The sequence below is a fragment of the Mustela putorius genome, unplaced genomic scaffold (genome assembly GCF_011764305.1).
Source record: "Mustela putorius furo isolate JIRA1106 unplaced genomic scaffold, ASM1176430v1.1 tig00003962_pilon_pilon_pilon, whole genome shotgun sequence".
Lineage (NCBI taxonomy): Eukaryota > Metazoa > Chordata > Mammalia > Carnivora > Mustelidae > Mustela > Mustela putorius.
This window is the reverse complement of record NW_025422106.1, coordinates 3,134,749-3,267,219: the sequence shown is the minus strand read 5'-3', so window position 1 is coordinate 3,267,219 and position 132,471 is coordinate 3,134,749. Positions and strand designations below refer to the sequence as shown.

Sequence of the window (132,471 nt, the reverse complement as noted above, 5' to 3'; positions counted from 1 at the left end):
TCCCCCTTGGCAAGAACCTGGCCCCTAGGGAGGCGCCCCGCCCCCACCCATCCCCCTACCCCAGCCCCGGCTGGGGGAGGGTGGTCGGGCCCAGAATCTCCCACCTCTTTATGGGTAAAACGTACGGTTATTTTTTATTCGTGCGGTGTCTGGGGGGGAGAGTTTGCCCACCCTACCCCGGTTAACTGCTAGCGACTGACAGGCGGGGGACGGCCGAGACAGACAAAGAGAAGCCGAGGACTCTGGGGTCTTCTGGTGGGGGTCGCGCGAGCCGGTGATTTTAAAAGAAAGGCGCTTTTCTTCTAGATTTTTAAGTGAGGGGTCTCGGCCTTCCCGGCCCCAACCCTAAGAGACTCCCCCCCCCCCCTACGGCAATCCAGGACCCGGGGACCCTGCGAGCGCGGGACCGGGAAGCTAGGAACACGGGGGACCGCGGCTGAGAACGAGGGATCCGCAGGAAATCATGTTTCGGGATTCCCACGGGAGAAGGGTGACTGGCACCCGGCTCCGGCCGCCCTACGAGACCGTCTCGGGGTCTTGGGTTGGGGGGGTGGGCGGAACGCGCGGCTCCGGCCCAAGCTGACCCCAGGAGAGAGGGAGGGGTGGAGAGGAGGAAGAGGAGTGGTAGCGTGAGCAGACCCGAGTGAACCGAAGGGGGAGGTCTCAGGGAGGGAGTGACTGGGTGGGGATCCGAACGCTCTCCTTCTCCCTCCCTGATGCGGGGGCGGACAGGTGGAGTCGCCTCGGGCCGCCCCACCCAGGCCGGCGACCGCAGCTTTCCCAGCGCCGGGTTCGGGTCTCGGAACTTTGGGGTGCAGCGTTCGGATCTGGGCGGGAAGGCGGGAGAGGGGCCGGGGGCGGGGGGCCGAGTGCTGAAGCCCCGCCCACGTCCCCAGGTCAGACCCGCGGGGGGAGGGGGTAATTTCCGCTCCGCGCTCGGGGAAGCGAGGGGCGGGAGCTTCGAGGAGGGGGCGGCGGCCCCTCCCCCGCCCGTTCCTGGGGAGGGGGAAGCGGATCCGCCCTGGTCCCTTTCCTCGCCTTTGACCAACTCGCTCCGGATCCTCCGGCCCCGGGAGCCCGAGGGACGGACCCGACTGGGCAAGGGGCGACACGTGGGCGGTCGCACCCCGTCTCGGCGGTGGGGGAGGGGGCAGTTCGCCGCGCGTTTCGGAGTCCAGGATAGGCGGCAGAGAGCGGGACGCGCGGTCCACGCGCAACCGGGATCCCGCGCCGAGTGGCGGGCGAGGGCAACGAGTTTCCAGCGGAGGGGGCTGGGATAGCGCCTGGGGAGGGGGGTGGTGGCGGGGAGGGCGGCCCGGGGATCCCGGAGCCCCCCCTCGCCCGGGGGCCGGGGAAAGAGGGGGTGGACCCCCAGTTAATGCCAGACGCTCCCTGAACTGGGCGGAAGCTCGTGTTTTGCACCGGGTTCTGCGGGTGGGAGAAACAATTCTGTCGGGGGCACGCGTGCTGCGAGGGCAGGTGAGGAAGGGGGTCACTCTCCCTTTCCCCGTCCCCGACCCCATTGTCTCAGTCGCCTGCGGCCCGGGCCGACTCCGCAACACGTGTTGGCTGCACTGATACGAATGCCTTGAATTTTTTTTTTTTTATTATTTTTTGTTTGTAGAGTCAGTGAGCGACTCCCGACTTCAGCGCCCCGCTCTTCTGCCAGACGATTTTATTACCGTTCAAAAAGTCGGGAGTTAAAAGACCACACGCCGCACCTTTGTCCCCCTCCCGGTTTTCCCCGCGCGCTGCAAAGAAACGGGGCTTGGGCGTGGGGGGAGGGCTTCCAACTCGGTTTCTCCATCTCCACCACCTTCAAAACCCACTCTCCAAATCCGCGTTTTGTTCTAGCCAGCCACGTGTTTGTCGGATTTGGGGTTTGTGATTTTTTTTTTTTTCTTTGCATGGGGCGACAGAAAATACCAAGAGCTGTTAGTAGCTGAGTAGAAAAAGAATGTTTCCTAGGCAAGAAGGTGGGCGACATCTGTATCCTACCCCCCTCCCCACATCTTCGGCCCTCCCCCCCTCCACCCTTTCTGACTCAATATTTAGTCAGCTCTTTGACCATAATTTTCACACAAACCAACGAGCTGGAAACGGTGTCTGCCACATAGTAGGCATTCAATAAACATTTTTAAAATGAAAAGCCAGCTAGTACAAACTGCAGGGCAAAGAGAATTCAGAGAAAAATTGAGAGTCGGGGGGGGGGGGAGGGAAAAAAAAAAAAAAAAAAAAAAAAAACCTTGCCAGAATGTGTGTCTGTTGCCCGGGGACTTTTCTTGGTGATGTGTGTGGACTCTTGAAAGGGCTCAAAGATGGTCTCAGAAAGGCTGTTGTATTCCTTGGCCTCTTCCTAAAAAAGGAGCCCCAATCTCCTGAAATCTTTTCTCTTATATTGGGGAACAAGAAAGAGGGTCCTGGGCAGGGCACTGCAGTTCTCAGAAACTTTAAGTGCTGTTTCCTTCATTTAATTTAAATCTCTAAGAATTAATAGAAGCACCTCTCAGGGTTTCTCCCTGGGGAGCATGCCCACTACTCTATCTCTTTATTCCTAAAACAAAAGCAAGTTACACCCCACAAAAATTTCCATGCAGACCTCTAAACTCTTGTAAAATGCAGCCCACCTTTTCCTACTCTAGATTCAAAGGGAAACAAAAATTGTAAAAGTAATCATTGAATTCAGTTCACTTTTAGGTCTGTTTGCCATTTAAAAAAATACAATAGAAGTCTAAATGTTAGCTGAAATTAGTTTCTTTTACATGTTTTACAATGACAGCAGGGGAGAAAATACACATTTGTGAAAATAAAAATTTACCAACTATTGCTAAATTGAAACTGATTAGTTCTTTTTAGAAATCAGATGTTTCAGTGAATTCTAATCCTCCCCCCTGCCCCCACCGAGGGCTTCTGTGTATAGTCAGAGGCTGCAAGAACACAAGAGAGCGGAGACAGCTGGGGTGAGATGCAGACCCTTTTAGCCCCCAAATCAGTTTTGCCTCACTGATCTGGCTATTTTAGGCTGGGGTTGGGGGCACTGAATGATGCTGTCTGGTTCTTCATCTCCCCTCTGAGTGAGCCCAGCACTAAAATTAACCTGAGAGTAGGGTTATTTCTTGTCAAGACTCACATTCCTAGGGTAGGGATAGGAATGGGCCAACTTGGAATGCCACAATTTTATCATTTCCCCTTTCTGTCCTTTCTTTCTTTTGTTATTAAAGACAACTAATAAACACTGTATTTGTTCCCCCCCCCTTTTTTTTTCCCTACACAGCTTCTTTGAGAAGGATTAATCATCAGTGTAGTATCAAACTTAGTTTGTAAGAATTAAAAACATAGCTGCAGGATAAATTATTTTCTCTAACAACATTATTTTTATTATTTTATTCCACTTATTTATTATCGGTGGGATTTTGTTGTTGTTGTTTTGTTTTCTTTTGTTTGTTCTCCTCTTCCTCTCCCTCTTTCCTCTTCATTTTTCCTGGAGAAGTGTTTGGTCTAGTTAACAGGATTCAATTCTCTGAATCTAGAAACACTGAAACTTGACTCCATTTTAAAGATGGGATTCTGATCTATTTTCCTTCAGTGTGGACATACAAATTTAGAGAGGAGAAAAAAACCCCAAAGGCAAGAAAACAACTTTTTTTTAGCAAAAAGGAAATATAACATGAGAAAATCAGCAATTCCCTTATCATACAATTTTAATTTTATTTTTAAATATTTCTTCCCAATATTTGTCCATTGATAATAGTTTGAGATTTTGTCATCTTATTTGTATATCTCCATTTTTCACTTGTTGTTTACCAGAAGTGGTTCCCATTGCTGCCTCAAAATTTTCATAACTATCATTTTTCACCAACATATAACATTCAGTCCAGTACATGTGAGTTAATCATTAATCGTTATTTTTAGATATATGTACATCAAAATTCTTTTAAACTTTTGTAAGTAATGTTGAATAGATATTTGGGGGCATATAACTTTTTCTTCTCTTAAATTAGCTCATTTGAATAAATCCCCAGAATATATACTTCTTATTTAATCTTAAATTTATCCATGACTTTCTATTTTAAAAGTTCAGCACATTTTACAAAAGAGAGGACACAAAAAATTGGAAAGCACTTAGGAGGGAAATATATTAAAATAGAACATTTCTGTGTTTTATTTTCTAATGAATCCTAATCAGTTTTGAAGTAGAATTACAGTTTCTATGAAATATAGAAAAAGAAAGAATTCACATTTACTGACACAGCACTACTGAGACTTCCCAGTTCTTGGAGGAATTTGTTTTTTGTTTGCTTGGGTTTTATTTATTTTGCTGTTGTTTGCTTGTTTTTCCCTTGTTACTGCCTTTGGGATATTTTGTTTCTTCTAGCAACTTAAAGTCTTGGTGTGGTTCTTTTAAATGCCCATAAACTTTGAAAAAGTGTAAATTAGTCCCAATTTAAAAGCACATGAAGTATTTTCTCCTGTCAAATAAATAAGGATAATTATGTGTTTAAGATAACTCATAAAATGTAAAGGAATTGTAAGCAGAAAAGGAAAATTTCCTTGTTCAGATTATTATGGAAAAGTGTTCCGTGTTTAAGACCTTAAAAAAGAAATGTGTTTATTCCAGAGATAGAAAAGATTCAAAGAGAAAAAAAGAACTTTAAGAACAATCATCTGTTTTTCTATGGGTCACACAGCTTGTGTGACAAAACTGCTCAGTGTTTTGTTTTGGCTCAGGTTGGCAATGTAGAAACCTTTAGATAAGGAAGGGAATCGTTTATTTTGTTAACTTTTAAAAAATGGATGTTTCCAAATTCAGTTTGAGTAAATTAAACCACACCATAGTAGCCCTATGGACACATGTACAAGAAATGGTCAGTAACATTCCTCACACTACACGACTACTGCCTTTTTGCATTTTTTTGACTCTAAAATCATTTGGTTAAAAGATAATGAACAATTTTGTGTAGTCCCTACTTGGCACAAAATGCAAAATAAGTCCCAGGTTAATTTGGGGGAAGACTGTAGAATTCAAGAAAAGGAAATGTTATTTTTCAAAATAAAACAAATTGGAAAAAGCAACAAAAGAGAGAGAACCCACACCTCAATATTATTTAAAGTGGAAATAGTAATAAGACAATTTGATACTTGACATCCACATAGCTTCTAAGTATGCAAATGATTTTAATTCAAAATGCATCAGTTACAATAGCAAACTGCAGGGAGTTCATTCAGTTTTAGCTACAAAACATCTATGCTTTTTAAGACTAAAAGAATGTTTCTATCTAGAAAGCAAGTTGTTTTTGTGTGCTTGTTTAAAATTTTATTCCTGATGATAAGATTAATTGCTGTTACTCCTGTTGCAAGTTAGGATTCCACATCCCCCCCCCACCCCCAGCTCTCTCAAATATTTCAAAGTGCTTAAGAGGGAATGCTGCTATGATTTTTTATATTTAGGTTTTAAAATTGTATGTACATACTATTTCACTAATATCTCATTATCAAAATACTCATTAAAAACACTTCCTCTGTCTTCGTGAAACAAACAAGTTTTACAAAGAAAAGGGACCCAGCCTAATAGTATGTTATTTTGGTTGTTTAATTAAATTGAGATATAGTTTTAAAATGATTTCTGATTTTCATGGGTTAACGATATAGAAAGAGTTTTGGTCTACACACCTCTCCCAGAAACACTCTCAAGTTTTTAAGAATTATCTACACAACTTAGCTTCCATTCTTCAACATAACCTGAAAGTATTTGGTAAACATTTATATGCTAAATTGTTGAATATATTTTTATGTTTTTCTTTTCACTTCTAAAATGTGTTTCTACACAAAGTGTGTAGAAAACAAATATTAGAGTTATCTCTAAACTGCTTTGAAATGAGGGTCATGAAGTCCTTCCCTATCTTCCTCTTCCTCCCGCCCCTCCCCCTCCCCTCCCCTCTCTCCCCCCCTTTGTTCCTCCATTTTTCTTGCTACTCCCGACACTGTCAATTCCTCTCCTCCTCCCCCTTTACCTTTACCCTCTTTTTAATTTTTCTTTTTTCTTTGTTACTTCTCTTCCCCTTTTTATTATTCCCTGGCTCCTCTGCCCCTCAACCCATGTCTTTCCTCTTTTTAATCAATAAACCTATCCCAACTTTCTATACTTTTCTTCATTCCTTCCCTTTTCCTTTTTCCTGTCCCTCTATCACTAACTTGCTGTCATTCAGACTGTTATTTCTGGTGAAGTGGAAGATGCTTGAGTAATTTTGTACACCAAAATAAAAAGCTTGTTACATCTTTTAGGTGAACATCCATATCATTCAGAGGACAAAGCTCCCTGCTCTCCCAGCATTTATTGTCTGAACATTCACTAGACACTTTTACTTCTTTGTATCATTTTTCTGTGTCTTACATTGCTTATAACAGACTGTGTTATTAGAATTTTGTGTATCAAATCTTTGAGGGCACAGCCTGTTTATCACCCAAGGAGTCCCAACACAGTGCTGACAGGTGTCCAAAAATATATAGTAAGTATCTTTTGATACTATCTGGAAAGACATGGTCAGTGTGATCAAATAAAATGCTGTGTTCAGCCTGTGATGCTTTTTTTTTTTTCATTCCTTCCTTCTTTCCTTCCTCTCTCTTTTTCTTTCTCTTTCTTCTTTCTTTTTTCCCCATTTCTATTTTTGTAAATATTATACTCTACAATCATCAGATTAAATACACATAAATTCCGTCATTCTGAAGGCTGATAGGTCTACATCAAGAACAGCAAACAGGGGCGCCTGGGTGGCTCAGTGGGTTAAGCCGCTGCCTTCGGCTCAGGTCATGATCTCAGGGTCCTGGGATCGAGTCCCATATCGGGCTCTCTGCTCAGCAGGGAGCCTGCTTCTCTCTCTATCTCTGCCTGCCTCTCCGACTACTTGTGATTTCTCTCTGTCAAATAAATAAATAAAATCTTTAAAAAAAAAAAAAAAAGAACAGCAAACAAAGGATATCTTTCGGCTTGTGTCTCCCTAGTCTTGTACCTATGACTGTCCTATTCCAGATGTCTGTGGATGAGCAATCTCTTCACCTTGCGTCTGGATAAGTAGCCCTGGAGTTCTCAACTCAAGGCTTCAGACAGTCAATGTCAACCATCAGTGTTAGTTGGCACAACCCTTTGCCATCCTTATCTCCCTTGATGCCATCCAACCAGGATGACAATCTCAAGGGACAGTCCACAAGCATTTCCTGCCAACAGGTCTCTTAGGGTCTTCTTTCTGGGAATATAGCCAGCACCTCATTAACCATGTAAAGATTTATTATTTTGCATGTCATCCAAAGCACGAGTGTCACCCCTAGACAGCCCTCCATCTCAGTGATTCCCAGGATGTCTGCTACAGCCGCTTCCCATAAGAGATGTTTATTGGATATCTACCTATCAATACAGCTGTGAACACTAAGAAGAAGGCAAACCAATTTTTATAGCAGTCTAAATTAAAGCCAAATTTAAGCAGGTCATGAAAATAGCAAAGTGCTTTGTTTTGTTTTTAATTTATAATACTCATTACTAGCAAGAATATAGTGAAATAAAACATTCCATATGCCTATGTGGGAGAACAATTTTAAGGCAACAAAACCCTTTAAAAATTCATATTGTTTGACTCAGAAGTTGCACTTTTGAGTAATTTTTCTAACTAAAATCCCGCATATAGAACATTTTACTCAGCCTTTAAAAAGAAGGAAATTGGGCGCCTGGGTGGCTCAGTGGGTTAAGCCGCTGCCTTCGGCTCAGGTCGTGGTCCCAGGGTCCTGGGATCGAGTCCCGCATCAGGCTCTCTGCTCAGCGGGGAGCCTGCTTTCTCCTCTCTCTCTCTGCCTGCCTCTCTGCCTGCTTGTAATCTCTCTCTGTCAAATAAATAAATAAAATCTTTAAAAAAAAAAAATAAAATAAAAAAAATAAAAAAAAAAAAAAAAAAAAGAAGGAAATTCTGATACCTGCTACAATATAGATGAACCTTGAAAACATGAGGCTAAGTAAAATAAGCCAGGTAGAAAGGATAAATATGTATGAGGTACCTAGAATAGTCAGATTCATAGAGGCAGAAAGTAGAATAATGGTTACCAGGGCTTGGGAGGAATGTGTGAGGTGGAGAGCTAGTGTATGGAGGTTCAACTTGAGATGAGGAAAGTTCTAGAGATGGTACTGGGATGGTTACACAACATTTAAACTGTTATGCTACTGAATCTTAAGACACTTAAAAATGGCTAATATTAACAATTTTATGTATGTATTTTTAAACATTTATTTATCTGAGAGAGAGAGAACAAACGGGAGGGGCAGAGGGAGAAAGAGAACAAAATCAAAGAGTTAGTGGGTCAACCAACCGAGCCACCCAGGTACGCCTATGTTATGTATATTTTACCTTTTTTTTATTTTTGAAAGATCTTATTTAGGGGCGCCTGGGTGGCTCAGTGGGTTAAAGCCTCTGCCTTTGGCTCAGGTCATGATCCCGGGGTCCTGGGATTGAGCCCCACATCGGGCTCTCTGCTCTGCAGGGAGCCTGCTTCCTCCTCTCTCTGCCTGCCTCTCTGCCTACTTCTGATCTCTGTCAAATAAATAAATAAAATCTTTTTTTTTTTTTTTTTTTTTTTTTTAAATTTATTTGACAGACAAAGATCACAAGTAGGCAGAGAGGCAGGCAGAGAGAGAGGAAGGAAAGCAGGCTCCTCTGTGGAGCAGGGAGCCCGATGCGGGGCTCGATCCCAAGACCCTGGGATCATGACCTGAGCCGAAAGCAGAGGCTTTAACCCACTGAGCCACCCAGGCGCCCCATAAATAAATAAAATCTTTAAAAAAAAAGAAAATAAGAAAGAAAGAGCAAGCACGCTGGCAAGTGAGGGGGAGGGGCAGAGGGAGAAGCAGGACTCCTCCCTGAGCAGGGAGCCTGACCTTTACCATGATTTTTTTTTAATACCATGATTTTTAAAGACAAAAATTTTAGCCTTTTCAAAATATCAAGAACAACAAAAAACCAAACAAAGATAGTATTTATAACTGTTAAGGAAAAAAACTGTTAGCAATAGAAATGCTATTGGGAAGTCTTCAAATAACTTCAAACATAGCCAGTTGGTAAAATATTATGCAGCCATTAAAAATTATGTCCAAGGTTTAGTTGGTTAAGTGTCTGCCTTTGGCTCAGGTCAATATCCCGGGGTCCTGGGAAAGAGCCCCACATCCGGCTCCCCACTTCTCCTTCTCCCTGCATCCTCACCCTGCTTGTGCATACGCATGTACGTGCTCTCTCTCTCTCTCTCAAAAGTAAGTAAATAGGTAAAGATCTCTTTTTTTTTAAAGATTTTATATTCATTTGACAGAGATCACAAGCAGGCAGAGAAGCAGGCAGAGAGAGAGGAAGGGAAGCAGGCTCCCCGCTGAGCAGAGAGCCCGACGTGGGGCTCGATCGATCCCAGGACCCCGGGATCATGACCTGAGCCGAAGGCAGAGGCTTTAACCCACTGAGCCACCCAGGCGCCCCAGGTAAAGATCTTTTTAAAACATTATGTTTGAAAGGGGTTTAGAAAAACTTAGGGGAAGTTTATGTAAAAAATGCATATCACAACACAAAATTTAGTATTTGTGCTCATATAGTCTGTGTGATTGGAACCATCTTAGCCACAATGACAAAAGCTACGTGTACATTAAAGACTAGAAATTACCTTAGAAAAACTCTTACATATGGATACCTAGAATGTGTACAAGAACATTTCATAGCAGCATTGCTTATAATAACAAAATTTAGAAACCCTACAAATGTCCATCTCCAAGAAGAATGGATAAACAAAGCTGAGTATACGGGCACCTGGGTGGCTCAGTGGGTTAAGCCTCTGCCTTCAGCTGGGGTCATGATCTCAGAGTCCTAGGATCGAGCCCCCACATGGGGCTCTCTGCTCGGCGGGGAGCCTGCTTATCCCTCTCTCTCTCTCTGCCTGCCTCTCTGCCTATTTGTGATCTCTGTCTGTCAAATAAATAAAGTCGTTACTAAAAATAAATAAATAAATAAAAAGCTGAGTATAGTCATACGGTGGAATTTGGGGGCAATCATAATAAAGGAACTTCTGCAATGTTTATCAATGTGAGTGACTTTCACAACTCTGATCAATAAACAAAAACAAAGACCCAGAGACTGAAGAATATGCACATAATGGTTCCATTCACAGAAGTTCTAGAATATCCAAAACTAACACTGTGTTGTTTAGGGATGCCTCCAGGAAAGGTTGAACTTTAAAGCAAATGAAGACCTCTGCAACTAACTGCTGGGCAGCTTTTTAACCACTTTGGAGCCGTTTCCCAAGCTGTGGACCAAATGGAAACAATAAAGTTTTTTGCAGAAAAAAAGAAAGCAGAGAAAAGAGAAAAGCAAAGTGAAAAGAAAAGAAAAGAAAGGAAAGGAAAAGAAAAGAACGAACATGATAAACAAAATTCCAGAATGTGTTAATTCTGGGAAGTAGCATAGGGATGATAGAGAAGGATCTCACAGGGCATTTCAAAGATACTGGGGATGAATGTTCTAGTTCTCAAACTGAGTGATAGCCACACAAGTGCTTTATCATTCTTTGAAACTATACATGTACAGTTTACACTACTTTGTTAAATATAAATATTTCATAATAAAAATTAATTGAAATAGTAAAAAGTCTGAAAAACACTGTTAATAGTAACTCTGGCTTTAGGATTAGTGGATTCCTCTCTATTCCTGTCTGTTTCTCTCTCTCTCTTTTCTCTCTCCCTGTTTCTCTCTCTTGACTCTGCTGTATTTTTTTCAGGATTTCTAAGACTATTAAGTTTTTATAACAAAGTGAAAAAAAAAAATGTCAAATGGATATTCAAACGAATCACCCCAGAATATTTTCACAAACCAAACAGGGAATAGTTTTGGATCATCCACTCTTCTTGATGCAGCCAGAAATCTCCTTCCATTAGCAGCCAAGGTTGAGGGTTAACTGAAACTCACCCTGATCAATCACGGATGTGGCTTGACTTTAGCTAAAGGTCTGATTAATTATACATGTATTCATAATAAACTGAGATGGTGCGTACTGAAACTCAGGACCGGCATGGTAAACAGGAACCAAGCACCCAGATTCACACCTGCCCAGTCTGTCTTGGACCTTTTGAAGATACACTGTTCCTTTCAACTCCCAATGCACGAACATGTTTGTTTCATTCACTGGAAACCTCTGAGGCTGAAGCCCATTTCTGCCTTATCCGTCTGGGAGTTTTTGTGAGATCACGCCTCTCAGCACACTAGAAACCTCAGGGCAGGACCATGTTGTTTCCTTTCTCTAAGTGAGCGGTTTCCATTATGTCCATCAACTAAGATCTCATTTATTACTTTTCCATGAGCCCAATGTTTTGAAAAATATTGTCTATCAAAAAATTCCAGACCAGGTAATAAATTGTTTATAGATTGAGTGGCTAAGCAGAGCTTCTCTACACAAGTGGCAAGAAGTTAAACTATTTCCACCGAAAGTAGAGGGACTTGGAACTGGAATTTGTCCATACAGCCTTGCCTGAAGCAAATGTCTGATTTGCATGAGATATCCTAACTGACTGAAAACAGTTTAAGGATACCACTGTGCTCGTTACACCTTCTTTCCTTCCTTCTTAGATCCTGCATCTGGAGAGCCTAGGGTTAGAGAAACATTCCTTAGGACCAGCTTTCCCAGTTCCTGGTCTGTGCCCGGGAGAAGAGCTAAAGAGACAAGAAGAGAGGAGAGGATGTTGTAAAATGCTGTAAACCCCCAACAGGGTGGCTTCATGGTTTCTACTTTATAGGTTCAACTCTGCTACAGATAGGCAACAAAACCAGGGTTCCAGCCTAGTTGTCCTGGATCCCGGGTCCTTGCTCTTGCCCTTACATGAGCACATTTAAAAATCCTCGCGCATGGAGCGCCTGGCTCGTTCCAGGAGCATCCAGCTCTTTATCTTGGGGTTGTAAGTTCAAGTCCCTTGTTACGTACAGAGATTACTTAAAAGTAAAATATTCTAGGGGCACCTGGGTGGCTCAGTGTGTTAAAGCCTCTGCCTTCAGCTCAGGTCATGATCCTAGGATCCTGGGATCCAGCCCCTAGTGGGGCTCTCTACTCAGCAGGGAGCCTGCTTCCTCCTCTCTCTGCCTGCCTCTCTGCCTACTTGTGATCTCTGTCTGTCAAAAAATAAATAAATAAAATCTTTAAAAATAAAATAAAATATTTTAGGGGAACCCGGGTGGCTTAGTCAGTTGGGCATCAGACTCTTGGTTTTGGCTCAGGTGATGATCTCAGGGGTGTGGGATTGAGCCCCGTGTCAGGCTCTATGCTTTGCAGGAAGTGTGCTTGTCCTGCTTGTCCCTCTCCTTCTGCTTCTCCTCCCCTCCCCCATCCCCTGCCCCAGCTCACACGTGCACTCTCACTCACTCTCTAATAAATAAATAAGATCTTTTAAAAAATAAAAATAAAAGGAAATATTGGGGCACTTCGGTGGCTCAGTTGTTAAGCATCTGCCCTTCAGCTCAGGTCATGTTCCCAGATTCCTGGGATCCAGCCCAGCATCAGGCTCCCTGCTCAGTGGGAAGCCTGCTTCTTCCCTCCCCCACTCCCCCTGCTTGTGTTCCCTCTCTCGCTGTCTCTCTTTCTGTCAAATAAATAGATAACAATTTTAAAAAATAACAAAATGAAATATTTTGGGGACACCTAGCTAGCTCAGTCGGAGCATGTTGACTCTTGATCTCAGGGTTGTAAGCCCCATGTAGAGATTAGGTGTAGAGAATACTTAAAAACAAAATCCTAAAAAAATAAATACAGTAAAATCCTTTTTTTTTTTTAAGATTTTATTTATTTATTTGAAAGAGAGAATTAGAGAGCATGAGAGGGGAGAGGGTCAGAGGGAGAAGCAGACTTCCCGCTGAGCTGGGAGCCCGACACAGGGCTCAATCTCTGGACTCCAGAATCATGACCGGGGCCAAAGGCAGTTGCTTAACCATCTGAGCCACCCAGGCACCCAATAAATACTTTTTTTTTTTTTTTAATTGAAGGGAGCCATTTTTTTTTTAAAGATTTTATTTATTTATTTGACAGACAGAGATCACAAGTAGGCAGAGAGGCAGGCAGAGAGGGGGTGGGGAAGTTGGCTCCCCGCTGAGTAGAGAGCCCCATCCCAGGATCCTGAGATCATGACCTGAGCCAAAGGCAGAGGCTTAACCCACTGAGCCACCCAGACGCCCCAATAAGTACTTTTTTTTTTTTTAAGATTTTTATTTATTTATTTGACAGACAGAGATCACAAGGAGTCAGAGAGGCAGGCAGAGAGAGGAGGAAGCAGGCTCCCTGCTGAGCAGAGAGCCCGATGCGGGGCTCGATCCCAGGACCCTGGGATCATGACCTGAGCTGAAGGCAGAGGCCTTAACCCACTGAGCCACCCAGGCGCCCCCACAGAGAGAGAGAGAGCACAAGTAGGGGAAACAGCAGGCAGAGGGAGAGGGAGAAGTAAGCTCCCCACTGAGCAGGGAGCCCAACCCAGGATCCATTGGTATCATGAGCCCAGCCAAAAGCAGATGCCTAACAACTGAGCTACCCAGGCACCCCTACAATAAAATCTTTTTTTTTTTAATTTTTTAATTAAAAAAATAAATACAAATCCTAGGAGCACCAGGGTGGCTCAGTCTTTTGAGCATCTGCCTATGGCTTAAGTCATGATCCTGGGATCCTTGGTGGAAAGCCTGCCTCTTCTTCTCCCTCTGCTGTTCCCCCTGCTGTGTTCTCTCTCTCTGTCAAATAAATAAATAAAATCGTCTTTAAAAAAAAAAAAATCCTAGTGTAGCCCATACATATATCACAATTTGTTTTTTTACTTTTTAAAACTTTTTAAAAAAAGATTTTATTTATTTATGATTTGACAGAGAGAGAGCACAAGCAGGGGGAGTGGCAAGCAGAGGGAGAGGAAGAAGCAGGCTCCCTGGCCGAGCAAGTAGACAGATGTGGGGCTCGATCCCAGGACCCTTGGGATCATGACCCCAGCGGAAGGCAGATGCTTAACCAACTGAGCCACCCCACAATTTTTTCTTTAAGATTTATTTATTTACTTATTTACTTGAGTGAGAGCAGGGGGACGGGCAGAGGGGGAGGGAGAGAGAGAATCTTCAATCAGACTCCTTGCTCAGTGCAGAGCCCAGCACAGGGCTCAATCCCAGGACCCTGAAATAATAATCTGAGCCAAAATCAAGAGTTAGATGCTCAACGAACTGAGCCACCCAGGCACCACTATCACAATTTATTTTATGCAGAGATGTAAAGACAACTCAGCAGAGAAAGGATAATCTTTCCAACAAATAGTGCTGAAACAACTGGATATTCGTATGCAAAAATACATTCCCTTCCACATCCCGTCCTGTATATAAAAATGAACTCAATCATGTAATTTAACCATTTAGGTCATATAACTAACTGTAAAGACAAAAACTACAAGGCTCCTAGGAGAACACAGAGAGAGAGAGAGGGTCACCTTTGTGACCCTGAGTTATGCAAAGTTATCTTAGATATGCCACCAAAAGCAAAATTCAAAAAGACAAATTGATAAATTGTAATTTAAAAAACAAACAAACAAACAAACAAACAAACAAAACTCCTCTTGCCTCTAGGAGGTAACCGTTGAGGGAATGAAAAGATGAGCCACAGACTGGGAGAAAAACATTTTGTATATCATGCATCTCATTAAGGACTTGTATCCAAAATACGTAAAGAACTCTCAAAACTCAGTACCAAGAGCACAAATAACCCTCTCCCCCCAAAATGGGTAAAAAAATGTAAACAGACATTTAAAGATATTATTTATTTATTTGACAGACAGAGATCACCAAGTAGGCAGAGAGGCAGGCAGAGAGAGAGGGAAGCAGGCTTCCCACTGAGCAGAGAGCCCGATGTGGGGCTCCATCCCAGGATCCTGGGATCATGACCTGAGCTGAAGGCAGAGGCTTTAACCCACTGAGTCACCCAGGAGCCCCTATGTTTAACTTTTTAAGAAGCTGCCAAACTGTTTTCTTTTCTTCCCCTGGAGCTCAATAAAAACTTTTAATTATACGTCAGAGACTTTGTTCAGTGCAAGAGTGAACGTCCGCTGTTCATGTTCACGAGTCCACTTTATCAAATGTCAATTACATCAAAAATACAGAACGTTTCACGAATTTGTGTCTCACCTTCATTCGGGAACCTTGCTAATCTCTTCTGTATCATTCCAATTTTAATACATGTGCAGCTGACGCAAGCACTGCCAAGCCATTTTCTGAAGTGGTTGTAACATTTGACCTGTGAAATGTCTGTTTAGGGGCGCCTGGCTGGCGCTACATTGGTCTCTCTGCGCAGCGGGAAGCCTGCTACCCGCTACCCCCTCTCTCTGCCTGCCTCTCTGCCTACTTGTGATCTCTCTGTCAAATAAATAAATAAAATCTTTTTTTTTTTTTTTAAGTTAAACATATCCCAATCCCCGGTATTTACCCAAGAAAAAGGAAAGCATATGTACATAAAATAACTTCTCCACAAATGTTCACAGTGGCTTTATTTGTAATAGCCCAAACCGGAAACGACCTAAATGTCCATCAACAGGTAGATGATAAACCAAGTGTAACATATCCATAAGATGAAGAATATTATTCAGCAATGAAAAAGAGTACACTATTGATCACGTTACAACTGAAACTCAAAATCAGTATGCTGAATGAAAGAAACCAGACAGAGAAAAGAATACATACTATATGATTCTATTTATATAAAAGTTTAGAAAATACAAACTAATCTATAGTAATAGAAAGCAAGTCAGCAGTTGGAAGAGGTGATTAGGAGAGAAAGGGCTCAGAAAATTTCAGGGGATGGTGGGTATGTTCACTACTTTATTTTTAAAAATTTTTTTAAGTAGGCATGGAGCTTAAAATGATAACCCTGAGATCAAAACCTGAGTGGAGATCAAGAGTCAGTCATTCAGGGATGCCTGGGTGGCTCAGTGCGTTAAAGCCTCTTCCTTTGGGGCACCTGGGTGGCTCAGTGGGTTAAGCCGCTGCCTTCGGCTCGGGTCATGATCTCAGAGTCCTGGGATCGAGTCCCGCATCGGGTTCTCTGCTTAGCAGAGAGCCTGCTTCCCTCTCTCTCTCTCTGCCTGCCTCTCTGCCTCCTTGTGATCTCTGCCTGTCAAATAAATAAATAAATATTTAAAAAAAAAAAAAAAAAAGCCTCTTCCTTTGGCTCAGGTCATGATCCCCGAGTCCTGGGATGGAGTCCGGCATCGGCATCGGGCTCTCCACTCAGCAGGGAGCCTGCTTCCCTCCCCTCTCTCTGCCTGTTTGTAATATCTGCCTGTCAAGTAAATAAATAAAATCATTATTAAAAAAAAAAAAAGTCAGTTGTTCAATCTACTGAGCCACCCAGGTGCCCCAATATTTTTAAAGTAGGCTCTATGCCCAACATGGAGCTCAAACTCACTGCCCCAAGATCAAGAGTTGCATACTCTATCAACTGAGCTGGCCAAGTGCCCCAATATTCACTCCTTTGACAGTATTGATGGTTTAATGGAAGAAGACATATATTAAAACATGAAACTGTACACTTTACATTCAATATGTGCCATTAATTATGTGTCAGCTATACCTTGATAATGCTGTTTTAGAAACCCCAATACTGTGGAGGGAAAATAACCATTTTCCATCATTGTAGTAAAGATGGGTTCAAGCAAGAATCAATAGTTGTGAGGCGCCTGGGTGGCTCAGGTCGTGATCTCAGGGTCCTGGCATTGAGCCCCTCTCCCTCTGCCTCTCCCCCTATTCTCCTGCTCATGCTCTTTCTCCCCCACCCCTCTCTCTCTCAAATAAATAAATAAAATCTTTTTAATATTTTATCCATTTATTTGACAGAGATCACAAGTAGGCAGAGAGGCAGGCAGAGAGAGAGGGGAGGAAGCAGGCTCCCTGCGGAGCAGAGAGCCCGATGCGGGGCTCGATCCCAGGACCCCGAAATCATGACCTGAGCCGAAGGCAGAGGCTTTAACCCACTGAGCCACCCAGGTGCCCCTCAAATAAATAAATAAAATCTTAAAAAAAAAAAAGACGAATAGTTGTTAAATCTGAGGGTGGGGGAAATCTGATGAGGAAAGGGATATTTACATTATCTTTTTTTTTTTTTAAGATTTTATTTATTTATTTATTTGACAGACAGAGATCACAAGTAGGCAGAGAGGCAGGCAGAGAGAGGAGGGGAAGCAGGCTCCCTGCTCAGCAGGGAGCTGGATGCAGGGCTCAATCCCAGGACCCTGGGATCATGATCTGAGCTGAAAGCAGAGGCTTTAACCCACTGAGCCACCCAGGTGTCCCATATTTACATTATCTTAAAGTGTCTCCCTGTCAGTTGCTTATTAATTATAAGGAGAAAAATAGTAACTATATAGTGGGAAAATTGAACAAAATTTTGGGTGGTCAAAATTATCATCAGTCATGGGCAGGTAGACATCTTGTTCCTCTAAATGCAATACCTTGAAAAGGACAGACTAATTTTTATAGTATTCTGGCTACCATGTATAACCTGATTTAAGATGGAAGAAAAAGCAGACAAAGCCAAATTAAGAAATATTCGATAACATAACTGACCTGGACCCTCAGAAATGTCAGTGTAGGGGCACTTGGGTGACTCGGTCGGCTTAGCATCTGCCTTCGGCTCAGGTCATGATCTCAGGGTCCTGGGATTGAGCCTCGTAGGTGGGCTCCTTGTTAAGCAGGGAGTCTGCGTCTTTCTCTCCCTCTGTTCTCCCCCCACCTCCCCCATGCCCTCTCTCTCTCTCAAATAAATAAAAAAAATCTCTCTCTCTCTTTTTTAAAGATTTTATTTATTTATTTGACAGACAGAGACCACAAGTAGGCAGAGAGGTGGGCAGAGAGAGAGGAGGAGGAAGCTGGCTCCCCGCTGAGCAGAGAAGCCCATATGGGGCTCTATCCCAGTACCCTGGGATCACAACCCGAGCCAAAAGCAGAGGTTTTAACCCACTGAGCCACCCAGGCACCCCATAAAATCTCTTTTTTAAAAAAATGTCAGTATTATGAAAGACAAAGGAAGGCTAAGAGAGAAACTGTTAAAGGAAAATAGGAGACATGACAAACACAATACATGACCCTGGACTGAATCTGATAAAGTAAGCAAAATACCCTAAAAGACATTATTGGGATAATTAGACAATTGAAAAACTTGTAATATGGACTATATGCTTTATATTAATGTTGAACTTCTTGAATTTCATCATTGTACTAATAGTGGTTATGTGTGTGAATATCCCTGTTCTTAGGAAATATACATGGGGCAGCAGCTCTTTCTGGACCCATTGGTCCTGTCCCTGTGCTTTAATAAAACCACCTTTCGGGATGCCTGGGTGGCTCAATTGGTTAAGCAGCTGCCTTTGGCTCAGGTCATGATCCCAGCGTCCTGGGATCGAGTCCCGAATCGGGCTCCTTGCTCAGCAGGGAGCCTGCTTCTCCCTCTGCCTCTGCCTGCCATTGCGTCTGCCTGTGCTTGCTCTCTCCCCCTCTCACTCTCTGATAAATAAATAAAATCTTTAAAAAAAAAAAAAAACACACCTTTCTGCGTGCACACACTCACACACACACACAGAGAAATATGCATGGAAATGTGAAGTGGTAAAGGAACATAATGTATGTAATTGACTTTCATATGTTTATAAGATAAATAATGGAATGATAGAACAAAGTGGCAAAATGCTAGAAGTTGGTGTCTCTATGGGTATATTGAAGTTCTTTGTATTATTTTTGTAAGTTCTCTGTAAGCTAATTTATTTATTTATTTATTAAAGATTTTTATTTATTTATTTGACAGAGAGAGATCACAAGTAGGCAGAGAGGCAGGCAGAGAGAGAGGAGGAAGCGGGCTCCCTGCTGAGCTGAGAGCCCGATGCGGGGCTCGATCCCAGGACCCCAGGATGACATCCTGAGCTGAAGACAGAGGCTTAACCCACTGAGCCACCCAGGCACCCCAGTTCTCTGTAAGTTTAAATTATTTTAAATGAAAGCTTTAAAAAAATCTCCAGGCTAATGACATCGGAGTCTCTGGGAATATCACTGAGGCACTGGGATTTTATTTGTACCACACCCAATGTGGGGCTCAAACTCACAGCCCTGAGATCAAGAGTCACATGCCCTACCGACTGAGCCAACCAGGTGCCCCAAGCCATGGGATTTCATTTATTTTTTTTTAAATTAATTAATTTTTTTAAAGATTTGATTCATTTATTTGACAGACAGAGATCACAAGCCGCAGAGAGGCAGGCAGAGAGGAGGAAGCAGGCTCCCCGCTGAGCAGAGAGCCCAATGCCCGGCTTGATCCCAGGACCTGGGGTCATGACCTGAGCCGAAGGCAGAGGCTTTAACCCACTGAGCCACCCAAGCGCCCCAATTTTTTTTTTTTAAGAGAGAGAGCACAAGAGGCAGGAGCTGGCAAGTAGAGCGAGAAGAAGCAGACTCCCCACTGAGCAAGGAGCCAAATGCAGGGATCAATCCCAGGACCCTAGGACCACGACCTGAGTGAAAGGCAGACTTAACCAACTGAGCCACCCAGGCGTCCCCCAAGCCATGGGATTTTTTTTTTTAATTTTATTTATTTGTTTGACAGACAGAGATCACAAGTAGACAGAGAGGCAGGCAGAGAGAGAGGGAAGCGGGCTCCCTGCTGAGTAGAAAGCCCAATGCGGGGCTCAATCCCAGAACCCTGGGATCATGAATGACCCGAGCTGAAGGCAGAGGCTTTAACCCACTGAGCCACCCAGGCATCCCATGCTATGGGATTTTACAAAACTTTTAGGGCCAGGGTGCCATATTTGGCGAATAACAGTACAATATGTGCAGTTAAATTTGAATTTCAGATAAACAACAGGTTAAAAAAAATTTTTTTTAAGATTTTTTAAAGATTTTATTTATGGGGACTCCTGGATGGCTCAGTTGGTTAAGCTGCTGCCTTCGGCTCGGGTCATGATCCCAGTCTCCTGAAATCGAGTCCCACATCAGGCTCCCTGCTCAGCGGGGAGCCTGCTTCTCTCTCTGCCTCTGCCTGCCACTCTGCTTGCTTGTGTGCTCTGGATCTCTCTGACAAATAAATAAATAAATAGATAGATTTTATTTATGAGAAAGAGAGAATGAGAGAGGGAGGGGCAAGGCAGGGGAGGGGTAAGGGAGGGGGACGAGCAGATTTTGCTGAGCTTGGAGTCTGACAACAGGAGTGGAGGACTGGGTCCAGATCATGACTTGAGTCAGACTCTTTTTTTTTTTTTTTTAAGATTTTATTTATTTTATTTGACAGAGAGAGAGATCACAAGTAAGCAGAGAGGCAGGCAGAGAGAGAGAGGAAGGAAAGCAGGCTCCCCACTGAGCAGAGAGCCCGATGCGGGGCTCGATCCCAGGACACTGAGATCATGACCCGAGCCGAAGGCAGCGCCCCAATCCACTAAGCCACCCAGGCGCCCCTTGAGTCAGACTCTTAACTGACTGAGCCACTGACTGAGTTTTTGTTTTATACTACAAAAACATTTTGTAGTAGAAGTATATACCATGCAGTATTTTCTGTCTGACTAGCAAGGTCTGTCTTGGAATACAACTCATTCTGATATCTGTATTCTGCTGGTCTTTGTGGAATATTAGAGAAATATCTTGTTTATCTGTCTTCTGTGTACAAAATCATCTCAGTTCTTACTCTTGCAGAGAGAAGGGGACTGAGATAAATATAAGTAGGCATTAAATGGCCAGAATTCATGGCGATGAACAGAAATGTTTCATGAATCTAGGACGTTCTGTAATAATAACAATAATAGTTAATATTTTTTAGGGTATATTAGGTATATTCGAGCCAATCTCTAAGGGGGTCCCCCATGATCACTGCTTCCTGGTATTCACAGCCTTACGCACTCCCTCCCACATCATACCAGGGCTGGTCTATGTGACCAGTAGCATAAAGCTGAAGGATTGTATGTCATTTGTGAATTTCACTTAGACTTTCTTTTCTTTCTTTCTTTCTTTCTGACAGAGAGAGATACAGTGACAGAGGGAACACAAGCGGAGGGAGCGGGAGAGGGAGAAGCAGGCTTCCCACTGAGCAGGGGCTCCATCTTAGGACTTTGAGGTCATGACCGTTGCTGAAGGCAGACACCCAATGACTGAGTCACCCACGCACCCCTCACTTAGACTCGTCTTAAGTGCATGACTTTGCTCCAAGGGAAGAAGCGTGGAGAGGTCCACGTGGTAAGGAACTTAAGCCTTCAGCCTACAGTTGGTGGGAAAGAGCTCCAACGACGGTGATCTACAGCCCCAGGCTTCTGAGATTGCAACTCCACTGACAGCTGACTTCAGCTTCCTGAAGACCCTGAGCTAGAAGCACCCCGCTAAGCCCCTGCCAGATTCCCAGTCTTAGAAAACAGTGTGAGATAGCGAATGTTCTGTTGCTTTGCACTGCTTAAGTTCCGAGTGATTTCTTACCCACCTAGAGATCAGTAATGTATCAAGATATGACGAAACACAATGTATCTGCTCAGCGTACTTGTTTCCCAAACCAATTCTGTCTTTATCTGAGACAGAGAGAGAGAGAGAGAGAGAAAGCATGACCACAAACATGGGGAGGGGCAGAGGGAAAAGGAGAGGGGAAGCAGAGTCCGCACCGACCAGGGACCCTGATTCAGGGCTCTATCCTAGGACCCTGAGATCATGACCTGAGCCAAAGGCAGCAGATTAACCGACTGAGCCACCCAGGCACCCCCCCCCAGTCAATTATTTGAGGTAGGAACTTTATACTCCCATTTTACAGAAATGGGAACCACAGCAGGGGAAGAGCGGGTTGCTCTAAATCACCCACCCAGCTAGTAGCACCAGAGGGTCAGTCTACAGGGCCCTCACCCCAACAGGGAATTTCATAAACCTTCTCCTTGCTAGGTGAGGGGCCGAGTCAGCCTGGGTTGTTGTTTTGTTTGGTTGGTTTTAATTTGAGAGAGTGCATGGGCCTGAGCCAAGTGGGAGTGGGGGGGGGCAGAGGCAAGGGAGAAGCAGACTCCCTGGTAAGCAGGTAGCTTGGCCCTTGGGGTTCTGTGCCAGGACCCAGAGATCAGGACCTGAACCTAGGGCAGACACTTAGCGGCTTAACTAAAAGCCACCGAGTCTCCTGGCCTGGCTTTGTTTTTTCATCTGCCTGCTCACCATAGAGTTAAGATGGAGGAGATCATTCTAGAGAAAACCACCCGCCAACACTGGCAGGATGCCTTCACGTTAACAAGATATTAATGCCACACTTACCTATGAAGCAAGGAAGACTGATTCTGGTTTTCTTTTGTGGGAGGTGGGAGGGGGAAGAGGAGGTTCTTTCTTTGTTCTTTAAGTAGGCTCCATACCAATGTGGGGCTTGAACTCACTACCCTGAGATCAAGCATGGCAGGGCTTTCCCCAGATTGTGTTTTCTTATCTCCAATTCTGAGATGGGCAAGCTACAAGCTCAGAGTGGATCAGGGTTCTGCCCAAGTCCAAACCTCACCAGGGAGAGGCTGGTGGGCGGAGCTAGGGTTTGAATCCTCCTCTTCCGCCCCAGAGGCTAATCTCCTTAAAGAAAAGTGTGGTTGCTGAGGTTGCAGGAGACCCTCCCCCACCCACCGCAGGCATGAGTATGTGGTCGGGGGGCCTCACTGGGGACCCTAGGAGAAACTCCTAGGGGACAGAGAAGGGGTCAGGAAGGCCATTTTCCCTGGGAGGCCCTGCCCTTTGGCCTTTCACCCTAAATGCTCCACGAGCTCTTGCCTCTCTGGAAGTGAGGGCCCCTGTGGCCACCGCTCCCCATTCTATCACGGCTCCACAGTTCTCTTCCCATGGATTAGGTCACGATTCCTAAGGGCTGAGCTCTTTTCTTGACGAACCAAAGCAGACAAAATATGGTCTTTGAAAACAGCAAGAAGGATTGGGGTTAGAGCTGAGAGGGGACTTCCAAACTGATTCCGTATAGCAGACGGCCAAGAGAAGTTGTAAATAGTATCTTCCGTGTTTTTAATGGGGAGTTTTATTTTTTTAAGATTTTATTTATTATTTGACAGAGATCATACATAGGCAGAGAGGCAGGCAGAGAGAGAGAGGAAGCAGGTTCCCCGCTGAGCAGAAAGCTGGATGGATGCTGGGCTCGATTCCCGCCCCAGGATCATGACCTGAGCCGAAGGCAGAGGCTTTAACCCACTGAGCCACCCAGGTGCCCTATTTCTTTATTTTAATTGAGCCAAAGGCAGAGGCTTTAACCCACTGAGCCACCCAGGTGCCCCTATTTCTTTATTCTTTATTTTAATTCTTTATTTTAATTGATGTATTATATTTGTTGGAGGGATGTAGCATTGTGATTTGACAACTGTATACATTACAAAATGCAGACCACCATACATGTAGTTACCACCCGTCACCTAAGAAGTTAGCACAATCCTCTTGACTAAATATATTCTTTCTTGAAGATCCCCCTGAAAAGTGTTTATCTTGGCCTGAGGGGTACTGAGGCTGGATGTAGGCAAAAATGTTTGGGACCACGACTGTGTTTGCAGTACGACCGGCAAGGAAAGCTGGAGGTGACCCTTCTAGGAATCAGGACAGACCCGATGACTCAGCAAAGTTTGTCTCTTTGTCTCCTCTGCAGGAGAAGAAGTATAAATCTGCCACCTGGTGTAGGAGAGCTGGGAGAGGGATGTCTGCCTTCTGAGTCAGCCGGGGAGCTTGAAGACCAAGAGGTCTGAAGCAGAGTCCCCAGCAGGGAGGCTGCAGTCAGCCCTCTGAGTCACCCTGGCCTGGCTGCGGAGCTTGGTCTGGAATGTCTGCGGTGACCCTGGGGCTGCGGAGGGGGTGGTGAGTCACCATGGGGAGAGGGTAGAGCCAGCAAGCCCCATGGCTTTTCTGCGGTTCCAGTCAGTTCTTATCCTGGGGCCTGGGTCCAGAAGTCAGGAGGGTCTGGAAAGCAGGACCCTGGGGTGTCTGGCAAGCATATGGCTATCGCCCCATCCTGCACTGATGGCCTAGCTTCCATGTATCCTAGACACCCCTCGCGCACCCCAGCTCTCTCCACCTGTCTGGGCCTGTTTGTATCCAGGCTTCCTCTTGCTTTCCCATCCCCTTTGACCTCCCTGACCCCTCACATCCTGGAAATTCTCCCCAGTGGGCTGAGGGTCTGCCCAAGCCCCCTTCCTGTTCCCTCCCCTGCACACCAGGGCAGTTCTCATGGTGTTTGGACAGGCTGGTGGAATTGCCAGTAGAGTATTGAACTATTTTTTCTTAAGATTTTATTTATTTATTTGACAGAGAGAGATCACAAGTAGGCAGAGAGGCAGGCAGAGAGAAAGAGAAAAAGAGGGAACCAGGCCCTCTGCTGAGCAGAGAGTCTGAAGCAGGACTCGATCCCAGGACGCCAGGATCATGACCTGAGTGGAAGGCAGAGGCTTAACCCACTGAGCCACCCAGGTGCCCTATTGAACTATTTTGATCAAGGGCAGCAGGCCCTTCCATTCCCTAGAAACTTCCAGAAGGCCATCTTTTCCATTCCCCAGCTTCCCAATATGCTCTAGGGGTGGAGGCTGTGGACTCCCCTGGGCTTCTGGCAATTTCTCTGATCCCCTCCCCAGATTCTCCCCAGAATCCTTCCTCCTCCAGGGCCCAGGCTACATTTTCCCTAGTGTGTCCACTGCAGGGTGTGAGAACCAAAGATCAAAGGGACACAGGTTGAGGGCTGCAGAGAGGTCCCCTCCAAGGGGGTGTGTGTGAGAATTTGAGGCACAACTGGCCTTCAGAGCAGCCTGCCCCAAAAACAAATCCCCAGGGCATGAGGCAGGCACTCAGAGATGGAGGGACCCATTCTAGAACCTTCCTTGACTCTGGTTTGGCATTAGACTTAGGGGTTCCAGGGAATGGTATCCACCCTGCTTGGGGTGCCCAGGTTTTGACACAAACCCTTTTGAGCCCATTAACTGTGGCTCAACAGGAAGTGGGATCCCAAGCGCCCCCACATCCCATTCGGAGACCAAATCTGAAATGACATGTAATCACTGCCTGTGGATAGCCGGGAGATGGAATTTGGAGAGCTTGCCCGGAGAGAAGTTTTTCTAGATTGTATAAAATGGGTGGTGGGTGGGCGAGGTTTCTAGGAAGCAGAAGTGAATTGCACCCCCCGGTCCAGTAACCTCTCATCCCACACAAGCACTTAATTTCATGCTGGAGCTGCTTCCTGGCCACAGTTTACCTGGAAAGGAAAGTGGCCTTTATTAGATCCTGGAGCTCATAAGCAGAGCATGAGCTTGGTTGTTGATGGTTCAAAGTACTACAGTGAGTGGAGAAGGAAGGGCCCAGGAAGGAGGCCTTGAGGGCCTTGGAGGTCTTGGAGGTCTCCCCTGCTCCTTCTTAACCCAGCTCTGAGCACAGAAGCATGTACTAAGCACTTGGAGAAAGGCAGAGGCAGTATTTGGCAGTATTTTTTTTTTCTTTTAAAGATTTATTTATTTATTTGACAGATAGAAATCACCAGTAGGCAGAGAGGCAGGCAAAGAGAGAAGGAAGCAGACTCTCTGCTGAGCAGAGAGCCCAATGCGGGACTCAATCCCAGGACCCTGGGATCATGACCTGAGCCAAAGGCAGAGGCTTTAACCCACTGAGCCACCCCGGTGCCCCTGGAGGAGTTTCCCTTTTAAGGGGCAGACATGGGCCATAGCTTCAGGACGTTTCATAGGATGGGGAACAGATAGCCCTGGCTGATTCACACTCCTGATCTCAGAGAGCCCCCAGTCTGATGGGGGAGACAAAGCCCCAGCACTGGAGAGCCCCCAGTCCAAAAGGCATAGCATGAACTCACGGTACCCCAGTCTGATGGCAGAGACAGGTCCACACTGAGTGTCATAAATCTTTACAGATAGAATTGCAGCTGCCCACCTTCCTTCAAGTTCCCAAGGGGTGAGTGTACCTCTTTCCCCCACTCTGTCCTGGCCCTGGGCCGAAAGGCAGCTTGACTGCAAGTTTCCGGTTCCCAGCTACCCCAGGAAGTCCCCATCCTTCATGGTCCCTCAACCCTCCCACTCTCCAGTCCTTTCTGTAGCCGGCGGTGACACTCCCTTAGACTTCATAGCAGGGACATTGCTTCACTGCCAGAGCTGTGGGTCACTATCCAAAACTGGGGTTCCAATGACTGTGCCCCCCTGTCTCGGACCCAAGGAGGGGTAGACTATTGCCTGTGGGAGCGGTCCTACCCCAGCTAGTGCCACCTGACCTAAGTCTCCCTTCACCCAAGGCACCCTTTCTGAGGACACCTGGAAAGGAGGTGGGGTTAGAAGAATTTGGGGGTCCTGTGCTGCGAAGCGAGGATGGGGGAGAAGGAAGGGGATGCGTAAGGTGGCCTGCCCCCTACTCCTGGCAACTGGAGATACCCAAATGTTAATCATCGATTAGCCCAGTTCAGGTGGAAAGGGCAACTTTATTACGCGTAAAATGGACTTAATGTGGCAGGAACTGTGGACCTAATTTCTTGAGATAAGACGCTTTTAGGCTAATCAGCAGGTCTGTGATGCCTGGATATAAAGGACTTGCGGGAGATTTTCTTGAGACAGGCTCCAAAGGACCAGGAGGTAGGAGGAAGAAACCCTTGCCCTGTCCTTCTGGAAGAGTCGGGAAGAAAGCCAGGTGAGCGAGCAGCCGGGATGGAGGGTGGGTGGACGGGATACTGGACAGGCAGCAGATCTTAGCACCCAGGGATGCTCGCCATCCTTGCCTCTCACTTTCTCTTCCTCTACCTGAGAAATAAGAAGGTAGCTCTCAGGATTCCTGTAACACCCAGGTGATGAAGGCAGGACGACGAGCGAGATCTGGCCCCTTTTCCCCCCAGGGGTGTTCAGTAAGGGTGAAGAGCAGTAAAGAGCCTTCCTCCCAAGCCCTGAAAACCAAAGCTAGACCCAGACATGTTTGGGCACCCCGGGAAGAGCTTCCCAGAGTAGAAAGAGTGAAGCCCGAGAAGGAGAGGATAGAATGGTCCTACTTGTGGCTTTCACTTGGGGCAAGAGGGCTGTGATGGTTTAGGTGACCGCCCAGTCCGACAGCTAGAAGGCGGGCTGCTATGGACTCTGGAGGCTGTAAGGGAGACCCACCAAACCACATACATGTGAGGTCCAGCCGCCAGAGCTGGGCAGGGGGCTGTCAGGCACATGGGTCTGGGCTGCTTTCTTCTGCCTGGACCTTGCCCCCCATGCCCTCATCCAGAGCTCAGTGTCCCTCACTTGCAGAACCCACACGGGCCCTGATGCATCCTGCCCTCATCCCGGTCTCTCTTCTCTCTTTGCTAAGGAAATCACCCTTGGAAGATGGTGGCTGTAAAGGTCTTCAGTCTGCTGCTGGGGTCCCTGCTCCTGGCAGTGGTGCTCGGAGAAAAGGCAGATGGTCACTCCAGGTAGGGCTGCAGGGGAGGGGTCCGGCGCAGAGGAGGAGGCTGGGAAGAATGACCCAGTTCTGGTTTTCGGGGGTGGGGGGAGGTGGGAAAGGGAAGAATCCCCAAGCCAAGAGGAAAGAAGCCAGAGGGGAAACCCTGCCAGCAGGCCGGGTGGAGAGTACACACAGAACCCAGGAGTTTTTATAATAAGCTACTGTTGCCACAGAAAAGACTGTGGTTAGATTTCTGGAAGGACTTCTCGGTGGTTAAAGGTGTGAAGGAGATGACAGCGTCTCCCTTCCTAATGGAAGCCTTGACCATTCGCTTACGTGTGCATTTGATCAAATTGTGCAGCGGCCCCCTGCACATCAGCCACAGAATATATATTAGGGCTGAGGGGTCCCCAAATGTCTCCTGGGAACCACCTAGGGGAGTTGTCAACTGTCCTGAGCACTTCCGGTGGTGGGGAGGGGAGCAGAGTGTCACAAGCCCATGGAGCAGGGGGCTGTGTGCTCTGGAGGACCGAGAGAGACGTGTCTGAGTGGAGAGCTGTGCCTTGTCAGATGCAAGGGCTGGCCGTCCAGGCAGCCGTGTAGATGGGAGGCAGGGCCATCGGACAGGTGCAAGGAGCTTGTGAACTTAGACCTGGACCCAGCCCGCCTGAGGCTAAATCCTGGATCTACCCCCTAAGAGATGTGCCAGAAAATCTCTCCGCCCTTTGGTTTCCTCATTCCCAAAAAGGTCATAGAAATAGTGTCTACCTCATAGAGGAGATGAGGATCAAATGAGTCTGTGTAGTAAAGGCCTTCCAGAGGACCGGCCCCACAGCGAGGGCTGTAACGGAAGAGCTCACTCTTGTTCCTAGCAACTGGGAACAAAGCCTTGAATGGGCGGGGGTGGGGTGGGGTGGGGCTGGGTGGGGCTGGGTGGGGTGGGGTGGGGTGGGGAGAGGAGCAGGCAAGAAGAGTGAAGGAAGGAACTGAGGTCAGTCCTCTTCCCGGATGCCTCTTTGCCCCAAGCCAGAGTCGCACACACTGAGGCTGTGGGAAGTGGGTTCTTGAGCTTGAGGATAAAGTCCCAGGGGCCTGATGCCTAGACAAGAGGGGATCTCCAGGAGCGCCTAGGTGGCTCAGTGGGTTAAAGCCTCTGCCTTCTGCTCAGGTCATGGTCCCAGGGTCCTGGGATCGAGCCCCGCATTGGGCTCTCTGCTCAGCAGGAAGCCTGCTTCCTCCTCTCTATCTGCCTCTCTGCCTACTTGTGATCTCTGTCCAAAAAAAAAAAAAAAAAAAAAACTTAAAAAAAAAAAAAAAAGGCAGGGATCTCCATAAAAATGGACTCCCAGGAAACCCTCCTGTGCGTGAGGATCACCTGGCCCTGCCTCCTGATTCCCCTCACCTCCTGCCCCTCCTGCGGTGTCCAGGCTTCTACCTCTCTCCTCCCTCTGCCCCTCAGAGTCCATGCGAAGGTCAGTGGCTCCCGACCTCGAGGCCCCAGATATGCGGAGGGGACTTTCATCAGCGACTACAGTATAGCCATGGACAAGATCCGCCAGCAAGACTTTGTGAACTGGCTGCTGGCACAGAAGGGGAAGAAGAACGAGTGAGTCGAAGCACATGCCCCTTCCTGTGCCTGGGGCTGTCCGCACCTTCCTTTGAGGGTGCCACATGGGCCACATGGGCCGGTGACTCACGACTCCATGTGGTGCCTTTCACTGAGGCACCAACGGGGAGCTGGGCGACACCGTGGCCCTGACCTGCCCAGTCTGGGGGGGGGGTGGGACCCAGGCAATTTTCCACTCCTTTCCTTCTAAGGAGAGGGATCAGGGAAGAGGTAGGGGCTCCCGGAGGATCCCCACAGGGTTGCAGAGGGAGCAGAGCTGCCGGCAGTGGTGGCCACCTGGGACTTGGTCCTTCTTCCTTCTCTTGGCTGAGTCCCTTACCTCGTCCTGGCTGCTCGGTTGGCCTGGTAGACAGCTGAGCCGAGAAGGAGGTTTGTTTGGCAACTTGGGTTAAGGTCCCAAAAGATTGGAGGCTTTGGACTGGGGAACATCTGGAGCCTCCCAGCCCCACCCACTCTGGCATCTTTACCCTACCAGCTGGAAACACAACATCACCCAGAGGGAGGCCGGGGCCCTGGAGCTGGCCCATCAATCTGACAGGAAGGAGGAGGAGAGGGAGCAGCAGGGGTGAGTCCGCCCACGGTGGGGGGGGGGAGGGGGGCAGGGCCTCATTGTTCCCTCTCCCAGACCCCAGAGTGGGTCAGGGCCCCCAGATAAGCATCCCCTTCCACTCCTGGTTCAGAAAGGGGTCTTGGAAAAACTCCTGGAGGCCAGCCTGAGCTTAAGGGAGAAGCAGAGGAGGAATAGGGGCTGGAGTCCTAGGAGGGGTTTGGGGTCAGAGTCCCTAAGATTGATGACTTGGTGTGCAGAGTCAAGGAGGAGGGCAGCAAAAGAGACCTCAGGGGGACATCAGGAACTGGCTTCCCTACTTCTCCCCGACAGACCTCAGGAAGGCTGTTTGAGGAACAGGGACCCTTTCAAGGCCAGTCCCTTGACATCAGTGATCCCCTCTCTGGGGAAGCTGAGCAATCTGTGGACATTCTAAAGAGTGACTGTCCCCAAAGTAATCTTCTGGGTTTTGGGGATGCATTCGGGGATGCTCTCAGAGGTGGGTGAGTGGGGTGCCTCCTACACTGAAGAACCCCTATTCCCGGGCCCACAGGTCAGGGTGGAGCTTGAAAAGCTGAGATAAGGAGAGGCAGCTGTGTTGACTCCCTCCCCGGACCCCAGCCGCCCCTGCCCCTGGGAGCCCCAAGCCCTGTATTTACTCACTCTGGGTGGGGCCCAGGCTCAAACAGCCCAGCCCAGCTGAGGCTTTCTCCTTGGCAGCTCCCTCCCCAGGAACCCCAGTGATGAAGACTTGCTCAGGGATTTACTGATTCGAGAGCTGCTGGCCTGGATGGTGGATCAGATGGAAGTCTGCAGGCGCAGGTGGGCTGTCTGGTGGCTTCGGGCGTCTCGTGTCGCGCTTACAACTTGAACTTTGGGGCCAGACATGGGTTCGGATCGGCCCCCCAGGACATGCTAGCAAACCAACAAGGTTCCCTGAAACTCAGTGTTCTCAAGAAAACAAGGCTTATTCAGACCACTTCTGTGGGATTGTTGTCAGAGGAAAGAGCTGAGAGCAACATGGCGGGAGGAGGAGTTCAGTGATGTTGGCAGCTGTTGTTACTTCTGGGTGTCCACCTTATCTGGGTGAGAGGCTGCGCTCCCCTTCCCTGCACACCTGAGCCAAGCTGCCCATCTGTTCTCAGCTCTCCCTCTGTACCCTTGTCCCATGGCCCCTGGAGCTGGAGGCATGTTGCCCCTGTCTGTAGCCATTGTTGGTCTCATTGGTTCTGGAACCCATCTTGCCAGCTAGGAGGTCCTTTAATCTGTTATGTCCCAGAAGCAAGGGGTGGCCAGATGCCACGAAGGAACCCATCTACCTAAGGGATGAGACAGGACCCTCATTCAAGATGCAGACACCGAGGCTTGGAAACCAGAATACATTTCAGGCTTTGATGCTGGCGAGCTAGGGAGGCATGGAGGGAGTAGATCTGATGGCTTCTGGTAGAGGGCAGGAAAGGAGCAATGGAGGAGAGTATGAGAAATTCTCCAAACGGAGGTGGTTGCTTTTTGAAAACATTTTGATTACTTATAATTAAAAAGGTCATTGAACCTTGGCTGGGGACTAGGATGAATTAATTTGCTGACTCCGAGTAGATAGTGACCCCCCTCTCCAACCACTTCCCCTCTGCCTTCCACTCTCCCCAGATTTCAGTGATTCAGACCAAACCCAGCTCCAGCCCGGACTCTGCCCTTCGCTCACTCAGGACTCAGCTCCACTCCAGGGTACCCAAGAGAAGCCAAACCAATAAAGTTTAAGCTGAAATAAATCTTTGTCCTCATTGTCAAAACTTACTCAAATGTCTGCTTGAGCACTGTCAACGTTTGTCTGTCTGTGAGCGTGTGTCACCCAATGAAAAGGAGATATGGTTCCCACCTGCATCTGTAATTCGTCTGTTTACTCTCCAAATACCAGTACAGGTAGGGGCTGTGCTAACTGCTGGGAACACAGCAATCATGGAAATGGGCACAGTTCCTGTCCCCGAGGAATTTATAGACACACACACACACACACACACACACACACATTAATAATCATGTAACATGCAGGGTCGCCTGGGTGGCTCCATTGGTTAAGCCTTCAAATCTTGATTTTGGCTCAGGTCAAGATTTCAGGGTCATGAGATCAAGCCCTGCCTCAGGCTCTGCATTGGGCTTGGAGCCTGCTTAAGAGTCTCTCTCTCCTCCCTCGACTCCTCCCTCCCTTTCTAAAAAAAAAAATAATAATAATTGCGCCAATGCAAAGCTATGTGAAGAAAGACTAGAGTGCTATGAGAACAGAGCAGCCTCCTCTAAATGGAGTAGGGAGTCTCAGGGCCTCTTTGAGAGAGTGACATTCAAGCTGAGTGCGATGGTGAGGACAAGATGGCCAAAGGATGAGGAGAGCCTTAATAAACATTACCTCAATGTTATTCGCACAAAGGGGACCCCTCCCCTGCCAACAATGGGGAGATTAGCATAATCAGGCTCGAAGGGAGGGCAGAGAAAGGGTCTTAAAGGCCATGTTAAAACTTTTCAGATTTTATCCTCAGAGCAGGGGCAGGTCCTGAAGGATTTTGAGCAGGGGCAGGTTTGAAGAGTTACTTTCGTTCCCACACCATCATGAGTGAGGAGTACACTCGGAGATGAACTAGGATGGCAGTGAGAAACAAAGACCAGTTACGAGAACCCTCTTTTGCAGGATTCCAGGCTTATCCTGGGGTGGTGGGAGGGGGAGTGAAGGGAAAGAGCCCAATCAGTTTGTCCAAAAATCAATACCTTTATCTGCCAGTGTTCAAACCAATGCCTGGTATCCGCGGAAGGCAGTCCTGTCTCCTCCCCCTTCATTTGGGCTATCTGGCCTGGAATGTCCTCTCTCCCCTTGATCTTGTCACATTTTAGTAGACACGAGTCAAACACACCTTGATTCAAAGACTCAAATTGCTTATTAGGTCTGTGACTTGGCAAGTTAGTTCCTCTCTCTGAGCCTGTTTCCTGTCTGTGAAAAAAAAGATTCGGAAGTACCTGACTCCTAGGGTTGAAGTATTAATTAAGATAGTGCCTGACACAAAGTAAATGGTCAGTAAGTTAACTTTGATTATCATTTACCCACTTAAACCTCAATTTAAAAATATAAGGATATTTGTTTTCAATCAGGGAGTGGCAAGCTGGATTGGCTGAAGGGCTGGGCCTGTGGCATAACTGAGCAGAGTGGGGAGGGGGTAAGACAATGGGAAGGATGGGGACTGTGAAAATGGAAGAGACACGCTTTCTGCTGACCCAACAAAACACTTTTGAGAACTGAATTTGCCCAAGGGCTGCCGGTGTGCTCTGACATTTTAGGTTTTCTTTCCTCTAAACTCCTTGAGTTTGCAGAGTGTGTACCACACAATTTAGGCCTTTGCTCAGAAGATATAGTTTAGTGAATCTCTATGGTAGAATCAGCTGTCTTTAAAAAAAAAAAAAAAAGAACCCCAAGTTATCTTGGGGAGAAGTTGGTTGGATCTCTATTTCTGGAGCCTCGGGTGTCTTTGGGGGTGAGCGAATCAGAAAGGTTTAGAATAAATTTGTACAATGTCCTTATTACGGGCCAGGCATTATGCTCAGCTCTCTATAAACCTCATTTAAAGCCTCATCACAGCGCTTTTAAGATAGTAACATACTAGCTGTTAACCATGCACTACACTGCCTCCACGAGGTAGAGAATTAAAGTCCCTTGCTCTCAGCCACCCTGTGGCTAAGGCCAGTGAGTCACTTAAAGCAAGTGACAGCATGTGAGATGGTCGGCATTCAGAGTATACTGGAGCAGAGCGCTTCTGAGAGCCATTGTGCAATTGTCAGGCATTTTGTGAGCAGGTTGTAAAATCATTGTTAGCTTGAAATCGGCCATGGCCAGAGTACACCGTGAAAATTGACAAATGCTGTAAATCAGAGCTCCTCCTTCCTAGCCTGGAGAGGTTGTTGTTAAACATTTACCAGCACATTACTGGTCAACATACTTTCTCTAAAATCATGAAAGAGAACAAATGTGTCTGAATAAGGGAAGGAGTGTGTCTGCTTGAGTGTGGTAACCAGGTGTGTCTCTGGCCAACGTTTGTACCTACGAGAGTGAGTGTGTGTGTTCATTTGAGGGTATGAATAAATTTTAAGAAAGGAGTGTGAGTGAAGGATCAGTGCATGCATCTTTCTTTTTTTTTTTTTTTTTAAAGATTTTATTTATTTTATTTGCAGACAGAGATCACAAGTAGGCAGAGAGGCAGGCAGAGAGAGAGGGAAGAAGAAGCAGGCTCCCTGGGATCATGACCTGAGCCAAAGGCAGAGGCTTTAACCCACTGAGCCACCCAGGCGCCCCTCAGTGCATGCATCTTAAGGGGTTATACTGTGTGAGTCAAAGAGTGAGAAACGAGGCAGGTGTGTCTGTGTGTGTCAGTGAATCAGGGAAATATCAAATTTTTGTGTTAGGGAGCAGTGTAGTAAGAAGAGCAAATCTGTTGGAAGAGCAAATCTGTGTCTAGGGAAGTTTGTTTCTAAGGGGACTCGGACTATCTATAGAACTCAGTGTCTAAGTGTATGTCTGAGGATGAATCTGAAATTTGGTCCTTACACCCACTAACTCTAGATTCTGCTGCAAATAACAGAAAAACACCTGGGTTTGGGTAACCAACAGTGGCTTTAGTAAGACAGAACATTGTTTCTCTTTCTTGTAAGCATCCAGAAGCAGGCAGCTCAAGGCTGGTATGATTGCTCTGCTCCATGAAATCCTCAGGTCAGGGACCTGAGCCATGGTTCCGTAATCCCTCAGGGTCCAAAGCGGTGGCTACATATCCTGTCATCAATCTCTGCTCACGTCCTCTTCTAACCCTTTTACTTGAAACTTCTGGTAACTTTATTCACATTTGTGATTTCACCTTGCTGATGATTCTGGATCTGTAGCTCTGCCCAGCGCTTTCTGTAGACCTTTATGTTAATACATCCAAATGACCATTGGTTGTCTCTCTCGTGATGTCACAGAGACCTCAATTTCAACTTGTTCAAAACCACTTTTAATTATTTCCCCAGCTTCATCCTGTGGTCTCAGTCCCTGTTCCCACACCCCCTTCTCTGAATGGCACCACCCTGCTGCCCAAGAAAGAAAAGAGCATTTTTCCCTACCCACTCTGTTTCCATCTTACCAGTTTTACCATTCTGCCCTCCAAATATCTCCTGAAACCATTGCATTCTCTCTACCTCATGGCCAATATCTTAGTGCTGGCTTGCATTGTTTCTAGGTTGCATTGCTATGGCCGACTTAAGTCTAGGTTGTCACTTTTTTTTTTTTTTAAAGATTTTATTTATTTGACAGGGAGGGAGAGAGAGAGAGAGCACAAGTCGGGGAAGGGGTAGAGGGAGAAGCACCCTCCCTGTTGAGCAGAGAGCCACATGCGGGGCTCAACTCAAGGACCCCAAGATCTTTTTTTTTTTTTTTTTATAAATGGGATTTTTTTTTTTTTAAGATTTTTTATTTATTTATTTGACAGACAGAGATCACAAGTAGGCAGAGAGGCAGGCAGAGAGAGAGGAGGAAGCAGGCTCCCTGCTGAGCAGAGAGCCCGATGTGGGACTCGATCCCAGGACCCTGAGATCATGACCTGAGCCGAAGGCAGCGGCTTAACCCACTGAGCCACCCAGGCGCCCCCTTTTTTTTTTTTTTAAGATATTTTATTTATTTCACAGAGATCACAAGTAGGCAGAGAGGCAGGCAGAGAGAGAGGAGGAAGCAGGCTCCCTACTGAGCAGAGAGCCCGATGTGGGGCTCTATCCCAAGACGCTGGGATCATGACCTGAGCGGAAAGCAGAGGCTTTAACCCACTGAGCCACCCAGGCGCCCCAAGGACCCCAAGATCTTGACCACAGCCCAATGCAGACATTTGAGGGAATGAGCCATCCAGGCGCCCCATTTGTCACTAATTCTTCCAAAACAGGAATTTGATCTAACAAGTCAAGTAACAGCTTCCTGGCTTAAGAATCCTTCGTTAGCTGCTTTGTTGGGCTCAACGCTGTAGAAACCGCCTATGGTGCTTTCTAAACACACAGAGGGCTGATTCCACTCCAAATTCGCTGAGTAACAATCATAACTGATGTTTACTTATATGTCAGGCATCGCTCTAAACGCTTTGTCATAATTTTCTCACTTCATCCTCACAACTTCATGAGTTGGTATTACTCTATATACTGTGGACACTAGAACACAAGAGATTCAGGACTATGGCTAAAGTGACTGGACCCACTGCAGTGGAAGTGAGCTATGGAGCCGGCTATCTAATTCCAGAGTCCAAATTCTTAACTGTAAGGTCTTAGAGTTTCTGCGTGTGACTCCAACAGGTAGGCTCCACTAGAGCTGACGGGTTGTGCTCCATGCTCTATTTGGAAGCTTCGGGGCCGATTCAACGCCTGGCCCATAGTAGGCGGCTGGGAGCCGGAGCCCGGGGGGCGGCGAGCATCAGTCGTGCTACGGCTCCGAGGCGCCCACGTGGGTGGGGAGCGCGCCTGCGACAAAGACGCCGCGGCTCAGCATCTGCACTCGCCTGTCCTCCCAGCCGCGGGGCTTCGCGGGGCTGGCTACTCCTGTCCTGGCCACCAGAGGAAGGCGGGGCCGCTCTGCCCCGCGGCAGGAAGTCGGCGCGTAGCTTCCGGCGCGCGGAGATGACGCGTGCCCCGCGCTTCCGCGTTGGGAGCCGGCGGCGGATCCCGGGACGCGGAGACCCGGGGTCCCGGCAGCAGGGCGGCCCCCGGGCCCAGGGTGGGGATGCATCGCCGCGGGGTGGGAGCGGGCGCCATCGCCAAGAAGAAGCTTGCCGAGGTGAGGAGAAGAAGGCCGACCTACAGCTATCCCCGACCGGAGAGAGACTGGAAGTCTCGGAGAGAGCTCTGTACCCTCAAATCGCCCCCCATCAGAATATGACACGGGCTCTTCGGGTCTCGGGAAACTGACTTTCTTCAGTTTCCAGTTGATTGGAATGTCAGCATTCGCAGATCCACCAGCCCTTTCCCCCGCGTCCCCAAATATGACTACAGACTAGCCGTCTGTTTTACTTCCTCATCCCTCACCCTAAGAAAAACCATTTAAGAGAGACCCTCCTCTTCTCATACTTCATCGGAGGCAGTACAAGTGGGAGCCCCCAGCGCCCACTCTCAACTCACATTGGTCTCTTTGTCTGACAGGCCAAGTATAAGGAGCGAGGCACTGTCTTGGCGGAAGACCAGCTGGCCCAGGTGAGTCGGCGGGAGGGCTCCAGGCGGGAAGGGAGACCCGACTAGGCTGGACAGGGCACCTCTGATGTGAACTAGATTGTTTGGATTGAACTAAAAATAGGGTATTTGGCAAATCTCGGCTTCCGGGCTGCTCAGATCTTTTATGGGACTTGCTAATAAGAGTGATAGCTAACATCTTTGAGTCGTTGCATGCTTATATCGTCCCAGGCACGTGTCTTTTTTTATTTTTTTATTTATTTATTTTTTTTTTACATGCACTATCTTGTTCATCCTGACGATTCTACCAGGAGGGAACTCTATTCTTCCCAGTTTAGAATTGACGACATTCAGGTGATTTATTCAAGATTACATGGGTAGTAGGTGGTAGAGCTGTTTGAATTAGGTCTTTGGGGACTTTCACCTCAAGTGCCTAAGAATAACATGAAAATAGGGCTTAAACCTGTGTGGCCTATCACCACCACCGTCACATCTAGGTGCATACCAAAAGTGTGTGTCAGTGATGGGGTGCGGTGCCTGTGATTCCCTTTTCATGCCCTGAGTTCACGCAGTTTCTGGGACTGGTAAAGAAGAGGCAGAAACAGTTAAGCAAGGAAATGGATCCTTGTACTGAGGAAAGAGAGTAGACACGGGCTGTGCTCTTCAAAATCTCCCACCTCAGGGGTGCCTGGGTCGCTCAGTTGGTTAAGTGTCTGAGTCTTGGTTTCTGCTCAGGTCATGATCTCATGGTGGTGGGATCAAGCCTGGTGTTGGGCTTCTCACTCAGTGGTGGGTATGCTTGAGATTCTCTCTCCTCTCTGTGCCCTTCTCACTTGTGCTCTCTCTCTCTGCCTAAAATAAATACATATTTATTTATTAAAAAAAAAAAGAAAGAAAGAAACTGGAGCGCCTGGGTGGCTCAGTAGGTTAAGCCGCTGCCTTCAGCTCAGGTCATGATCTCAGGGTCCTGGGATCGAGTCCCGCATCGGGCTTTCTGCTCAGCGAGGAGCCTGCTTCCCTCTCTCTCTGCCTGCCTCTGTCTGCTTGTGATCTCTGTCTGTCAAATAAATAAATAAAATATTAAAAAAAAAAAAAGAAACAAAACCTCCTACTTATAGGGGAGATGACATACAGGAATCAACTGGAAATGGTGATTATGTTTTAGTTTATAAAATGTAGCAAACAAGGAGATGTTGGTCCAGGAGTGATTACTCTTGGTGGGTGGAACATAGGCTTTGTTAATTAGGGAAAGAGAAGGAATACTACAAATAAGTCAGAAAATCCCCAAACCATTTGTATTTAGCTTTGGAATGTAATCTGGGAGACCCACCCCTCCCTTTGGGATTCTTTACTTAGAGTTGATTCCCAAGAAGGTCCATGACTGAAAGAGTCAACAATCACTGCAAACCTAATTCATACTAGGCTTCCTTTCTCTCCTGTGTAACCTTTCTGTCAGTGGCTGAAGATTTCTTTTCTTTTTTTTTTTTTTAAAGATTTTATTTATTTATTTGACAGAGAGAGATCACAAGTAGGCAGAGAGGCAGGCAGAGAGAGAGAGAGGAGGAAGCAGGCTCCCTGCCGAGCAGAGAGCCCGATGCGGAACTCGATCCCAGGACCCTGGGATCATGACCTGAGCTGAAAGGCAGTGGCTTAACCCACTGAGCCACCCAGGCGCCTGAAGATTTCTTTCTTTCTGAATGCTGAATTCTCTCAATTTTTAAAAAAGATTTTATTTATTTATTTGACAGAGAGAGAGAGACAGAGAGAAAGGGGACACAAGCAGGGGGAGTGGGAAAGGGAGAAGCAGGCCTCCCACCAAACAGGGAGCTCGATGTGGGGCTCGATCCCAAGATCCTGGGGATCATGACCTGAGCCAAAGGCAGATGCTTAACAACTGACCCACCCAGATGCCTCCACATTCTCTCATTTTTTTTTTTTTTTAAAGATTTTATTTGTTTATTTGACAGAGATCACAAGTAGGCAGAGAGGCAGGCAGAGAGAGAGAGAGGAGAAGCAGGCTCCCTGTTGAGCAGAGAGCTTGATGTGGGACTCGATCCCAGGACCCTGGGTTCATGACCTGAGCTGAAGGCAGAGGCTTAACCCACTGAGCCACCCAGGTGCCCTCTCTCATTTTCAAGACAAAATGGATTCTGGGGTGCACCTTCAATCTATAGCAGTTTCTCTGGGAAAATAAAAAAGTATTACATTAGTTAAAATTGTTAGATGCATCCCAACTTTAGAACAGGAACATGTGGGGGGAAAATGTGTGTTTTATTTTTTATCTTTAAAATGTTTTATTTTATTTATACTTTAAAGATTTATTTATTAATTTTAGAGATAGAGCATGCTGGTGGGAAGAGGCAGAGGGAGAGAGTCTTTTTTTTTTTTTTTTTTTTTAAGATTTTATTTATTTATTGACAGAGAGAAATCACAAGTAGATGGAGAGGCAGGCAGAGAGAGAGAGAGAGGGAAGCAGGCTCCCTGCTGAGCAGAGAGCCCGATGCGGGACTCGATCCCAGGACCCTGAGATCATGACCTGAGCCGAAGGCAGCGGCTTAACCCACTGAGCCACCCAGGCGCCCCAGAGGGAGAGAGTCTTAACCGGACTCCAAGGAGAGTGCAGAGACAGGTAGGGCTCAGTCTCACGACCCCGAGGGGATGACCTGAGCTGAAACCAAGAGTAGACCACTTAACCTACTGAGCCACCCAGGCACCCCCAAAGATTTTTAAGTAATCTCTCTACCCATCTTGGGGTTCAAACTCAAAACCCTAAGATCAAGAGTTGCGTGCTCTACTACCAACTGAACCAGCCAGGAGCCCCCAAAAATGTGTGTTACAGAATTGAGGAAACATTATGGCATGCCAATCCAGCTGACAACAGAAACATGAAGGAAAGTTAGGGATAAACAGAGGGAACAATAGGGGCACCTGGGTGGCTCAGTCGGTTGGGCGTCTGACTCATGGTTTCCGTTTGCTCGTGATCTCATTGAGCCCCCAGTGCGGCTGCATGCTCAGTGGAGAGTTCACTTGACGATCTCTCCCTCTGCCCTTCCTCCTGCTCATGTGTGTGCCTGTGCGTGTTCTCACTCTCTCGAGTTAAGATACATCAATCTTTTTAAAGATTTTACTATTTGAGAGAGAGAAAGAGAATGCACAAGCTGAGGGAGCAGTGGCAGAGGGAGAAGCAGGCTCCCCGCAGAGCAAGAAAGGGAACAAGAAATAGCGTCATGGCAGGCCTGGAGGAGGTAGGTTATTTCAGCCTTTGCCCTAACACCGGGCCGGGAACTTACTTTTGGCATCGGGTTATCACTTGATTAGGCTGCCCCTGACCTCCCCCTGGTCCACCTTACAGATGTCGAAGCAGTTGGACATGTTCAAGAGCAACCTGGAGGAATTCGCCAGCAAGCACAAGCAGGAGATCCGCAAGAATCCCGAGTTCCGGGTGCAGTTCCAGGACATGTGCGCCACCATCGGGGTGGACCCACTGGCCTGTAAGGAGCTGTGTGCGGGGCTGCGGTGTTCTCCTGGGGCTCCAGAGGGCCAGCAGCTCTGCCGTCTGTCAGCGCTGTGGCTAGGCCATCTTCCAGAAGGCCCTTCAAAAAGGGCCTGCAGGGAGAGCCAGAGGCTGTTGTCTCCAGGGAGTGCCCAGCAGGATGGCTGAGTGCGCAGCGTGAGGGGGAAGCTGGAGACGAGGGGGAAGCTGGAGACGTTGCCTTCGGGCTCGTAGCCAGGGTACGGGCCTTCCTGTGAGTCGTGACCTACAGTGGACTTTCTTCCCTTTATTAAAAAGATAATTGAGTTTTAATGAAAGTAGCATGTCATCCTGGAGTCAGTCAATAGATGAGAAAAAAGAAAAAGAAAGTACGAGTCTCCAGATCCTGTTCTGTAGTTGCAGAGATAAACATTAACGGTCTGAGGTAGCTTTCTGGGTGCCTGCATCCCATTTATAAACTTCTTCTAACGTATCAGATTATGCTGTCATTACTACTCTGTAACCTGCATTTTTTCCCCAGTGAATTGTTGTCTCTGGTGGATTTTTGAAGGCCAGGTCTGCGGATGGTTTCTCTCAGCCTTGTCTAGACCCTCTGTCCCATTGTATTTCACTGTATAATTTGGTAATGGAAGACTCATTTTTATAGTGTTCTGAGCCAGAATTAGCGAAACAGAAATGCCTTTTAGATTGCCCACCCTTGCCAACTGTCCAAGCTGGTTTTTAGGAGGACTTCCTAAGAGTTCAACTGTCTTGAGGATCCTGAGTAGTAAATGGAACCCCAGGACTTAGGCTAGGCAGGGAACGCTTCCCACGGGGTAGATGTTTTAATCTAGCTTGGAGAGAAAAGAAAGGATAGAAACTAACCTATAACCTGGCTTTTGTTTTTCTTTCTTTCTTTCAGCTGGAAAAGGATTTTGGTCTGAGATGCTAGGCGTGGGGGATTTCTATTACGAGCTGGGGGTCCAAATTATTGAGGTGTGCCTGGCCTTGAAGCACCGGAATGGAGGTGAGGCTGGCTGAGTTCTGAGTGCTGGGCTTTGGACTTCTCTGAGGGAGAAGACCTTGAAAGGTGATCTTTTCCATCCTGCAGACTGCAGGCCAATAAGATCTCGAGAAGCTCTTAGGTCTTCAGAAGCATCTTAGCGGCTTCATGTGGTTGAAAAATGGAACTGCCTGAGTGATGGTCTCTGTTCCCTAGAGAGCTTTGCCCAGCAGGTTCTTAGCCCCTGGTGATTATAGAAAATTATAGGGAGGTAGGAAATAGGCCTTTCCCTCGATACACAACATACCCAGGTTATGATTTTAAGATTAGTAACTGTGTGTCCTGGTGTTCCAGGGTGGGGTGTTGCCCACTTTCTTGGCTCCCCAAAATGTGACCTAAAAATGGTCATCCAGTAGGGTCATCTTAATAATTTGTTTTTTTGTATTTATTTATTTGACAGAGAGAAATCACAAGTAGGCAGAGAGGCAGGCAGAGAGAGAGAGAGGAGGAAGCAGGCTCCCCACCGAGCAGAGAGCTCGATATGGGACTCGATCCCAGGACCCTGAGATCATGACCCGAGCTGAAGGCAGCGACTTAACCCACTGAGCCACCCAGGCACCCCCATCTTAATAATTTGTATTTTGGATTTGGTTTGGTTTGGCTCAGCCACAAAGCTCACCCTCCCCCTGCTTTCCTCACCGCTCGCACAGGCCTGATAACCCTCGAGGAGCTGCACCAGCAGGTGTTGAAAGGAAGGGGCAAGTTCGCGCAGGACGTCAGCCAGTAGGTCTTGCCTCCCAACCCCTTGGAGTATGGAAAGGTCTTTAAAAATCATATGAAAATCGTTTCTCTTTACTGCTCACATGTCTAGGCTGCTTTCAGGATCATTTTGTTCTTCTTTATGATCAGAAAACCTGCGTTTTAGAAAACGGGAAATACAGACCTAAAGAACCAAAAATGACCCATTACTTCTCAACTAAGATTACAATTATTGACATTTTCGTGTATTTTCTTCTAAGCATTTTTTTCCCCACATGTATGCATGTATTGTTACTTTTTTTTTTTTTTTTTTACATTCTTAGGGCTTAATATTGAGCTATTTGTGGTGAAGGAGACTAGTGCACACATCTGGGAAGGCTGGGGAATGGAGTGGGGGTCAGAAGGCGGGGTACATGTTGATCTGGTTTAGCAGCCTCCATGCAGAACTTCAGTTTGAGAAAAGGTTAAAAAAAAGGCTGTTGGTATGTGGGCTGCATATAGGTTCTACACATGGTCTTGTGGGTTTTCTTTTTCCCTAATTCGAGTTCAGTTGTTAACGGGAAACCAGATGATCTGGCAGGAGCGGGCCTGAATTTCCCAATGGCGATCATCAGCTGGATCGCTGTCTATAAAATGCATGCGAAATGCATGCGTGGTTTCCGGTTTCCTTTCTACCACAGTCTGCGCTGCTCCCTGTCATCTGTTCCGTGGAGCTCCTTCGTTCCCATTCCCTGGTGGGCTCCTGTGGGCGGGTTTTTGCTCCATTCCTGTACCATCTCCCAGTAGTGTCCCAGCGCCATCTGGTGCCCCTTGGCTCTGCCTTCTTACTGAGGTCAGTGACCGTCATGCAGCCGTTTGAGTCTTGTCAGGGGGTCCCCGCTAGGCCAGAGCTGAAACTGCGTCGCGGCTGGGTCTGCTGTGCCAGGGGTCTTTAAGCGGCTTTTTCTTCCCTCAGAGATGACCTGATCAGGGCCATCAAGAAACTGAAGGCGCTGGGCACTGGCTTCGGCATCATCCCCGTGGGCGGCACCTACCTCATTCAGTCCGTCCCGGCTGAGCTCAACATGGACCACACCGTGGTGCTGCAGCTGGCAGAGGTACCTGCTGCCTTCTGGGGGCCGCAGGGGCGGGGGCGGGGCCCGGGTAGGGGTTACAGACTTCGGGAGTAGCACAGACTCAGGTCTTCCACTGAGACTGTCCAGTGGACGCACGACTCACACCGGTGCTTATTTAGAAGACATTTATTGAGCAGCTACAGCGCAAAGCACCGGGCCAGGCTGTCGGGGGCAGAACGGCGGGCACCAGAGGTCCTGCTCTCAGGGAGCGTACAGTCTAGTGGAGCAGACAGACATGCAGACAGCAGGCTGGATTTGCTTGGGTAGACCGATTCTCTGAGGTCTTCAGAGTACTACACTCTGAATGGGTTCTTCCAAATAAACGTTTCATCTCGTTTGCCAGTCCCCTGTCCCTTGGCATGCCTTCAGCGTACCCCCTCCTTCCCCATTCCTTACCCCAGATTGAGGGAAGACATGTTCAGTTTTCTTAATCTGATAATGGAAAACAAAACTAAATAAGGAAGAGCTTTTCTTACTGGGGAACGGGTAAGATGAGCCAGGGAATTGTCACCATTTCTTGCTTTCAGTGAATTATTCTGAATCTTGTCATACTCTGAAGTTCTCGGAGAAAGTCTAAATTAGTATTTTAGTACCAGGGACCCCATTTTTTAAGACTGAACCTGTCACCCTGAAAGTCGCTTCTCTGTCTTTGCTGGGGCTTCTAAACATTCTTTTCCCCTGCTCTTAGGCTTCAAGGGCAGGTCTTCCTCCTGTCTGGGTCGGTCTGTTGTTGCCGGGCAGACGCTGGGTTCTTAGGGAAAGTCCACTGTTAACTGACTCCCTGGTTCCTCCTTCCTCCAGAAAAACGGCTACGTGACTGTCAGTGATATCAAAGCCAGTCTTAAATGGGAGACCGAGCGAGCACGTCAAGTGCTGGTATGTGAATTCTGGAATGGGCCAGAAGAGACGGGCCCCAGATGGGTGGATAGACAGCACACCGGCAGAAACTTTAGCTTTGCTCTGCTGGCCTCTCGCCTTGAAGGCTGCTGTCACCACAGAGAAGCAAGGCAACCTCCGCATTCCTCTGAGGGTGCCCCTGAGGTCCGACTCAGAGGCAGGCTTCTAACTCTGCGTAGGCCAGTCACCAGTACCTCCTCTCTCCCCCAGCCTGTCAAGCCTGGTCAGACAATTCATATGGTTTGTACTGGAAGTAACACTGTCAATACAGAGTAAAGGGAATTGTTACCTACTTAATTACATACCCATAATGGCATACTATTACACTGTGTATTATATAGTTAGTGTTCTCTATAGACAGATCTCGTGATGCTAGTGAGAGGCCGATGAGTAGTAGCAGGAGAATGTAATTCTGGCTTTTCATACCTTCTTCCTTATCCAGGCAATTAAACTATAGACTTAATTTTTTCTGGAAAGCAGGGTAACATAAACATCTGTTTACTGCTGCTGGGGACAACCGGGCCCATCTTGAGCCTATTTCTGGCTGTAAGAATTGCCAGTCCATTCTAAACTAAGAGAGTCCCTCCAATAACTTGTCCATGAAGGTTCACCCACAAGTTAACGGAAACATAATTACAACAGTGGTGTCCATTTTGCTTCAGGGAACTGGGATCAGGGATTTGCTTCAGGCCACAGGACAGACGTCTCTGCAGCCCCCGAGTCCTTCTCCAACATCCCACACTATTGGTCTTTACCCTCCTTCCCAGCACGGGCTAAGTGATTTGGTAGCATCTCTTGCACCTCAGGCAAAGGTCAGGGCCAAACAGAACCTGGAATTCCAGTCTGGTTGTGTAAAGGTGTGAAGGCACTCGTGTAGATTTAGTCTGAAAACCCCACTGATGCCAAAACAGGTCTGGGGGTCATTTGTCCACCGGACAGGAACTCCGACTCTTCCTACCTTTTCCCTCCAGGAACACCTGCTGAAGGAAGGGCTGGCCTGGCTGGACCTACAGGCCCCAGGGGAGGCCCGCTACTGGCTGCCGGCTCTCTTCACTGACCTCTACGCCCAGGAGATTACAGCCGAGGAGGCCAGAGAAGCCCTCCCTTGACTCTGGCAGTGTGGAAGGAGCCCCAGCAACAGGCAGGAAGAGGAGGGCAGAGCTGTTGGTGTGAATAAAGCCTGAATAACTTTTTTTTTTAAAGAAAAGAGTTTCAAGTTTTTTCTTTCCTCAATACTCTTCACCCATTATTTTATTTTATTTTATTTTTTTTAAAGTGCCTTCACATTGCATCTTTTATTGGAGAAAAACTCATTTATCCAGTAAGGCTAACCTGAGCAGCACAGAGAATAGCGAGCACGTACGAAATGACCTGCATGGGTCACCACCAAGTTCACGGTAGGGATGGGTCTAGAATGAAGGCAGTCCATCTCTTGGCTAGACAGTCTCTTGGCTATTGGTAGTCCTGGGACATAAATTACAGCCCGTTAATTCAAACCTTGTCTTTATAAAAATGTTTATCTCAAGGGAGCAGATCCTAATGGACCAGTAACAGCCACTCATTCAGTCTCCTCCAGTTTCCTCTGGAGCTTCCAGGTTCTGACAGACTTGGCTGAATGTGAAGAAAGTAGAGGTCAAAGTAAAATGGTGGTTAGAGGAAACAATGGAACCTAGGGGAATGGACCAACAGTGGACATAGTCTAGTCCTTGAGTTTCGTACCAGCTCTCCCTCCCGTGATCACTAGGTCCCTCTTGCCTTAGCAGTGGGAAGGGCATCACTTACTGAACACCTACCCTGTGCCTTCTTCTAAAAACACTTAAATCCTCACGGCCACTTTCATCAGCTCAGGGAGTAGGTCTCCTTTTGAATTAACTCACTGGGCGCAGGCCACCAGTTTAAAAGGCAAAGTGAGGAGCCAGAGCCCAAGTGCACTGGCACGCAGGCCTTCGTCTTCCCGCATCGTGGTTTTGCCCAGCAACGGCTGGCTGTGTCCCATGGAATGTCTTCCTTGCTGCGGGGTCAGCCAAGAGGGAAAGCCTTTGCACCAGAATGCTAGAGCCTTTCTATATCAAGTAGAGAAGGAAGGTGGCTGCATGAATCAGTCCGTGCAGAATTCCTAAGAGCTGGTTTCCGTACCAGATATCTGAAAATCAAGTGAGGTCTGGATTATCCAGAACTTAAGATGCCCTTTCCTTACCCAGGGATACAGTCTAGATCTGCCTGTCCTTGGAGGACATACTCCCTTCCCAGTTTGTGAAGGAGCTCCTTTGAAGCAATTGAGGCCAAAATGGCATTCCTCTCCTTGATGGCCAGACTTGGTCTCAGAAAAGGCCCTGCTACTTCTGGTTGGCCGGAGACCCATCCCTGGCCGCCCTGCTTCCACCCACGCCCTGTAACCGGAGTTTCCAGCCTCCAGACAATGCATCGAGCACTTTCTCCCTGGCAGTTTCAGACCTGGGTGAGAGGTGTGGTTGTTGAAGGATCCCAGTCTCCCTTGACACACACCCTCCCACACCCACAGGCGCTTCCTCCTTCTGCCAAAACAAACTTTATTGCACCAAAAAGAAAAAAAAAAACTTCATTTATGTACAGTCAGATATAAAGACATCTCTTTTGACTCCTGTGCATATATTTCCTCAACTCAAGATTAGGGCATAAAAGTCAGGCTGGTATGCCAGACATGCTCTGCCCACGGCAGGGCCAAGGAGAGGATTGTCACTTGAAAGTGGGAACACTTAAATGGATGACAGACAACCACTGGACCAACAGGCCAAGGGCCTTCTGCTAAGCCCTGTACTTGCTCTGGGAATGAGGGAAATTGGCAGCGGGGTCCCTCTTTAAGTCTCCTTGTTAAGAGACCCAGCCTTAGGTATCCGAGATAAACTTCCGTTCCCCAAGCCCACTTCCTGTCCAGTTTCTTTGCTTCCTGCCCTCCCAAGCTGGACATTCTCCTTCGTGCCCAACCCCTTCCGAACTCCCCGGAAGTCCCATGACCCGCAGGCAGAAGCCTCCACAGCAGCGGGCAGGGCAGGCCCAAGTCATCCTCTCCCATACACGCGGCTGGATACTGACTGAGGCCCTGCGTCACAAGGATCACCAACACCCCACTGGGAGCCCTAACAGTAAGAATCTGTAAAGTATGGGGAGAACACACCAAAAAGGGGAAGGCTGGAGTTTCTCAGTGCCCAGTACCACAGGGCACCTAACACACATTCTTCTGAGCCAACCAGCTAAAGGATCACTGCAGCTAGATACAGACAGAGAAGCAACACAGCCAGGCAAACAGCCATCAGAGCCAGTGACAGAGCAGCTGGGAAGGACGGGAGGCAGAGAGGCAAGAGAAGCAGCGGGGCCCACAATCCCAGCCCCAGCCCCTCTGCCATTGGCGACCCTTGCTCCCCACAAGTCCCTGGGCATTGAAGTGGGAGGGAGGTTGGGGGGGTAACTAGAGGCCAGGGTGAAAATACACAAGGACAGCCAAACAGAACACAAGAGGACTAGCATCAGTCTCCCCACTGCACCCCACCCCCAGGGGAAATACCCTCATCGTGGGTAGCATTTAGGAACATCTGTAAAAGACTATTCTATGTAGTGGCTCTCGTACCCCACAAACAGCAGCTGGCTGCGTTGGGAACTTTTCAAATCAGTGATTGCGGGAACAAAATCAGCTTCTCATGGTGCCTGTGCAGGCTCTACCAGGACCTCAGTTCCATCCCAGTCACATTTACCTTCTGTCTTAAATCTGGAAATGGGCGAGGGAATGGGGGCGGGCAGAGGAGAAAGGTGCTCAGGTGCTAGGTAAAGCTCACTGATCAGCAGCCTAGACTCCACCACTGTTCCTTCTCTTTGGTCTGTCTAGAACAGTGACTATAAATTAGGAAAAACAAAATTATGCTGGCCCATGGGAAGTATTGGGAGAAGAGGCAGGGAGGAAAAGGGCATCGGGAAGCCCTGCTTCAAGACTGCAGACAGACAGACAACCACCCAGACTGCTTAAGTGTCACAGACAGCCCCCACCCAAAGCTCCCTTCCAGATATCCCCCTCAATCATGTGGGCACGCTCCCTCTTGGAATTACAGTTTGTCTCCCGCCTCCCCGAGGATCTGGCCCCGCCGAGAGGTGTGTCAGCCGCTTGTGTTTGCCAGAGGCCCTCACCCTGGGTGCTCCTGCGTCGGTACCTTGGCCCCTGCTATGGGATGAACACAGCCCCGGATGCTCGAGAGCCAGGGAGGTCAGGTCAGGAACAGCCTCCCCACTCCCACACCCTGGGATCCGAGCTGGCTTGGTTCTTGCCATCTTGCAGGATGACGTCACGTTTGGAGGGAGATACACAGTGCCTCTCCATCCCTGGGGTGGGGGGGAAGGGACGTTGCTGGGACCCTTGAGTGGGGGGAGGGGAGAAGGGAGCAGGGTCTAAACCCTCAGGCTCCCGTGCAGGTCTGTCTCTGTCCCAGACGAACTGCTATCAGAGTCCATTTCGGCGTTCTCATTATGGAGCCTCTCCAGCACTTTCTGACGAATCAGTCCCAGGCGCATCAAGAGGGACTGGTAGTCAAAGTGGCCACGCTTCTCTCCAAAAGGGTCCTGTGGGGGAAAGGAGACAAGCAGGATGGAAGATTCGAGTCTGGAGGGCTCACCCTAGAAAGCAGCTTCGGGCCCATGTTGGACGCATGGTCAACTTCCGAGTCATGGGGGCAGAGGGTAGAGCGCTCGATCCCAACAGCAGACAGCGCACCCTCTGCTTAGAAATATTACGGCACATTAACCGCCACCCAGACAGGTCTGGCTTGGGACAACATTCAAACGTTTTTGTTCCCTGAAAGCAAGCCACTATGCAGAAGAGGGTTACAGGAAAGGGGAGACAGGCAAGAAACAGAAACTCAAGACCAGAACTGTGACCATTATGTGTGCCTGTGTTCGCAATTAACTTCATAAAAACCATACAAAGGGAAGTATCATTTTTCTTTTCCTATAATTCAAAAGGGGAAATCTGCTTTTCCAACATCACAGGCAAGTCTGGAACTCAGGAGTTGGGACTTCCAGATAAGCACCCGTCCACTCTTCTGGAGAGACCTGTCAACACCTCCCTGTCCACTTTGTACGCATCACTCCAGGGCTGCCCAGCCTTGATCTTAGTCCCTGTCATTCTACACCGAACATCTCCGTAAGTTTTCTAGAAAGGGGTTAAGTGTCCTTAAAACCTCAAATATAACCAGGGTGGGAGCAGAGAGTCTAAACACAAGGAACGTAAATGCTACACAGAGAATATGGCGGCGAAGTAGTGCACGGCCAGGGTTTAGACAAGTGGAGACCTCTTGAGTCACAAAAAGGTACATGATTTTTCCCTCCCACATTCTGCTTCTCCCACATAGACTCCTTCCACACTTTTGCCCACACATCACCCTCATGATCGGGGACCAGTGAACAGAAGTCACAGTCACTGTGACTGTAGCCCACACTTTCTGCTTCTCAGGGTTACGTTCCCCACAGGCTGAACTCCACACTTACTCTGGAGCCGTCATTTTTCAAATCTTCCTTTTTTCATCCTTGGCTCCATTTCCACCCACTTCCCTCCTCCCCAGACGCTGCTCTTCCCTTTCCTTCTCTCATCACGAGTTATTTTTCCTCCACAGAGTGAATATTGGAAATGCTTTTGAATGCCAGCAGTGAGAATTCCTGATGGGGCACAAAGCATGGCAGGCATCACCTACAATGGACTCTGAAAAAGGGGTCGGGAACAAGTTAATGCTGATCTGGCCTTGCCCTTTAAGGTTTTTTTGTTTTATATTTTAATTATTTATTTTTAAAAAGTAATCTCTACCCCCAACATGGGACTCAAACTTCCAACCCTGGGATCAACAGTCACACTGGCTTTCCCGACGGAGCCAGCCAGGCGCCCCTGCCCTTTGAGTTTTAACTGGGCAGATGGGTGGGAAAGCCTTGAAGGAAAAAAACAGGGCAACTACCATTTCTGAGCAGCAGCTGAGGAAGGAAGACATTTACTCCTACTGCTGCTGGTGCGGCCTGGGTGGGGGAAGCAGCTCAGGAAGAGCTGGAGAGAACTTTAAGTGGCCTCAGTCATTCATCCAAGTCAGCACGAACCTAAGCAAAACCACAGGTAATGATCCAAAAGACCAAGGAACCAGTCCTTACAGGTTGGTTGGTGAGGTGTCTCACCCTCTTACCAACCAGGTCTTTTATATTGGAGCATGTTAACAATTTGGTTTCATAAGAATCTTTTTTTGTTTTTTTTGTTTTGTTTTGTTGGGCTCCATGCCCAACATGGGGCTCAAACTCACGACCTTGAGATCAAGAGTCACATACTCTACCGACTGAGCCAGCCAGATGCCCCAAGAATCTCCTCTTTAGAGGAAGCTTAAATCCTGCTTTCCAACTGGAAGTGGAAGCACATTTCTCCAATGGAGGCCAGAAGTAAACAAATGCTTACTGTCTTCGTAACAGGAGTCTTTCAACATGTAAGAGCACATACCCAACATTTCCCTAGCCTCAATCTCTGAGCACCCCTCTGAGCCAGGGACTGGACTCAGTAGAGAACTCACCCTTATCATCACTAGGAGTCTGAGAGGGCTGAATGTTCATGGTTTGAAAAGACTGTAAGAAGGGGAGGCATTCCAGGCTAGAAAGCAGGATGGTTCAGACTCTACCCATGAGCATCTAGTTGATGGCAAGACTGACAGGCAACTCCACAGCAATTAGGCAGGGCGGTCTCCTCCCTGGGCCACAGCAACTTAAATGACAAGTTCCTGTCGGCTCTGACTTCTCTGAGAGCTGCAGATGCTATCCTTGGGGAGGGATTTTATGGAGTCTGCCGTGCGGCCTCTGGAGTTGGTGGCAGGGGCTGTGTTACCTGCATTGTCTGGCCTTGAAGGTGCAGGCGATCTTTGCAAGCCACCTCATAGAAGTCGTAATACTCCAGGAAGGACTTCTCCATCACCCCTCTGGAAAACAAGCAGAGAAGCCTGAGCTAGGAACGTGGTGGGGAAGGAATTATCCCTTCACCATCTAACCTTACTGCCAATTAGAGTTCCCAAGCCCAGATTTGGCATCTCACAAAGACCTTCCTTTAAAAAAAAAAAAAATTTTTGAGAGAGAGAACATGAGGGCCAGAGGGAGACAGGATCTCAAGCAGACTCTGTGCTGACTGCAGAGCCCGACGCAAGGCTCGATCTTACGACCTGAGCTGAAACCAAGAGTCAGATGCTCTACTGACTGGGCCACTCAGGCGCCCCCTCACAAAGATCTTTCAATGGAAAAAGAAAGCTGACAACCCAAGACTGCTCTTATACCTCAGGGATTATTAAAGGAGGGTGACTGTTAATATTGATCATTTGAATCCCAACTTCAACTCATGCCTCAATCTCGTGTTTTCCATAGGCCATCCCTTATCCCAACTCTTACTCAAAATTCTTCCAGAAGTTTCTTTCAGTAACTCCGACCTTATTCATCTAGTTTGAACATTTATGAGTAAACTCCAACACTGAGAAGTGGATTCATTATGAAGGGCTCTACGCCTCATTTGGTTATAGAACAAGTAAAGCTCTTCACTAGGTCCCGGCCCTCAGCAAACTGGAGGCTACGGCCATGTCGTTCCCATTGGTCTTGGCACTCTCCTAGAACAGAGCAGCTTGCTCAACTTTCTCTTGAGTGATCCTTAGACAGTACTCTTTGAAAACGGGAACCAAAGCTTTATGTTTTTCTGTATCTCCCCTGGTGCCCAATAGTGGATTTTGCCCCAAAGGTTCTCAGAGCTAAGCCTCCCAACAGCAAAACCAAAGTGCCAAGTGTGCGCTCTTGGCATACACCTACCGTAAGGGCTCAGGGCAGGGACACTTTCCTTCCATCATGTCACAGACTGCCACTCTGATGGTCTCATGCCGGATACATTCATTGTAATTTTTGCTGTCTCCTGGATGTCTCTCCTGTAATGTAACAGACACCAGAGTGCCCAAGTACAAATTTAGGCAAAGAGAAAAGTCAACAGGAGGAGACGTCGGGATTAACGTGGGGTGGGGCGCGTGAACCAAGTAAACAAACCTAAAAGATAGCTTTCCAACTACGGCAGATCCATGAAGAGCAACTGAGTTTCTCTTTCTGAGATCATTCACCTCCCCCCATGTGTGCCAACACCCATCCTCTGTTACAGGTCACCCGGCCTGTAGGCAGCAAACTAGACCCATCAGATTCCTAAGGCTGAAATGAGAGGCCTCTGAGGTAAAGACTGAATGGGAAAGAACCAAATGTTAAGAATGGTGATGGGACCAAAGGGTAAACGTGACATTAAGAGTTTCAGTAAAGGGCGCCTGGGTGGCTCAGTGGGTTGGGCCGCTGCCTTCGGCTCAGGTCGTGATCTCAGGGTCCTGGGATCGAGTCCCGCATCGGGCTCTCTGCTCAGCAGGGAGCCTGCTTCCTCCTCTCTCTCTCTCTGCCTGCCTCTCTGCCTACTTGTGATCTCTCTCTGTCAGATAAATAAATAAAATCTTTAAAAAAAAAAAAAAAAAAAAAAAAAAAGAGTTTCAGTAAAAACCCCTGTAAATATCTGGATGCTTTCCGGCTAACTCCTTTTTATGTCTGCAGGATTCCGCCATCACTGAAATCAACTACTACGAACCTATTGGAAGTAGAACCTGAAGTTTCCAAAAGAAAACTCCAATACTGACTGAGAAAGCCGATATGAATGTGTGGGTAGAGACAGAAGGGAGCACAGTCTCCCATCCTTTTTTTTTTTTTTAAAGATTTTATTTATTTATTTGACAGACAGAGATTACAAGTAGGCAAAAGAGGCAGGCAGGGAGAGAGAGGAGGAAGCAGGCTCTCTGCGGAGCCGAGAGCCCGATGTGGGGCTCGATCCCAGGACCCTGGGATCATGACCCGAGCCGAAGGCAGAGGCTTTAACCCACTGAGCCACCCAGGCACCCCATCTCCAGTCCTTTTAACTCTTCCTCTACTCCGCAATGGTCCCCCTACCACCAACCTGACAACCAGAACCTTGGCCTCTGATTAAAACACATCATGAGCAGGAAAGACATATATACCCTCACTCTCCTACCATGGTTTCCAAAATGCACCATAACGGGCTCACAGGGGTGCCATGGGATACGTTCAACTTTTTTAGGAAAAGCATAGTATTCACCACCTGTCAGTCAGCACGCCAACTACTAGCTTGAGCTCAGTGGGTCAGGTTGGACATGAAACTGCATTATTTTCCTTTCGATGACACGTGATGTCTGTGAAGCTGGACTGTCAATCACTACTTTGGTAAACAGCAAGCAGCATATGAAAACAGTGGGGAAGAGAAATGAGGGTGGTGATTCGACCAGGCTCCACGATCTTCGAAGTTGTGTGGTGCCCAACAAGTGTATCCTTCCTGACATTAAGACATTTCAGTTATTTAAGAAAGAAGTGAGTTGTCCGGATGTTAACCGCTAAGAAACAAACAGCTGGCCACTTCCTTCTGCCTGGGGGGCTATGAAAAAGGGCACCCAGGGACCTGCGGCTGTGGACCAGTAACGTTTGGGAGAATAAAAGTCATAGTTCCTGAATTTCCAAACAAAGGAGAGACCTTCAAATCAGCTCCCTGGTTGGCCAACGAGGCCCTTTTCCATTTCTACCTAATCCTAAAATCAAATACACTATTTGTTTGGAAAGGAGATTTTGGGACTAACTTCTATTCCCTCTTAAAGAGTATTTCCTATTGTTCAGGTCTATGAATGAACCGTCAATGTTAGCATTACTTCAAATATTTTAAAAATTAGTTAAACTGTTCTAGTCACCTAAATAGAATCTTTGGGGATTATGATGGGAACTCTTCCCCTGTACTTCAGAGTAATCCTGGAAGGCATTCTGGAACAGTGGAAAAACTCTTGGCTCCAGGGCAAATATTGGGTTCTACCATTATCTATGTATCTTTGCGAAAGTTATTAACCTGTCCATGTCACCAATATCTCATTTGAAAATGGGGATAACATTTACCCCAAGTGAGTATTCTCTGCAACCGAAGTGGGGCTCAAACTCACGACCCCAAGGTCAAGAGCTGCCTGCTCTTCTGACTAACCTGGCCAGGCGCCCCTACCTCAAGTTAGTGTGAAAGTTAAATGAGATAATATATATATACACAAAAATTTGGCAGCGGCTGGCACATAGCATACCCCTGGAAAACGCAATTTTCCTCTCCCTTCTCTCTGGCAGCGCTGACTGCAATGTTCTTGCCCCACTAACTAATAAATGACCAGGTCCTCTGGCTCTTCAGGTAACAGGATTCTGTAACTCCGGAAAAACACCCGGCTGAACAGGAGTCACTCCAGGAAGTACCTTAAGGGGACTTTGGGAGAATGGACACATAGAGAAGAACCCACCAGTTGCAACAGCCCCCAAAAGCAGGCTTAGAATTAATTTCCAGAGGACTCCACTGATTCCCACCTTGTAGATTAATCTAAGTCAAATGGAAATAACCGAACAGTATTGTAAGTTACAAGGAAAAAAAAGACATTTTTAAGGAGCACACATACCAGCTCCTTTTTTCTCCTATGGTGACATTAAACAAACAAACAAACAAGACCCTTAAGCACACCTCTCAGAGCTCTTCAAACTCAGTACTCCATTTCCCAGCTGCCCCTCTCCCCCCACTGCCTTACCTGCTCAAAGCCAGGCTCATTGTGATAGGGGTTCTCAGTCATTAGGGACTGGATGGAGATCAGCACGGAGGAGATGCTCTGGGCTGGGCTCCAGGCGGGGCCAGTCCACGTACTGGAAAACACAGCAGACAGAGGGAAGAGGGTGAGGCCGAGAGCGATGGTGAAGGCCACCACAGAAACACTAGTACACCAGCACCCTGGGGCCTGGCAGCACCCGCATCAGTGAGTTAAACCAAACATTTCTCTTTCACTATTAATGCTCTGGAATTCCCCAGCCTGTCTCACCCTCATTCACCAGAAATCAATCAACTATCTAATCCTCTTATCAAGTGGGACAACAGAAAAGAGGGTAAAGCAAGCCCTGTGACTTTGAAGTGATTTTCATCCGACTAGGAAATAAACAGTAGCCAGGGAAGGTTCCAATCATCAAAATGGAAGAGAAAAGGTATGAAAACAGTACCAAACGCAGCCTAAGTGTTAACCTCTGTAAATCCTAAATCCGGAAGGTGGTGAAGGAGTTAGTGAGGAGACAGAAGCTGAGCACAGAGGGGCAGGGAGCCTGAATACAGCCATCTGGTTCAAGGCCATGTAGCAGGGCTGATGACCAGGGATCCTGCCCTGTATCAGCCCGCAGAGTGTCAGACTCTCTGAAGACTACAGGACTCTGCCAAAGGACAGGAAGGGAGTAGGGTCAGACCCAAGGAGGGTCTGAAATAATATATGGAAGCCATCCCGAATAAAACATAAGCACCAGAATTGCTCCTCTCTTCCATCAACCTGACCAGATCCTGGGAGGAGGAACACGACTTGGACAACAATGGCGTTTTTTAGCTCAATTCACTGAAGAGGTGGCACCTGATCTGGAAGCTGAACACAACCTAAGCCAGGACTGGCTTGCTCAAGTTCACTGGCCAATTCCCTTTCCCTGCTACGCTTGAGGAAAGCCCAATTAAGCAAGCTCATCATCATCATCATCATTGTCAAGGCTCGCTCTTCCGAGCCTCTCAGCCTGCTCCCCTTAGCTCTACTCCTCCAGGAAAGCCAGACCCTGCGCTAAGACTTCCGCTAAGACTTCACCTATTTGAGAGGCAAGCCAATAGGGTAAATTTTCGTTATGTTTCTTTCGTCAGTAAGGCAGTCCCAATCTTTTTTTCTACGTAGGGAGGAAAGGACTGAGGCTGACAGAGGGAACAGTCGACTAAGAACACATGGGAATTTTCTACCCTGTGATTCCTCGTGGTCAAGATTCAAGTTCAGGGTAGCTTCTCCTTTTCTACCCAACAGGCTTCGGCCATTTGTACCCCACCATCTTACTTCCCCTGGTTCCACTGTGAGCTGAGGTTCGTTCAGAGTTGTTTCCTACTGGCCTAATGGGGAACCTGAACAAAAACCCTGTCTCGAACAGATGTCATACAGAAATAACCACCGAGTATCCTCACCACCTTGGGCTATGTATACCCCTGTCCTACCCGCAGAGACAGATACCCTAACAACATAAAGGACCTCTTGAAGGACAACCTCCTGTGAAGGACTTCCTCACTGCCACCATCACAGAACATACCCCTGGATCAGAGAGATTAAAAAAATCAATAAAAGAAGCTGCGCCTCAGGTTGGGTCAGCTGCCTACCCCCTCCCCCACCCCTCCCCCACGACCCCACACTTGGGAAACACACTAGACAAGAAAGAAAACGCACCCCCAGTTTGGGCGACTTTCCCAACTTCACCCTGCACTTATTCTCTGCCCCAGGGGAAACTCAGATCACACGAACAAGACAGATCCAGAAAACATCAGCAGACGGTTCCATTCTGAATTTGTAACACCCCTAGGCAATTAAAAGGGAACCAATGAGAACCGCATTAAGCAAAAATCTCAGCAGTGCCCAGAAAACAAAATGCACTTGAAACTCGTGTTTCTCATCTGATGTGATTTCCAACCTTAGACATTTTTCATTCAGATGTTAGAATATCATATCATCCTCATCACCACCACCGCCTCCAAAGCCACTCATTGAGAGACTCAGAAACAAGACACCCACAATCGTACATGGCACAGATCTGCAGCCTTTCTCAACCCGTTCGGGAGAGAATCAAGCCCCGATGCCCTAAAGAAGTGGTTCTCAAGCTGGAGCGTGCGCCCCAATCACCCGGAGGGCCTGGAGGACACAGACTGTGGAACCCGACCCCTGGAGTTTCTGACACAGGAGGCCGGGGTTGGAACCCCAGAGTCCGCAGGGCTGCAAGCGCCCGGGTGCTGGTGCAGCTCAGGGAGAAGCACTTCGCTAAGGCAGCCATCGTAGGTCATAAATGAACTTCTCTCTTTGGCGCCTAGAATGATACTTGTCGTGTACCATCCTGAGGAGAATTGAGGTGACAGTCCCTCCAATCATTTTCTGTGTTCTGTGGTTCAGATGAGGAACCCCAGTTGATAAAGGCTGGCCTAGAGCAATTATTTGCTAACGAACTTGGCCACTTAGAAGAGTCTCCTCTTACCCTAGAATACTCAAGCAGACTTTCCCATTGCGGTAGAAGTTGGGGTTAAACCTCACTGTGTTATTGCCCGTTGTCATCAGTTTGACCCGAGGCGGGTGGATGGGATAGTCGGGCGGACACCGAAACACGAACAGGAAGAAACCCCCTTCATAAGGGGTGTCAAATGGGCCTGTGATCAATGCATGAATCTGCAAAATAAAACCCCATCTCAAAATTGTGAGGTGATGTCCCATCCCAACCCCGCCTGGCTTCCACGTGCTCCCCACACCAGAAGCAGGCCCTTCGGCTGGCATCTGTATTCCATGCCCTCACCGTGCAGGAGGAGCAGCCGGGACTCACTCGCACTGATACACAGGTTTGGAACTTAAGAAACCCCATTCTGGTGGAGTGGCATCTGACTCGGGGGCTACATTCTACAGTTCGAGCCTAAGGTGAAAAGTGAATCCGATCCAAGATGACCCTTGAGTGTCCCTTAGAACTCCCCGGCAGCAGGGTTTTTGTTTAGACTTCCCTCATCAGTGCCGTATGTGACAAGTCTAGATGGCACACCACTGCACACATTAAAATATGCACCTGTAAAATATTATCCTAGCACGTTTAATTTTCAGAAACGAGTATCTATTTTTACCGAGGAAATGGGTAAAACACGTGTGTGATGCGACCCCACCCTCCACTTATGTGGCTGAAAGGGGAGGTAAGTTGAATGGAAAAGAGCCCAGGGACTGGCGGCCACAGCACCGGGGCCAGTAAGGGCGCAGAGCTGAGGCTGTGATGCCTAGGGGGTCTGCTGCCTCCAAAGAGGATCAAACCTACTGTGGATGATGCGGCTCAGGCTGTATCCAACTTGTGCCAAAGATGGAAAGAAAAATGGGGAAAACTCGGGGTCCATTTGGAGCCCTTCAACCAACCTCAGAAATTTCCCCAATACTGTTGGTTAATTTAAGAAGAAAACAGATCGGTAGCATTTAGAACAGAATGCTAAACTCTTTCCTCCAGCCACGATTACTGAACAAACTTTCCCTTCCTGAAAGGAGGAAAACCTGAACAAACTCTGTTATATTTCTTCTCCTACAAAGGCTGCTAGGCATTTAAGGTCTGCTCAGAATTTAAACAGCAAGACGAAAAAGGACCTGCAATGCAATGCCTCAGGCCCTACTTTGCCCTGGTGGCACCGCGGATTATCTTCTAGCCCTCAGTCCTTTGGAATAGCAAGCTCAAATAGCATCAATAGGACATCAATTCTGGGACCCCGGGGAACTAGCATTATTAACACTGATACTTGACTGAGGACAAGATGTCCCAGGAAAAACATTTCCAACCACATAAAAAGAAAAAAAAAAAATCAATTGACAGGGAAACCTATTTGAAACAAAACAGAAATACCAACAACACAATGTCTGAACTTTTACTCTAAGAAATTTGAAACTATGGAGAGGTTTCATTTAAACTATACTAGATTTAGGAAATCTGATTTCTTCCCGTCAGTTTAAGTGAAGGTAGAGCGTTTAAATGAGGGTAGAGCACTCAATGACAGAGAGGCCTGAGTATCTAAGTCAGAGGAATTTCAGCCTCTCTGTGTTTGAGTGGTGAGGACAAAACAGGAATGGTCTCTGGGGTGGAAAGGATATTCAAAAGCAACCAGTGAGGATAGGAGCCTAAACAAGCCCATTTGAGTATAAACTCTGTTCATTCAGGTCGGCCCCATCCCCAATCTTCTCTGCATGTGATTTACAGCATCATACTTAAGAGTCAAGAGTGACAGGATGAGAGAAAAATTGGGATGAAACGAATGACTATGCCATCTATCAGCCCAACTGGTGCATTTCTGAGAGTGAAAGAGTACCCTAATAATAGTTAAGCTGGGACAAGTGGCATAAACTGGGATTTTCCAAGTCAACCGGAACTACTGACACCTGAGTCAAAGACACCTGTTCAAGGCTCTGCTCCACCTCACTGTGTGACCTTGGGAAAGCCACTTATTCTCTTGGGATCTTGATTTATTCATTTATGTAGTCAGAGATGTGAGCTGGATAATCTTTTAGGCTCTTCCAACTTTCTGGGCCCAACTTCCCAACAGCCCCCAACCCCCTCCAAGTTACATACCTTAGTCATGTCAACAGTATCAGGTACGACGAACATTCCTGGAGGAGGCTCCTTATAAATGGACATGATATCCCTGTATAACACCAAGAGGAGGTGGGGAAGGGAGTGAGGGAGAGGAGGAAAAAGGGGAATCCCTTGAGTAGGACAGCTGGTGGCACCTCAATGAGGCCAGGGTTTGAGAAAGTGGTGCTTGGTACCACAAATGTGCACACTGTCTTGTTGGCTGAGAAATCTCAGCTGAGTACTTGTCAGGCAAGCAGAGAGCAAATTATTATCAAAAAGGCATTGTTTCCTCAGGCGGAGGGGGGAAAAATCAGAGATCCCAATGGCATCAGATGTCACCCTGGAAAAGCCACATCCCATTTACTCTCTCTTCCTCCCACAGGCAATTCATTCACTCCCCACCTCCGAGACTCCCAGGTACTATGACTGAATGCTAAACGAAGACTGTTCAGAACTGGGAAAACATAATCAATTCCATCAAAAAAGTGAATCCCGTAGACAGTGGACCGTTGTTGGCACAGGGATTCTATATAACAAGTGAGCTAGCAAGGAGCAATCATGGTCTTCCTGCCCAGGGTACCAACAGGGTAGAGATCTCTTCAGACTGCAGAGGGTACCCTCTGAAATCGCTGGGACTCACATCTGAAAGATGACATGCACTGGCTACTACAGAGAGAGGATCTGTAGGTTGTCGTGCACAATCTAGAATGCATCCGTTGTGAGCGCGGGTCTAAGGGACATTCTAGGTGGGAAGATGCTTGGTAGGGTACATAGGGATGTAAAGTGCACACAAGTGAGAGAGCAGAGGAAAGAAGTATTGGCAGAACTCAAAGGTCAAAGTCAGGACTGGCAGACTGAAGGGGATGGAGGACAGGAGTAGAAGGGAGTGCTGAGATTCTGAAGTTAGAGGTGGCGACCCTGCTGGACCCTAACAGAGCTGGTGTCTGTGTCAGGCACTGGGCCAGGTACTTTACACACAATGTGCTGTTTAATGGTTATTACAACCTTGAAAGATAAGCAGAGACATCTGAAGGGACTTGGAGCGTGGTGGTGGGGGGCGGTGAGATTACCTAGGTGAGTATGGCTGCAGTGGAGGGGCACAGGGAGAGGTAGAGACCGGTCATCAGGAAACAGGTTTCAGAATTAATAGCGGTCAAAAAGCATTACTTTTTCCCTATGCAATAGGTACTACGCTAAGCATTTTTGCAGAAACATTATCTATTAAATGATAGGATCCAAGATCAGTCACCCAAGAAATAAGCACAGAAAGGACTTGGGCCTTTGTTCCTCTATCTGAATTAGGTATATTTGCTTCAGAAAAGTAAACCAGACGACGGAGAAAAAATACAAGAAAGTCCTGAGTGGGATAATACAAGCCAGAGTGAGACTGGGGGAAAAAGCCTGCATTCCCGGAACAGGTGTGAGAGTGGCGAGCGTTGGGGTTCTGGAGAAGTGGTTCAAGGGGAGACTGCGGGTATGTGAGGGAAACGATCTAGACTTGGGGAGTCGGTTTGAGGACATGGGGAATAAAAAGAAAGGCTGGTCTCGACTGTGAAGCCACGAAAACCAAGCTCTACGTGTGTTACAAACGGGGCTCAGGAGGCTACGACGCGGGGCTTGGGGGGGGGGCGATGGGTGGGGCCTCCGGGCAGCATCTAGCAGGGCTGGGGTGGGGAAGGGGGGGAGAGAGGCGGCGCGGAAGGCGGGAGGGGGTGTTGCTGAAGCGCGAAAGGGTCGGGTTTCGGGCGGGAGGTATGGGGGAGGGTGTCCGGCACCGAGACGGAGGGCTCAAGGGAGGTAGCCGAGGGGCGGGGTCGGACCTGGGCACGCGAGGAGGGCTTTGGTGCGTGTGGAGCTGCGGGTGGGGGGAGAGGGGACTTGGATCGCGACGCTTCGGGCTGGCAAGACGTGGGCCTTGGAGCTGGGCCGCCGCGAGGGAAGCGCGGAGGCAGCGGGCGGAGGGGGGGGTGTAGTGGGAGAGGGGGGGCGGGGAAGGTCGAGCCCCGGAGCTCGGGGCTGGGGGAGGAAAAACCCCGGCTCACCGCTTGATCCGAAGTAGACACTGCGGCGCGGTTCGTTCGCCGTCCCAGTCGGAGCTGAGTGTGGGGTCCCAGTGGCTAAGCAGCGCGGCCCCGTGGGCAGCGGCCGAGGGCGGGAGCCCGGGCAGCGGAGCCAGGCCGCTCCCCGGCCCCCCGGCCCCGCCCGCAGCCGCCGCCGCCGCCCACACATCCGGCAGGAAAGGCGGCCCGAACCCGCTGCCGCTAACGCCAACAACACCGGCGACGCCGCTCGCCCCGGGGCCCGCCGCCCCGGCGCCCGCCGTCGCCGTAGCCGTCGCCGCCTCCTCAGTTGGACTCTCCGCCATCGCTGCTTCGCTTCCGGGACTGCTCGGCAGCACGTCCGCCGACCAGAGCGGCCGCTGCTCCCTACCGCTCCCGCACCACCGAGAGCCGGGCCAGAGTGTCCCCACCCTCCGCTTCCACAGCCCGGGCGGCGCTGGCTCCGCCCACCCCCGCCCGACCAGCGAGAGGCGTTCTGCAAGAGCGTCCACCCACGGTCCTCCAGGGCGAGAGGGGGTGGGAACTGGAGCCCAGGGCCGGCGTTGGCCCTCGCTTTGCGGGAGGAGGCTCTGAAGCGTGCGGAGTCGCCGAGGTGCGGCTGAGAGCCCAGTGACGTGCAATATTTAATTTTCAAGTGTGGCAGGGAGAGGAAGGAAGGAAGAGACCCTCCTCGGTCCTGTCCATGGGCCAGGAGAGGGGATAGAGCTTCCTTGGGGAAGGTTCTGAATAGATGAGTCGACTTGCTCAGGGCTCTTTGCTGTCTGAAAACCTCTAATTTATCCTTGCTTCCCGCACCGTCACCCACGGAGGGCAGGCTGCCATTGCCCCCTTCCTGCAACAGAACCAAAAGGAAGGAATCAGAACCGGCGAGCGAAAAACTACCTCGTTTTAGAGTTTATTCAGTATACATTTATGAAGGGGCTAGTAAATGCCAAGCACTGTTGCTAGGCGTTGCCATAGGGATAATGAAACAGACCTAGAGAAGCTCGGTAAAAGGAAGAAAATCAGGCCTCCTGACTCCAAGCTCAGTCTTTTTTCTTCCCACAAGTCCTCGAATATACAGGAATCAAGGGGCTGTGAGTTTAAATCCTGGGAGGATTCCTCAGGGCTTTCCTGGGATTTGTAAGGTGAAATAGCATACTATGGACTAAGAAACACAGAAGCCTTCTAAAATAGACTTTCTCTTTTCTTTTTAGCAACAACACAGGCTCATAATCTTGTCCGGAAACTCTTGCCCAGACGCATTTCAGAATTGAAAGTAACACTCCCAGTAAGGTCTGGGGGCACCTCCCAGTAACCAAACTGATATTTCGACAGCAAAATGTATGGATATTCTTACTAATTTAGGGTACACGTGTGAATATCCATAGTACGTCAAACAAATAACCTCCCTCTGTGTTTTATTTGGCTGCCCATCTGGTTTTTAGGAAAAAGTACACTTTTCACTGTTTCCTGAATTTTCCAATAAGGGACCATAGACTTGAGTGGATAATAGCCAGCACTTACTGAGACTAAAAATTTGTTTCTGGGGTGCCTGGGTGGCTCATTGAGCATCTGCCTTTGGCTCAGGTAGTGATCCCGGGGTCCTGGGATCTAGCCCAGCATCGGGCTCTCTGCTCAGTGGGAAGCCTGCTTCTCCCTTGCCACTTCCCCTACTTCTGTTCCCTCTCTTGCTGTCTGTCCAATAAATAAATAAAATCTTTAAAGAAATAAAAAATAAAAATTTTGTTTCTCTAGCTGACATTTACTGAGTGCTTAATATGTGCCAAGCATTTTGTATACTTTGTCTTATTTGTTCCTTTCAACAGCCCTATGAAGTAAGTACTATTATTAGTCCGTTCTGACAGATGGAGAAACAGAGGCTTACGGAGATTCGGTCACTTAACCAGGGTCACACTGAGAGCAAGCAACAGATTTGGGGCTGTAAGCCCAATCTGTCTGACTCCAGAGAAAACGTTGTTTTTTTTTTTTTTTTTTAAAGATTTTATTTATTTATTTGACAGAGAGAGAGAGCAAGCACAGGCAGACAGAGTGGCAGGCAGAGTCAGAGGGAGAAGCAGGCTCCCTGCCGAGCAAGGAGCCCGATGCGGGACTCGATCCCAAGATGCTGGGATCATGACCTGAGCCGAAGGCAGCTGCTCAACCAACTGAGCCACCCAGGAGTCCCTCCAGAGAAAACGTTTTAACTGCTGTGTGATACTGTCACAGCCTGGACCTCTCCCACATTGACTGAATTTTACTTCATGTGGTCCTTTGTTACCTGTTGCTCCCAACCGCTACCCCACAACACACACACACACACACACACACACACGCACACACACACTCGCTCTCTTGGGGCTCTCAAGCATGTACTGTCTGTGAACCCAACAGGGGGCCTGGTATAGCTTAGGTACTTAACATGAAGTGAAATGAATCAACACAATGTTTTATACAGATTTCATGTTTTGTTGGTTTAGCATTTTACCACTCCATAGTCATAAGGATACCAGAATATCTATGAAAGGATACACAAAAAACTGGTAACAGTGGTTGCCTCCAGATGGTTTGATCACTGACAAGGTGGGCCAAGGTGTGTGTATGGATGGGTACCTTTTTAATATTGTACTGTGTATCTATTGACTATTCAGACTAAGTTTTATTCATTTTTAAAGGATTCTGGAATTTTGTTTGGTTATTATTCATTTAGTAAGGTGGTCAAAGTCAACTCACTGATATCCTTACAAAGAAAAACACTACTCCATCCCTCCTCCATGATTCTAGTCTGCAGAGGCCCAGAGATGGCCCCGGGGGCAAGAGGATTCCTGCATAGGGTTCTTTCCTTACTACAGGACTATTGTTTTCAGTGGACAGAAAACATCTTGGATCCAGAAGAGTTTCCAGTTTTTAATCTGTACCACTTACAAATAGCCTGTTTGAGACTATTTCTGCATCCACAGAATGGTGCTAATTCTTACCTCTTAGGGTTTTTCTGAGGATTAAGTGTGACAGTTCTACAAGCGTTTTGTAGAGTGTCAAGCACTGTCTGAACAATGGGCATCCCACTTGCCCATGTATGGTCTCTCCTCCAGGCCTTTACTCAAACTTTTTCTCCCTGGAATACTCTTTCCCTCTACTCTGCCAGGGGAAATCCTAGTTATTGAAACACTGAGCCTCTATTTCTTTTTTTTTTTTTTTTTTTTTATTTTTTTAAAAGATTTTATTTATTAATTTGACAGAGAGAAATCACAAGTAGACAGAGAGGCAGCCAGAGAGAGAGAGAGAGAGGGAAGCAGGCTCTCTGTATTTCTCATCAGTAATATTGGTAAAATGATAGTAGCTATAAAGAAGAGCGAACGTGGGGCGCCTGGGTGGCTCAGTTGGTTAAGCGGCCAGCTCTTGATTTCAGCTCAGGTAATGATCTTGGGGTCCTGGGATTGAGTCCCACGTCAGGTTCCATGCTCAGCGGGAAGTCTGCTTTAGCATTCTCTCTCCCTCTTCTCTGTCCCTCCCCCCAACTCACACCCTCTCTCTCTAAAGTAAATAAATGACTCTTTAAAAAAAGAGAGAGATAATGTGATAACTAATGTGCACAATACCTGCTCAGAGTAAATGTTCAATAATTATTAACTCTTACTATTCTGACTCATCTTTAATGCAGGCTGAAATACCACTTTCTCTCCCATGATTTGCACCTCCGGGTGTATTCTTATTGTTACTATTTATTAGTCATTTAGAATTACTCTGTCCTCGAGTGATTCATACCTTTATTGCAGCACATACTACTTTTTACTTTTCTGGTTTGGTTACCCTGTCTAGCTACTACGTGTGACATACTCGAGGGCAGAAAACATGGAGCACCATCTTGTATCTCCACGAACTGACATCCAGTGAATGCTGCAGACATGGCAAACAGAGCGGAAATGAGAACAGGGCAGCGAGTTGCCCTTCCCCTGGCCATGGGTCTCTAGAATTTCAGCCCCTCCTCCTGCTCAGATATGCCTGTTTTTCTTTTCAAAAGGCTGGGCCAGGCTTGCACAAGGAATCTGCAAGTCAAGGCCCGAAGGGCCTTAGAGCATGGCAGCTGCTTAAAGGACCAACTCGCCACCTTCTAAGGGAGCTCCAGGTAACTCTAAGCCAGGGAAGAGGAAAGGCCAAGGAGAGGCTAGCAGCAGAGTGTTAGAAGCTGGAATTGCTCAGTCCAGTGTTTACTGACTTTTTCTGGCTGCTTTTCTGGCAGCTTGGCTAGAGGGCAAGAGTGTGCCTTCTGGAGCCTCTCCCATGTCTTCTGGGGATGGATGACACAACTAAGCTGTCTTCCTACAGGAATTTGGATCCAAGCCTCTCTCCTCCACAGCGTCGGACTTCCCTGCGTCTAGCCGTCTCTTAGTGTGATAAAGTTTGGTAACACCTTGCTCATAGCAACTAGACAAATGTCCTCCCCCAAGGACAGAGGCCAGCAAGTGTCACAGAGTCCAGGTCACTGATATGCCTCAACTCTAAGAGGAGAAATCGTGAAGATCTTTCTCCCCTTCCCCAAAGTTCTATGTCCCTCAGGAGCAGTCCTTCCCCCACATAAGGCCCAGTCTTTTGTCCTGGGCTCAATGCCAGGGATAGATGAATTCCCATCCAGGTCATAAAACCTGGACTAAAATTAAAAATCAGAGCTTGGACTGGGAGTTTGTGGCTTCTGATTACAAGTGATAATAGCTATATTAAAGAACTTTTTTTTTTAAATATTAAATAACTTTTTAAAAAAGATTCAATTTTTCTAAAGTAATCTCCATACCCTAAGTGGGGCTCAAACTCAAAACCCTGAGGGGCGCCTGGGTGGCCCAGTGGGTTAAAGCCTCTGCCTTTGGCTCGGGTCATAGTCCCAGGGTCCTGGGATGGAGCCCCGCATCGGGCTCTCTGCTCGGCGGGGAGCCTGCATCCCCCACACACATACCGCCTGCCTCTCTGTCTGCCCCTCTGCCTACTTGTGATCTCTGTCTGTCGAATGAATTAATAAAATCTTAAATAAAACAAAACAAAACAAAACAAAAAAACCTCACAACCCCGAGATCAAGTTGCATGCTCTCCCAACTGAGCCAGCCAGGTACCCTCTTAAAAAATTTAGGAATACAGGTGTTATTACATCTCTCTAAATACATGGAATGCTACATGTATCTCATTAACACTGCAATGCATATGTTACATGTATTATCATTATTTGCATACATTTACCTGTATTATCTTATTGTCCCCACCACTGTGAATTGTTCTTATCCCCATTTTAAAGGTGAGGAATCGAATCTCAGGGGAATTACCCAGTTGAGAAGTGGCAGGGATGTGTTTGCATTCCCCTCTATGTTCTTTGCTACCATGCTGAGCTCTTCTGGAATAGGTACTAATTGTTTTTGGTCACTGCCTCTGGAGTATAATGAAAACAGCGGATCCTCACGGAAGAATCATACACCTCTGTAAGTATTTTGCATTAAGCAAGATGGTTCCCCCCTAAAGACCCTAAAGAATCGCAATGGTGACTAACTAGCCTTGTTGGGGTGGGGCAGCATTCTCCCCTCACTCTCTAGGGTTCTCTAGGCCAACTACATTCCCAAACTTGCTGATTTGGATTTGTAAGTCCAGCAACTCCAAGGCTGTTTGGAGCTCACGATCAAGGGAAATCCTTGCCAGCCCCTTGGCCAAAAATTAGGTTCCTGGAGCTTCACAGGAAATCAAGAGAATCACCTTCCCTGGAGGCTGCTCCTTGATTTACCATTAGAGTGACCCGGCAAGGATGCCGGCCTGACATCCCAAAGGGTTACTACATTCCATTTTTTTAACATTACCAGTTTAATCCATTGCTCCCTTGGGGATACCTCAGTTGCCAGTTCAACCTGAGTTCCATTCTTTCTCTTTGGCCCTATGATTCCTGGGCTCTGCTTCAGCTTCTAAAGATTTTTTTTTTTTTTTTGACAGAGAGAGATCGCAAGTAGGCAGAGAGAGAGAGAGGAGGAAGCAGGCTCCCTGCTGAGCAGAGAGCCCGTTCGGGACTCGATCCCAGGACCCTGAGATCACGACCTGAGCCGAAGGCAGCGGCTTAACCCACTGAGCCACCCAGGCGCCCCTCTGCTTCAGCTTCTAATAGTAGCTTGTTGGGGACAACCTTAAGAATTACTTAAAGAGGACAAGCAGCAGATTATGGGAGATGAGTAGTTTTAAACTGGGAGTGATTTTGCCCCCAATCAGGAGACATTTGGGTGTTTAACTGGTTGTCACAACTTGGGGGTGTGGAGGCCAGGGATGCTGCCTACCACCACACAATGCACATTATCTGGCCCCAGATGTGCCAAGGCTGAAAAATCCTGTGATATGAGACCATGATTGTTGAATGAATGTCAGATGGACTTGGGACTGCTGCTGATGTGCTGTGTGCTACCGGGCATGTCAGTGAACTTGGGTAAAGCTTAGGTGAGTCAGCACAGTGATAAGAACACAGGTTCTGGAGTTTGAATTCCAGCTTTACTAATCAGCTGTGTGACCTTCATAGGTCACCTCACCTCTCTGAGCCTTTTTCCTTGACTGTAAAAATGACCTCATAGGGATGTTGGAAGCCATTCACAGAAAATGCTTTGCACTGCACCTGACCCCCAAGAGCTCTTGTGTTAGCTGAGGTTATTACCCCACTGGCTTCCTTGCTCTCCTTCACCTATAGCACATAGTTTTGTATCCACATATTCAATGTGGGACACTGTTCAAGGTTTCCACTCTTAATGCCCCCAACTACTTAAAGACAGGATCTTAGATTTCCCTGCCTTCCCCAAGACTATTAGGAGGATGCTTAGCACTTAAATACTTGCAGACTTTCCTTAGTTGCATGGAAATTGTATCCATTCTTCTTAATTCACATTTTTTGGTGTTTCAACCCTCTTTGCTAGCTAACCTTCAGCTGGATAGGAATATTCTTGGTTTCGCCATTTCGCAGAAGTTTTGAAAGGGAGGTATAAGGCTTTCACAAAATGGGTCCCTACTTCTACCCCTTTTGAGACCATCCAATTTGAGACAGATCATTGTTAACCAGCACCTTTGTGTTTATTTTGTTACGGTTAGCTCATGCTGGGGCTTAGAGAAGCAGTGGTTGTGCGTAGACCAGCTGAGCGTTCTCTTCCCTGGGTTATCAGTCACGCTTTAGCCAAGCTGGGGAAGCCTGCTGGGCCAAGACTGAAACCACAAGGAAGATGCTGTGCAAGGCTCTCTAAACAATTTACTGGTTGGTTCAACCAAAAAAACCCCTCACCCCTTTTTTTCCCTAGCAAGGCTAAGACTATAAATTCTCCAAGAACAGGAACTGTACCTCATCTGCTTATTCTAGAATGTTTAGACACTCTAAGAAAAAGTGTCTTTCATTCTTTCATCTAAGAATGAAAGTGAAACTTACAAGTGGGACTAAAGGCAGGCAGATGGAGGCCCGCCTCCATTTCCAATCAGCTACATCACTTCTCTGGGACTGTTTCCCTATCGGTGCCACCCTGCTTGTGGGGCCGTCACAAAAACAGATGGGACAGCACAGCAATTAACGGGTTAGGCTGGCCTGAGGTGGAATCCCCAGTTCTTCCACTGCCCAACTCTTGTGATGTTGGACAAGTTATTTTGCTGCCCCAAGGCTTGGTCTCTTCATTTGTAAAACAGGTATAAACCGTTTGTTGAAATAACTAATTAGGGGCGCCTGGGTGGCTCAGAGGGTTAAAGCCTTTGCCTTCTGCCCAGGTCATGATCCCAGGGTCCTGGGATCGAGCCCCGCATTGGGCTCTCTGCTCAGTGCAGAGCCTGCTTCTCTCTCTCCCTGCCTGCCTCTCTGCCTACTTGTGTTCTCTGTCAAATAAATAAATAAAATCTTAAAAAAAAAAAAAAGAAATACCTAATTAAAACTGAACTTGGTGCAAATTAGGCCCCTCAAGAATGACACATTATTATTTTATTAAATTCAAACGGAAAAAACCCACCAATTATCATTACTTGGAGAAATCCATGCTCCCTCTGAGAAGTAAAGGGAACCCTCCATGTTCTCAGGTCATGGCAGTGCCACTTCTCAGCCCTGAAGATTTGCAAACCACGAACGGATGACCCATTCCCACTTCCCTTGTCCCAGCTTTCCACCAAGACCCTCCATAGGGGCAAAGGACAGAGGCACAGGCATATGGGTTTAGAGAAACGTTGTGTTTAATGGTAAAGCTGAGCACACTCCAGCACCGGCATGGCCTGAAGTCGAAGCAGCAGGGGCGGGTAGGTGACCCTCACGGAACCTCACATGGCGAAGAGGATGAGGAAGGCGACCATCAAACAGAAGAGCCCCATGGCCTCAGACAGGGCAAAGCCCAGAATGGCATAGGAGAAGAGCTGCTGCTTGAGAGACGGGTTCCTGCCAGGGACAGAGATCGATGCCAGCCAGGGGAGAGGAAGGGGTGAGGGCATGGGCGGTGAAGGACATAGGAAGAGTGGGCCAATGGCGGGGGGGTGGGGTAGGCTGCTGAAACTGGGAGAGGACCTAACCTATATATATCCTGGGGATTTAGACAGGTAAGCAGAGTACCGACATGGTAAGTTTAATACAGCCAGGTTGGAGACATATCTAAATACTGATTCAGAGATCACTGGAGAAAACAGGAGGTCGATGGAATCAACTCCGAGCTAGCGGGAGCTCCTGCTGAGGCTTCTCCCAAATGGGGTGGAATTTATGGTAGGAGATGCTCTAGGCCACCCCCAAACTTACCTGGCATAGCCAATGATCAAGCTGCCAAACACTGTTCCAATGCCAGCCCCTGAACCAGCCACACCAACTGTGGCAGCCCCAGCGCCAATAAACTTGGCTGCTGTATCAATGTCCCGGGAGACAACACTGGTCTGGAACTCCCGTCGGGCCACCTGGAGCGGGGAGTTGCTGCTATAGGATGGCTGGGAGGCAAGCAGGGAAGGAGAGGTAGTGAGGCACAGGACAGGTTGCTGACTCCCATACCCTCACTCAACCCACCTGGGCTCTGAAACTGTTGGCAAATTGCCTGGTAGGAAGAGAATGCTCAAGACTGCAGAGCATGCTGGGAATCAGTCCTCAGGCCCATTTCCCGATAGGGCCAGGGAAATTTTGTAGGTTAGGGAAACTTCATTTTTGCAAACTTCTCACCTACAACGTTCACCTTAGGGTACTTAGAGCTAAGAGCTATTAAAGTACCACAGATTCTCTAATTGTCCTCCCACTCTGGATTACAAGGTCCCTATCTTGAAGAACCCCTCGCTGGGGAAATAAATTTTTAAGATTTTTATTTTTAAGTAATCTCTACACCCGATGTAGGGCTCGAGCTTACAACTCCGTGATCAAGAGTTGCACGTTCTACCGATTAAGCCAGGCAGGTGCCCCTGGGGAAATTTACAGGAGGGCCCACAGTCCTTTACCTGTTTAGCTGGGATGTCTGGCCTACTCAAGAGGGAGGCAGACACAGGCCTGATTAGATCCCTGGTACAACAGCGAATCTGTCAAATCAGAAAGATACATTCCTCCAAATCAAGCAAGGGAAACAGGAAAACCTAGATGCTGAAATTGTGTCAAAAATGACAAGATTATAAACAGAAAAAGCGCCCAATGTGTTTCAAGGTCAATTAATGCATTCCTGTTTCTACCAGACAGGCCTACACCAGAGACAGCTGTCCAAGACCCAGGTGCAGTTAGCAGTGGCAACTTTCCCATTTAAACCCAGGTACCAAAGTTCATTTCTACGGGCACAGCCCTGATCACTATCCCAGAAGGGAAGAAACCACACTAACATCAAACTAGGGACAGGGAGGGTTTGCACCCGGATGACCCAAAGAATCAGAAGGGGGAAATCTTATTTTGTTAGAGTGTACTCACTGTTACACACCCCGTATGGACTGGGTCAAGAAGCCTGGTGAGGCTCCTCGAACCACCAGCTAAGCAGAGCCTCCCTGCAACGGAGCTTTCTTGAAACATGCCGACAAAATGCAGTGGTTCTCAAACATGGCTGAACACTGGAATCACCTGCAGAGTTCTGGCCAAGCTTGACTGACTGCTTCAGTGGGCTGTCTGGCTACCGCCAAGCCAGCCTGGGTGTCAAGATTATCTCCAGACTCTGACCACGCTCCAAAGCCAAGAAAGCTTGGTTTACAGGTCTAAATAAACAGGGGTTAACTGCATCACTACACCCTCCCCCCCAAAAGGCCAACAACATCTGGATGCCAAGCTTCTCTCAGGTCATTCATTACATGTCGACAGGTCCCACATCTGTCACTACAGATCACCCCGGAGCCGCAGCTTACCAGAGCCGGAGAAATGAGTAGTGCCCCGGTGGTCTGCATTTTCTCAGTCTGCAGAGGAAAAAATAAAGATTCATTCACAGCCCAGTCGTCTGCGTACAGCGGCGACCTTCGGTCGTCCCCTTCACCCCGTCCGTCCTCCCTCCCTGGACCACCACGTTCTTCCTTGCACCGTGCCCCAGCTGAGGAGGGCATTAGAGGTCAGAGGGACAGCGCGAAAGGGTCTGCAAAGGAAGGTCACGGGGATCTTCAGTAGAGGAAGGAGGGCCCAAACCCCAATAAGAAAACGTTGCTAAAGAGGGTGGTCTCCAGGGAAGACTTTTGGAGGCAGATACTGGGTCGGTGCCCGGCAGAGTGCTGCCCATGTTACACAGCTGTTCTCGGCCCGCCTCAGTGGGGATAGTTAATCGCTCGTTACCGTTGGTAATTAACATTAATTGTTAAGGATATAGGCAACCATCGCTTCTCCCGACCCGGGGGACAAATGCCCCTTCACACAGCCCAGCCCACGCCCCTGCCCATCGCTGCCTTCCGACCCCGAGTCACCTGCACTCCCACTGCCCCGCTGTCCCTACACCGACCACAGCGTTTGCCCCGCTCAAGGTGACTGACTCACCTCCCGGCTTTAGCTCTAGGTCTCAGCACTCAGCTCCCCCACCCACGTGTCCCGGTGTCCCCCCAGTCTCATTGGTCGCAATCCTCCCGCATCCTCATTGGCTAACATCCTCAAGTCCTCCTTTCTTATTGGCTTTCCGCAGCTTCTTCCTCTCTCTCCACAGGAGCTTCGTGGCAGTTCCCGCCTTCATGCGGGTGAAGGCGGGGTTTTCATCGGAGATTTGGCTTCCGATTGGTCAGCCCCTGAAATGCTCAACCATAGAGTCCGCGGGGCTCAGAGGTTCCAGAACCTGCCGCACAAAATGGCTGCCAAGGTGGACGCCGCAGAAAAAGGCGTGGGAGAGATGACGAGACGCCTTACGCACACAGACACATGACCTTGGACATACGCCTTCATTCGTGCGCTTGGACCTTCAGGCACGTTGTATGTCGGGATTTGTAGTCAGGTCGGAGGCCCAAGGACGGCTGAGATCCCGCGAGAAGACCTCCCGAGGCCCGGAGAGCCAACGCCTTTGCAGCAATTCGCGCCCTCGTGATTCGTGGAAGCCTTCCTTCCGCCTTGGAAAATAAAGGCCTCCCGCTGGCCTTGAAAGTTAACTAGTGGGCTACCGCGGCTTTGTGGGCCTCCACCAGAGTTCTGAAGCCATGGACAACCAGCAAGATTTTTTTTTTTTTGTATTGCAAAAAGCAAATTCTACGGATAAAACACTTAATACTCCTGCAGAAAAACGAGCAAAGGATAGGAACAGGCAGTCCGCTAAAGTAGAAATAGACATTCAAGGAAATAATATTTAACTTCGCTAATCAAAGAAATAGAAGTGAAGTGGATGGAGCAAGGTCCTATTCTAGCTCCTAGTTCCAAAAATCCATTTAATATATTGTTCTAGGATAGAGGACGTGTCAGATAATTACGCTGATAAGAATAGATAGAACACTTGACATTAGCTAAAAGGCCTAAAAGCTATCAGCATTCTTTTTTTTTTTTTTTTTTAAGATTTTATTTATTTAACAGCCTGAGATCACAAGTTGTCAGAAAGGCAGGCAGAGAGAGAGGGGAAGCAGAAGGAAGCAGAGGCTCCCTACTGAGCAGAGAGCTGATGGGGGACTGGATTCCAGGACCCTGAGATCATGACCTGAGCCAAAGGAAGGGGCTTTAACCCACTGAGCCACCCAGGCGCCCCTCAGAATCTGTTTATTAGTGTAAGCCAGGCGCTATCTTATACTATTGCCAGTGAAATTCTGAGTTAGGAAACCTTTCCGGAAAACAATGTGGACTGGAGGAAAATAAAACAAAATACTAATAGTTAATTCTGGATAGTGTAGTAAGGTTGATTTATATTTTTATGAGTCTATAATCACAGCAAAAGATTAAAAATCATACTAATCTGAAAGTTTAGACCTCTGGATTCTTAGAAAAATATTTTATGACGGAGATTAGGATAGCTTGCTGGCATGGTAAAATGGAAGGAATGTGGAGTTTTTTTTTTTTTTAATATTTTATTTATTTATTTGACGGAGATAGAGATCACAGCGAGGCAGAGCAGCAGGCAAAGAGAGAAGGCGAAGCAGGCTCCCCGCTGAGCAGAGAGCCCCATGCGGGGCTGGATCCCAGGACTCTGAGATCACGACCTGAGCCAAAGGCAGCAGCTTAACCCACTGAGCCACCCAGGCGCCCCAGGAATGAATGTGGAGTTTTGAGATAACACAGGCTTGAGTTCCTGGCATGGCTCTGCCATATAAATGGATACACCTGTGTCTGAGATTACCAAATTACCAAATCTTTCTTGGCTTTAGTGTTAGAAGCTACCATTGGTTGAGGCCTCATCATATGGCAAGTATTGTGCTAAAATTCCTTCAGCTCTTAGATGATTTAATCTTTAGAACAACACTTTAAGTAGGTATTATTATCCCCATTTTACAGATTACTTCATTTCTTTTTTTTTTTTTTTTGGAAAGATTTTATTTATTTATTTGACAGAGAGAAATCACATGTAGATGGAGAGGCAGGCAGAGAGAGAGAGAGGGAAGCAGGCTCTCCGCTGAGCAGAGAGCCCGATGCGGGACTCGATCCCAGGACCCTGAGATCATGACCTGAGCCGAAGGCAGCAGCTTAACCCACTGAGCCACCCAGGCGCCCCCAGATTACTTCATTTCACAGAATATCTTTCTCCAGTTTGACATCTTTGGTGAAGAGGTAAAGTCAGGATGCACATAGGTGGCTTAGTTCATTAAGCATCTGTCTTTGTCTGGGGTTGCGATCGATCATGATCCCAGGGTCCTGTGATTGAGCTGCCTCAGGCTCCCTGCTCAGTAGGAAGCCTGCTTCTCCATCTGCCCCTTCTCCCACTTAGGCATGCTCTCTCTCTCAGATAAATAAACAAAAATCTTAAAAAAAGAAGTAAAGTCAGTATATATATATATATATATATATATATTTAGATTTTATTTATTTGGCAGAAAGAAAGAACACAAACGGGGAGTAGGAGAGGGAGAAGCAGGCTTCCTGCAGAGCAGAGAGCCCAATGTGGGGCTCCATGCCATGACCCTGGGATCATGGCCTGAGCTGAAGGCAGACGCCCAACAACTGAGCCACCCAGGCACCACTAAAGTCAGTATTTGAACCCAAGTGTGTCTGGGTCCAAAGCAGAAACTCTTAACCTAATGGCTAAGGAGGTTCTTGGGCCTCCTAAAACCGAGGAACATGTAAAAAAGGGTTAATACTACTTGCCTTATAGAAATACGAAATAAAATAAATGTGAGGCATAAGTTGGTGACTGGTTAATGTTCTCTTTCTGTTCCTACTCTAAAGAAAGTTATGTTTTTGGGGCGCCTGGGTGGCTCAATGGGTTAAAGCCTCTGCCTTCGCTCAGGTCATGATCTCAGAGTTCTGGGATCGAGCCCCACATCAGGCTCTCTGCTCAGCAGGGAGCCTGCTTCCTCCCTTCTCTCTCTCTGCCTACTTGTGATCTCTGTCTGTCAAATAAATAAAATCTAAAAAAAGAAAGAAAGAAAGTTATATTTTGGGGACATGTGGGTGCCTCAGTCAGTTAAGTGTCTGCCTTCTGCTCAGGTCATGATTCCAGGGTCCTGGGATCGAGCCCCACATTGGGCTCTATGCTCAGTGGAAAGTCTGCTTCTCCATCTCTCTCTGCCTGGTGCTCCCCCTGCTTGTGCTCTCTCTCTCTCTCTCTCTCTCTAAAATAAATAAATAAAATTTTTAAAAAAGGAAAAAAAGAAAAGTTATATTTTCATGTGGATTATCTCTGTCTACATGTATTAATTTTTTTTTTCAAATACAGATTTGTCATACAGCTGTACTCCTAGCATACACTCAAAGTTGTCGAGTTTGACCTACTATAATTCAGGCCGTTCAATGTGAATCTTAAAGTCTTAACTAGCAGGATTCAAATCCTGGCACTGCCACTTATTATTGTGTGATTTGGGGCAAGGTTCTTAATCTCTTTAAGACTCAGTCTTCATCTATAAAAGAGAGATATTCCTTTTTCAACAAGATTGTTTTAAGGAGTAAATGAGATAGTATATGTGGAGGTGGACTTTTCATTATTGAACTAAAAAGTACTAGTAACCAGCAGTGGATGTGAAGTGAAAGGTAGTTGGGAAACCTCAAATCTGGCCCTGGCATCTTGGGGGGAGACAAGCTTTCTTGGAGGGGCCAAAAAAAACTGTGGGAACTCAGAGGATTGCTGTGTAGGCAGAAATGCTATTGATGAAGGTGGCAAAGAGCAAACTTGTGGATAATAAGTCAGGTGGGCCCTCTTTCCAAAGGCATTTCTGACTCTTAAAACCCTCCTTTCTTGCCTAGAGTCTTATTGCAACATCTTCTCTTTCTTCCTTTAAGCGCAGTTCCTCACTAGAAATTCACTTCAACAAACATTTTTTTATTTTATTTTATTTATTTATTTGACAGAGAGAAATCACAAGTAGACAGAGAGGCAGGCAGAGAGAGAGAGGGAAGCAGGCTCCCTGCTGAGCAGAGAGCCCGACGTGGGACTCGATCCCAGGACCCTGAGATCATGACCTGAGCCGAAGGCAATGGCTTAACCCACTGAGCCACCCAGGCACCCCAACAAACATTTTTGAACACAGATGAATAATACCAGTTTCCACCCCAAACAAACTCAAAACTAGCAAGAAAATCACGATGCAAACAAATCATTAAAACGAATCATCTTCATGGGCACCACAAGAAAACTACCTACAAAATACAAAAAAGGGAGAGACTAACTTCCTCTGGAGAGAACCAAGGGAGGCCTTTTTGAAAACAAAAAAAAATTTCTGGGTTGAATTTTGAGGATAAATATAAGTTAGCTAGATATGTCAGGGGAGAGGGTGAGAATGGATGCGGCTATTCCAGGCACAGCGAACAACATGTATAAAAACACAGGAGAGTTGGTGTATCCAATCTTAGACCAGTCAGCAATGGCCATGACATGGCACAAATGTGACTGTTGCTCTTCCGTTTCTGGCACTACAACTAAATTAAATATTCTGAGTCCTCTGACACAACACCTAAAGATGCTACTGAAAGAAAAAATATGACAAATATATTTTTAAATGCATGGCCTTGTTTTTGATAGCTAAAATAAAATGTGTTCTCTATCATATTAAATTACCAATTTTCCATAGTCCGAAAAAACACCTCCTCTCCTAAATGACCCAGCTGGTAATGATATATTCTGGGACAACAATAGCAACAAATATAAAAGGAAGGATTTTTGGGGAGGGGGGGTTAAAGAGAAAGATGACTCATGGTGATAAATGCTGGCTTTTAAATGCATAGCTGGCCTCACAAGAAAGTGAGGAAAATCCTTAGGGACCGGAAACAAAGAAAGAACATAAAACCAGGGCGCCTGGGTGGCTCAGTGGGTTAAGCCGCTGCCTTCGGCTCGGGTCATGATCTCAGGGTCCTGGGATCGAGTCCCGCATCGGGCTCTCTGCTCAGCAGGGAGCTTGCTTCCCTCTCTCTCTCTCTGCCTGCCTCTCCACCTACTTGTGATTTCTCTCTGTCAAATAAATAAATAAAATCTTAAAAAAAAAAAAAAGATTCTCTCCATTTGCCCCTCCCCCTGCTTTGCTCTCTCTTTAAAATAAATAAATATTTAAAAAAAAAAAAAAAGAACATAAAACCAGAGCAGTAAACATGTTATATTAAACTGAAGCAGCCATGGCTGGGAATATGGTGGGATAGAGAAAGGAGTGTTAGTTGCAGGAATTGAGTGGCTTGAGTTTTTTTTTTTTTTCAAGTAAAGTGTTTTTTTTGTTTGTTTTAAAATATTTTATTTATTTAGTAGAGAGATGGAGAGAGAGCACAAGCAGGCGGAGGGAGAGAGAGAAGCAGGCTCCCTGCTGAGCAGGGAGCCCGATGTGGGGCTCGATGCAGGGCTCAATGCGGGGCTCAATGTGGGGCTCGATCTCAGGACCCTGGGATCATGACCCGAGCTGAAGGCAGCCACTTAATGACAGAGCCACCCAGGTGCCCCATTAAGGGGCTTGAGTTTTAACCCTCTATGAAGACAGAAGGGTTTGGGGTCTGTGTGAGAAAGGGAGCCGGAATTGAAATTTCCAAATAAAGCTAAGATCCTCAAAAGGCTATACTCTTTGATGGGTGGACCCCCCCCCCAAAAAAAAAAATCCATCCACAGGGAGGCAACAAGGAAGCTTATCTACCTATTCCCTGCTCTGGGTGAAACACACACACACACACACACACACACACACACACACCCCTTTACTAAGAATTTGTAACTACAGGATTATATTTTATGCTGATTTTGAATTTAAATCTATGCCCTGGGGCACCTGGGTGGCTCAGTCATTAGACTCGAGACTAAGACTAACACTGGGGGCGCCTGGGTGGCTCAGTGGGTTAAAGCCTCTGCCTTTGGCTCAGGCCCTGGTCTCAGGGTCCTGAGATCGAGCCCTACATCGGGCTCTCTGCTCAGCAGGGAGCCTGCTTCCCCCTCTCTTTCTGCCTGCTTCTCTGCCTACTTGTGATCTGTCTCTGTCAAATAAATAAATAAAAATCTTAAAAAAAAAAAAGACTAAGACTGAGTCTTAGACTCAGGTCATGATCCCTGAGTCCCGGAATCAAGCCCCACATCGCATGGTGCTCCCTGCTCAGTGGGAAGCCTGCTTCTTCCTCTCCCACTCTCCCTGCTTCTGTTCCCTCTCTTGCTGTGTCTCTCTATCAAATAAATAAATAAAATCTTAAAAAAAAAAAACAAACAACCTATGCCCTGTTGGGTACCTGGCTGGCTCAGTTGGTAGGACATGTGACTCAACGTCAGCGGGGAGAGTTCAAGCCCCATTTGGGCATCGGATTACTTATAAAACCACATTATAGAAAAAAATATCTATACGTTGTTGTCCAGGAATGTCTAAGATAAGGAATTGGCAATTAAAAGTGGTGCTGGACTAGAGATGCCCTTGAGCTGAAACAGTGTGAAACTCCTTCTTTGGACCCAGGCAGGATTGCCACAATAACGGAAAAAGTGATCTCCATAAAGAAATAATCCACAAGGAGCAAAGATGAGAACACGCAGCAAACGACAAGAATTTCAGATAACACAATTTTTTAAAAAGATTTTATTTATTTTGGGGCGCCTGGGTGGCTCAGTGAGTTAAGCCGCTGCCTTCCGCTCGGGTCATGATCCCAGGGTCCTGGGATCGGCCCCCGCATCGGGCTCTCTGCTCAGCGGGAAGCCTGCTTCCCCTCCTCTCTCTCAGCCTGCCTCTCTGCCTGCTTGTGATCTCTGTCAAATAAATAAGTAAAATCATAGAACAGTGCTTGGCACATAGGGTCCCTGATGCATTTGTTATTATTTATCTATTTTTAAATATTTTACTTATTTATTTGACAGAGAGTGAGAGAGCACAAGCAGGGGGAGTGGCAGAGGGAGAGGGGGAAGCAGGCTCCCCATTGAGCAGGAAGGCTGATGTGGGGCTCCATCCTAGGACACTGGGATCACGACCTGAGCCAAAGGCAGATGCTTAGCTGACTGAGCCGCCCACACATCCCAAACTTGTTATTATTTAAAATTGAATAAGTTTTCAGGTTTCTGCAGGGCTTTGTTGAAGGACAGCAAAACTATCCTTCAAAAATTATAGTAGAAATTAATCAGTAGTAGAAATTAATCACTAGCAGAACTGAGCTATAAGAAATAATAAAAGGAGTCCTTCAGGCTGAAATGAGAGGACACTAGACAGTAACTCATACCCACAGTACTAGTAAGTGTAAGCACACAGGTAAATATAAAAGACGATATAATGTGGGGGCGCCTGCGTGGCTCAGTGGGTTAAGCCTCTGCCTTCGGCTCAGGTCATGATTCCAGGGTCCTGGGATCTAGCCCTACATCAGGCTCTCTGCTCAGCAAGGAGTCTGCTTCCTCCTCTCTCTCTGCCTGCCTCTCTGTGTACTTGTGATCTCTCTCTCTGTCATATAAATAAATAAAATCTTAAAAAAAAAAAGATTCTCTCTCTCAAAAAAAAAAAAGACGATATAATGTGTTTTTGTTTGTAACTTTTTTCTCTTCTGTCTTACTTAAAAGACAATTACATAAGAAATAATTATAAAGCTGTGTTAAAGGGCTTTATAATATCTAAAGACATAATTTGTATGACAGTAAGTATGCAAAGGAGAGTGAGGGAATTAAGCCATATTGGAGTTGGGTTTTGGCATATTATTATTATTTTTTAAAAAAACATTTTATTTATTTATTTGCCAGAGATCACAAGTAGGCAGAGAGGCAGGGGGAAGCAGGCTCCCTGCTGAGCAGAGAGCCCGATGCGGGGCTCGATCCCAGAACTCTGGGACCATTACCCGAGCCGAAGGCAGAGGCTTTAACCCACTGAGCCATCTAGGCACCCCAAGTTTTTGCATATTATTGAAATTAAGTTAGTATTAATTTGAAGTAGAGTGTTTTAAGTTAAGCTGCTAATTGAAATCCCCACAGCAGCCATTAAATAATAACTAAGGAAATACAGTGAAAGAAACAAGAGAATTAAAATGACATACTAGAAATATCTATTTAACCCAAAAGAAAAAATTCACAAGTATGTGGAAATTAAATGATATGCTCCTAGATAGCCAATGGGTCAAAGAAGAATCATGAGAGAAATTAGAAAATGCTTTAAGATAAATGAAAATGAAAACATATGTACCAAGCTATATAGGATGCAGCTAAGGCTGTGCTTAAGGGTAAATTTACAGCTGTTAACACCTATATTAAAAAAGAGGGATGATCTCAAATCAATAACCCACTCTTCCACCATAAGAAACTAGAAAAAAGGGGGCACCTGGGTGGCTCAGTTGGTTGAGGACTGCTTTCAGCTTGGGTCATGATCTTAGGGTCCTGGGATCAAGTCCCACATCGGGCTCCCTGCTCAGCGGGGAGTCTACTTCTCCCTCTTCCACTCTCCCTGCTTGTTCTCTCTCTCTCTCTGTGTCAAATAAATAAAATAAAATAAAATAAACTATAAAAAAGAGAAGCAAACTAAACCCAGAACAAGCAGAAAAGAAGGAAATAATAAAGATAACATGAAAATAGGGATGCCTGGGTGGCTCAGTTGGTTAAGTGGCTGCCTTTGGCTCAGGTCATGATCCCAGGGTCCTGGGATTGAGTGCCGTATTGGGCTCCTTGCTTGGCAGGGAGCCTGTTTCTTCCTCTGCCTCTGCCTGCCACTCTGCCTGCTTGTGCTCTCTTTCTCTCTGACAAATAAATAAATAAAATCTTTAAAAAAAAAAAGATAACATGAGGGGCACCTGGGTGGCTCAGTTGGTTGAGCAACTGCCTTCAGCTCAGGTCATGATCCTGGAGTCCCGGGATCAAGTCCCACATCAGGCTCCAGCTCCACGGGGAGTCCGCTTCACCCTCTCACCTTCTACCCTCTCATGTTCTCTCTCTCTGTCTCTCTCTCAAATAAAAAAAAAAATCTTAAAAAAAAAAGATAACATGAAAATAAATGAAATAGAAAATAGATGGTAGAGAAAATCAACAAAACTAAAAGTTGATTCTTGGACAAGATTAACTATGTTTTTTATTTATTTTATTATTTTTTAAAAGATTTTATTTATTTATTTGACACACACAGAGAGATCACAAGTAGGCAGAGAGACAGGCAGAGAGAGAGGGAAACAGCCTCCCTGCTGAGCAGAGAGCCCGATGCAGGATTCGATCCCAGGACCCTGAGATCTTGACCTGAGCCGAAGGCAGAGGCTTTAACCCACTGAGCCTCCCAGAGAAAGAAAGAGGGCATAATCAGGGGAGCAGCAGGCAGAGAGAGAGAGAGGGAGAAACACGTTCCCTGCTGAGCAAGGAGCCCAATGTGGGACTCGATCTCAGGACCCTGGGATCATGACTTAAGACAAAGGCAGATGCTTAACCAACTGAGCCACCTAGGCATCCCCAAGATTAACTATATTGACAAACCTTTAGGTAGAGTAACCAAGAAAACCAGAAGACTCAAATTACCAAGAACAGGAGTGAAAGAGGAAGCATCACTACTGACCTTATAGAAATAAAATGGATTATAAGGGAATACTATGAACAATTATATTCCAACAAATTAGACAACTTAGATGACATGGACAAATTCCTAGAAAGTCACAAACTGTTGAAACTGACTTAAGAAGAAAGAGAAAATTTTGAGGTACCTGGCTGGCTCAGTTGGAAGAGCATGGGTTGTGAGTTCAAGTCCCACACTGGATGTAGAGAGTAGTCACATAAATAAAGAAATTTTAGGGGCGCCTGGGTGGCTCAGTGGGTTAAAGCCTCTGCCTTCAGCTCAGGTCATGATCCCAGGGTCCTGGGATAGATCCCCGCATCGGGCTTCCTGCTTGGCGGGAAGCCCGCTTCTTCCTCTCCCACTCGCACTGCTTGTATTCCCTCTCTCGCTGTGTCTTTCTCTATCAAATAAATAAATTAAATCTTAAAAAAAAAAAAAAAAGAAAAGTCCAGGTCCAGATGGCTTCACCCATTAATTCTACCAAATGCTTAATGAAGAATTAACATCAGTCCTTTACAAACTCTTAAGAACATAGAAGAGCATAGGAGGCAGCACTTCTCAACTCATTCTGTGAAACCTATAGTACACTGCTATCAAAACCAGATAATAAGATCACAAGAAAACCCCAAGTCAAATATCTTTTACGAATATGGACACAAGGGCCCTCAACAAAATACTAGCACATCAAATCCAGCACCATATAAAAAGGATTATAAACCATTACAGAATGACATTTATCCCAGGAATGCAAGGTTAGTTTAACACACTAAACAATTAATGCAATATAGCATTTTAATATAATAAAGAGCAAAAACCCCATGACCATCTCCATAAATACAGGAAAAGCATTGACAAAATACAACATACTTTCATGATAAAAAAAAATTCAATGAACTAGGAATAGAAGGGACTCTTTGCAGTAAGGATTCAATACAATCCCTGTGAAAATCCCAGCTGGCTTCTTTGGAGAAATTGAAGAGCTAGGGGGTACTTGAGTGGCTCATTTGGTTAAGCGTCTGCCTTTGGATCAGGTCGTGATCCTGGGGTCCTGGGATCTGCTCCTCCCCCTGTTTGTGCTCGCTCTCTCTCTCTCTGGCTCTGCACTCTCTCTCTCAAATAAATAAATAAAATCTTAAAAAAAAAAAAAAAAAGAAATGCGGGACGCCTGGTTGGCTCAGTTGGTTGGGCAGTTGCCTTCGGCTCAGGTCATGATCCTAGTGTCCTGGGATCAAGTCCACATTGGGCTCCTTGCTCAGCAGGGAGCCTGCTTCTCCCTCTGCCTCTGCCTGCCATTCTGTCTGCCTGTGCTCGCTCTCTCTCCCTCTCTCTCTGACAAATAAATAAAATCTTAAAAAAAAAAAAAATGGAAGAGCTGATGCTAAAATCCAAATGAAAATTCAAAGCATGCGGGTGCCTGGGTGGCTCAGTGGGTTAAGCCGCTGCCTTCGGCTCAGGTCATGATCCCAGGGTCCTGGGATCGAGTCCCGCATCGGGCTCTCTGCTCAGCAGGGAGCCTGCTTCCTCCTCTCTCTCTCTGCCTGCCTCTCTGCCTACTTGTGATCTCTCTCTGTCAAATAAATAAATAAATTCTTTAAAAATTAAAAAAAAATAAATAAACCTGACCATGGTGCTGATTGCTCAACTCTTTTGAATATCCTAAAAACTCTTGAATTGTAAATTTCAAGTAGTCGAATTATATGTTATGTAAATTGTGAAAAGTTTAGAGATTAAAAAAATTTTTTCTAAGCTATACAACCATGTCAATGTATTTAATTCCACTAATTTGTACACTTAAAAATGGTTAAAATGGTAAATTTGCTATGTATATTTAACTACAATTATAAATATATACATGTATATCACACATACATGCAATACACACGACAATATGGAGGAAAATAGATCGAAGTGATATGTAAATACTTTTTAATGGCATGTCACAACTCCTAGACAGAGAGAGAAAAACAGAAAAATCTGAAAGATACATCTATTAACAATGGTTTCCTGAGGTGCCTGGGTGGCTCAGTCGGTTAAGCCTTTACCTTTGGCTGTGGTCATAGTCCCGGGGTCCTGGAGTCGAGCCCCACGTTGGGGGTCCCTGCTCAGCGGAGAGTCTGCTTCTCCCTCTCCCTCTGCTCACCCCCTCCTCACGTTCTCTCTCTCACTCTCTCAAACAAATAAATAAAAATCTTTAAAAACAAAACAAAACATTGATTTCCTCTGGGTTTTTAGGTTGTAAAGTAATAGATGCTTTAATTAATCTATTTTTTACTTTTTTGCATTGTCGAAGTTGTACAAAATCATATGTATTACACATTTACTTTGAAAGACCAAATATATTAGTTAATGATAAAAACGTACCTCTTGGGTGAACATGGGATAATGTATAGAGATATTAAATCACTATGTTGTACACCTGAAATTAGTGTATCATTGCATGTTAATTATACTCAAATAAAAAATTAAATTTATAGAAGTGCCTGGGTGGCTCAGTTGGTTAAGTGTCTGCCTTCAGCTCAGGTCATTGATCTCAGGGTCCTGGGATTGAGCCTCACTTCGGGCTCCCTGTTCTGTGAAGAACCTGCTACTTCCTCTCCCACTCCCTCTGCTTGTGCTTGCATGCTCTCTCTCGCTTGCTCTCTCTGTGTCAAAAAAATAAATAAAATCTTTTAAAAAATTAAATTTATAAATAAATAAATAAATGGCATACAAATTCAGAAGAAAGCATACATTCTGGTTCAAGGTTAAAAAAAAGAATGAGTATAGATAGAGAAGTTCAAGGAGGGAGCTTTGGGCACCCCAATATTGAGAGGTCAGGGAAATGAGAGGAGGCTGAGAAGGAATGGTTAGCGAAGTAGGAGGATAATTAAAGCAGAGTGTTGTCTTGAAAGTCAAATGGAGAGTGTTTGTTTTTTTTTTAAGATTTCCTTTTATTTATTTGACACACAGAGATCACAAGTAGGCAGAAAGGCAGGCAGAGAGAGAGGCGGAAGCAGGCTCCCCTCGGAGCAAAGAGCACAATGCGGGGCTTGTTCCCAGGACCCTGAGATCATGACCTGAACCAAAGGGAGAGACTTTAACCCACTGAGCCACCCAGGCCCCGGAAGTGTGTTTTAAGGAGGCAGTGATCAGGGTACCTGGGTGGCTCAGTTGGTTAAGCAACAGCCTTTAGCTCAGGTCATGATTCCCAGAGTCCTGGGATGAAGTCCCACATTGAACTCCCAGCTCAGCGGGGAGTCTGCTTCTCCCTCATCCTCTCCTGCTCCCCCTGCTCCTGTGCACGCTCTTTCTCTCAAATAAACAAATAATTGTTTTTGTTTGTTTGAAGATTTTATTTATTTATTTGATAGAGAGAGAGAGAGAGCACACAAGCAGGGGGAGCGGGAGATGGAGAAGCAGGCTCCCCGCTAAGCAAGGAGCCCAATGCAGGACTCAGATTCTAGGATGCTGAGATCATGACCTGAGCCGAAGGCAGACGCCCAACTGACTGAGCCACCCAGGTGTCCCAGGAAATAAAATCTTAAAAAGAAAAAAAAAAAAAGAAAGAAAAAGAAAGGAAGGAATGATCAAGTAGATGAGGTCTAGACTTGACCTCTGAATGTGGAAGCCTAGAGGTGATTGGTGAACTTCACAAGAGAAATTTTGTGGATCCCTGGGTGTGAAAAATGACTGGGGTGGGTTTAAGAACATAGTTATCTGGGGGGCAGCACCTGGGTGGTTCAGTTGGTTAAACTTCTGCTATCAGCTCAGATCATGATCTCAAGGTCCTGGGGTCAAGAAGCTGGTCTTCGGTGAGTATGTTAATATCGGGCACAATATCCTGTAAAGCAGAAAGCACTACTATAGACAAGAGGGTCACATATATATTAGTAAAGGGTTCAATTCATAAATAGACTATAGTAGTTCTAAACTGTATGCATCTAATAATATGCATGCAATGTGAACACTGACAGAATTATAAGGAGAAATTCAGAAATTCATCAGCATGATAGGAGATTTAACACATCTCTATTTGTAATAGACAGATCTAGCAGACCAGTAATTAACTAGGGTAAAGAAGATTTGAAGGGCACAATTAACTACCTTCACTTACTGAATTTCCATAGAACTCAGTCATTAGAGAATATGAATTCTTTTCAAGCACACATGGAACACTTATAAAAATTGACCACTTACTGAGCCACAAAATAAGCTTCAATAAATACCAAAGAATCAATATCACACAGACCACACTCTCAGACCACAATGTAATTAAATAAGAAATCAAGACATTAGAATCTATGCATTTAGACATTAAAAAAAAAAACCTTTCAAATATGACTTGGAGTCATATCAAGTCTTGAGGGGTTGTCTCGGGAAAAGGGTAAGTGAAGAGTCCTAACCAAGCAGACACCCCAAAAGGTCTTCACCATGTTGTCTAGTCATGTGTGTGTGTGCACACACACACACAAGCACACATCTTTCTCCCAGCACAGCCCAAGATGAGCTCACTAAGCATGACCCAATCACCTCAAAGACAACTACAACTCGTGTTCCCAAAGTTAAAAATCATCCACGTCCAGCTCATTTCCAGAGGCACCATGATGAGGTGGCTGTTCCCCAAGTATGTAACCTACGAATGACTTGTAGTTCAGGCTCAGTCTCACCTCGGTATGGCTCCACATCACTCTGTCATCTCCAGACTAAGCGTTGAGTATAATGTCCACCTGCCCCACCCTATGCTCAGGTAGGGGCCAAGGGCAGGCCACCCCAAGATGGCCACTTGGCCATGAAGGTTATTCTGATGGCAATGGAGATCCTATGAGCTCAATACAAACTTTTGCCCCTCCCTTAACTGCATATAACTGGAGGGTCTTTCCAGAATAAGGATTATTTGCAGAGATGAGTATTATCCGAGAACCCATCTGTCTGGCAGGGTGCACATTTGTTCACCAAACAATGACCCTTTTCTACTCTCCTGTGAATTGCATTTCTTCCCTCTGAAGTCCTCTACCAGACCTCTACCCCTTCTCTTTAGTTTGGAATGGCATATAGACCTCATTTTGCCTGACTGTCTTTGGAAATTCCACGTCTGTGTGGATTCCCCACTCACATGCTATTAAATTTGATTTTCTCCTGTTAATCTGTCTCATGTCAATTTGATTGTTGGCCCAGCCAGAGGGACCCTTGCAAAGGACAGGAGTTCTTGTTCCCTGATGCTCACGTGGGCTTCCTGCCACGCAGCAAAGCTCTCTGCTGATGCAAAGTGTCAGGACAGACTCACGGACACTTGGTTCCTTTGTGAAGGTGTAGTGTCAAGTCCTTTCGGAGCACCTGGGTTTATTGTATTTCATTTTATCCACAACTTATATCTGTCGTTATCTTTGCACAAAGATAATGAAGTTGTTGGAACTTCCAAGTTCCAGCCCAGTTCCTCCCTCTCTCATGATTTAAAAAAATGTCAAATGAGGGGCGCCTGGATGGCTCAGTCGTTTAAGCATCTGCCTTCAGCTCAGGTCATGATCTCTAAGTTCTGGGATGGAGCCCCATGTCCGGCTCCCAGCTCAATGGGGACTCTGCTTCTCTTTCTCCCTTTGCCTCACCCCTGCTTGTGCTCTCTCTCTCTCTTTCAAATGAATAAATTTTAAAAAAAATTTAGAAAAGAAAGTTTAAAAAATCTTTAAAAATACACACCACATAAAATTTACCATTGTAGCCATTTTAAAATATACTCTCTCCCTCCATCTTAACCATTTTTATAAAAAAGATGTATTTATTTTAGAGAGAGAGTGAGCAGGGGAGATGGGCAGAGGGAGAGAAGATTTTAAGCAGACTCCACATTGAGCGGGGTGCCTGATGCAGGGCTTAATCCCACAACGCTGAGATCAGGACCTGCGCCAACACCAAGAGCCAGATGCTTAACCAATCGTGCCACCCAGGTGCACCTCCAACTTAACCACTTACATTTACGCACCATTACAGTTCGAGGGCATTAAGCACATTCACACTGTTTTGTGACCATCAGCGGTGTTCATCTAATTTTCTTGCATTTTTCCTGACACAAAATATTCCTAAACATCCATGCTCACATTAGCATCAATTATAAGGTATATTTCCCTCTATATTACCAACCCTAACAAAATTCCAATTTTAGTTCTGATTGGGAGTACCTACCATTAACCATTACTCATATACAGTAGTGGGAAAGAAAAAAGACGACCATAATAGGTACCCTTAAGCAAAGGATTTAGTGGGAAGGCTCTATGAAAGCGCCGTACTTGGCCATTGATCTAGAAGCTGTGCTCTATCTTGCTGAACAAGTCTGTGCAGGTAAATGACAGAACCAGCAAATCGCACAGGTGCTGTCATGTAACTAACTCTTTGTGCAGTTGGAGTGAATTCCTTGGTGCCTATGATCTACCCGCTTGGAGGACGGCTTTTGTACAACCTGCATCCTTCAAGACTGTCCCAAAGAAGACCAGTGGGTAGGGTCTCCTACAGGGATTTGTGAGGATTGTGCCTTTCACGTCCTACTACTGCTGGTACCCTTTTGATGTGCTTTGGAACGGAGTCTCCCAGCAACATTGGTTAAGAAAATCTCAGACCTCTGATTGCCAGCATTGTACACATATTCTTGCTGGTGCTATAATTCCCATAAAACCTTGCTGGCCTGAGCATTTTATTTGGTGTGTGTGTGTGGGGGGGGGGGTCTCTGCTATAAAGCCCAAACCAGAAATCTTATGTTTCTTTGATAATTCCCAGGCCTGGTAAAGAGTCAAGAGTCAGAACCTGGCTTGGCTAGGGTGCTCTGCTCATCTATACCAATTCCTCTTCAGTTAAGGGTCTTAGACCCAGGGTATGAATGTTACGCATGGGGAGGTGTGTGGAAATGTCTAAGGGGAGCATTTCTCCGCTAATCAGCCTGGAAGGTTAATTAACCTGCACTTTTGCATTCCGCAGCAGTCCGTGGTCTTTTAAAAGGGAGGCAATTTCGCATTTGTCCAGCAGAGGGGGCTCAACGGGAAGATACTTTGGAGAGATCTGAAGTTTGGTTTTGGGGGGTTTGTTTCTGTCCTTTAAACAAAGCTGGTTTCTCTGACGCCCTATATTCCGTCTCAGGAAACCATGCTGGTTCTGCCTCCAGAATGCATCTAGGGTCTGGCCACTTTTCCTGGCTACCTCCAGGGCTACCGCTCTGGTTCCAGCCGCTTCCAGTTTCTCATCTGTATCACTGCACGGAATGCCTAACACGTCTGCTTTTCCTTACAACCTTAACATCTCTCCTCCTCCCGCCCAGCAGCCCGAGAGATCCTTTCAAGACATACACACATTACGTCATGCCTCTGCTCAAAATCCTGCACGGGCTTGCCATTTCTTTTGGAACGAAAGCTTAAGTCCTAAAGCCCATCCCCCTTGGTCCCCCGACGCCTGCCTGATGGCCCCTGCGCCTCCGCTCCCCAGTGCTCCCCTCCTGTTGCTTGAACACCCGAGCCTGTTCCTGCTCTTCCCCTTTAAGTCCATGGAACTCACGCCTTGTTTTTTTGTCTTTGTTTTTTCGTGTCTTTGCTCAAAGCTTGCCTTTTCCATGAAGCTTGCCCTGACCTCCCTATTTAAAATTACAACCACCACTCTCCCCAAACTCCTTCCTTAGCTCTATTATATCCTTTATAGTATTTAGCACCTTTAGAAAATATATTTATTGGGGCGCCTGGGTGGCTCAGTGGGTTAAGCCTTTGCCTTCCGCTCAGGGTCCTGGGATAGAGCCCCGCATCCACATTGGCTCTCTGCTCAGTGGGGAGCCTGCTTCCCCTTCCCCCTCTGCCTGCTTCCCTGTCTACTTGTGATCTTTCTCTCTGTATATATAATATTTATTTATTTGAGAGAGGGGAGGGGGTAGGGGCTGAGGGAGAAAGAATTCCAAGCAGACTCCTTGCTGAGTGCAGAGGACCCAATCCCAGGACCCCGAGATCATGACCTGAGCCAAAATCCAAAGTCTGAGCGGCCCAGGTGCTACAGCGTACTGCTCTATTCTGACTCTAACAAACGTAATTGTTATGTTTACTGTTTATCATCTTTAAAAAAAAAAAAAGATTTTATTTATTTATTTGACAGAGAGAGGGATCACAAGTAGGCAGAGAGGCAGGCAGAGAGAGAGGGGGGAAGCAGGCTCCCTGCTGAGCAGAGAGCCCAATGTGGGGCTTGATCCCAGGACCCTGAGATCATGACCTGAGCTGAAGGCAGAGGCTTAACCCTCTGAGCCATCCCGGTGCCCCTACAGTGTGGTCTTAATTTGCATTTCTCAGTGAGTGAATTGACCACATTTTCATATCTTTAAAGGCCATTTGTAGAGCTTTTTTGGTGTATGAGTAAATTATCACCTCACGCCTTTGCGCACTTTCTTTTTTTAAGATTTTACGTATTTATTTGAAAGAGGGAGAGAGAGAGAGAAAGAACACAAGCGTGAGGAGCAGCAGGCAGAGGGAGAAGGAGAAGCAGACTACACACTGAGCAGGGAGACCAGTGCGTATTTAATCCCAGAACCCGGGAATCATGACCTGAGCCGAAGGCAGAGGTTTTAACCCACTGAGCTACCAAGGCGCCCAAGATGTTGTATTCTTTAAAGGTATGCATTATGCTGCTGTAACAAAGAGGCCCCATAGCACAGCGGCTTAGGTCAGACAGAGATAATTTCTTTCTTTCTTTTTAAAGACTTAAAGGGTATGAGGGTATGGGGGGAAAGCCGTAACTAAGGAGTAGGAGTTAATATAGAAGACAAGAGGTTCGAGAATAAAATTGTGGGAACTTGCGAACATTTACTGAGCTTCTACCATATGCTGGGCACCAAGTTAAGGACGTCCTTTCCATACTTTTATCTCCTTTAATCCTCAAACATCCCCTATATGTGGTATTATTATAATATGTGGTATTAATAATACCTTGGTGGAGGTATTATGTTGATAGTCCCCTTTTAGGGAAGAGGAAACTGTCTCCGTCTTGAAGAAATGACTCGAAGTGACTTGCTCAAAGTCTCGCAGCAAGCTGGTGGGAAAGCCAGTCACCCGCCAGTCCACTTGTACGTAGTCTGTACATAAATTTCATTTTATGTGGGATGTGCCCAGAAGATAGAGGGCTCTCCTGGGTCCTCTCCTGCTTTGTCCTACCCCCCACTCACATGGGGCTCCTCCCTTCCATGGGCTCAGCACTCATGTTTTCAACTGTATCCCTTTGAGAACAGCTGCTGTGTCTCCATATCTGACGTCATGCTCCTGGGTATGTTTGAGTCCTCCTGATGCTGTGACTTTCTGCACAGCTGGGTCATGGCTCCCTCTCGTCTGGTCGGAAACATCACATTTTTGTTTTTCAAATGGGAATTTCCTCACTGTCCGCCCCACCTGCCTCTCGAGATGGGTCTCGCGCTGTCCCACACTGTGCGCATTCCAGCCACACCACACCTGTCACCAGCCTCCCCAAGAGCCTGCCCCTCAGCAGAGCATTGCCTTGGCTCATGTAGTCCCCCTACCCAGAATGCCTTTCCTCCCCAGGGCAGCCTGGCCCTCTTACTCGTCCTTCAAGGCCCAGGTTAAATGTCACCTCTCCTGTGATGCCTCCCCCTGTTGTTCCACACTTACTCCCATCCCCCCCCCCCCCCCCCCCCCCCCCCCCCCCCGCTCCCGTTGAACTTGGTTCACACCCCTGGTAGGGTACTCATTGTACCGAGCTGTCATTGTGGGTTATGTGTTTGCAGCGGCCATAAACAAAATGGTGACCTCCTGGAGGATAAGGCTGAGCTTTATGCCTCTTTGTGTTAGCCTTTGTTCCTAGAGCAGGTGCACGGGGCCTGGTCCAGGTAGGTGCTTAGTAAATGGCAGTGAGTTGAGCGGTGGGTTGGATACCCTGGCGGACAGGGGTCTCCCCACCTGCACCTTCCCGGCGCAACCTCTAGAGGGCAGTCACACCACACGCGGCTTCTTGAGACTCTGCCCACCCCCCACCCCCGCCCAGTTGCTTCCTTTCTGTCTTTGGCAAAGTCGTAGACACAGGTGTTCACGCTTTTCCAAAGTCATCAGACCACTTCACTTTTCCGAAAGATCTACAGTAGTAGTTGTTTTCACTACCTGAAAGAAATCCAAAGAGTATCTTTGCTTTTATGAAAAAAGTGAAAATGGGGGGGGGGGAGTGAAAATAGCCCTTGCTCAGCCTTAGTCTTGTAGGGAAGACACCCCCCAGCAGCACGGCGCCCCAAACTCCCCCTGCCACGGTTCCTCTCGGCCACACTCAGCATCTCAGCACCCGGCAGCCTCCAGGGCTCTTTTTCTCCATCTGTTTTGTGCATCCCTTTGCAAGAAGTGTCCTAAGGTATCACAAAGGCCTAAACGAATTTACCATATAAATTAATAATAATTGCTTCTTCCCTTTGTGTTATTTTGGCTTACAAAATGAGCGATCTCAGGATCGCTCCAGTTTTGGTTATTGGGGAGAAATCTGTGGAGAGATCAGTGGGTGCGTGGAAAGACAGGTAGGGTGTGTGTGGTCCCAGTGGGCTCTGGAGTGGACAAGCTCTGGAACCCAGGATCTAACCAAGCCAGTTCAGGTGCCAGAGGCACCGCCCTGCATCCCTTAGATACGTAGGCGCAGGCCTAGAGATCATGGTTGAAATATAGAATGATGTTATTGGTTTCAAAATAAAAAGAGAAGATTGCGAAATGGAAACTCATAGGTATTACAGTAAATGGCGACAAAACCAAACCTCAGCCAATCCACAGCTGTCCCGTTTGTATGGTTTGTCTCGAAATCATACTGCATGTGGGATGGGTATGCCTCTGAGCATTTTTTACATAATGTGGGCACAAGTGTCAAGGGCCCTGGATGCCCTTGAAAAGGGTCTGGGAGGGAGTAAACCCACCAGAGTGCTCTGTGGAAGCCCGGACTCCCCACCAGAGGGCTCTGGGCATCTCTCCGGAGCTCAGCCGCCGAGTGGCTGGGTCAGAGGCTGCCTGACCAGAGCCCCCCTTCCTGCGGAGGGCTCTGGAGCCAAGCCTGGGAAGGTAAGGATCGGTAACAAAGGCTGCCCTCAACCACCCTTTCCCGATCTTGAGATGAGATGGAAGAGGGGTGGTATTTCATTTACTTAAATTCCCAATAATTTGCCTGAAGTTGTTGCCAGGTGGTCCGGTCCCAGGGTCTGGGCTCTTTTTTTTTAAGATTTTATTTATTTATTTGACAGAGATCACAAGTAGGCAGAGACAGGCAGAGAGAGAGAAAGAAGCAGGCTCCTTGCTGAGCAGAGAGTCCGATGCGGGGCTCGATTCCAGAACCCTGGGATCATGACCCCAGCCAAAGGCAGAGGCTTTAACCCACTGAGCCACCCAGGCACCCCAGGGTCTGGGCTCTTGACCAAGGTACTCGACTAGCCAGCCTCCTCGATGGAGACACAGATGTGGGGCGGCCGGAACGTGGGGCCGGCCGCAGACCCAGGGGGCTAGAGACGGGGTGGTTTATGAGGTGTGCAGGTGAAAGACCCGCGGATCCCCTTACCCAAGAATCCCACACTGCCACTGGATGCAATCAGCAAGAGGTTCTTTATTGTTACGCAGGCGCCTGCGGGTGGTCAGCAGCTCCTGCTAGCTGAGCACACCCGGCTGGGGTGGTGCCAGGTTTTTATAGACAGGTACAAACAAGTTTTGGGTGGGGCGCAACTGATTGGTTGACAGTTAGAACTTTTGAAAAAGGCATACCCCGTGGAGTTTGCTGATTGGCTCTAAGGACCTGCACACGCGCGCGAAGAGAGAGGCGGGAAGGGGGAACAAGCTGATTGGTTCTGAGGGCCCGCGCGGGGGAGGAGAGAGGCAGGGAGGGGGAACAAGAAGGGGGAAGGTAGGAATGCCATCATGGCGTCTCTATTATTTCTATAAGCCAAGCGGTTACAGAAGGGCAAAAGAGCGATTAATAAGCAATTAATAACCTAATTAATAACCTGGTCTATACCTAAAAGCCAGCGGTTTACAGAAAAGCAAACAAGCGGTTAGTTATCCTATCTATCTTCTAGGGGAGGGGTCTTTCACAGGGAGCTGGGATAGGGAAGGACACGGGAGCCGCAGGAGACACGGGCTGTTTTCTCTGAAGGAATTCAATGCTGACTTCCTAACAAGACTACTGAGTGCATGTTTGGTTGAAGTGGTTTTTGATGAGGGAGCAGGAAGCTGGCTGAGGACAAAGCAAAAGCTGGCGCCTTGCACCCCCTCTTCACCCTTTCCCCTCCAGAAGTGTAGCATCCCTCAGGCAGCCCTGACTGCCATGAACAATAAGCAAATAGTTAACTGGCAGAGCTCACAATCCTGCTAGACAGGAGTCTCCCTTGGCTTACAAATGTTCTAAATCTCACTAACAAAGACGATTGATAGCAGGATTGTGACACCCCACCAAAAAGTCTCCCAACTATCTTAATGTTAATGGCTGGTCTAAAGACAACATTGATCCAGCAGCAAGGGCAAGGCCTCCGGCAGGCCTGGAACATCCTGGCACCTTGTAGGCCCTCTTTAGTATATGAAAACTCCACTGACACCTCCCTTCCCCTCACCTTCCCCCAACAGCAGGGCATATAACACGCCTACCCTCACAACCCCGGGGCAGCAGCAGCTCTGACTGCCCACGGGTCCTGTCCCCGTGCTTTAATAAACTACCATTTTGCACCAAAGATGTCTCAAGAATTCTTTCTTGGTCATCGGCTCCGGACCTCAGCCCACCAAACCTCACCTAGGTTCTAGAACTTCATCAGTTTTTAATTAGCAAACCCAGCCGTTTTGAAATAGGGGCCCCTTTGTCTATGGTCATAGTACCCTTGCAAGACCTCGCCTCAAATAGGGGTTCCGAGTTCCTCCTGAGACCGGGGCCGCCAGTCGGCTGGAGCTTTCCTGAACATCCAGCACAGTCCTCCAGTCAGGGTTAGGAAACCACTTTGTCGAGAGGGGTGGGAGCAAGACATGGTTGTCCAGAGGCAGCAGCTGGTGTGGCCCTAGTCAGAGGTGGCCTTAAGTGATGGGAAGGAAGCCAGCCTGGGGTCTGGTCCCTAATAACTCTATTCAGCTTCTTTGGCACCAGTTGTAGGTTTCCTGGCTCAAAGGAGAATAATGGCAGGTTGATGGGGGTGAAAACTAGTGAGACATAGAGCATTAATTATGAAGCTCATGGGCTTTGAAGTTGGACTGTCTGAGCTCAAATCCCAACTCGGTTACTGTATGACCTTGGACAATTTACTCAACCTCTCTGTCTTGATGTCCCATCTCTAAAATGGGTATATCGGGACACCTGGGCGGCTCAGTTGGTTAAGCAGCTGCCTTTGGCTCAGGTCATGATCCCAGCGTTCTGGGATTGAGTCCCACATCAGGCTCCTTGCTCAGCAGGGAGCCTGCTTCTCCCTCTGCCTCTGCCTGCCATTCTGTCTGCCTGTGCTCGCTCTCTTTCCCTCTCTCTCTCTGATAAATAAATAAAATCTTTAAAAAATAAAATAAAATAAAATAAAATGGGTATATCAATGACATCTTTAACCACTAATTGTTCATTCATTACTTTGAGATCAATGGCTTGTTGTGGGGATTAAAATCACCAAATACAAAGTGCTTAACCCCACAGGTTTACCACCACCGCAAGCATTCAATGCCAACTAGCTCACTCGGATCCAAAGCAAAAGCATCAAAACAGAAACAATCCTATTGTTCCGGGCTCTAGGAACAGAGACTGAAGTTGGCTCCAGGAAGAATTTACCCACAACAAAGGGTGTGAAGCCCTGAGCATATTGGAAAAACTCCTTGGTTTCTTCCCAAGGGCGGGGTGGGGGTGGTCATTTCTGGAGGCTGGGAACTGGAGGACTTGCCCTGGGGATGGGTGAGGCTGTTTGGCTTCCTGAATCCACGGCAGTTGATAAACAGATGATCTGTTTGGCTTTGCCCGGGTTTAAGAGCAGGAGACGGAGCGCCTGTATTGCCAAGGTGCCCGCTTAGAGCAATTTCCTGGACACGGGTACATTTCTGTTTTACAAGTACTCCAACACCCTGCCTCAATCTCCCTCCTGCTGAACATGATGGTTGCTTCTCCTCGGCTGAGTGGGGGCTGAGCTGCAGGGCAGTGGGGTTGTGTTGCGGGGGTGGGGGCAGTGGGACTGAGTCCCCATGATGGGGATGATGGGGATCTGGGCTGTTTCAGAAGGATTTGTCCTGACTTGAAGGTAGGCTGGAAAGCCTGGCAAGAAAGGGTTACTGAAGGGGGCCGGTAAGCGGTGAGGGAGGCTCTGGCCAAGCAGTTCTTATCTTCCAGGAAAGTTTCACGGTCATTGTCACTTGCTGGGACTTTCCTGGACTATGAACTTAATTGCAGAGGGGAGAACAGCGGGGTGAGAGGAAGTCAGGCAGGCTCGGTGCCACACCCACCCCTCCCATCCCCCACGGGGGGGGGGTTGCTGTTTCCCCAAACAGGAGCGTTACACACCTAAACACCCCCCCTGCCCCCCCCCCGCTCTGGCCCCGCCTGCCCAGCTCTGCCACCTTCCTCATCCTCTATAAAAAGGGAATAATGCAGCACCTGGGTGGCTCAGTCGGTTAAATGTCTGCCTTTGGCTAAGGTCATGATCCCGGGGTCCTGGGATCAAGCCTCCTGTAGGACTCCCTGCTCAGCGGGGTGTCTGCTTCTCCCTCTCCCTCTGCCCCTCCCCTTCCTTGGGCTCTCTTTGTTTCTCTAACAGATAAAAATCTTAAAAAAAAAAAAAGATAACAATAGCACAAATACTCAATATGTGTTGGATTTAAATAATATGATAATGATGAGTTCCCGGGGCAGCTGTGGGTAGGGCACAGAGCGGAGGCCGTCAGAGGTGGGAGGGCAGAACACGACCTCCCCTTCCCACCAAGCAGATGTTGAATGAAGACGGATGTGAAATATTGACCTAGGGAAAGGGAAAAGTGCCTGGTGTTTATCGAGCCCTGAGCCCAAAGCAGGGCGGCAGCTTCCGTGGGAGGAGGTGCAGGAAAGGGCCCCAGGTCCAGAGGGCCACGCTCCCGCAGGCTTGCTGGGGGATCCTAGAAGAGGTCTGGAGGAACACATTCCCCGCAGCTGGGGGATTTAGAGAAGGATGCTTAGGTTGGGAATCAAGGCAGGCACCTTACCTGTGCACTCCGATCTAAAAAATTGGTCTTTTTTTTTTTTTTTTAAGCTCATAGGAAAAAAAAAACAGTTGGAAATGTTAGTAGTGATTGTGTTTGCTTGCTAGAACTATACTTGACTCTCCGCACTTCATGCATTTCAAACATTCTTTTTTAAAAAAGTATTTTATTTGTTTATTTGAGAGAGAGAGCATGGCTTGGGGGGAGGTGGAGGGAGACGCAGACTCCCTGATGGGCAGGGAGTCTGATGGACTCGATGTAGGGCTCGATCCCAGGACCCTGAGATCATGACTGGAGCAGAAGGCAGAGACTTAACCAACTGAGCCCTCTCAGGCGCCCCATTTCAAATGTTCTTGGTTTTTAAAAAGGTCTTTTAAAAAGGTTTGAACCTGGGGCGCCTGGGTGGCTCAGTGGGTTAAACCACTGCCTTCGGCTCAGGTCATGATCTCAGGGTCCTGGGATTGAGTCCCGCATCGGGCTCTCTGCTCCACAGGGAGCCTGCTTCCTCCTCTCTCTCTCTCTCTGCCTGCCTCTCTGCCTACTTGTAATCTCTCTCTGTCAAATAAAAAAATAAAATCTTAAAAAATAAATAAAATAAAAAGGTTTGAACCTTCTTTCCAGCCTCCTCTCTTCCTGTGCCCCGCAGGGGACACTGTGCTCTCATCACATGGACGACAGCAGTTCCTTCATCCCAACCTGCTCTCTCGATGCTCCTGTTCTTTTTTTTTTTTTTTTAAAGATTTTATTTATTTATTTGACAGAGAGAAATCACAAGTAGATGGAGAGGCAGGCAGAGAGAGAGAGAGGGAAGCAGGCTCTCCGCTGAGCAGAGCGCCCGATGCGGGACTCGATCCCAGGACTCTGAGATCATGACCTGAGCCGAAGGCAGCGGCTTAACCCACTGAGCCACCCAGGCGCCCCTGGTCCTGTTCTTTTGTTAAATGTTTAAAATTAAAAAAAAAAAAAAAAAAAAGATTTTATTTATTTATTTATTTGACAGGGAGAGAAATGGTGAGAGAGGGCTCGATCCCAGGACTCTGGGATCATGACCTGAGCTGAAGGCAGACCCTTAACAACTGAGCCACCCAGGTGCCCCCCCCTTAAAATAACACTTTTAATTTTGAGGTAATTGTAGATTCGCAGGCCAATTACAGAAAACAGTACAGAGAGATCCTATGTACCCCTTATGCAGTTTCCCCCAACATTTTGGAAAACTTTGGTCTAATCTCACAACTGGGATATTGACATGGGTACCACCCGACAGTCAACTGAGATGTCCCAGTTTACTGGTTCTCATTCATGTGTGCGCAGGTGTATCGCATGGAGGTTTCTTATCCACCAGCAGGGTCACGGTGCAGCTCTGTCACCACAAGGACCCCTGGCCTAGCCCTTCAGACCATCCCCCCCATTCCCTTTCCTTCCGAACCTAGCTGCAGCCGAGCCCCAGCAATCACTGGTCTATAGTCTCTGTCTCTCTAATGTTGAAGTCAAGAGTGTTAAGTAAAGGAAATAAAAAGCATGTAATGTAAAATGTATTGCAAATTTAGCATAATTCTCTGGAGACTTCAGTCAAGTTTTTGCATGGATCCAAGTTTGTTCCTTTTTGTTGCTGAGTAATATTCCATCCTGTGACTTTTTCTTTTTAAAAGATTTTACTTAGGGCACCTTGGTGGCGCAGTAGGTTAAGCATCTGCCCTTGGCTCAGGTCATGATCCCAGGGTCCTGGGATCGAGCCCCGCATCAGGCTCCCTGCTCAGAGGTAAGCCTGCTTCTCCCTCTCCCTCTGCCTGCAGCTCCTTCTGCTTGTGCTTTCTGTCAAATAAATAAAATAATTTTTTTAAAAAAAGATTGTATTTATTTATTTACCAGAGGGAGAGCAAGAGCGAGAGGGAGCGAGAGAGCACAAGCAGGGGGAGCAGCTGGCAGAGAGAGAAACAAACTCCCTGCTGAGCTGGATCCCAGGACCCTGAGATGATGACCTGAGCTGAAGGCAAACACTTAACCAGTGAGCCACCCAGGTGTTCCCAAAAGCACTCTTAAAAAAAAAAAAAAAGTTATTTATTTGACAGAGAGAGAATACAAGCAGGAGGGAACAGGAGAGGGAGAAGCAGTCTCCCCACTGAGCAAGGATCCCCATGCAGAACTCGGTCCACAGACCCTGGCGTCATGACCTGAGCCAAAGGCAGATGCTTAAGCTTAACCAACTGAGCCACCCAGGTGTCCCCAAAAGCTCTCTTATCAGACATCATTGACTTGGGTCTTGGTCACACCTTTGTTAACACTCAGGTCTCACGGCCCTTCTGTCCTCAGTCTGTGAGACGACTTCCCTTATCTTTGTATCCTTAAATCGCTTTCGTGGGTGACTGTCTCTTTTCCCCATCAGGTTAGGAGACCCCTGAACCCTGAGCCTCTCCCTCCCAGCAGTTTAAGCATTCCCTGAGGACAGAGGGACTGTTTTCATTAATCTTGCACCTACCTCAAGGGAAGAAATTTTCTATTTTTTTAAATCCTGGCCCTGTGCTCGTTCTGCACACTGTGGGTGCTTAATAAATGTTGATTGACTGAGTAAACAATAGACTTAGTCCCTGGAGTGTCATATTCCTTCTTTCCACAGGGAGAAAGTAATAACATTAGGCAGAGCAGGCTGGCTCCCTTAATATGATTATCTGAAATTTGTGGCTGGTGACTCTCTCCCCCAACTTTATTGGGTACATTCATCTCCACAGAATAGATATTCCCAGAGAGCACTAAAGCTGCTGGCCAAATGGTGGACTACTGATGATTGCCCTGACCCTGTTCGTCTTGATTCCGTCATGACCAAAGCTGCTGCTTGCTTCCAGCCCGAGAGAGGGGGAAAACCCCAGGCTGCTGTGGCAGTGGGCTCTCCTGGAATAAGTACACTCTAACCAAATCCGGTAATGTGGGCCCAGCCCACATGAAGACATTCTACCTTGTCTGTAAGACATTCTACCTTGAGTCAGTGGATGGATGACTTGAGCAAGTTATTTTTCTAACCCTTTTTCTTTTTCTTAAGATTTTATTTGTATATTTGACAGAGAGAGAGAGAGAGAGATCCCAGGTAGGGGGAGCAGCAGTGGGAGGCAGGGTGGCAGGCTGCCCACTGAGCAAGGAGCCTGATGTGGGACTTGATCCCAGGACCCTGGGATTATCATGACCTGAGCCGAAGGCAGATGCTTAACCGACTGAGCCACCCAGATGCCCTTTCTCTAACCTTTTAAAAATACTTGAGATAGAACTTGAGATACTTGAGATAGAATTCACCCACTTAAAGTGTGTAATTCAGTAGTTTGTAGTGTATTGAGTTGTGCAAACATTTCCACAATAGATTTTAGAACATTTTCTTTACCCTCCAAAAGAGATCCCATACCCATGAGCTGAGCAGTGACTCTCCAGTGTCTCCCCCCCCGCCCCCCCCCCCCCCCCCCCCCCCCCCCCCCCCCCCCGCCAACCCTCAGCCCTAGGAAAACACTCATCTGTTTTGTTTCTACAGATTTGCCTATCTTGGACGTTTCATATGAATGGAATCACACACTATGTGTTCTTTTGGGATGGGTTTTTTCCACTTAGCATGTTTTCAAGGTCCTTCCATGTTGTGAAGCAAGTTACTCAATTCCTTTTTTTTTTTTAAAGTAGGCTCCAAGGGTGCCTGGGTGGCTCAGTGGGTTAAGCCTCTGCCTTCAGCTCAGGTCATGATCCCAGAGTCTTGGGATTGAGCCCCGCATCGGGCTCTCTGCTCAGCAGGGAGCCTGCTTCCTCCTCTCTTTCTGCCTACTTGTGATCTCTGTCAAACAAATAAAATCTTAAAAAGAAAAAAAAAAATAAAGTAGACTCCGGGCCCAGTGTGGAGCCCAACACGGGGCTTGAACTCACATCACTGAGATCAGAGTTGGCTGCTTAGCCAATTGAGCCCCCCAGGTGCCTATTTTATTTTATTTTTTAAAGATTTTATTTATTTGACAGACAGAGAGCACAAGTAGGCAGAGAGGGGGAAGCAGGCTCCCCGCTGAGCAGAAAGCCCGATGTGGGGCTCGATCCCAGGACCCTGGGATCATGACCCGAGCCGAAGACAAAGGCTTTAACCCACTGAGCCACCGAGGCACCCCCCAGGTGCCTCTTTTTAAAATTTTTATTTTTGAGTAATCCCTACATTCAATGTGGGGCTCAAAATCACAACCCGGAGATTGAGAATCACACGCTCCATTGACTGGGTCAGCCAGATACCTCTCGATCTTTTTTTTTTTTTTTTTTGCCAAATAATATCTCATCCTCTAGATACACTGTATTTTATTTATCCATTCATCGACTGAGGGACATTTGGGTTGTTCCAACTTTTAGCAAGTTATTTCTCCAGGTTCCAACTTATTCATCTATAAAAATGGGAGTTAAGGGGCGCCTGGGTGGCTCAGTGGGTTGGGCCTCTGCCCTCGGCTCAGGTCATGATCCCGGGGTCCTGGGATTGAGCCCCGCATCAGGCTCTCTGCTCCATGGGGAGCCTGCTTCCTCCTCTCTCTCTGCCTGCCTCTCTGCCTACTTGTGATCTCTGTCAAATAAATGAATAAAATCTTAAAAAAAAAAAAGGGAGTTAATAGCTGCTTCAGAGATTACTAAAGTAGATGTGGAATATATGAACACGGTCTGAACTAGGAAGCATGCGTGCAGAGACAACATATTAATATTTACATGAGAGCCACTGGGAAGGCTGGGCCTTGTGGCCCAGCGTCTGTGGCCCGTTGTCGGTTACCTCTGGGCAGTTGGGGGTCTCTGGGTCAAGATCCCCATGTCGAGGCCAGTTTGCTTTTTCCTAGGTGGCAGTCTGCATCTCTCAGGCCGGGCCTGGCATCTCATTACCGTTTGTTGCTAGGAGACCATGTTAGAGCTGAGCTCGCTGTGGTCCACTGCCGCTGCCGAAGATAACCCAAATCGCAGGGAAGGATGTTGAAACATCAAGGCCGTTTCATGTCATCCCGATTTTTAGCAAGACCAAGGAAAAGGGCTGAAGCCACAGGTGTTCTGGCGAGGGGGGCATTAGGCTTCCGGAATATCTTGCCAACTCTTTGTTTTTTTTTTTTTTAAGATTTTTATTTATTTGACAGAGAGAGATCACAAGTAGGCAGAGAAGCAGAGAGAGAGGGGGAAGCAGGCTCCCTGCTGAGCAGAAAGCCCGATTCGGGGCTCGATCCCAGAACCCTGAGATCCTGACCTGAGCCGAAGGCAGAGGCTAAACCCACTGAGCCACCCAGGTGCCCCTCTCTTTTCGGATTTTAATTCACTTCCTCTCACCTCTCTCTCACACACACACACACACACACAGAGTGCCCAGCTGACTTTTCCCCTACTGCCTGTCACTTGAGTGTGTAAGTAATGCAAAAATGTTTTAATATCAGACCTAGAAGTGATGAATGAGGAAAGAAAGCTTGTTTCGTAAATACAAAGATGCTAAAATCCAATTTAGGCACATGTGCTTTGCTCCCACACCTTCCTGCTCCTTTCTGCAGGTATTTTACAGCCGTTAACATGTGTGGGTGCGAGGAGGTTAGCAGAAGGCGGCTGGGGTGAGGAGTGGATTATAGAAGAATGATTGTTTCCTTTCCCTAGGAGCTGCCTGGAGCAGAATTTCCCCTTCAAAGCCTTGGTAAGAGCAGCTGGGGATAATGAACAGTGGTTAAAGATGCTTTGTTTTACATCCAGCAAAAAGGATCATTAACACTCGGGTTTTCAAACCAAGCCTGTGGAAGGGCTCCTGCTGCTGTTGATAATCACGGTAACCCTCAGGGTAGCGGGGGCAAAGGGGTCGGTAATTCACCAGAAAATGGTATTCACTCATTCGGATTATGTGCACCGCTGCTCTTCTCCATTCATGTGCTTAATTAAGAGCTGACGAGTACGAAATAAATGAAACTGCGCTTCTTCACTGGACCGATCTGGGGAGCAGCAGCAATTCTGCAGGGAGGGAGGGTGTCTGCCAGGAAAACGGTGGTACCATCTCCCCATTACATTTCTGTATCGTAGTCTTTTTTTTTTTTTTTTTTTGTTTTAAAGACTTTATTTGAGAGAGAGAGAACACGAGAGGGGAGAAGGTCAGGGGGAGTAGACTTGAGCCCAGGACTTGATCCCAAGACTCCAGGATTATGACCTGAGCCAGTCAGTGGCTTAACCAACTGAGCCACCCAGGCGCACCTACTGGAGTTAGTCTTAATGCCACAGGATTCTTAAGGGGCAAAAGCCTTGAGTCCAAGAGACATCTCCTTGAGGTGATAAAGGAGGAGGGAGAGTGGTTTCTTTTCTTAAGATTTTATTTGAGAATGAGGGAGCACAGGCAAGGGGCAGAGGGAGAAAATCTCCAAGCAGACGCCCTGCTGAGTGTGGAGCCCAATGGCAGGACTTGATCTCAGGACCCAGAGATCACGACCTGAGCCGAAATCAGGAGTCGGACACTTAACCAGCTGAGCCGCCCAGAAGCCCCCGGAGTGTAGTTTCATCTTCATTTTATCAAAGGAGAAATGAAGACAAGGAACCATGACTAGGACAATACGAGACAGCTAGTCTAAGGCATAACTCACATCAGGGAAAGCCCCAGAAGGAAGTTGACTCAACCTTATTTGTGACATCAAGGTTTACATCATTCAGAAGTTTCTGCAGAAGTCTCTAGAGGGACCAGCTGGTTGACTTCCTGGAGTCATTTCCATTTGTTCAATCCTGAGGTGGGGGGTGAGGGAGTTGGGGGTGGTGGTGAGAAAATGGTTCTTATCGTTCTATTAGGCAGATCTGAATGGAGGGAATTGAACCTAGATCATAAAGGGTTCCCAAATGCACACTGACCCCTTTCACAAAGTGCGTGGAAGGTTCGAGCAAGAAGCCAGGGCTCCAGACTGCTCGAACGAATGTTCCACCACCTTCCTCTCCATCTCCAGGTCATTGCCAGGACACTCTTGTTGACTAGTTAAGACAAGTGAAATCGACTGGTGGGCTCTAGAATTCCCATTAGCCTGTTGGTTCCTTTTCTCAGACGCTTAAAACAAAGGAGCAGAAAGCCCAATTACCCAGTTTAAAATGAACAATGTCCCCAAGATAGGACGAGTTTATTTTTAGTATTAAAGAGATTAACAATAGTTCTTATTCTGACTTATCCATAGTCAAACTCACCTGCTCAGAAAGTTGCAGACCCCAACAGTTTCTAACAAGTCCTACTAATCATTAAGGACGGACTTACAATAAAGGTTATGTGCAGTTATGTGCACAGGAAAGATCGAAGAGTAGAAAATGCCAAACAGAGGTATCCAGAGAGAGAGAAGGCTTTCTGTGAATGAAATACTTTGTGTCTATAGTTCAGGAATAAGATGCTTCTGCTGGGTGCTGAGAAGTCAAGATGAGAAACCTTTGGTATCCCAGTGGGATGTCGGAGTTCTCTGTGGTGGCCATCTGTGGCTTGTTTAAATGCAATCAGTGGGAGAGAGAGACCTGAGGAGGCGGCAGAAATTCTCAACCTCTGCTCGATCACCAGCCGCATGGTTAAGACTGGGAACCGACAATGAACACACTCAAGGCCTGACCTTGAAGGGCACTGGGACAACTTGGAAATGAACTGCTTAGTACTCAAGTCCAGCCTGTTGTGAAAGAAGGGCCAGCTCGACTGCTTGTACAGGGCCCTTGTACTGGAGACCTGTAGAAGGCGGGGCACCAGACGTGAGGATGGTGCAGCTAGTTATGGGATTTAAAAGGTAGTAACCCACAAGGATGGAAGTGACAGGCCTCGCCACTACTCTGCAGATAATCACCATGACTCCGACTCCACCCGTAGGGCCCCAGGACTGATTAAATCCCTAGGAATTTCATGTTAGGCAGGATCGTGGGTCAGAGCTCTAAGTAGAAGCTATAGGTTCTACTCTATAAAAATCGATGCACAGTATAGATCCACGTGTCTGGGACACTTAGAGAGTGTGGCAGAACACATGGTCTTCGAAGATCTGCTTCTCTGTTGCTGGGAAGCTCTTGTCACAGATTGGACAATTGAGACACAGGGTCTGCATGCGCTGCTGTTCCAAGGTGTGATCGAAAATGTCATCAGAGAAGTCTGACTTGCAGGTGGGGCATCTCTTGATGGCGAGCTGGGAGGAAGAGCAAAGGCGTGAGGACAGGTGTAGCTCTCTGCAGCCCAGGCCATGTCTCATATTCTGTTACATCCTCAGCAAGGGGCGTACCACTTGGCACATGGCAGGTGCTCAAGAAGTAGAGGATGAATGAATGAAGTCACACTGGGAGACACTCACTGAGGCTTTCTCTACCCCAGGAGTGAAAGGACCTACAACTTGTTACAGCGTTCGAAGAGCCTCCAGCCCGGAGGGGACAGCGGACACACCTTGCTGGGCTGCCTGCCTAGTTCACATCTGCTCCCTAGTTCTGGTGCCAACCTCAGCTCACGGCGGAGATCACAGGAGCAGAAAGCTGAGGGGCGAACTGGGCTTTCTTCTCCCCACCTCAACGGGCTCCCTCAGCTGAGGTTTAACCCAGCTGATCCAGGGGACTTCTGGAGTATCAAAATGAACCAGTCTCCCTATGGTTCTCCCATGAACTGGAGCAGGAAGGGGCACTTTTCAAGGATCTGATGTGGGCAGTCTCCGGATTCGCATACTTACCAGGCCTGGGGCCGAACTTTCCTGGATACCTGAGGATCATAAAAAAGGTTTCATTCAATGAGAGAAATACCATCCCTGGATTCTCCAGCTGTGATCTGTTAGCTGGTTTCTGTAACCCCCTTCGCTTCCCTTTCTCCCCACTGCCTCTGACTCTTTCTCTCTGTGTACCATTAACTGCTGATAGAGGGGATCTAGGTCAATGCTGAAGGGAAAAGAGGAAAAAATAATGAAATGAGACTTTTGATAGCCATGTGTATGCTACAGAATCAGGAAAAACAAAAAACAAAAAAACCTAAACCCAGCCTCTTCTCAGTATGGGCAAAATGAGATTTAAATAAAAAGTCACAATTTAATAAGAATAAGAAAACAATCTGAGAATAGATTTTAGGACTGAAGCCACATAACCTGGTATTTTAAATGAAAACGCTTAAAAATATTTTTAAAGAGAAAATAAATGTATACTCCTGCCTGCTGTAAAGATTTGACTGTGACTCCAAGGAGAACATGACTCCTTTAAACTGTCCAAGAAAAGGACATGAGGTCTTCTACCACTTTTGGAGACAAAAAAGAGGGAAAGTTCCCTGTTTCCTTGTCCCTGGCAAGAACAATCTGACCCTCCATCCTTGAGTGACAAGACTAGTTTTCATCCCCATTTCCTGTCCTCTAAACCACCCTGGGCTCTCTGTGGGGCACATTCCTGCTACCCTGGGTCAGGCCATCGAGAGGCTGCCCTAACTGCCCATTCCTGGGCGGCAGACCCCACCTCTTACACTTCCATTTCCAAACCTTAATTAGCTTCCTCAGCTTTGTATGTGTATATCTTCTACATAGACACATTTCTCTGATTTATATATTTGGAATATAGCCACGGGACTCAATTTGTGTCTGCTGCCTCTAGGCGAATGATCTGATTTGCGTCTTCTAGATTCAGATTTATTTCTCAATTAACACTTCTCGCCTGGCAATCTTTCTATTGGGTCCTCGGCTTCTGCCCAGCAAGTCTTAACAATGAGACTGGTCTTAATTAGCATCTCAGACCACAAAAAAGAAAAAAAAAATTAGTGGGGGAAAGGGATGCAGGCAAGGGCCTTCTAGCTCCAACGGCAGTTGCCTTACCAGAATATGGGTTTCCATAGACAAGTCCTGGGTTTTGTCCAGCACCTCCTTGATCCGAAGTAGGCGCTTGATAGGGCAGAGAGTCAAAATCCAGACCCATGTAACTCAGCAATCTGCTGTTCTCCCTCTTCAAAAGCTAGGGAGAGAATGTTTAGAGACACACGTTGGAAGACAACAACAAAGGAGGGCCACAAGCAACTGGCTAGGGGATGCCCGTTACGGGTACTTCTCCATGAACAGTGTGGCGCTGGAGAATCCCAGGAACCGACAAGTCGTAATTCTAAAGGGGAAGTAGCAGCCTCCGCACTAGGAAGATCTGAGTTCTTTACACTTGAATTTAAGTGTATACTGAATTTTGTTTCGATTAATTGCAAAAAAGAATTTTAAGTCTCTAAATACATACCAACCGAGATGGGGTACAAACGCTGTGTGCACAGATGAGGGGGGCGGGACCTATATTAAGGGCGAAGCTTCTGCACATTACTGAGAGCAAAATGCTTCTTTTAGTCTCTTTCCTAGGATAATTGTCTTACACAATGGAATATTCATCTGATACAATTTTCCCTTCTTCGTGTTTTATCCTTTCAAAGGGATATACCAACAGAGAGAGTGAAAGGAGGAAGGGGGGGATGAGAGAATGAGACAGAATAAGCTACATGGAGGACAGACTGCGCTTTAAAAGTTCTTAGAAAAAAAGTAAACTCCCTCTTCACATCTTTATTAAGACGGCTTTACTATAGCTCTTAACAAAGCTTTCAAATATCAGCTCTTTTCCTCCCTGTTGCAAACTGTGTGTGTCCTCTTCCCTCCCTCCCACCGCCCCATCAGACTATTCCAGAAAATAGAGATTTCTTTTTTTTCTTTTTAAAGATTTTATTTGACAGATACAGATCACAAGTAGGCAGAGAGGCAGGTAGAGAGAGAGAGAGAGAGGAGGAAGCAGGCTCCCTGCTGAGCAGGGATTCCAGGATTCTGAGATCATGACCTGAGCCAAAGGCAGAGGCTTTAACCCTCTGAGCCACCCAGGTGCCCGAAAATAGAGATTTCAAAGTCAAGCTCTGTTTATCTAAATCAAGAGGATGAAGATGACGGAAACAGACTCCTAAGGCCCCTATAATGCTGAAAGGCATCGATATAAATGACATAATCAAAGCCAGAGATGACCACTTGGAGGCACAGCCCTGAAGGCTTAGAGAGAGGGGCAAGCTGGAGAACCGTGGCAGGTGTAGATCTAGGAGCATAAGCCAGAGTGCTGGGACACCTGACTTTGATGCAAGGGCAGGAAAGTGCCTTTAAGTACTGTTTTATTTTTAAGTTTTTATTTATTGTTTTTAATAATCTCTATACCTAATATGGGGCTTGAACTCACAACCCTGAGATCAAGAGTCACACACTTCTCCAACTGAGCCAGCCAGGCGCCCCGAGGTGCAGCTTCTTTATTTGCTGCCATCATCCTCAATCAGCCAAGAATAGCTTGTGTCTAACCCACAGCAGAAGATAAATACTGCCTGGATGAATGAATGAATGAATGAATGAAGAGATGTATGAATGAGTGAGGGAAGGAACGCAGAGCATTTTATTAGGAGCCGGCCACGGGTCCAGGGCAGGCACAGGCCGTCACTACTACCCTGGTCTGGAAGCAGAAGAAAAGGAAAAAGTCACGCAGAAGGAAAGGGGTCCCTCAGCTAGCCTAGAAATGACGTCGGATATTCTCCTACAAAGACAATACTTACTACAGGCGGGGAGTTAAGAGCAAAATGAATTAAGATAGATCTTCCGTCAAGGTGTTCCTTTCAAGCTGACTACTACCAGGACAAACAAGTTTCAGTTACAGAACCAAGAGAGGGTTCGTGGTAGATGAGGACTAGATTAAATTTACTCATAGGAGCAACGGTTTCACCCACAGTCCCAGAAAGGGCTCTTTTACTTAACTTGTTAATCACCACATCTCTGGGTTACCCTCCTCCTGCTCCTTAAAACCTTGGGGTTTCTAGGGCCGTCTGGGTGGCTCAGTGAGTTAGGCAGCCGACTCTTGATTTCAGCTCAGGTCATGATCCCAGGGTCGTGAGAGAGAGCCCTGCACTGGGCTCCGTGCTCAGCGTGCAATCTGCTTAAGATTCTCTCTCTCCCTCTGCTCCTCCCCACCACATGCTCACTCGCTCTCAAATCAATCAATCAATCTTTAGGGGCACCTGGGTGGCTCAGTGGGTTAAAGCCTCTGCCTTCGGCTCAGGTCATGATCCAAGGGTCCTGGGATCGAGCCCCACATTGGGCTCTCTGCTCCAATGGAGAGCCTGCTTCCTCCTCTCTCTTCCTGTCTGCCTCTCTGCCTACTTGTGATTTGTCTTTCAAAAAAATAAATAAAATCTTTAAAAAAAAATCTTTAAACAGAACAAAACACCTTGGACTTTCTACCCTGTTGTACACACTCACGTCGTTTTCTCTTTCCAATCTCTCCTTCTCTCTCTGTAGAACATTACATACGATCTTGTTCTCATTCAGTGTTTCTGACAGGCCCGAGTTCTCATCCTGTCAATAACAAAAACCAGTTAGGATTAGGCTCACATACTATAATCTGGATCCAGGGTGGGGTACCACAAGGGGCCTGCGGAGGGTCTGGTTTCCCCACGTGATGGGACTGAGGAGGGGAGAAGGCAGCTCGGTGGGGGCGCACAGCGGAGGTGATGCCATGGTTTAACAAAATGCCTGAAGGCCTGGCTCGGCATCAGAGATGCTGATGTCTTTTGGTTAAGCTGGTAGTGAAAGTGACCAAAGAGGGGAAAAGTCATAAAGACGGACTTGGGAAAAGCCCCAAGACTGACTTATCAGAATTAGGGCTAACCGGAGCCCTACTGAACAGCACCCAACCATGGAAACACGCATCTTGGTCTGGAATAAACACCTCACTCAATGTAGCATGAGGGACTTAAGTTGATGGGACGTCCTCCCAGTGAGGACAGGCATCTGGACTCAAGGAACACTGAGGAACAAGGAACCTCGGAAGGCGCTTATCCAAGGCTACAAGGACCCTGGACTGAGGTCTTGGGCGTCCCGCTGTGACAGGTGGACCTAACTTCATAAACCCCACACTTGGCAGGCATGCGTCCGTGCTTCCCATCTCCTACCTACAGACAGACACGTGCACATACCTCACAGACACACTTAAGCTAATCCTACTAGTTGTGGTGTTTTTTTTTTTTTCCAAGATTTTTTATTTGAACGCTGGTGCCCAAACTGCTGTGCGCTTCTAGCCGACCCTGAGGTAGGAATGCGAGAGGGGCTACCCGATGACAGAGCTGACTGCAGGCTCCCGGCTCCCCATCCCCATGGGCTCTTGCTGGCTCTTCGGGTCCTGCTTCACTTCCTCAAAAGGCAGAAATAAGAAAGGGCTATCTGAGTCTGCACAGAAACCTGCTCAATGGTTACCACCACCTTCCCTGAGACCCATGGCTGGACTGGGGCCTCTACTTCCGGGGACCCCCAGATTGGTCTCTGGCCACACACTTCATCCCTCCTCTTTCTAACAGGAAGAGAAGTGTTTCTCCTCAATGAGGGTGGGCAGTCCTCCGGGCTTTGGTCTAGGAACCGCAGACCTTCACACCCCTGGCTTCCTGGGCCCCCTGAGCTCTGGCACCTACCAGTTGCGCAGCCGCCCTGAGTTGCCTGATCTGCCTGTGGAGTCGCTGACACTCTTTGTACTTCTCTAAGAAACAAGCTTTCCCGGCCTCTACCTTTGCCTTTAGGCGCTCCACCTCTTGTACTAACTGCTCCTCCACTGCTGTTTTCTTGCTCCTAGGCGCCTAAAGCATAAGATACACAATCCTCACAGTTAGGGGCGCTCTGGGTATGTGAGGAATAAAGAATCGAGCCCCTGGGTCTTGAAAAACAGACCACAGAAACCCAGGAAACCCCTACTTGCCACAAGGAGGTTCAAACCTTCGAAGGGCGGCAGCTTATGTGAAATAGTGATTTCTCGCTACAGCAGAGGCCACAAGCTGCGGTGTGCTGGTGGGGGCCAGGCCCGGGACGTTGCTGAGAGGCGGAGGTGAAGGCCACGGGGGCGGTAGAGGCAGTGGGGGAGGGGAGAACATGGGGCCCATCTAGAGGGAACCGCAGCCACCCAGGCTGGGCACTGCTGCTGTGTGGGAATGGGGGCTCTGGGCTGCCAGAGCCCCCCAAGTTTTCAAGAAGCTAGAAATACACATTTTTTTAAAAATGGGAAGTGTTCCCATTTTTAGTTGTTGGCAACCAATTCGATTTTTGAAAAACACCAGCTAGGCTAAATAACAAGTTTCTCGGGGCCAAACTCAACCTGTGAGCAGCTGCTTTTCTAACTTTGTTCTCCTCTTTTTCATGCGATGGTATCTAGTAGCTTACATATGGGAGGGACGCCTCTAACTGACTGAGTAATGGCCAAGGGAGTGAATGATATGACTTATCCCAACAGCTGGATATCCAGACAGCAGGGTTTCTCATACCCTTGCGAAATTCAGAAAATGGGGCTTCCTGGCACCTGTCATCACCACGAGGCCTCTTTTCCAACAAGCTATTCTAGAAATTTATCAATTAGGCTTTCACTACTACATTACTATAGCTCAGAAGAATTTAGAATGATAATTGCTAATATTATATTAATTGTAACAAAAATTTTGATTGCTGTAATATTTCCTAACCGTAGAGCTTGACTTTATCATTATTCATTTGTCTGCCCCCATGATAAGAAAGGATTAGGGGTGACTCTGGGTGATTCCTGGCTCAAGGCTCTACTGGACAACCTGTCACGAAGTACTTTCAATCTCCCTCCGCCATTCATCACACAGTAGGAACGGCCACCTCTCCTTCAATGTTTTGCAAATGACAAATTCTCTGTCCTTCTGGGACGATGTCCAGGGGTAAATGCTATTCTCCTCTGTCTTTTTTATCCTTTCTGCCACCTGAAAATAGACCCATCCCTTCCTTCCCGCAGGCTCCCTCCCACAAAGCCATCCAAAGACAGACGTGCCGTTAACTGCTGCTGTTTCTTCTTGGCAGCTGCTTCTTCCTGCTTCATCTCCTCTACAGTCTGCTCCAGCTTCTTCTGGTGCTCCCTCTGCACAAAAACAGATGTCAGGACCACTGCTGGGCCAGCACAGGCACGCGCACGTGAGCTAATGAGCGAGCAGCCCGCAGAGAGAGAGGCAAGTCTCTTCCTAGGTTTCTGAGAAGAGCCATGAGCTCCCTCATCTCAGAGGGCTTCCTCTGAGACCTTTCCTACAGCCACCAATGGTAGGCGTATGTGACAGAGTAAACAAAGAACCATGTACGTATTTTCTCGCGAATGCCTAAAAATGTTGATTCCGTTTGTGACTCTACCTGTTGAGCCAAAGTGAGGAGGAGCTGGCTATTCTCCTTCCTCAGATGTTCCAACTGCTCTGTCTTATCTTGATCTCCCTGCACGAGCTTCTCCATTTCTTTCTCTTGGGTTGACAGCTGGGCCTAAAGCAAAAAACAGCGAATATAATCAAGATATAAAAGGAAGAAAACTGAACAGTAACAATGCTGTTTAATGTACACTCACACAAAGAAATGCATACTCCTTGGCAACTCCTGACTGCCAAATATCCCTAGAACGCCCACTTTTCAGCTCTCCCTCACAGCCTGCGCCCAAGACTCAAATGAGGAAAAGTCAACACACCCTTCTTTAAGGCACAGCTTCCTAAAACCAATAGTGATTCAGCTGGTATCTGCTTTACATTCCAGCTTTTTTTTTTTTTTTTTTCATTCTAGGCTTTTGAGAAAGACTTTGAAGAGATTTTGTAGCTAAAAGAAAAAAAGTTAAGAAAAGCAGTGGTAGAGGTGACAGTGCTCCATCTTAAGAATTCATGATAAATATAAACTGAACGAATTATTCAGTTCTTGAGGGCCGGGACTTTAAGAGTAACGGTATGTGTGTGGGGGGAGGGGGAGTCCAGAACAGAAAATTCCGTGAACCTGCAGACTAGCGCTTTGACCGTTAGGCACCCCCACAGCGGAACTCACGGAGCAGCGCGGGCAGAGTAAGATGATACACTTTGGCAAAGGTTTCGTTACCCACCTGGAGCTGATCCACTCGGATTCCCATCTTCTCATTTTCTGAGGACATCTTCTGGTTTTGTTCTTTCAGTCTGTGGAGGAGAAGAGGACTGCATGAAAGATAGGCTGATTCCGCGTCAGATCCCCTGGGCCTTCAATGAGTGAAGGCTGCCTTGGCCCTAAGGCTGTGGAATTAGTTTAAAATCCTTTCTGTTTGGGGCACCGGGGTGGCTCAGTGGGTTAAAGCCTCTGCCTTCGGCTCTGGTCATGATCTCAGGGTCCCAGGATGGAGCCCCGGGTTGACCTCTCTGCTCGGCAGGGAGCCTGCTTCCCCACTCTCTCTACCTGCCCCTCTGCCTACTTGTGATCTGACTGTCAAATAAATAAAATAAAATCTTTAAAAATAAAACAAAACACCAGCTTAAAAAAAAAAAATCCATTCTTCTTCAGTCCTTTCTCGGCTTCCTGACCTCAAGCCACATGTACTGGACATTTCACATTAATACCTGAATTCAGGTTACTTCACCTTACCGTTCGGACACTAATGCTCCAACCTAGAATCGCACCTATCACTGCCTTAACAGGAAGACTGTCTAATGAGCTCTGGAGATCTCATCTGTGACACCCAGGAACACAGCAGATCCCCGCTCTGGGAATCACTCACTGGAGCAGCTCGGTCTCCCAGTGGTCCTTCTGCACCTTCAGCTGCTGTTCCAGTTCCTTATTGGTGCCCTTCAGAGTTTCCAGCTCCTCCTGCAGATTGAGACATCAAAGGAACAGACCATTTCTAAGACACTTTTTAGTACCGAGGCCAGCTGACAAGTATTTATTGAGCATTTACTATATTTCAGGCCCTTATTCAATGTCATGACACAACGGTGATTGAAATATCCAAGGAAAGGTGTTTCCATATTAAACTGTTCTTAATCTATTTTCTCCACACAATGCATTCACCTTAATTTCTCTTCCACTGGAGCTTGTATTTGTCCATTAACTCATTAAACAAATATTTAAGGAGTGCATATGAGGCATTGTTCCTGCACTACAGACACAGCAGCAAATGAAATAAAGTGGGTTTTCTCTTGGAAAGGTGCTGCCAAGAAATTCACGGATGCTGCATATGTAATTCAAGTTTAGGAGCCACATTTTAAAAAGCAAAGAGGGGTGCCTGGGTGGCTCAGTGGGGTAAGCCTCTGGCTTCAGCTCAGATCATGGTCTCAGGGCCCTGGGATCGAGCCCCGCATTGGACTCTCTGCTCAGCAGGGAGCCTGCTTCCCCCTCTCTCTCTGCCTGCTTCTCTGCCTACTTGTGATCTCTCTCTGTTAAAAAAAAAAATAAATATATGAAAATAAAAAGCAACAAGAAACAGCTATGCTTAATTTTACTAATAGTACATTTAACCCAATATATCTAAAATATTGTTTCAATATGTAAATAAGAGGGAAATATTTTAACTTTTTTCATAATACGTCTTTAAAATCCGATATACCCTTTATGCTTATGGTGCATCACAAAACGCCATGTTTCAAGTGTTGGGAGAGCCACAGGCGGCTAGTGGCCCTGGCACTAGGGCTACACATTTGCTTTTTTCCCCCCAACTCCATTCTGCACCAAAGCCAGCCTCGTGCATCAATAACAACTCCCTGCTTTTAGCTCTAAGATTTATACATTTATCATCCTTTTAAAAAATAATTTAAAAAATTGTAGGAATATGCACATAAAATTTCTCACCTTCATCAACTTTAAGCCCCTAGTTCAGCGGCATTAAGCACATGCACACTGTTGTATGACCGGCCCTATAACCACCCACAGAACTATTTTCATGTGTACAGTCAAAGCTCTGTCCTGTGAAAACACTGACTCCCTGTTCTCCCCACCCACCCGTCTCCCGGCAACTACTACTCTACTTCCTGTGTCTGCGAAGCTGGCTACTCCAGGTACCTCCTGCGTGGGATCACATGCTATTTGTTTCCCTGTGTCTGACCCATTTTGCCCAGCTAATGTCCTTGGTGTTCATCCATTTAGTAGCATGTGTCAGAACTTCTTTCCTTTTTAAAGCTGAATAACATTCCATTGTTATCTACATGCTAAACAACGTGTATCCTTCTATCCGTCACTGGACACCTGCCTCCTCCCTTTAGCTGTTGGGAAAGATGGTGTTATGAACATGTGTGTACTAGTCTCTCAGAAAACAAGTATCATCAATTTCTCTTTTATAGAAAGGGAAAACTGAAGTTCAGAGATGTTAAAAAATTTCCCCTGCTTCATCAGACATTAAGTGGGAGAACAAGTCTGTGGGACTCCAAAGACGGGGTTCTTAACCAGTGAATGGTCCTGGCCCTAAAACACATGGGTTTTCTTCCCCATTCTTGTTTTTAATTTTAATTCCTAAAAAACATGGGTTTTATTTATTTATTTAAAAAGAGTTTATTTATTTGACATACAGAGATCACCAGTAGGCAGAGAAGCAGGCAGAGAATGAGAGGGAAGCAGGCTCCCCGCTGAGCAGAGAGTCCGATGCGGGGCTCGATCCCAGGACCCTGAGATCATGACCCAAGCCAAAGGCAGAGGCTTTAACCCACTGAGCCACCAGGGTGCCCCAAAACATGGGTTTTAATATCAGAGAAGTCTGAGCTCAAATCCAAGCTCCTTTCAAAGTCATGAGCTGACTGTAACATTGGGCAAGTCACCTAACCTCTCTGAGCTGTTGGATGGTTTTAAGGATTAAGTGAAGCGATCTGCTTAATTACAGTGCCTTGCTAGTAGTACACATAGTAGGTACTAAATAAATACTGGCTTGTGTTATCATAACTAGTAGCAAGTCGGTAGGAGAGCTAACTCGAGAAGCCAGACCCTCTGATTCCTTGGCTAGAACCTGGCAGGTGAGCTGTAGGGCTCGTGGCCAGATACTGGTTCTTGACAGACAGACTGTGAATTGTACCTCTGCCACCTGTTTGTTATCTAACTGCCTGGAAGAGGCCAGATCTGTAGCCTGGACCTGTTACCCACACTTCTCAACCAGCCCAGGGCTGAGGACATCACACAAGGCATTTGTGTGACAGCAACATATTAAAAAACAGTCTGTCTGGGAGTCAAGAGAAGTGGGTCCCAGCCCAGTGTGATCACTAACCTGACCTCTTCCACTCTCCTTGGGGTCTCAGTTTGCTCACCTGTAGATCAAGGGCTCTACAGATGGTGACTGCCAAGGTTTGCATGTTCTGGAACTTATAAGGTACGACCTCAGTGTAATTAGTTTATAGTCCCAAGAGAAGACTCTCTTCTTTAAAGCTCCTTGCATTATCAACTCTCAATTACCACCTGTTAACTGGAAGGATGTTTCAAAAGAGAAGTAGCCAAGAGTCTGGATAACCTGCAGCCTTGCTTTTATACTCTCTACTCTCTCGAGGTCCACAGTCTAGCGAGCCAAAGTGAAGAGACTACATTCTACATAGGAACCAGGAAGCAGCAGTCAGACTGCTTGGTTTGAATCCTGGCTCCATCACAGATTAGCCATATAAGGGATTATGTACCCTTCTAAGCCTCAGATTACTCATCTGTAAAATCAGGGTAATAACAGTACCTAATCCAAAGTTTAAATAGAGTAATCCATATAAAAATTTTAACACGGTGCCTATTCAAAGATATTAGTATAGGAGAGTAAGATCACAAGCAAAAGAGGTAAGGCTGTATAAGAGACACCATCCAGTTCTGACCTCTGTGGTCCAGGTTCATGTTTTTTGTTTGTTTGTTTTCAGGTTTGTGTTTCACTAGCAGCCATACCTCCTTCTTGTGGAGCTCAGCCTGCATGTCTGAGTTCTGCTGCTGGAGGCCGACGCAGCTGTCCTTCAGCTCCTGGTTTTCTTTGCGGAGCTCCTTATTGTGCTGCTCAATTTCTTCCACTTCACCCTACGAAAGAGCATCCCATGAATTCATATTTGACCCTTTATAGCTTGATAAAATATTCAAGTCCCTCTAGTGGAACATTCCCATGGACTGGGATGCTGAGGGTCTGGTGGATTCCCACTCAACAGCGACATCTGTGTCCCCTGAATGGGAGCACCTGCTCAGTATGTAGGATAGGGGATAATGGAGGCACGTCCATATAAATGCAACATTGAGCCTGTCATTACCAAGAAAGAAAGACAAACAAAATTAAGACCAGAAAGAGTTAAAAGGTGGAATAACAGAAGAATGTAGATTCTTCTTGCAAACACTTACTACTGTTTGTCTCTCCTAATGGACTTAGCTCCTAGAGGCTAAGTGATTTAATTGATTCTTCACTGCCTACCACAGTGCTGGACGGAAAGAGGGTGTCCTGTGAAATAACTGAGTAAGTAAATGGATCTAATACTCAGAGTAGGACAGGCTCTGTGTCAGAATGGAGAGATGGGGTGCCTGGGTGGCTCAGTCGGTTAAGCATCTGTCTTCAGACGGGGTCAAGATCTCAATCCCACATCGGGCTCTCTCCTCAGTGGGGAGTCTGCTTTTCCCCCTCTCTCATCCCCCACTTGTGTGCTCTCTGTTGAATAAATAAAATCTTAAGAAAAAAAATAAAGACAGAACTGAAAGATACAAGGCATATTTGGTGCGTCCCTCCCCAAAGGAGCTTATAATTTACTGTGGTGGTAATATGCGCAGATGACCAAAATTAAGCAACTGGCAAAGTTAAGGAAATAACTGAATGCCAACTGAGTTACAGCAGCTTTTGAGAAAGGAGGAACCACTTATTGTTGTGATTCTTTTCAACGTTCCTAAGTTATTCCTGAGTAGGTTTGAGTGGGTACTGTATGCATTTCTCCCCATAGTATCTGTTAAGACATTTAATAAAGGCTTTATTGATCCCAATTCCACCCTATCCTGAAATTACTACTCCTACTGGCAGGAAGGATGGGGGTGAGATGTTTACAGACCTGAGTGGTAACAACCAGGATGTCCTCCTCATTTTCTGGACGGAACTGGAAAGGGATGCTTGCTCCCCGGACCACACCATCCTGATCCACATAGCAGAACTGGTAATACTCATCATCCTTGGGCAGGTAATAAGCTGAAAATACAACATGATTTTTAAACCAAAATAAGGTCTGTTAAGAAAACTAAAAATCTGCCAATCTTTTATCTGCCCCAGAAAGCTTCAGCTCAATTAGTCTTAGGGGCTGTCTTCAAACACCTTTGATCCAGGATTTTTCTCTCACCTTTGAACTGGACTTCCTGTTGTTTGGCTGATTCACTGTTTAGGTCAACGGGCAAAGTGACCCACATGAAGGTGTAATACTCACGGGTTGTCTTCCACCCCACCTGCAATGACAGAAGGCTCTCACTCAGCATCTGACAGTGCTCCAGGGAAAACCCTTATTTGTGTGAGGTCTCCTTAAAAATCACTTACTTTTCATTTGTTTATGTTGAAAATACAACAGAATGAGTCCCTTATGATACAACTAGGAATTGGCACACATGTGCACACGTGTATGCGCGCATGCGCGCGCGCAGACACACACACACACACACACACACACTCCCCATTCAGAATACCTGGCTCAGAAGGAAATGAAAACTGACACAACACCCAGGACGAAGGTTCCAAAAATCCTGTCACCACTTCAGACAAGAGCACAGTGAGTGACTGGGGAACACAGTGAAGACAGTTCTGGGCTTGTGACTCTGATCCCACTACGTTCTCCCAACAGTGTTCTTAGAACTTCTTAATCAGAAAGCCCTTCTGACCCGCTATCTCTGTGGGTCAGTCCTCTCCTGTGTCCTGGCCAGTCTTGTCACCCACACTGACCTGGTTATACTCATGCATTTTTAAAAATGCTGGTTTTGAATCATGTGCATGCAGGAGTGGAGGGGCAAAAGGGTTTTTAGATTATGAGGTAGGTCCCAGATAACAGTCCAGTCTATAGAATTTTCGTCAGTATTTTTTTTTCTCTTTCTTTCTTTTTTTTTTTTTTTTAAAGATTTTATTTATTTATTTGAGAGAGAGACAGTGAAAGAGATCATGAGAGGGGAGAAAGTCAGAGGGAGAAGCAGACTCTCCAAGGAGCAGGGAGCCCGATGCAGGACTCGATCCCAGGACTCTGGGATCATGACCTGAGCTGAAGGCAGTCGCTTAACCAACTGAGCCACCCAGGCGCCCCACGTCAGTATTTTTCTTAATGTGAGCTTAATGAAGGCTTTTTGGTGGCAGATACTGACAACAATCTGGTGGTCACAGAGGCCTCTTCCAGGTCTTGAATGCAGTAAGTCACGATATAAGGATACTGTAAAATATGCCTCAGAGCAGAAAGCTGGCTAAGTGGAAAATACTCTCAGTAAATGTGAAGAGGGGTAAAAGATGGCTCCAGCCATATCTGGAAGATAAGGGCACACCAGAGACTAGAAAGGGAACCATTGTGTCTTCGAGGGGAGAGCACTCAGCAAATGAGAAGCAAAATTGCATTTATTGCCATATTTTGACCCTGCCTGAGCTCAGTGGGAGGAACAAGAACTAAAAATAAATTCCATTTTTATATATGAAGGAATCAGTGCAGGGTTGAAAAGGCTACACTGAAAGTGCCTGAGAACATACCGGGGCATGTTTTAGTGTCTCATTAATACACACCCCATTGCTCCAAGCAGCTCACAGTCGCCGCGGCCTGTGGTGGTACAGGAAGCGGGAATTTTATGGAGTCTTCATTCACATCCTGGAGTTTCTTAATGCACTGTGACCAAAATATCATATGGGAAGGCCCGATAATTACTGCAGTGTTGGAATAGGGAAACAGCTTCTGGGCACCTGCAACTTCTGCCCTCGGCCCTTCCACCTGCGTAGTCCTGGGCCTGGCAGGCCTGTCGTGGCACAACACGTCCCCTCTTGGAGCCCCTCGAAATATTTAAATGTCCAGGGGAAGGGTAACTGGAGCACAGGACTGTGCACTAAAGGCAGGAAAGGTATCTCCTACTTTAGACTCTATCATTGCTGGTAGCTTTTTGCTGTATCGAGAAGACGAAGCACAGAGCACATTCAAAACCAGTTCACAAGCGCCTGCCTGGTACCAGGAAGGACCGTGTTGGGACTGCTGAGGAGCTAAGGAATATGGCTGAGCCCGGCACTGCAAATGATTCAGTTGATGGAGCACGCGATTTTTTTTTTTTTAGTTAGAAACAAAGAAAAAATTTTTAAGTGCTCTCTACCCCCACTGTGGGGCTTGAACTCACAACCCTGAGATCAAGGATTGTGCAGCTCTGCCGACTGAGCCAGTCAGGCACCCTGAGCGTGCAACTCTTGATCTCGGGGTTGTGAGTTTGAGCCCCTTGTGTGGTGTGGACTTTACTTAAAATAAAATTAAGAAGAGGGGCGCCTGGGTGGCTTCACTGGTTGAGTGTCCAACTGTTGATTGGCTCAGGTCGTGGGAATGGGCCATGCACTGGGCTCTGCACTCAACGTGTGGTCTACTTGACATTCTCTCCCTCCCTCTGGCCCTTCCTCCCCCCCCCCTCTCTCTAAAATAAATAAAACCTTTAAAAAGAGAGAGAGACTGAACTATAAGAACACCAGGTGAGGGGCGCCTGGGTGGCTTAGTTGTTGAGTGTCTACCTCTGGCTCAGGTCAAAGTCCCAGGATCCCAGGATCCAGCCCAACCAGCTTTGCCTCGGGCTCCCTGCTCAGCAGGAAGCCTGCTTCTCCCTCTCCCACTCCCCTGCTTCTGCTTCCTCTCTTACTGTGTCTCTGTCAAATAAATAAATAAAATCTTAAAAAAAAAAAAAAAAAAAAGCAAGCTCACACAGGTGAGCTTTCCAAGGGAGATACGGAAGATAACACTTTAAATCAGTTCTTAATTTTCTTTTTTTTTTTTTTTTTTTTTTAAGATTTTATTTATTTATTTGTCAGAGAGAGAGAGAGTGAAAGCGAGCACAGGCAGACAGTGGAAGGCAGAGGCAGAGGGAGAAGCAGGCTCCCTGCGGAGCAAGGAGCCCGATGTGGGACTCGATCCCAGGACGCTGGGATCATGACCTGAGCCGAAGGCAGCTGCTTAACCAACTGAGCCACCCAGGCGTCCCGAGTTCTTAATTTTCTAATTTACCAGCTGTTCAGATGAATTCAGAAGAGAAAAAAAAGCCAAGGTTTAGGAAACAAACAAACTCATTTACTACTTACTCACTGGCAAAGTTACCACCTTGAGTATATCCATTTTGTTCATCTGTGCATGAGGGAACACCCCCAGTCTGAGGATGCTGCTGGACCATGAGGCTCAGTGAGCACACACACACGCGCACGCACACGTACGTACACACACACACACACACACACACACACAGAAAACCTCATCAAAGACATAGCGCATCATATGTTCTTAAAAATTTGTGTTCTAAGATAAAAATTTGTGTTACTAAGTTCTCTTAACACTTTCTTTCAGGCTTCTAGGTAGTTGCTCAGGTCAATAGCTTTACGGATAATGAACACAAGGGGCCACTTTTTGTATTAATGGTTTTCTTTATGGAATCACTGCGCTGTCTCTGAAATGCACAAAGCACTCCAAATACAGAGGCATTTTTCAAAAATTATTTTTTTTTAAGAATTTATTTATTGGGCGCCTGGGTGGCTCAGTGGATTAAGCCACTGCCTTCGGCTCAGGTCATGATCTCAGGGTCCTGGGATCGAGTCCCGCATCGGGCTCTCTGCTCGGAGGGGAGCCTGCTTCCTCCTCTCTCCCTGCCTGCCTCTCTGCCTACTTGTGATCTCTCTCTGTCAAATAAATAAATAAATTCTTTAAAAAAAAAAAAAAGAATTTATTTATTTATTTGACAAAGAGAGAGATCACAAGTAGGCAGAGAGGCAGGCAGAGAAGAGAGGTGGAAGCAGGCTCCCCGCTGAGCAGAGAGCCCGATGCAGGGCTGGATCTCAGGACCCTGGGATCATGACCTGAGCCAGCAGAAGTCTGATCCACTGAGCCCCCAAGGCGCCCCTTAAAAATGATTTTAAACATTTGTTTCCATTTAATTTAATTTATTTATTTACTAAACAAATCTTTCACTTACTATTTTAGTGGGGAGGGTACACTATTCCTGGAGGTACTGCAATGCCAGGCCGACATGTGAAGTGGATAGAGCAAGCTCCAACTCCCTACTCCAAAAATCCATTTAATATATTGTCCTCAGATAGAGGACATATCAGATATTAAACTGATAAGAACAGATACTACACTTGATCTTAGCCAAAAGGCTGAGAAGCAATTTTTTTAAAGATTTTATTTATTTATTTGAAAGAAAGAGATCACAAGTAGGCAGAGAGGCAGGCAGAGGGAGACGAAGGGAAGCAGGCTCCCTGCTGAGCAGAGAGCTCGATGTAGGGCTCGATCCCAGGACCCTGGAATCACAACCTGAGCCAAAGGAAGAGGCTTTAACCCATTGAGCCACCCAGGCACCCCTAAACATTTGTTTTTAAAAAGCGTAAGATTTTCATCTGGTTTATGGTCAAGTCCTCACTGGAAATTGCTAAGTCGCTGGAAGTACAACCAGTCTAGACAAAACAGAAATATAATTGTTGGGGGGGGGGGTTAAGATTACATTTCAAAGGCAAACAAGCAATTTTCAAATTGTCCTCTTTCTTAATTATCTCTATCTGCACTGTCCAGAATGATAGCCACTAGCCACATGAGGCCATTTAAATTTAAATTAATTAAATTTTAGTTAATTCACTAGGCACATTTTAAGTGCTCAACAGCCACAAATGGCTAGAGGCCATTGTACCGGACAGTGAAGGACAGCTCCATTGCAGAAAGTTCTACTGGACAGTTTTGCTACATGTGGAGAAGAAATAAAAACAAGAATCATCTTCCAAAATAGGAAACAGTCCAGTGTGTCAGGACATCCTTTAGTCTAACGAGTCCATATCCTGAGTCTCAGGAGGTGTCCCTGATACTCGCCAGTGGGTCTCTGATTGTCTGCTCTCCTTGCCTCTATATGCCAGCTTCCACGGTTCCATTAGTTAGCTTAGAATTCCAAACAATTATGGAAAAAGTAACTCTATGAGGGATGGAACGAGCATGAGCTCCTCCACAGTGCAATCAAGAATGATGTCTGGTTTCAGGATGAACAACAAGGCAAACAATCACACGACATACGGAGATATCAAAACAAAGGTCACTGATGCTGGAACTCAGCAGTGTAAATTACTTAAATTTGACCTTTATCTCCTGTCTCTAGATATAATAGGAAGATCTATCATTATGGGTGTGTGTGTGTGACATGAGAGATGGAGAGAGACACAGATAGGGGGAGAAAGAAAGGGAGGCAGAAAATAAGCTGACTATACTAAAACAAAGTACCATTTCTGTACTTGAACTGGCAGGGTGTTAGGCACTAGGAGAGGTCCCTGAGGGACCTCAGAAAATTTCTATCCATGGAAATCTTTACAAAGAAACAAGTCATACTTATTCAGGAACAAACTTCTTAGATGCAGGATGTCAAACCCAGTAACTTCTTAACCTCCTTTTTAGATATGTAATACTCATATATATATATTTTTTAAGATTTTATTTATTTATTGGACAGAGAGAGATCACAGTAGGCAGAGAGGCACGCAGAGAGAGGGGAAGGGAAGCAGGCCCCCTGCTGAGCAGAGAGCCTGATGCAGGACTCGATCCCAGGACCCTGAGATCATGACCTGAGTCAAAGGCAGCGGCTTAACCCACTGAGCCACCCAGGCACCCTGTAGTACTCATATTAAAACAAGTTAAACATTCTTCTAAGTAAGAAAGCAATGTTTAAGGTCACAGAAATTACATAAGGGGCCACTCATCCTAGTCAATTCATAGATGAGTATTTCAAAATAGGATAGTTTTAAAACATTTACATTTGGTCTTTAAATTAAAATTAAAGTTAAATTAAAACTTGAGTCCCACAGCACATGTTGGTGTGTAAAGGTGGAAGTAGGGAAATAACAGGGAATTTAGTTTAGGATTTTAAAATTGGCCCAGGGATGCCTGGGTGGCTCAGTGGGTTAAGCGTCTGCCTTTGGCTTAGGTCATGATCCTGGAGTCCTGGGATCGAGCCCCAAGTTGGACTCCCTGGTCAGCGGAGGCCTGCTTCTCCCTCCCCCTCTGCTGCTCCCCTTGTTTGTGTACTCTCTCTGTCAAATAAATAAATAAAATCTTAAAAAAAATTTTTTTTAAATGGCCAGACCAGAAAAAAAGGCAGTGGGGGGAGTACCTGGGTGGCTCAGTCAATTAAGCATCTGACTTTGGCTCAGGTCATGATCTCAGTGAGGACCTGTGTCGGGCTCCTTGATCAACAGGGACTTTTGCTTGTCCCTGTGCAACACCCAAAACTCTCATTCTCTCTCTCAAATAAATAGATTAAAAAAAAAAAAAGGCTAGACAGAATATGCAAAATGCTTATAACACACAGACAGTCACACAGTCAGGAATGAAGAGTCACCTCTAGTTCCCAGTCACTTGGTACTAAATTAACCACTTACTCGAAAGATGCCAATCCAATCCTTTCGGCGGGGAATGAAATGCTGGGTGAGCGTATAATAGCATGTGACATCCCCTCCAGGGACATAGAACTTCTCCACGCTATTAAAGATGACCTGAGAGAAATGACAATGATCCAGCAAGACAGCTGATGTGGGGGGATCTTCTACTGTCTCTTCCATGGTGGGCGTCCTGTTATGAGATACAGGATAGAATAAGGCTTAGAGTTGTCAGCAATGTTGGGAGATTTCTGGGCTCTCACCCAGGGAACATTCCATTCGAGGCGAGTCAGGAAAAGCAAAAGCCTGACAGGGATTGAGACCATACAACTTGCTTTCTGTTTCACTTTGAGTCAGTTTGCATTCATAGCTTCCTATGCTACAAGAACTTTCTAAGAATGTCTTTGATCTCCACCACAGGCCCCACCACCCTCTCATACCTCACATACCCTCTGCTCATGGCTGTTTGTGGCACTTCTTCTAATGCCTTAAATAAGCAAGGCAGCCTAGGAGCTGGGAACAGTAAGACCTAGAGTCTTGATTTTTTATCTCATCAAGTCCTGTGACTTCTGAATATCAGTTGCTCTACATTTCGGCTTCTACCTTCAGTTCCATTCATCCTGTAACTATCGAGTCCTTGCATATACATATTAAGGCACTCTGCTAGGAGCTGGGCATGGGTGCAGGAAGAAAGGGAGGGTTGAGAGATTATCTCATATGCACAGGCATATCAGACAAGCACGGGCTCTGAAACCAGAATGGTGAAGTTCAAATTCAAGCCTCACTACCTATAAACGCATGAGCTTGAGCAACTCACGTCATCAGCTGGGCTCTCTGCCTGCTGCCTCATCTATAAGACGGGGCTATGAACACCTATGTCATTTGGTTTTTCATGAACATTAACTGAAATAATGTAAAGTCGGCAGGCCTTTAAATCACTACCTGCCATAGAATCACACAAAGCAGAAACACATAGAATGAAAGAATAACGTACGAGCAGAGTCTGCAAGAAGAAAGGGCTTGCCAGATGTTAGTGATTTTCTTAACATTGTGGGGTGTTTTGTTTTGTTTTCTGGCATAGTCTTCACCCTGGAAGGGTCCTGATGCAATATGGCCATTGGATGAGAAAATGAGTGACCAGCAAACGAATGGAATCAATGCAAAGTGCTCTGGGGTTCAAAAGAGGGAGAGATGCAAACTGGCTAGGAAAATGACGGAGAACTTTAAGGGGTGAGAAGAGTCCTGGATAAAGCCCTCAAGGAAGATGAGCCTTAGGATTTGGGGGTGAGGAAATTTCAGGTGAGTGAAATGGCATGCATAAAAGCAATGAGAGAGAGAGATGCTGCCCATGTTTGGAGCACAGCAGGCAAGTCGGATTCCTATTTGTAACACTGGGGATATAACCTGTATTTTGCAGGTCACAGTACAGATAGAACGTGATCAAGGATGGCAAACTATCGGGGAGGTAAAAACAATATAGAAAAGAAATAAAGTCTTTTGAATTGCTGAGATCTGACACTTCCTGCCTCTCAAAGTCACATGTTCCATTTTCTAAATGCTCCCTGAGTCTAACATTTAGTGAGTCCAGGATCCTCAACCCAGGATTTCATGGGGAAATGGAAACAATATCATGGCTGTTATACAGAGGCTGAAGGAGAGCTGCATACAGGGGACTACCACGTGATCCCTTACAAATTCGGCTGCTGGAACATGTTGGGAGATGGTATACAACTCAATTTTTAAAAAAATAAGTACAATCAAAAAACACAGCCCTTTTAGTCCTGCCTGACCCTACTTATTTCTTGCTTTTATTTCGAACTCTAAGCAACCAGGCCTCCTCTTCCAACTCCCCTAGTAGTCAATTTTCTCATAGAGAAGGCAAGGGGATTTTTGGTGGCACTGAACTATCTGTTCTTGGGACTGAGCTAAGGAACCAAGAAATGTATTAGCTTTCTGGTTTGTGACAATTTTGCCACATCCTTAACCTCAAACCTCAGATCACTTTTTCCGAGGAAGGGGGTGGTCACATTCCAGTCGAGGTCAGAACTAGTTCCTCATATAAGCAGCTGCTTGTGTGATCTGTTGGATGCTAAGGGAGGGTAGGCAGAGTTCTCAGCTTGCAGACCCCTCGCTTTCCTAGGAGTCTCAAGTCTTACTGAGGTCAGCATAGCCCTCTGTCCTCAGCACAGAGCAGTTTTCATCTGAGCTTGTAAAATGACTTAATCTGTTGTCTGTGGATCATAAAGAACACTCAGGTAAGAGTGGCTTCGGGGCCTGTCTCTTAATTAACCTAAGTGCCCAACTCTCACTTTTGCTTCCTAACAGGATCACCCCTGGATACATGACATAATGCCTAGCCCATAGTAATTGCTGATTAACTATTCACAGAATAAGTGAAATGCATGGGATTCATCAAAAAGTGAAAGGAAGGGGCTTTGTAGGTAAACAATGGTGGGAATAACCATGGGGCTAATTCTTTTTTAAGCCCTGCTCTTCATTTGTGGGATACCCTTGGAAAAGCTGCTGTTTCTCAGCTTTCTCTTCTCTAAAATAGAGTGAAGAGATGATAATCTCCAAGTGCTATGTCAATTCTTGGTATGGCTGGTTCAGCTGGCATAGCTGGTTCGAGTGGCACAGTGCCAAAAAAACAAAAGGCACAGATTTGATTTCCTTAAGGACCCATAAAATTCACACTCCATTACCCACCTTCTACACACTCAAACTCTGGCAAGCTGTTTTGCAAATGGATGTTACTCTCAAAGGCAAGACCAGCCAAGGGTATGAAGGCTCCGTATACCCTCTTTCCTACTAGAAAAACAATCAATCTATAAGCTCATGAACAGAACACTGAAGAAAGGACACGCATGTGTGCACACGCACACACGTACACTCACACACACACAGGCACAAAAGAGCTCATTTTCTGAGGCCTGAGTGTAGGTATAGCCAGTGGAAACTAGCTCTTTTCATCCATCTGAACACCTAATCATCTATATGGAAAAGTCCACTGTCTTGGTTCCTTATTAGAAATGTAATATTCCGGGGCACCTGGGTGGCTCAGTGGGTTAAACCTCTGCCTTCGGCTCAGGTTGTGATCTCGGGGTCCTCAGGTCAAGGCACTCTGCTCAGTGGGGACCTGCTCCCCCCCCATCAAAAAAATAAATAAAATCTTTAAAAATTTAAAAAAACAATTTTTTTAAAGATTTTATTTATTTATTTGACAGAGAGAGATCACAAGTAGGCAGAGAGGCAGGCAGAGAGAGAGAGGAGGAAGCAGGCTCCCTGCTGAGCAGAGCGCCCGATGCGGGACTCGATCCCAGGACCCTGAGATCATGACCTGAGCCGAAGGCAGCGGCTTAACCCACTGAGCCACCCAGGCACCCTAAAAAAATTTTTTTAAATTTATTTATTTGACAGAAAGAGATCACAAGTAGGCAGAGAGGTGGTCAGAGGGTGGTGGGGGGGGGGAGCAGGCTTCCTGCTGAGCAGAGAGCCCGATGTGGGGCTCGATGCCAGGACCCTGGGATCATGACCTGAGCTGAAGGCAGAGGATTAACCCACTGAGCCACTCAGGTGCTCCCCAAAAATTTTTTTTAGAAAGTAAAATTCCATGAAGTTTCCCATTTCAGAGATCTCATCACCTTCCTGGGATGACTCAGAGGGCACCTAGTGGCTCTCTAGGTATTTGGAATTCAATTGTTTTTGAAATAGGAAACTCTCTTCTACTGAGACTGGTGGGGAAGGGGTTGAGGAGTTGGGAGTGGAGAGCAGCCATGGCTTTGCTTCTCTGCTTCTTACCAAAGCTGAAAATAGAAAAGGCCACAGGGTGAAAGGCCACAAGCATAACCAAGCTAATCTGAACTGGGTCAGTGAGGAGTTACCTCATTTAACTTTTCCTGGAAGGAAGGGATCTACTACTAATTTTTAAGGTCAGTGACCCTTAAAACCCTTTCCTCCCTCCCAGTATCAGATTCTTTGGGGGAAATAGGTTCTGACAATGGCTGGGGAAATCACCTTGCTGTCAAAACAGTCCAGAAAGGACCATTTGTGGAGGGGACAGAGAGGATATGGAAGAAAAAGCAGAATGACTTAAGCATCAACTTCCCCTTCTTCTTTTTTTTTTAATTATTTTTTTATAGATTTCATTTATTTGGTGGAGATCACAAGTAGGCACAGAGGCAGGCAGAGAGAGAGAGAGAGAGAGAGAGAGGTGTGTATGTAGAGGGGTGGGGAGGGAAGCAGGCCCCCTGCTGAGCAGAGAGCCTGATGCAGGACTTCATCCCAGGACCCTAAGATTATGACCTGAACCGAAGGCAGCGGCTTAACCCTCTGAGTCATCCAGGCGCCCCTCAACTTCCCCTTCTTTAACTGCTCCTTCCACTATAGAACCTGTCTGCCAACCATTTCTAGTTCTGACCATATCCATGGAGGGAAATGAAAAGAAGTAGGAAAAGAGCAAAAGTTAAATTTAGAAGCCTGGAGAGCTATAGAGTCATAAAAAAGCAGGGGGATGAATTAGGCCCCCTAGAAATCATGGGATAGTATTCAACCTAATTCCCTCCTCTTACTCTCATGCCCAAGACTAGCCACATGAGTGATCAGGGAAAACAAACGGGGATGTCCAAAAGCAAGCCACTGAGTAGGGGGAAATAATGCAGAGAGTCTATGGACTGTCAGAAGCACTTTACTCGGACTCTGATTTTTTTTTTCCAGCTCAGTTTCCAAACGGATTAGGGTCCTCAGAGGATGTATGCAATAACAGGCAACATGTTTTAAAATGAGTCCCCTGAACCGGCTTCTGGCTTCTATGAAAACCTGACACATTTTCATCTAATGAGCTTTTCAAGCCTAATATACTAGTCCCAGGACTGTTCCATGAGGGCAGACATTCTCTCACATTCTCCTGAAGAAAAGGAACAGCTAATTCAGCCTCTGCTCGGAGCCAATCTGTAAAATATACTAATATGCTTTTTAGCAGAAAATTTTTAAAAATATTATAAACCTTCCTGGTTCAGGTTCTAACAATGCAAATACACAACCAAGTCAATTCACCAATTTTCCTAAAGTTTTTCCCCTTTGTGTGAACCACGAAGAGGAAATAATCTTATTAAAAAATAACTGATTCTGGGGCACCTGGGTGGCTCAGTGGGTTAAGCCGCTGCCTTCGGCTCAGGTCATGATCTCAGGGTCCTGGGATCGAGTCCCGCATCGGGCTCTCTGCTCAGCAGGGAGCCTGCTTCCTCCTCCCTCTCTCTGCCTGCCTCTCTGCCTACTTGGGATCTCTCTCTGTCAAATAAATAAATAAAATCTTAAAAAAAAAAAAACTGATTCTGGGGTGCCTGGGTGGCTCAGTGGGTTCAGCCTCTGCCTTTGGCTCAGGTCATGATTTCAGGGTCCTGGGATTGAGTCCTGCATCAGGCTCTCTGCTCAGCAGGGAGCCTGCTCCCCATGCCCCCCACCTCTCTCTCTCTCTCTGCCTGCCTCTGTAGCTACTTGTGATCTCTGTCAAATAAATAAGTAAAATCTTAAAAAAAAAAAAAACCCCAAAAAACAACTTAAGTTCTACCGTAGAGTATGCTCAACATTTTTACCTTAGCCTTTTATGCCTGTGGGCACATGTTTTAGAGAAATCAAAGACTGTCAGTAGTTTATCTGGATTAGTTCACAGAAGGAAACCGAATGTTCCCACAGCCAAGAAAGAAATGCAAATAAATTCATCTGGGAACAGTAAAAACAAAAGATAAGCAAAAAAATCCAAACCGCATTTCATCTAATTCCTTCATCCTGCTGATGTAACTTTCTAAACTAGTAGCCATTAGCAAAACGGATGAACTGATTTGAATCTCACTCCTCCCGGCCCTGGAAGAGATGCTTGCTCAAAACCACCCTCAGAGAACCTGGACAGTAGCTCCTAAGGCCCTGAGCAAAAGCAAAGACCCACCGTCCCTTGTCTTTAAATTCTTGAGCTACTTGTTTTGTTTTTTAAGATTTTATTTATTTATTTGACAGAGAGAGAGATCACAAGTAGGCAGAGAGGCAGGCAGAGAGAGAGGGTGGTGCAGGCTCCCCACTGAGCAGAGCACCCTACATGGGGCTTGATCCCAGGACCTTGAGATCATGACCTGAGCCAAAGGCAGAGGCTTAACCCACTGAGCCACCCAGGCGCCCCTTGAGCTACTTGTTCTAAACCCAAATTTCCAAGTTCGTTTTAGTTCTTTACCTAGTATCTTTCAGAGTGCCTTAGAGAACGTGTATACCTCCAGGAGGCCTGTAATACTCCTCACTAACAACTGTTGGGATTGGTTGCCCCCGCTTGTTTGACATCCCACGCCAGCAGTACCAGCAGGAGGAGAGAAGGAAAGAAAAACAGTCATGGGATATGAGATGTGGGCAACCAGAAGAAACTGTGTGAAAGCCTCAACGCTGTGTTCTAATCCTCTCTTTAACTTAACTGAGATGGTACACTTTTTCCTTGAAAAGGGGTGACAGGGCTAACCGCTGAAGTCACATGGGCGGTGACGGGTTTGAAGTGCCTTGGAAAGGGAAACCAGGCTGGGAGCCAAGGGACCTGGGTTCCTATCTTAGGTCTGCCACTAACTAGCTTTGATGTCTTGGCTAAGTCGCACAACCTCCTTTTAGGCCTCAGTATCCTCATCAGTAAAACGCACGGATCAGGCTAGAAAACCTCCAAGAAACCTTCCAGCTATAATGATGATCCTAGGTGAAAGAAAAAGAAAGTGAAAGAGGTTGTTTTAACAGTCTTTCCTTTCATCTAAGGAAATAAGGAACCACGGCATTGTATCAACAAGCACAAAGTGTTTAAAGAGCCCTAGAGGTACTATCTGACTTGAAAGATAATACCTGTTAGGGCTATGTAACTCTAATCACCTTTCTTGGGGTCCTTTTCACTCCACAGCTGTCATACCTGCTAAAAGGTAGAGTTTCAGGTAGAGGCCCTTTGGAAATATTTGTGAAAGTGAGGCACCTGGATACTCCCTAATCATGTACTCTACATATAATCTACAAAGACACTGAAAGTCCTCGGTTTTTGATGGTTTTTGCAACCAGGGAAGTAGGTTATAATACACAGCATCTGTATTATTCTACTCAGCACCAGCAATGACCACTTGTTGGCTTGCATCGGGAGCGAAGAATCCAAGTGATAGAAAAAAGTTAACATGCCCGGAAGGCGCTGAAATCTTAACGGGGGAACGTTAGCCCCCAAACGGGGCTCAAGGTAGCGGTGGGGAGGGGCTTCCGGAGATCAGCGGTAAAGAAGTAGGTCATTACTCTCCAGTTGCTCTTTGTTCTGCCTAGAATATCTCCGATTAGAGAAGGCCTCCTCTGAAGGAAAGGGACCCTAGCGATCAGGGAATAGACAGGGAAACTGAGGCCCAAAGAGACGGGAACTTGCCTAGCGTGTAACTCGGCCTCGTAGCAAACAGCGATGTTGATGCTCTCAAGGACAGGGATTAAGTAACTACCGAGACCTCGGGCCGCGGGGGGAGGGAGGCGTTGACGCCGTGACGTCAGGACCCCCGACCCCCGTCAGAGGGGTCCCTTCTGCTCAAGGAGCCTGCCACTCGGCCACAAGCACTGAAATCCTGCCCTCCTCCGGAGAAAACTGGCCCTCGACCCTCCAAGGCCGCGGAAGGGGCTCCAGGGGCCCCATGACGCCACACACACACAGTTACCCTGTAAGGATGAAAGGAAGTGAAAACCGAAACCAGCCGCACCGCTGCCTGCCCAAGGTCCTTTCTGAAGAGTGGAAATCTGAATTTGGAGAACCCGAAGGCCCAACTGCCCCTAAATTGCCCTCCTTCACTCCAGGGACTCACCGGGGGTAGCAGCCGGCGTCGGCGCAACAGCAACAGGGCAGAGCAAGGCACAGGGGCGGGGCTAAAAGCCCAGGGGAGAGCCGATCCCATCTGGCCCCGCCCACTACGTCACAACGGCTACCAAGCCCCGCCCCTGCAGCGGCGCTTGCTGGGACTTGTAGTGCTCAGGTGACTGGGCCCCACGGGTGCTTCGCTGCACTATGTGGTTTTCGTTCATCCGGAAGAGTTCCCCAAGGAGCCTACTTTTTCCCCTAGAATGAGCCGTTTACTTACTTGAAAAAAAAAAAACAAACAAACAAAAAACAGAAGTTTATTTCTTTCAGTCCTGAACAAGAAAGGGCCATCTGGAGGTCATCTTCATTGTTCTCCTGCCTCTACATAGCACTTCACTAAGAGCCCTACAGATGAGACCCTCTTTGGCATTTAGTCATACTTCACCTGC

The 132,471-nt window shown here is 46.9% G+C and overlaps 5 protein-coding genes and 3 non-coding genes across 10 annotated transcripts; 2 read left to right on the top strand and 6 right to left on the bottom strand.

The window, feature by feature from the left end:
- Positions 1 to 15,159: 15,159 nt before the first annotated feature.
- On the bottom strand, positions 15,160 to 15,266 carry LOC123389227. Its single transcript, XR_006603824.1, has one exon. It is a non-coding gene; the product is annotated as a U6 spliceosomal RNA (small nuclear RNA).
- An 11,358-nt stretch (positions 15,267 to 26,624) lies between these two features.
- Positions 26,625 to 31,371, top strand: LOC101674551 (gastric inhibitory polypeptide). The gene is made up of 6 exons (XM_045070202.1): positions 26,625 to 26,696; positions 27,354 to 27,456; positions 28,888 to 29,034; positions 29,531 to 29,620; positions 30,323 to 30,424; positions 31,250 to 31,371. Exons 2-6 carry the CDS (start codon positions 27,371 to 27,373, stop codon positions 31,257 to 31,259), a joined length of 435 nt encoding a protein of 144 aa, XP_044926137.1. The 5' UTR covers positions 26,625 to 26,696; positions 27,354 to 27,370; the 3' UTR covers positions 31,260 to 31,371.
- A 4,890-nt stretch (positions 31,372 to 36,261) lies between these two features.
- On the top strand, positions 36,262 to 45,261 carry SNF8 (SNF8 subunit of ESCRT-II). 2 transcript variants are annotated; one of them, XM_004764761.2, is made up of 8 exons: positions 36,262 to 36,419; positions 36,782 to 36,832; positions 40,161 to 40,299; positions 41,203 to 41,307; positions 41,994 to 42,066; positions 42,998 to 43,139; positions 43,959 to 44,033; positions 45,026 to 45,261. In XM_004764761.2, the coding sequence occupies exons 1-8, from the start codon at positions 36,366 to 36,368 to the stop codon at positions 45,161 to 45,163; spliced, it is 777 nt and encodes a 258-aa protein (XP_004764818.1). In that variant the 5' UTR covers positions 36,262 to 36,365; the 3' UTR covers positions 45,164 to 45,261. The 2 variants fall into 2 exon arrangements, with proteins under 2 accessions (XP_004764818.1, XP_012918030.1); XM_013062576.1 differs by lacking the exon at positions 43,959 to 44,033.
- Positions 45,262 to 46,586: 1,325 nt separating this feature from the next.
- On the bottom strand, positions 46,587 to 70,228 carry UBE2Z (ubiquitin conjugating enzyme E2 Z). The gene is made up of 8 exons (XM_045070293.1): positions 70,095 to 70,228; positions 61,346 to 62,195; positions 59,301 to 59,373; positions 57,198 to 57,385; positions 54,707 to 54,818; positions 51,882 to 51,994; positions 50,923 to 51,013; positions 46,587 to 48,638 (listed from the first exon to the last, which is right to left on the bottom strand). The coding sequence occupies exons 2-8, from the start codon at positions 61,666 to 61,668 to the stop codon at positions 48,468 to 48,470; spliced, it is 1,071 nt and encodes a 356-aa protein (XP_044926228.1). The 5' UTR covers positions 61,669 to 62,195; positions 70,095 to 70,228; the 3' UTR covers positions 46,587 to 48,467.
- Positions 69,527 to 72,386, bottom strand: ATP5MC1 (ATP synthase membrane subunit c locus 1). Of its 2 annotated transcripts, none has more exons than XM_004764758.3 (5): positions 72,264 to 72,386; positions 71,651 to 71,698; positions 70,772 to 70,849; positions 70,095 to 70,276; positions 69,527 to 69,743 (listed from the first exon to the last, which is right to left on the bottom strand). In XM_004764758.3, the coding sequence occupies exons 2-5, from the start codon at positions 71,687 to 71,689 to the stop codon at positions 69,629 to 69,631; spliced, it is 414 nt and encodes a 137-aa protein (XP_004764815.1). In that variant the 5' UTR covers positions 71,690 to 71,698; positions 72,264 to 72,386; the 3' UTR covers positions 69,527 to 69,628. The 2 variants fall into 2 exon arrangements, with proteins under 2 accessions (XP_004764815.1, XP_004764814.1); XM_004764757.3 differs by having other exon boundaries at positions 72,194 to 72,298.
- A 658-nt stretch (positions 72,387 to 73,044) lies between these two features.
- On the bottom strand, positions 73,045 to 73,227 carry LOC123389209. Its single transcript, XR_006603807.1, has one exon. It is a non-coding gene; the product is annotated as a U2 spliceosomal RNA (small nuclear RNA).
- Positions 73,228 to 103,983: 30,756 nt separating this feature from the next.
- On the bottom strand, positions 103,984 to 132,133 carry CALCOCO2 (calcium binding and coiled-coil domain 2). The gene is made up of 13 exons (XM_004764755.3): positions 132,030 to 132,133; positions 124,195 to 124,384; positions 117,932 to 118,034; positions 117,650 to 117,783; positions 116,520 to 116,645; positions 113,404 to 113,492; positions 112,762 to 112,831; positions 112,041 to 112,163; positions 111,691 to 111,777; positions 109,122 to 109,217; positions 106,689 to 106,824; positions 105,573 to 105,601; positions 103,984 to 105,044 (listed from the first exon to the last, which is right to left on the bottom strand). Exons 2-13 carry the CDS (start codon positions 124,372 to 124,374, stop codon positions 104,868 to 104,870), a joined length of 1,350 nt encoding a protein of 449 aa, XP_004764812.1. The 5' UTR covers positions 124,375 to 124,384; positions 132,030 to 132,133; the 3' UTR covers positions 103,984 to 104,867.
- On the bottom strand, positions 121,766 to 121,950 carry LOC123389207. The gene has a single exon (XR_006603805.1). It is a non-coding gene; the product is annotated as a U2 spliceosomal RNA (small nuclear RNA).
- Positions 132,134 to 132,471: the final 338 nt, after the last annotated feature.

Bases quoted from the DNA above. Each gene is read 5' to 3' on its own strand.
- LOC101674551 (XM_045070202.1), top strand. From the start codon at position 27,371: ATGGTGGCTGTAAAGGTCTTCAGTCTGCTGCTGGGGTCCCTGCTCCTG. The intron at 27,457-28,887 runs GTAGGGCTGCAG...TCTGCCCCTCAG, and splicing joins AAGGCAGATGGTCACTCCAG to AGTCCATGCGAAGGTCAGTG. The intron at 29,035-29,530 runs GTGAGTCGAAGC...TTACCCTACCAG, and splicing joins CAGAAGGGGAAGAAGAACGA to CTGGAAACACAACATCACCC.
- ATP5MC1 (XM_004764758.3), bottom strand. From the start codon at position 71,689: ATGCAGACCACCGGGGCACTACTCATTTCTCCGGCTCTG. The intron at 70,850-71,650 runs GTAAGCTGCGGC...CTGATTTGACAG, and splicing joins TACTCATTTCTCCGGCTCTG to ATTCGCTGTTGTACCAGGGA. The intron at 69,744-70,094 runs GTAAGTTTGGGG...TGTCCCTGGCAG, and splicing joins TTGATCATTGGCTATGCCAG to GAACCCGTCTCTCAAGCAGC.
- UBE2Z (XM_045070293.1), bottom strand. From the start codon at position 61,668: ATGGCGGAGAGTCCAACTGAGGAGGCGGCGACGGCTACGGCGACGGCG. The intron at 57,386-59,300 runs GTATGTAACTTG...TTTATTTTGCAG, and splicing joins ATACTGTTGACATGACTAAG to ATTCATGCATTGATCACAGG. The intron at 48,639-50,922 runs GTAACACAGCCC...TTTCCCCCACAG, and splicing joins TTCAAGGCCAGACAATGCAG to GACCCTTTTGGAGAGAAGCG.
- CALCOCO2 (XM_004764755.3), bottom strand. From the start codon at position 124,374: ATGGAAGAGACAGTAGAAGATCCCCCCACATCAGCTGTCTTGCTGGAT. The intron at 118,035-124,194 runs GTAAGTGGTTAA...CTGTCATTGCAG, and splicing joins ATTGGATTGGCATCTTTCGA to GTGGGGTGGAAGACAACCCG. The intron at 109,218-111,690 runs GCACGTCTGTCT...TGTTATTGACAG, and splicing joins AGAAACAGCAGCAGTTAACG to GATGAGAACTCGGGCCTGTC.
- SNF8 (XM_004764761.2), top strand. From the start codon at position 36,366: ATGCATCGCCGCGGGGTGGGAGCGGGCGCCATCGCCAAGAAGAAGCTT. The intron at 36,420-36,781 runs GTGAGGAGAAGA...TTTGTCTGACAG, and splicing joins CCAAGAAGAAGCTTGCCGAG to GCCAAGTATAAGGAGCGAGG. The intron at 41,308-41,993 runs GTGAGGCTGGCT...CCGCTCGCACAG, and splicing joins CTTGAAGCACCGGAATGGAG to GCCTGATAACCCTCGAGGAG.